Consider the following 144,179-nt stretch of genomic DNA (forward strand, 5'->3'; position numbering starts at 1 on the left):
AACGCCAAGGGGTTAATGCAGAGCTGCTTTTGTGAAAAGTTAACCTGATAAGCTGATGCTGTTGTGTGCATGTGTGTGCATTAGGTGTGTGTGTGTGTATGAATGTCCACAACATCCACATCCATTTCTGCACAGTGTTATTGTTCTGCATATAAAATTGTTTGTATTTCATATGTTTATGCATACAGAGAGCATTTCTGAATGCACTTCTCTCAGTGTTTCATTCCTAAGACAGACTCGTTACACTTTCTCTGCATGTTTGTTGAACTCTCACTGCACTTTTCATTTCAGTCCCGAGAGAATCTGTTTTTTGGAAAAGTTTTGCACTCTTTTCAACCGTGAGGATTTACAAGCCAGCAAGCATCTGACTGACAGCAGAGTGCAGGAGCTGGCCGAGTGTCGTGCCTAAATGTATTTCCCCCAAAATAGGTTTCCCCCATTGGTAGCGTGTCTTTGCAACAATTTCAACTCGGAGAAAATAAACAAAATTCAAAACCCTTTCATTCCAAACCACATCAGAGGTTTATTGATTCAACAGGAGGGTTGTCATGCTATAAGTTATGCTTTTCCCTGATGCTGCACTTAAAAACTTACCCAGTAAGCACCGATTGACAAACAAGGTTAAAGTTAAAACTGGGTTTAATTTCTAGTGAAAGGTACAATGTGTTCAGATGTCTAGGTTGTTGCAACAGCAGTACAATTACTTTTTCAACATGCACTTTTGTGAGGACCAGCACCATGCTTACTAAATGCTGTTGTGACTCAGCAAAACATTCACTTTTTAACCATCAAAAGTAGGTCATATGCACCTCACAGAGTGAATTGGAGGAAGTCGTCATTGTAATAAGGCCTGGTTACTTTTCAATTACCAAACACACATTTTCTATTTTTCAGCCACATTTAGCTCAATTTTATCCTCGACACTGAGACATATTTTTTTTTACCTGTAAATACTTGTTTACAAGGACAAGGTGAGGGAAAATTGTAGAGAAATCCTGGCACCCAGCCATATTAAAGAATATTTACATACAATATATTACATTGTCGACCAATTCTACAAATGTAAACAGAGAAAATATATTATGATGATTATAATAATAATAATAATAATAATAATAATAATAATAATGATATATTAAATGGTTAGATAAACATCAGTGAATGATCAGTGTCAGTCAGTTGCTGACCATTTAAATAAAGAATAAATTAACAAAGTAAATGGCCAACCATGTCTAAATCGCCCCTAACATTGCTTTCTTGATTACATGTTGTGTAGAAAAAAAAGTTTTCATATAGGCAAATATCTGCATATATGTGTGTGTGATAGACCAATAATATCACCTGACTGATACATATTTTAGGCTCTGGCCTGGACCTTACATGTTCATTCATTACATACATTCAACATGTATATATTTGTTGAATTAACATCTGGAAACTGGCTGAATGAGAGTAACTAGGAATGTGTGTCAATGAGAGAGAGTTGTCTGCAGCACTAATGCAGGACTGCTGCAGGAAACATGTATAAAGACACTTGCACAGCAGCTGGAAATGTATAAGCATCTGCCAGCTGCACTATCTATTAGTTTTGTGTGTGTGTGTGTGTGTACACAAAAGTTAATTCTTCCACCTAGAGCCATATATAATACTGTTATAAAACACAACATGACGCCAGAGTAGGATAATGAAAACTGATGGGGGGCAGGACTTGAGCTAAATTCATCACCACCCCTCCCTGCCTCCCTCACACGCTGTAGTAATATAATAATAGCATGGATACATAATCTAACCGTGACGTCATTGGTGTATGACGAAAGTACCCATGACGTCAGGGTGTGCTGGGAGCTCAAAGGATTGCCGTATATGGTTGTGATGATCAGCAGAGCTTGTAAAGCTCAGCTCTGACGCAGCGACAACCCGTGACTGCAGAAAAAGAGAGAGAAGGAGAGCAGCAGCTGCAGTACACCCAGTGAGCCTACAGGAAGGGAGCTTTAGCCTCATTCTAGCAGTGATCGGGGGCAGTCGTGACTGCAGAGCTGCCAGCCTGCAAGCAACAGCCGAGAGAGCGATGCAGGACTATTAATAGGACGACTATGCATGGGTCGACTGCAGTTTCTAAGCAGAAGAAGTCACTTGACTAGTTTGCTCAGGCTTACTTGCCCCAGCAATGCAGTGAAGTGTCAGCATTTTATGATGTATTGTATTTAGTGCTCTGCTGATGCTCTGCTCACACAAGAATAACCTGAAATTCTGCTTTTGAACCAGTGAAGAGCATGTATTTTCAAGCTCAAATTCATTTATTCCTTCCCTTATGTTTCCCTAATCCACTAAATTTAGGCTGTTATATATATATATATATATATATATATATATATATCTATATAATTACAAATTATTTGACCCTGTTATAATATATAGTTCTCATATATATCCTGTATTAAATTGTTCCAACTCTTTATTGATTGAGATCTACAAATCAAAGACCATATTTTTGTATGGCTGCACCATTCCGTCAGATGGTAATATTCTACATTTATTGTGAATCATTTTGGACACATTTTTTCAACATTCAGCCACATATATTTGATATCTTTGGAAACACTTGGATCTCCATTGGAGATTAAATACAGTTTTGTTTGGTTGAAGAATGCATGATTGTACAGCATGCATTTGTAATGTAATGAAGCCATTGGTAGTTACCGCCAAACTACTGGGCTACATTACTTTTCCATTTGGAGAAGAAATCAATATCGTTACAGACTATGCCGATATTGTCTGATCGTATTTATTTTAGCATCTGTTGGTATCAACGTATATTTAGTTATGGACAAATAAAATGTAATTTCCTCTGTCATCCACAGATGGCTGAAAAGCTACAGTCAACAGGCAGTAAGACATGGGATTAAGTCTCGAAAGATGGTGATGTGGTTAACATTGTAATACATGCCTGCACAATATATATAATGTTAAATATTCTGAGATCCTACTGAGTACCTTTGCAAAGTGCTATTGGTGCTAAATTTGTAATTTGTATTTGTCTATATCAGCTGCACTATTAGCAGCGGGTGAATACTCATTGATGGGGCCTTACTTTTAATTGGTCATTCAGTGTTTAAAATGCCAAAAATAATGGAGAATGTCCACTGTAAGTTACTGGAGCCCAAATATTGATTTAGATAAATGTGATCAACAGCCAGAATAACCCAACGTATTAATTAATAATGATCTAAAACTGAAAAGCAAGAAGCTGCATTTGACAAATGTGTGGCATTTCTACTTGGAAAATTATCAATAAGCTTAATATTATTCATCAATTAATCGCAGGGGACTTTGAAAACCAGAAACAATCACAGCAGTTATAATAAGACAAAACGGTATAAACATAAGACGATGTGATCTGAGGAGATGATGAGACCCTTTCTTCACCTGCAGGAAACAATGCCAGATAATTTCAGTCCCAGCAGGTGTGATGTATGTGCCTGGCTGGATCAACATGTCTCATGAGGACAGTTAAGAGGCTTATCCAACAACTCCAGTAATATGCAGGATCTGTGCAGAAAACCAAGCGTATCACAAACTGCAACACATTGAATTTTCCCGCATCTGTTGGGTGATATAACACCAAATACTGCTGTGCTATGAAGCATTTCTTCTCCAGCTCAGGCTCAAAATCCCCTGGGATCTCTGGGGAAGTTTTGGGGGTAATATAATTTATAGCCAGGTGAAAAAATGTCCCTGAGTCACAATTATGTCATAATGTTTAATCTAAACTTATCTTGTCACTTATCGGCTATATGTCTTTTTTTTTTCAAGAGATCAACTTAAAACTTGGATTGGAGTTAAATATTGATATAGCAGACTGTACAATGTTAGACAGTTGAATAAAACTAAATCAGAAGTAAATGCATAATAATGATGTGTGATTTATTCAAGCTTTAGGTAAAAAAAAAAGAAATTATAGCCGAGGTCTTTGGATGTATGTCATTGTTTTGTTCATTGTGTGACACAGGGTCAGACTCCACTGAATGTAACAGTTATCAGTGTGTTGCAGGAGGTGACCTGTGACCTCATACAGCGCTCTGCAGTGTGCCATGTTGGCTGGATGAGCTCAGTAAGTGTCCTGAGAGACAGTATTCACTGTGGCTGATGTGAAATCCTCATTTATTTATCTCAATTCAACATAAAGCATACTTAGTTGGTTGTGAGAATAAGTCCATCCATCTATATAAACAAAACAAGAAAATGGAGTTCAGTTCGATTTGATGAAAACAGGGTCATCTAAAGTGAACAGAATGGATCATGTACAATGTTCTTTCACCTTGTTTTGAACTCTTATGTTCTTCCTCTCCCTTAATCTTCATAATCAAGGCTAATCAGTAATTTTGAAAAAGTTGAAACACAGTGTGGTTGATGGAATTTGGAATTATTTTTATAGAAGAGGCTAACATATCGTTCATACAGTACACCATTAAATGGACAGCATGTATATTCCCAAAAGGTATTTATTCTAAACAAACAAAGTAAGAGTATAGAGCTACAAAATTGTGTGTGTGTGTGTGTGTGTCTGTCTGTCTGTTTGAAGAAGGTTGGAGTAGGTTTGTTTCAGTAATTTGCCATCTTGCAAATTATGTTTTGGCTTGTCCTTGTTTGTTGAGGAAGTCTTCTCTGGCGTTTGCAATGAACTTTGCTTTCATTAATCCAACCTTGATGCGCAGGGTGGATCACAATTGCATGAGGGAAATCTATGCAGAAAGGGCCTCAACCTGAGCAGGGCTCTGCAGAGGCGAGGAAAGAGGGGCCTGTGTGCCCTCCTGGGGAGATTGAGGTGTTGGAGAGAGAATGAAGAGATGGGGGCTCTGGCTCTCTTTATGGTAGACCACCTGTGGTGTCACAGGTCTCTTGACCAATGATGTGATCTGTAGGTGTCACAAACACCAGGCATCATGGTCTCTGGCTGTGTTCCTTCCCAGATGACAAAAATGGAGGTGAGATGCCATTCGGAGAGTTGAGTGAGAATGCTGTTGCATTTTAATCCACATCAGTTCAAGTCCACAATTGGACCCAAGTTTCACATGTGGCAAGATTCCAGCACCAGCCACTTCATTAGGTACACCTTGCTAACAAGCTATATTGTCCACCTTATACACTTACACGTAATAACAAGACCTTCAGCCCTTCTGGTCAATGCTAACTAAGGAAGAAAATGATTAAGTATTTTGCAGATGACATTCAGACAACCATACAAATGATGATGTAGCTCACCCCTTTGGCCAAGCACCATATTTTATCAAATGTAAAGATTCATTCCAGTAGCATGAGTCCAGCTGCAGACCTCCAGGCTGGGGCCCACCTCCAGCTGTGGGACCCGTCTTTGTCACCAGGATCCATGTTGGAGGATATGTGTATTTATCACGCGTCCTTATAAATTAAAGTTTACATGCTACTGTATTATATGGCGCAGTGTGTTGTTTTATTGCACTTGATAAATTAAGTAGCCTAGTGAGTGCATAATGTATTGATATGTATAATCTGTCCATGTATGTTTGTTCATCCATGCCATTGTATATGTAGGCTGACTGATCATGTTTGGCTTCATGTTTATGCTACTTATGTATTGATCTTGCATTAATAAATAAGTGCATTATATATTTAGATGCAGATGTATTACTGTTACATAGCTTAAAGGGTTAGATGCCGTCTAACCTCTGCCATAGCTTGAGTTCATTAGTTTGGATAAGACACACAACCACCACCAATAACAGTTGTATAAAAAATATTAGAGTTTTATTGTTAACCTCTGTGTTATTGATGGAGGTTGTGTGGCTTATTCAAACTAATGAACACATGCTGTTGTATCCTGATGAGGATTTTGGTCCGAGCCTTGAGCTCTACTTTTCTCCTTCATTGAAGCTTACAGCCCTACCTGGTAAAATTATCTGTACAATGGGAGGATAAAAGTTAACATGCACAAAGATTGATCAAAACGTGAAGTATTAATCAACTATAGAATGGACAAGAATAATAAAAACTGTTTGCCCGTCTTAATCCGCTCAGCTGAAGTCTCAAGGACAAATTAAATGTGTTGGAAACATTATGCTTGACAAATGCAAGAGGAACGAAGGAAAGGCTAGAAAAAAATAAATGTGCCCCAAACCAAAAGGGGCTGATTAGTGTAATTTTATTAAGTCACAATGCAATCAGATAGAATGGATAAGCAAACAAGATTGACTCAATCTCAACACCAGGGACTGTGGCTAATAGATAGAAGTCAGGAGGGGTTATGGTTAACAGTAGTGTGTTGTCCTGGCGTCCCTGTCAGAGTTAAGTCGAAGCTCATGGGGATGACACTGTGTGTCTAATAACTCTGCACTGCACTGCAGAGCAGCTCTGTTTGCTGCAGTCACGACTGCCCCACAGAAACAACCAAACAGAGGACAGCAGGGCAGGAAATGGCTGACAGGATGATTTCTAATCGTCTGCTTTCTCCTCTGGCTTTGGGCTGTACAATTAATATGCAAAGTAAATAAAATAAAAAAAATATTGATGTTTTAGAAATATAAAAAAAGTAATTATATATTAGTATAGTAGTGTAGTATTTCTTTAAAATTTAATAAGAAAACATATTATAGTATGAACTCAAAATTCATAGCGTGTCATTAAAATGTATCAACGGACTAGTGCTTCCAGGTGCTTGCGCAATAGGTCCAGATTCAAATCCAGCTTGGAATATTTTTATAATTTAATAATAAAAGTCATAGTATAGTATGATGTCAACATTTCACTGAAGATTACTGCTTCCAGGTGGCTCACTGGTAGAGTGAATAACATGAAGGTGCATGCTTTGCACTGTGGGTCCGGGTTCAAATCCAGCTTGAATCCCTTGAAAATGTAATTAAAAATGTTATAATATAGTTTGTCGTCAAAAAAATCATGAAAATGCATCATAGTATAGATATCAAGATTTAACCTTTATTAATCCCACAATGGGGAAATTTAACCTCTGCATTTAACCTATTTTTTTTCTCTATTTTTACACAAAAGTGAACATACCATGTAAGGAGCAGTGGGCTGCACATTACTGTGCCTGGGGAGCTGCATGGGGGGTCAGGTGCCTTGCTCAAGGGCACGTCAGTCCTTGTATGTCTTATTTTTTGGCATAATTTTTCAAAAGGCCCGAAACTCTCAAAATGGTCATATTATAGTCTGTTGATACATGTGGTAGTTTCCAGAAATAAGAACAACAAAAAAACACCATATTTTGATATGTCCAAAATTTCTAAATAAAAGTCATACTAAACCAAAATTTAGTAAATAAAGTTATTCTATGTTGTCAAAAGTACATTGAAAATAGCCATAACGCAGTATGTTGTCAAAGATTCATGAAAAAGGTTATAGTATAGTATGTCATCAAAATATGATGAAAAAAGTCATAGTATAGTATGTCATAAAATCTTCATGAAAAACATCTTAGTATAGTATATCATCAATATTTCATTAAAAAAAAAGTCATAGTATGGTATGAAGTTAAAAATTCATGATAAAAGTGGGGTCGGAGAATAATTCGTTTTTAACTTTGATTGCACAACCATCACTGATCAAGAGAAAGTGCAGCTGCTATCATTCTTTGGAAATAATGGCTTGGAATTTGTGTTTTATCTTATTTTTATCATTTCCCTTTTCCCTCCCAAAGGCCACTTTGCTTCAAACCACTTTAAATCAAACATAATATTTAGCTTGTAAGACTTCTTCTCTGGTTGTCTTTGGGCTTTGTGAAACATAAATGTTCCCATGTGTGTTTTTGCTGATATGGGAGTGACAGGAGACCAGAGAGCATCAGTAGCACAGTGCTGGTGTAGTGATGTCCCGTGCTCAGACATCATCAGTGCAGTCACTGACATGTGAATCACAGTCTAGCCAGGCGGAAAATTGCCAGCGGCCTGTTAATAGGAAGCTGTTTAACCAGGGGAAGCCTGGAAAGAGGGAGCGTCCGTGTGTGTGTGTGTGTGTGTGTGTGAAAAGACCCATCTTTATGCATGTAATTCAGGTTGAAATGTTGATTGACTAATTGTGCAAAATCAGTGATTTGAATAAAAGTGGTTATGAATCTAAAAACCATAAAACGTCACTACAAAAATCACCACTTGCACAGAAAGAATGCTGTTCATTAGGATTTTATTTTTTGGAGGCAAATCAATGAATATATGTACTTTATACAGTATATGAGGAGCACATCTCTACAGTTTCATAATGTAAACAATCTCTGAAGAGAAATGTATTCAGTTTAAAAGGAAGCCATAGTCTTCTGTTTTAAACTATTTACATGAATTAAAATATAATTTATAACATCAGATACTTCCGCTTCTATGAAACTAGATTTTAACAATTCAAAAATACTGAAATGCCTTTGTCTCCACATTCTCAAGACATATGAAATCACACAAAACGGAGAAAAAAAAACACCATTTAAAGACATCCAAACTAAGTGGCGTATAAATAAAAAAAAAGAAACGCAAAATAAAACCAACATATGTAAAAATATAAAATCTCACTAGCAGTATTTACCTTTTTTTGTTTTTACCAAAAACTAAGTTAAAAAAGAAGAAAATCATTTATGTGAATTTGATAGTCATTAGATGTAAATAGACAATAAAATCAATAGTAATGAAAAACAACAAAAACAATGTATGCCCTTTATGTCAAAATATTTTCTTCCACCAAAAAAACACCCACTCACATTTAGCAGATTTTGACAGCTTGCAGTCCCTACTAAGTGCCTTTTTGACATCACTGTTGCCATCAAGTTTGACAGGTTACCCATTAGTTTCAGTGTATTGTACAACTGTTGATGTTGAAATGTGACACAACCATTTGCAGATCAAACATTGAAGTGGAATCTGAGGCCGGTATTGCAAGCACTCCTGTCCTGGTAGGGGCTAATTTGATGGTGCAGCTAGCTGACAGATACATTGTTTTCTGAAACTGAAACAGTAAGTGACATAAGAACAAGGAAGTGTTTTCAGTGGGCCATGGCATTGGAAACATGACATCTATAAAACTGAATCTGACGCGGCCATCGAAAACGTCACATTTTTCTCCAGTCGTCACAAGCCACGCTCTATATTGTTGAAGTTTTATTTTTTGGTCAACTTGCCTGTCAAGTTTTATGGTTTTCTTGCCATTTTTCATTTTTTTCTGAAATGAAGAATGGGAAGAAAGATATTGCATTCTGACGAGGGTTATTCCCTTTGGAAGGATGTTTTTTTTTTAAAGTTTTTTTTTTCTTTTTTTGGATTCGTTGTCCATCGATCTAGGACCTAGACCAAGTGGACAGCGGTGTCAACGTGTTCTCAAAACACTGAGGAGAATGGTCAACATCAAAGTTTTCTATAAGAAAGTATATAATCATCTAGATATCTACACAAACACACAAATATATATATTCATATATATGTATATACCTTTTTATAATATGGCTATTGAAAAAAGTTTTAATTACATCAGTAATTATTTAATAATAAACCACATTGGATTGGAAAGGAGTTGAAACAGTAATAATAAAAGCTAGTGGTAGCTTTGTTTTCCCCCCCGATTGATTTTTAAGGCTTGCCATGATGAAAAATGGGGTTGTTTCCACCTCGAGAACAATGGCGGCACCCTCACAGGCACAGCGGCAGCCACTGTAGAAATCCCACCACGTGTTTTCGGTCTCAAAGATGTGGAAGTCTGAATTTTAGATTATAAAGTATGCTCTTCATTCACAAAGATAACAAAGGAACAGAACAAAAGAGCTGACTCTGCCACGTGAGAAGGTTAGCAAACAGTTACAATTTGCTAACTAAAAGCCTTTTAAAAGGTAACATTTTGGTCATCAGTAAGAAAAAATAAATCAGAAAAATTTCCACATAAGTTCAAATGGCAAATTTCTTCTCCCATTATCACCCTTGACTTCTGCTTTTTATCGCACTATTTCAAGGAATGCAGCATTTACAAATTTGTGGGGCCATATTTCCGTGTGTAACTCATATTTGATTGTAAATGATTTAATCCAAAGCCTTTCTTTTCTGGATGAAGCAGAGGCGTGGCAGTGAAACTGGGATTTCTACAGTGTCTCCCTCATCTGGATCAACTAGTGTGAAACGTATTCTGGGTCAAACCAGCGACAACTTGCTTTTTTCTCCTTTTCCTCCCTCCCACATTCCGTTACCAGTCATACATGTATAGTTATTGGCTGTTACTGTTAATACAAGTAAGTGTTCAATGAAACTCAGATTTGAACAAACCTGTGCACCATCAAAACGTGGTAATAACAAAGTTACAATGGCTTCCTTTCAATGAGAAGAAAGAACTGTGAGGTTATTTCACTACTTGGGACGTAAATTGTGCAAGAGTATATCAGTACGATTTGTTTTGTATATGTGTTACGTGTTTACGACGCGACTAACCACATTCTTCCTGTAGTTTGTTTTTATGATTTTTTGTGTTAAACAGCAGTCTACATACAGTACAGTAGCCTATTGAATCTGCAGCTCTCAAAGATTGCCCATGTTGTAGTTCAACAACCAACCACACTCATCTGTACATTATTACCTCAATTTTTCGGAAAGGCTGTCTTAAAAATAAGATTATTATGTATTGCATTTCAAATTGCTTTTTAAGAAAACAGAAAAAAACAAAAAAAACATTAAAAAAGATTTAGTCATTTCAAAAACAGCAAAGAAAGGGAACCTTCTAGTGTGATAGTCTAAAGGGATACTTGGATCTTTTTTGTCTTTTACAACAGTGTTGGACTTTTTCTGAAGTCATGTCAACTTAAATTTTTGCCCTTCATTTCCTCCCTGTACTGAACAAACATGAACTCATTGGAACTAAACCGACCTGACCGTCTCCTGTCTGATTAGCAATCAACAATGACCCGCCACTTAAAAAAACAAACAAACACACAATACATTTTATGTTTACAACGAGGCATAGTGCTATATACACATTTTATATTCATATACTATAATATATTCTTTTTTTAATATGTAAACCAGCACATTCTCTCACTTTTTAGTAGTATACATACTAAGCACAAATACTCATTCAGTTGTTTGCAATTAGTTGTTAAAATGTCTTTTTTTTCCTTTGTTCAAAGTCGACTCCTTGTTTCTCAATCAGTATGTATAGCACTAAATTGTTTTTGTTTGGACATCAGTGAGCCTGGAGAAGGTAACGGTAGGCCTCGAGGCCACTTCACTTGCTGTTGTTATTTTTTAAACACTGAATAAGGCGCCTTTGTACTTAGTGTGCGTTCCTAATAAAGTCAAAGGAGAATTGAGTGATGTAAACATTCAATTTTTTGTGTGTGTTACCAAGGAGTTGATTAGATAGAGAGAGGAGAAGGGAAGAGGATTGGGAAAGAGGGATTTTCTGTTAAAAAGCCGGGGAAGTTTACCAGGGTTTGGGGAAGACCTGGAAACAAAGCCTTGAACCCACGAGAGACGGAAAGCGATAGATTAAAGTTGGGGAAAGAGTCGGGCTGCATTGTATTGAAATTCCTGGGTGAGGAGAGGCAGAATAGGGAAATCGGGAGGAATGGCGTGTCCCTGAAGAAAACGAGTAAATGAGGGGAATCTTCCCCTTCAAGTGCACTCAAGGACCAACCAGCCACCAAGCCGCCATTCAACCCCTCCAACCCCTCCTGACCAACCTGCAAGCGTCAGCAGTGTCCGACTCAAACACGAGACAAAGACAAAACACTCAGTTACACAAGGACACACGGTCGAGACTCCAAGAAACGGACACGCTAGAAACCGTTATGAGGCAAGCGGAGGAAAGAAGGAAAGAGAGAGAAAGAGAGAGAAGGAGTTAGAGATTATTCCCCTCACAAGGGGTTTAGTGGTAGGAGGAGTCTTAGTATAAAAAAAATCAAACCTACCCATAACCACCCATAAGCTGGGGAAACCCTCACACAGAGAACATTTCTGACAAAAAGCAAAAAGGTGAGAGACTTATAAAAGAGGATAGGGGAGAGCATCCAGTAGAGCTATGAAATAAAGACTCAGGGGGAGCAGGGATGGATGGATGTGAGGTAGAGATGCTCAGCTGATACAGTACCTCACGGACAAGAAAAGAGATTCTCGTCCGATTATTCTTTTCGTTACTTTCAAGCCCATCCCTCGCTCGTCCCCTGGCTGTGTAGGTTTGTCGCCACCATATTGGCAGGTTTGGAGGCTCTCTCCCTTTTCACGGCGGGTGCTACTGGCTGCGTCAGGAATGTAAATTAGGTGCTACCCGGACTGCACTTCAAAGCACAATTCGTCACAATGCAGTCAGCTGGATGACTAAGCAAGTCTACCTTTTTTAAAGCACCAAAAACGCCACAATCTTTTGGCAAGCAGAAATGGGGAAAGCACGATGATTACATTCAGATTCTTGAATACATTCCATCTGAACCAACAGATTTGTCTACTTCTGGCAATGGTTATGTTCCGTCGGTGGAATACGGGGAGAAAATTGGTCTGTGTTTGAAACCCAATGTCAAGCTAACCCAACATGAAGCACTAATGTCACCAGGAAAAAAGGATTCCTGGACAATTGATATAGTTGAATTTCATGTCAGTACTTTTCCCTGTAATGACTATTGGACTGGGATGATCTGGGCAAAGTGCGGCTGTGATAATTCCATACTAAGTTCAGCAATGAACTAAGTACAAAAGCGTCTATGGCTACCATCTTTATTTCCCCATTTTTATCCTGCTTGCTGCAGTCCAAATGTAAACAGTTAAGTGTTGCATTGGCTGAGGCATTTGAGAGGTGTCAGTTAGCAGCCTTTATTGGACACACTTCAGTATCAAAGGTACATCAAAGCCTCTAGATGTCGGAAAAATGTACCTGGAATCAACCCGTGAAACAAGAAAAACCATGTTTCTAAATAAGGAAGCTTACTGATTATGAACTTTAAGCCCAACCACAGGATTTGCTTTGTTTTTTTTTTAATTTGGTCACATTTGGAAGTTCTTTATATCACATAATAGACATTTTGATGATTACAGCAGAATCTGTATTGTTGTCTTGTTTTGAAGCCAGATCACAGTTATGCCAACATTCAAGATAAGTCTTGAATGTCTTTGTTTAATAAATTCTTTACTTGGCGTGGGTTGGAAACTATTTTGAGGTACATTTTTTCTCAAGACCTAGTCGGGCTCTTAATGTAACAAATGCCTACCAAACAGAGCCTGCAGCAGCCAGTAGCAGAAGCCAACATAGTCAGCATGGCAGAGTTTGAGATTAGAGTCAACAGGGGGAAAGTGGAGGACAGCGGAGACATTTACCTCCTTACAGTGCATAGATCAAATCAAGGAAGCACTACAATTACAAAAAAGAAAAAAACATGATTTTTTTCTTCTTCATTTTAGATTTGTAAACTTTATATGTCATCAAATGATTACGTTAAATGTTTTTTTCTATATTCTTTGTCCATAACACACACAATAGATCTTAAAATTTATAACATCCACAATTTTTCGCTAAAACAAAGCAGGGTTGTTGTTTTTTTGTTTTTTTTTGTTCTGGTTATATAACCGCACAACTTCATGGTGAACATAGCTTGTCGGCTCACCACCCGTAACCGGAAAGAGGGAGATTTTTTCTTTTTTTTACAAAACAAACAGAACAAAGAACACGCACACGCAGAAACACACACACCACAACGACCAACGCAACGCAGGAATAGCAAGGATTCGCTACAGAGGTCTCTCATGCCCGCTCTTCCAAGGTGGGCGATGATGTCACCAACAGAGACAGCTTTGTTATTGTTGTTCAGCAGGGAGCTGTATCATTATGGTTTGTAGTTGTTGTACCATTGGTGTTAAAAGTTCTATTTCCTCCACTGTCTCTCAACTCCTCTGGACTCCCAGTGGCTTCCTCGATTTTAAGCAGTATCCTCCGGTGAAAGAAACTTAAAAAACAACGAGGTCCTTATCATTACTTTATTCCAATGGTAAAAATGTAAACATTTTGCGAGGTTGCCTTGCATGGAGGTACTAAGAGGCCTGTCTGACGGCAGAGCCGTGTAGTTGGAGGGTTGTTGCTGCAGTTTACTAAGGCTGGCCAGTCAGGGGTGCTGTGCTGTCAGCGGTGCAGGGACTTCTGGGCCTCCTTTAGCAGAGTGTCAAAGTCCAGTGCATCGTACTTGCTCTTGACGGGGCCCGGGCCTGCCTCATCTGCCGGGCAGAAACACAACATCATTGTCAAACACAAAAAATTCAAGTGAAATTCCAAATTATGTCCCTGTAAGTAATTAGCTACTGCACAAGCAGACATAGCTGCTATATCACCATAATAACCTAATCAGTGAGTTTCTGTTCATTACCAAGATCTATGTAGCGTTTCCTTGTCAGCCTCCTCAGGCCCGCAGGTCCATTCTGGAAAACTGTCTCCCGCTCTCTCCAGTGCTTTTGAACCCCTGACTGGCGGATTTTGATCACCCCACAGCGCTCCCTGCAAGCAGACAGGTAGAGAGACAGACAGATGCATTAAGAATATGACAGACTACATACTGGAGCTAAAGGATCATTTGCACGCTATAATTCAGTGTCTGCAGAAATGTATAGTGAACTTGTGCAATACAGAAAAACTGCACAGGAAATGAAACCCAACACATTTCCTTTGTTACTGGTCTGATGACTCATTTGTATTTACTGCATCAAGTATATTTCTACACAGTAGAAATTTCAAAAGACACTGTCCAAAATAAACGAAAGGACATGTTTTAGTTTGTCTGCAACCTTATTCAGTTCAGCTTTTTAAAGTCGTATTTAATTAATCCCTATGAGGACATTTGTCCTCTGTAATTGACCCATTCTGTGTTCAATCTCTGACGGTCGAGGGCAGTATACCCGGCATTGGGAAATGTTTTATCTAAACAGATATTGTGGAGTTTGAGTCTGGGAGTGCTGTTCGTGCTAGATGTTTCATTGGTTAACACTTGATGGTTATCTGTGTTTCAGAATGAGGTAAAAGAGTTCCAACTTCTTTGCCACAAAACTGAAAATAGTTACAGAAATTGATGAGTCAGCATTCAGGCAAAAACAGGAAATGCAGGGTTTTTAAACTGCTGAGACTTCGTTTGCACAAGTGGCACACGCTGACTTTTTCTTTCAGGCAAGATTGTCAGGGTTTGTGATTTTCAGTCCTGCTAAAGACTTCTTATTTTCTCATTATCTTTTGTTGTGACTGCATCCCAACACTGGTTCCAACAAGCCAGATTACTTCAGGGGAACTGAGACCGGCGTTTCTGATGACATTTCATTTAACAAGCCTAGGGAGTCAATTTTGTCTCAATCTAGTAAGAATAACGACCTTCTGACATGATCTGACTACATCAGTTCCATCTGATTATAAAAACTGCATTTAAACTTGTCAAACTGCAACCCATAGCATAAAAAACTGGTGTACTGCATCTTTAAGAAAGTTCCCATATGTTGCGTCTTCAGCTCGAGGAATCTAGATCAGGACTTACTCGTTGCAAATGATGACTTTGCAGTCCTCAGGTTTGCCGAAAACCTGGAAGCGTTTCCTCAGCATGTTCTGGGTCACGCTGTTCGGCAGGTTGTGGATGTAAAACACCTGGCAGTTGTCCTGGCAACAGGGAAACCATGGCAACAGTGAGGACAAAGGACAATACAGAATACAAATAGACGTGGGAACTGAAGCAGGAAGGCTGAGTGTCGGGCGGAATCCTGAGGTGCAACACTTAACATGGCCGTGTTCATTTGCATGCAGTGTGATGCTGCAGCCGCAGTATGCATCTGAAGATAGATTGTAGTACCAGTTGTTTATGTGTCCAAATCTGTGTACCAAAATCATCTTTTAGATGTTTTGGTGCATGAACCATTTGACCTTCAAGTGTATGTTTTATAGTCTGGTGAGCTCAGGGGTTTGGAGTTTGCTTTTGGATTTAAAGGTTTCTTAAAAAACATCAGTATTGCTGCATATAAAAGCCTGTCGAGTGAGAATGTTCACTGTACCTCCTCAGACTTGGCTTTGTTCCTCTGCTTGTCGTCAGGACAGATCTCCGAGTTCTCACTAAAAGAGGACGAGAAAGAAAAAGGAGAACAAGATAGAGGATGGTGAGTGAGATAGGACACAAGGTGAAACTGAAATGTCAGGCACGAGGAACAGGTGAACTGCGGCAAAAAAAGAGACTGACTACATTACAGCATCACCCTGTTCCTTATTGACAGTCAACTCCAACTGTAGCTTACACATAGAACTATTCCTTTCATACTGTATTTCTGTTTCCAGGCTACAGATTGGTTTGCTGCAATGCAAGACAAGGTGATGCAAATAGAACACGGTTCTTTTTACAAAGTAACTACGCTTGATGCTTCCAATAGAAATTTGACAACAGTAAAAGATTTTTGCAAAGATGCTACTTCTAGCCATTCTTTTCTTCGGAAACAGAAGAATAGATTCAAGCTGTAGACTCTGTTGTGGAGCAGTTGGTTTGCCTTATGTGGCACAATATGCTGAGGAAATTACACTAAAGAGTCACACTTGGATAGAATTAATGTCTAAAATGCCCTTCAATAATGCAGAATTGTTCTTTTACTCGTATTGTCTCCTTCCCTCGACCACATTCTGTCTCCATCTGATACTTCCCTCCAGATTTCATTGTTAACCTTATCTCCTTGACCCACATCTCCACACCTCTCCGTCCCCTCCTCACTGTCTCTCCGTCTCACCTGGAGTCTGTCTTGCTGGCGGGGGAGTCAGGACACAGGTGGAGGATGGGCGATGGTGAGCGAGACGCAGACGAGCGCTCCGCCTCTTCCTCCGAGACCGGCGGTGTGGCGGCTGCTAACTGGCAGTGTGGCGGCGGCGAAGACGATATCACCACCGTCGTCGTCTGCTGCTCCAGCAGCTCTGCTATTTCTGACACCACCAGCCTTTCCCCGCTCTCCTTGCTGTTTCCATCCGATACCTGATCATCGGCTGCTTTGAGAGCCAGCGTGCCGACTCCATCGCTCCCTCCCTGTGCCTGCAATATGGCGCCGAGCATGGCAGCGCTACGCTTGCGGCTCTCCCCGAGGCTCAGAGCACAGTAGTCGTGGTCGCCGAAGGTGCGGTGGGTGTCGCTGTCACCTGCCTGGCCCATGCGCCGCAGCTGGGCGTACAGCTCCGTTTGCTCTGGAAGCTTCCGCTGGTGGTGGGCGCGGCTCAGCCAGGACGAGCCCTTTGTGGCGACGCCGCTGTTGGTGCTTGAGGCCTCGCCGCCACCTCCTCCACCATCGCCACTGCTGCCACCACCTGTTCGTTCTCCTCCCTTTCCGCCCTCTGATGGTTTAAAGAGCTCGTCCTCTACTGGTTTGTGAGGCGGGGTGGTGGGAGGGGTGAGACCTGAGGGGGAGAGAAAAAAACCCCACATGAGCAGGATGCAAACTTACCTGCAAAGAAATAATCCAGCAATGGCAACATAATATTACACTCTGGTAGTCACGTGTTGTTACTAGGGTTGTCACATGTTGTTACTAGGGTTGTTACTAAAATTTTCAACTCAATACTGATACTCAGGAAAATAATCGATACTCGATACCATTTTCGATAGCACAAGGATAAAAACAAAGACCCCAAAATTTAACAGAAATATGTTTACAAGAAAAATGCAACATGTAAAAATGAACAGAACCACAGGTTAAATATTTATAATAAAAAACAGTTGTGCAAAAAGAAACTGCAACTATGATAACAAGCTTCAGGTCTGAGGTAGTGCTAAAAATATTCGGCTGTGTGTGCTGCTGTTTGGGGGGTATCAATACTTTTGAAAATGAGTATCGTATCCGGATACAACATTTTAGCATCGATACTTTTTTGAGTATCGATACTTTTGACAACCCTAGTTGTTACCTTCCGACAGACCATGCTATCTGTTTCCCTCTGTCTTTATTCTAAGCTAGGCTAACAGGTTGTTGGCTCCAGCTTCATATTTACTCTACAAACAGCTTTGGATTTGGTCCCACTATCACTGTCTCTTATGACTGTATCTTTAGAGCTGTAACCTGGTGACATGAAGGTATATCTAAACAAACAACCGTGTAAACATAAGATGCGTTTACCTGCCGTTCCACACAGATCCACACTGAGCGTCTGCTCAAAAGGCTTGGTGCTGTACTGGGACTCTCTGGTGGTAAAGAGACAAAGAAGAGAGATAAATTAACGATTGCTCTGTCATGTCGGATTCTGTTGTCTTTCTGAAACATCCAAGTCAAAAGGAATCCAATAACAGCCGTAAAAAGAGCTCCCGGTATAAGCTCTTTTCTCCCCCTATAATAAAAGCGGCACATTTTCGGCTGATGTCTGCTGAATTTGAATTATGTTGCTCCCTGTAAATGCTACTGGCATTTCTCGGCACTCCTCATTTCTTATCACAACAACCATATGTACTCCGCTGTCCTCTCCCCTATTCTTCTTCTGCTTTCTATTTCTGGCTGTCTGTTTCTGTTTCTCCAGTTGCCATGAAAGGCAGGAGCGGTGCCGAGTGGATTGGCTTCAGGCGGGATATTACTTACCCTCCACAGAGAACAGGAGAGTAAAATATATAAAAAAACCACACACACACACTCCTTTCTTTCTTTTTTTGGTGAGCTCTTCAGAAGACAGATTCATTTAGAAGATGGACGCACGCCAGAGGTTTGTACAGGAAAAACATTCAGCTTTGTGACTGGTTGGAGGAGATCCAGGGTTGGAAGCTGGATGGGCGGGGAGGTTCATTTGGAAAAGTAAGAGCAGGGGCACTCTGTCTGGTGCAGATTAAAATCTGAGTGAGACAGCCAGAGGTCCCCGTTTATTAGGGATCTTGGCATAAAATCACTGAATTTGGGCCTGGTCTATCCTGCTATAATATCAAAATATTATACAGTTTTGAGATTATACATGACATGACTGCAACCCATCCTTTAAAAATGGATCCAGGCTCTTTTTGAAGCATGGAGACAGTTTTGTTCACATTCTCACTCCCTTACGACTTTTTAGGCAGCACATTTACGACTAACAGTGGTTTGAGAGTCATAACTTGGCCCAGTGTAGATACTTCTGTCAAACTTTGGTTTCTGAGGCTTTTCCTTCCTGCCAACAACAAAGCCTAACAGGCCTAACACTTAATACTTGGAAGAGGACATATGAATTATGGACAACTGCCATTGTGAAGTATTAGATTGTATAATTAAGACAATTAAACAAATCCCCAAATAGGATCATATCAATTAGTGGTGAATTTGACGATTACAGTGAAGGTGATTGACGCACTAGTTTGCATGTTTACCGGCATTAGATTAGTACAGCTGGACACAGAATCTCTCTCTTGTTCAGGACTCATTAATACATTCATGCATTTTCCCCATTAGTTATTTTTCTAGCTGATTTCTTTTGCACAACACACATGACAGACTTAACTGCATTTATTCAGTCAATAGTGAGCGCAAATAAAAATGCATAAACTCCTGCTGGTGTCCTTTAATAACAAGCAGATGCTTTTTGATATTTGCACCGGTCTGGGCTGTGAAGTACAAATATTTATGTCATTGCAGGATTTACTAGCAGACATTAACCTTACACCTGTCTGCTCTGCAGAGGCTTTTAATGCATTATTTAACAGAACATTTAATGCAGAAAATGAAGCTTGGAATGATTTAAAAATGGTGTCATATTGTTATTTATTGTATTCTATTTTATGTTTTTATTTATTTTTTATTTAAATGCTCAGCAATCAACTGATTCTGAACATGCAGTACTGATTTATTATTATTTACAAATTTATTTTCTTAGTTTCCATTCTGAGAATTGTTTTACAATGTAATAAACTGTATGTTTAATGTATTATAATGTTAATATTCTTTAATAAGGTCCTATCTTTACTAAAGCAGCCGTCTGAGTATCTATGCATTTACATATTGGTGCAAAATCCATAAAAAAGAAGTTATAACATTGAAAAGGTCTAATTTCTTTCTCAGTAATGCACTATATTGGCCACCATTTTGTTAACCTGTGATTTTTTTTAACCCTCTGAAATCTGAGTTGGTCGAGGCTCAGGCTCTAGTACTTTTGGATTATTCAGTAACAGTTACAAAGTTGGATATGTCACATGCAGATCCTAACTGTAAGATTGGTGAAGTAGCTTTCATTTTTCAAAATAAATTAGTTGTAAAAACCTACACTGTTGGCCTCTTTACAAAGCAACTCTCTCTGCCAAATAACTGGATATAAACGAGTAAATATTTTGTGCCACTTGCATCATTATAAACCACTGAACATTCAATTATTCATTCATAAATGGTTGTTTCTGCAAGTCTTAACATTAAGTACTCTGCTACAGCAGGCTGGAAGCTGCATGAAAAATGAGGGAGTACTTCTACCGAGCTCCTACTGTATGATGATCACAGCGGGTACTCACCCTGTGGACTTGGGGTTGAGAGGCAGACAGAGACAGGCTCGCTTTTCTGCAATCAGAGAAAAAAGGCAGTTACAACCATGCATAACTTTATGTTTCTCTGTGATTTTACCCTTCTTAACAATGAGAACTATGAAAATTATATTTCTGTTTGTGGCTTTAGCTACATCACACTGCAGCTGAGTGTCCATCCTCTGACTCAGATCTTAATAATCAGTGTGATCAATAATCACTTTTTTTAAAACTCTGGTCAGGATCACATGGATTCCGTTTAAAACCTGATCCTGAGACATCAGAGCTACAGTTTATGTCACTTATATAACAACGCTTACATCTCCAAGGACATTAAGTAAATCCTTCATCATTTGCATCTTCACATTTGTCAGAATTTCTCAGCTACAGCAGCTTGGCTGAGCCGGTGTTAGCACAGAGGATGACAAGGCAAAAATGGAAAGACAGCCAAACAATGGACCAAACTTGAATAGCTGATGAAAAATGTATTAAAGTTAGAGGCATACAAATGAAATGGGATATCAGCAGCTCTAAAATAATGAGAATGAAAGCCTGTGATATAAATGTAGTCTGAATTTTATTCTTCTTCTCACCATTGTGGCAGCAAGGTTTGGTCGGCTCTGTTGTCCCGGCGCTGCCGTCGCTTGGCGTTAGCTGCTCTGGCTGCGCCTGCGTCGTTGTCCCCCCTCCTGCTTGGGTTGGCAGGAGTTTGACCCCCGCTCGTCCCTCGTCCCTCTCCTCCTTGTCCTTCCCCTCTCCTTCCCTCGCCCGTGCAGGCCGCAGCCTCTTGGCGAAGCGGCTGGGGAAGGAGGCCAATCGGCGGGAGCGCCGAACCGAGAAGGAGCCGCCGTCCTCTGCTGTCTCCTCGGGGCTTTGAGGCGCCTCTGAGGAGTAGCTTCTCCTCTCAGGGGAGGAAGAGTCTTTACGAAGCTCTGGCTTAGGGGTGGTGGAGCTGGGGGGGTGAGATGGGGCTGATTTAGTCGGGGCAGAAAGAGCAGATACTCTGCTGGGGCTGTGGGAGTGGGAGTAGGGGGGGCTGTGCAGTCTGTAAGGCTTGCTCACATCGAAAGAGCTGCTCTGCTGCAGGAGCTCACGCAGAAGGGAGTTGGCCTTCATCTCCCTTCGCCTCGCAAAGGGGAGCCTCCTGGGGGCACTGATGCCTGTCCCAGTTAAGCCCCCACTAGTCCCAGGAGTAGCCACCAAGACAACTCTGCTGTGAGAGTTTGTGGTGGCCAGGCGGGAGGCCTCAGGTCTGGCCCGAGGCCTCGGGGTGTCCCGGTCCTTACGCTCCCAGCCCTGCTGCTTGCGTGTGGGCAGGCAGTAGGTGTGCATGTACGTGATCAGCTCCACCACAGAGCGCAGTTCTTTCTCCGAGCTGAACTGAGGCTTTGCAGGCTCAGCGGGGACAGCAGCCACGGCCGCCGCACCCTCCACCTCGCTGCTGGAAGACTCCTCCTCTTCCTCCTCCCCTTCCTCTTCTTCATCCTCCTCCGACTCGCTGTCCTCGTCCTCTTCTTCCTCTTCGTCCTCCTCTGTGTCAGGGGCCGGGGCGTCCTCTGAGTCCCGGGCAGTGGTGAGGTGGCGGTGGAGCTCGGTGCACAGGCGGCCCGCTGGACGCACAGCTCGGGGCTTCCGCTCCTGACGAAGGTCACTCTGAGGGAGGAGACAAAAACAAGAATGAGACTTTATCCTCAAAATGTTTGCTAAGAAATGCATTTAGACAAAAATCTGCAATTTGATTGCAGGCAGATTTCTCAAGAAATTTGTTTGAAATTTAAGGAAGAAAACTTCACTCCTTTGTTGGCCTCTGATGCTGGTGTTATAACTATAAAGATCCCCTGAAGAAATGAAGAGATAAATGGATAAATGGTCTGAATTGTGAGAGGACATCTTGACATTTAACCTGGCTCTTTAGCCAGGAAATTAGACTGCAGGAACTTGATGCTGCAATAGTAATCTAATGATGGAGTCTGGGAGTGAATGAACCACCAGAAAACTGCCAGTTCTATTTCATCCTTCCTGACCGCCAGAGGCGGTGCATAAGCACTGAATGACTTCGTCTTGCGCATGTACAGGTCGAGTAGTTATACCAACAAAGTCACGTGTGACCCCCTGATGACCCCCGGATAGGTTATATCTTCCGGTGTCATCAGAGGATCTGTTCCTTTGTTCTTCTCGCGTTGCAGGTATACTACAGCTGTAGTGTCAGCGTATGCAAAAAAAAAAAAACCTTACTGGAGCCGCTATAGCCGAAGCTACGTAGTTAGCAGCTTGCCGCCGGGAGCCTTGTGACCAAGCTGTTTCGGTCGGAGCCGCGAGGAGCTCGCCCTCCAAAGGCTGCGGCAAGCCGTCCTCCGGGACGCGGCGTGCGGCCGCTCTCACCGGCACTGTGAGCACCCTTCCTTCGGATCGTCGTACATCCACACAAGGTTGGCCTCTCGGCTGGGTGAGTAATTTGTCTCTTTATTACTTGTTGGTGACGGCAGTGTATCCGCTCCCTCTCCCAGCATAACGGTACGCCGCGGTGGCTCATAGTTAGCAGCAGCGTGTTCGCTCGTGTTAACTTGTTTATCTCAGAACGCCTGGCGGCTGTTTCATGGATTTAGCGGCGACGTGTTGGTGACGGCGGTGTTTTCGCCCCCTCTCCCATCATAAGTGAGCCCTTATCTTGTTGTGTTAACTGCATTATTACGGTAGACGACTCGGTCGTACCCGTGCTGCCTTCAAGGTACCGCTTTTCTGTTGGATTTGAGTAACCTTTCAGTTTGCAGTTAGCAGTGCTATTTTCGCTGGCTGAAACTGCATAGTTATTGGTTTGTTGTTATTTTGAACATCATTCCTTGTTTGGGTTAAACCGGAGGTTCATTATTATTATATGAAATAAATAAATACATATAATAAAAACCTATAACGAAAAAAAAAAAAAAAATTTTTGAAAGTGCAGAGGACAGCCTTGTTGGTGAAGGCAGTGTCTTCGCTCCCGCTCCCAACATACGCTGCTTGGTGGTGTCATAATTGGCGGTTGCAATTATGATAACCACTCATTGTTGCTCTGCCTGCATGGCTTTTCTGCAGCCTGAGGATGGCCATGACCTTTGCCCCTCATGCCTTGGCCTCGAGCATTTGAGGGAGGGCCTTTCGGAGAACCCGTGCATGAACTGCAGCCTCATGCCCCGAGCGGTACGAGCTGCTAGGCTGGCTGGGATGGAGCAGCTTCTGGGTGGTGTGTCCTCGCCAGAAGAATTGCCCCCAGCCCAGACCCTGGACCAGACCCGGCCCAGTCGGTTGAAGCGCCGGGCCGCAGAGGCTGAAGGCGTTCCCTCCAGGAAGGTGGCCAGGGGGTCTAAGCTGGCTTCCAGGGTGGACCAGCTGACGGCAGAGCTTCATCAGATGAAGTCCATCTTTTTGGCTCTCCAGCCTGGGACTGGTGCAGGGAGTGCGGGTACGCCTACTCCTTCCGTGACCATGTCTGGCCCAGAGGATGACGTCCTCTCGACCACGGCCTCAGCCACTGCCTTCAGGGAATATGAGGAAATTGCAGGCCCTCAGGACACCATCTCCCATGCCTCGGGGGCGGGATCCCGTTCCTCGGCTCACAGCTCGGAGGGGGGATCAGGGGGTAGCTCCATGGGGGCTATCATTCGTACAGCCCTGGCCCGTATACAGCTCGATATGCCACAAGCCCAGCTGCCTCCAGCAAGTGCTTTTTTCAGGCGTGTTCCGACCCAGACTGCCTTTGCAGTGCCTCCTTCAGAGGAATACCTGAGGGAGCTGCATGCATGTTGGAGGGACTCCGGAGCCCTCTCTCATGCAACATCCGATGGCCGAACCCTGGCAGCCATGCAAGATGCAGCCAGGTTTGGTCTGGGTCGCATGCCGGCTATTGAACAGACAGTGGCGGCGCTCATCGTCTCTCCCGATGAGGCCCTGAGGTTGGATGCCAGGTGTCCATCTCCCCAATGTCGTGTCACAGACGGCCTTTTGTCTAAGGCCTATGACGCGGCAGCTCGCATGGGTCGGATAGGCAACTCCATGTCTCACCTTATGCTTGCTCTTTCGGCATCCCTACAGGAGTCCACGGTCGACTCTTCCACTGTGGATTTTAGTGATGCATCCCTGCAGGCTTTCGCCCTTATGTCCAGGGAACTGGGACGGCTGATGTCTACACTTGTTCAGACGCGCCGCCAGGTCTGGCTGGCCCAGTCACCCCTCTCGGAGGCGTGCAGAAGGACCCTCCGCAGTGTCCCAGTGGAGCCAGGGGGGTTGTTTGGATCGGCTGCTCTGGAGGCGCTGGAGAGGACAGTCCAAGCCAGGCAGACCAGGCAAAGCCTGTCTGGGTTACGTAGAGGCACGCCTTTTCCTGCTAGGGCAAGGGGATCAGCAGCTGCCCCACAACGCCGCGCTCAGCCTCAAGGTCGCCTTGGTGGCCACCAGAGGCCCCCTCTTCCAGTGCAACAGCCCATGCGGCGCACAGCCCAGGACTTTCGGGTCCCTGAATGCAGGCCCTCGAGACAACCTCGGGTTACTGAGAGTAACCGGCGCCCCCCCAGGGCCCCCAGAGGCCGGGGGGCCAGGAACTGATGGGCCGGGGCCGGCCGTCGGCTGTATGTCCCAGCAGCAGCTCAGCAATTGGGCTGCTTACATCTCGGACCCCTGGGTGGTATCCACCCTGACCCAGGGGTACAAACTGCAGTTCCGACGCCGGCCCCCATCCATTGGCCGGGTCAAAATGACCATCATGAGCGACCCGGTCAGGGCCCTGGCCCTAAACCAGGAGCTATCTGCTCTTTTAGTCAAGGGTGCAATCGAGCCGGTAGACCCCCTGTCACAGCCCGGGGGGTACTACTCAACATACTTTCTCGTGGGAAAGAAGGATGGCGGGCTTCGCCCCATCCTCGACCTGAGGGGACTCAACAGGTTCCTAAAGGTCATTCCATTCCGTATGCTCAGCACAGCAGAGGTACTGCGGACGATTGCCATGGGGGAGTGGTTTACATCCATCGACCTGAAGGATGCCTACTTCCACATTCCTGTCATACCCCGCCACAGGCAGTTCCTGCGTTTTGCCTTTCAGGGCCACCATTTCCAATTCCGGGTGCTTCCCTTTGGCCTCTCACTGTCTCCGCGGGTCTTCACCCGGTGTGTGGCTGCAGCCCTTTCGCCCCTGCAGTCGCAGGGCATGAAAGTTCTCCCATACCTGGACGACTGGCTGGTGTGTGCGCCGTCTCAGTCCCGGGCTGCTCGAGATACAGCTGCTCTTCTGGCTCACGTGGCCCGACTGGGTCTCACGGTGAACCTGGAGAAGAGCTGCTTGGTCCCCTCCCGGAATATCACCTTCCTGGGTGTGGTTCTGGACACTGTCACCATGAGGGCTTGTCCATCACCACGGCGGGTGGCCGACATCTCTCGCCTCCTCCCTCTCTTCCGGTTGGGCCAGCGGCTGCCCTTCCTCCAGTTCCTGCGCCTTCTGGGCAAACTAACGGCTGCTGCAGCCGTCGTTCCCTTGGGCTTGCTGTCACTACGCCCCCTCCAGAGGTGGCTAAACAGCTTTCACTTGGACGCCAAGTGGCACAGGCACAGAAAGATCAAGGTGTCTCGGCGGTGCCTACTGGCCCTGTCCCCATGGAGGAGAAGGGCGTTCATGCTGCAGGGTGTGCCCATAGGCTCTGTTCCATCTCGCCGGGAGACTGTCACAACGGACGCTTCCCTCTCAGGGTGGGGTGCAGTGTGGCAGAACAGGACAGCGCAGGGGCGATGGTCTGCTCTGGCCCAAGCAGACCACGTCAATGTACTGGAGCTCCGTGCTGTACATCTAGCACTCAGGCACTTTCTTCCCCACTTGGTAGGGAGGCATGTGCTTGTTCGGTCGGACAACATCTCGACCGTCTCCCACATAAACCACCAGGGGGGCACCAGGTCTGCACGGTTACTACATGTAACCAGGGACCTCCTTACTTGGGCAGCCCCCCGCCTAGCCAGCCTGAGGGCAATGTATCTCCCAGGGAGACAGAACGAGGTGGCGGACTCTCTGTCTCGAGGCAAGCCCCCCCCGGGGGAGTGGCGGCTTCATCCGGAGGTGGTTCTGAGGATTTGGGACCGATTCGGCAGGGCGGAGGTGGATCTCTTCGCCTCAGCAGAGACAACCCATTGCCCCCTCTGGTTCTCCTGGATAGAGGAGACCAGCCCACTGGGGCAGGACGCCCTCGCACACGAGTGGCCGATAGGCCTCCTCTATGCCTTCCCACCAGTCCCTCTGATTGCGGCGGTACTTCAGAGGGTTCTCCAACAGGGCCACACACTGCTTCTGGTGGCCCCTTTTTGGCCAGGAAGGACATGGTTTCCTCTGCTGCACAGCCTCTGTCGCAGCAAGCCATGGCGCCTCCCCGACAGGAAGGACCTCCTCTCTCAGCTGAGGGGCAGGGTCTGGCACCCCGACCCTTGCCGCCTGCAACTGTGGGTCTGGCCTCTGCAGGGCCGAACCCACTGCTGAATGAATGTACTGACTCTGTCCGTAGAACTGTCTTGAACGCCAGGGCACCTTCTACCCGGGCACAGTATGAGAACAGGTGGCAGCTGTTCTCGGCTTGGTGTTCAGACAGGAGTGTGGACTCTGTACGCTGCTCTGTGCCCGTTATTCTCGAGTTCTTGCAATCCCTCCTGGATAGCGGGCGGCGTCCCTCTACTTTGAAAGTGTATGTGGCTGCTATTTCGACACGGCACGATCGAGTCGATGGCAGCACTGTGGGGGGCCACAGGCTGGTGACCCTTTTTTTGAAGGGTGCTCTGAGACTGAATCCCCCACAGGCACCAAGAGCTCCAGGGTGGGACCTGCCCTTGGTACTGGGTGCCCTTTGCTTGCCTCCCTTTGAGCCACTGGCACGGGCAGAACTGAAGTGGTTATCGGCAAAGACCGCCTTCCTCCTCGCCATCACTTCAGCGAAACGTGTTGGGGAGCTTCATGCCCTGTCAGTCAGTAGTTCGTGTCTGAGGTGGAACTCTGATGGCTCAGGGGTTACCTTATGGCCGAATGTGGCATTTCAGCCTAAAGTTCTGACGAGCTCACGTCTTAATCAGCCTATCCAGCTGGCAAGATTTGTCCCACCTGAAGGGGAAGGGGACGATACATCTGAGCTGTTATGTCCTCTGCGGGCTTTACAGGCATACATTGGGAATACCGCAAGTTTACGCCAGTCAGACCAGCTTTTTGTGTGCCATGGTGGTCCGAAGAAGGGTCACGCACTGTCGAAGCAGCGCTTGTCTCACTGGATTGTGGACGTCATAATCCATGCATATGAGGCAGGTGGTCACCCCCTGCCACCCGGGGTGAGGTGCCACTCTGTCCGGGGCGTCTCCACATCATGGGCGGCTCTGAGAGGTGTGCCCCTGGAGACCATATGTGCTGCGGCCTCATGGGCGTCACCGAGCACCTTCACCAGATTTTACCGGGTGAATGTTGCCACTCCTCACCCGCTGGGTGTGGTCCTCCTACCAAGTTCCTCTACTTCCACTCAGTAAGGTGAGTAGGTGGGATTCCTCGTGACTCTTTTGGTATGTGTCATCCAGTGCTTATGCACCGCCTCTGGCGGTCAGGAAGGATGAAATAGAACGAAAGTTACGTATGTAACTACGGTTCTATGAATCCTGGATGACCGCCAGAGCGTCCAGTCACTCAGAACCCTCGTGTTTTCGCGAGAAGATTCTGCAGGAACAGATCCTCTGATGACACCGGAAGATATAACCTATCCGGGGGTCATCAGGGGGTCACACGTGACTTTGTTGGTATAACTACTCGACCTGTACATGCGCAAGACGAAGTCATTCAGTGCTTATGCACCGCCTCTGGCGGTCATCCAGGATTCATAGAACCGTAGTTACATACGTAACTTTCGTTTGTCCTGCCAGGTAGCAGACATTTTGATCACCACCCATACATATAACCACACTTAAAAAATATAGGGGTTTCCCAGTTGAAAAAGTGGGAATAAAATAAACTATACATCTTCAAAAATGGCTTTTGACCCATTCAAATGCAACACACAACCATCTATTTCAGCGTCTGTCGATGGACATCAATAGCAAATGGCAACCTTAGAAAAAAGCCCTCTATCTTTTTCTTGGAGGAGCCGAACGCTAAAACTTGACATTTACTATTGATGTTTCAGATTAAACATTTTTCATTTCCAGTCAAACTCCACTGTGGCTGTGGAAATATCTCCTCACACTGTCCACAGCAAGAAGAATGGACCACATAACAACAAAAAAAGAGACTCAAGAACGATTGTCTTCTTCTTCTTTAATTCTCATCCTGGACACATGAACACTGAGCATACTGCCGTATATTTTCCTTATGACTCCTTGAACGATGAATCAGTGTGCAGCTGTGATGAAATGGCTGATTCTATATTTCTCATACAGAGAGAACGAGAGAGAGAGAGAGAGAGAGAGACTATGATTCACTGTTGCCCTGTCAGTCAATACTCCTGCCATCTGCCACAGCAAAGCCCCACAACTCTAAAACTAAAGCTCTCTCACACACACGCTGCTAGCAGCAGCAAGGTTAGGAGTGTGTGTGATGGGTACAAGCTTGGCTTATCCCGCGCTGCATCCTGTGGGTACTCTGTGTATCCTCCTGGCCTGAGTCAGAGCAGAAGGCAGTGTAAAGGCTCACTGCTTTATACTTGTACAAGATAAATGACTGGTGTTGTAATCAATGACCACTTGAAGCACAATGCTAGCAGCTATCCAATTACTGCTAAGTCATACAGCAGTCGCCATTGTAAATGTCCTCTCTTCCCCAACAGCACATCTATCACTGCAGCAGCTGAAGGTTCTTGCAGGCATGAAGGCTCCAAGAGTTTTTAGTCCAAAATGAGATCTATCATTTGACAAACTAAAACTGTTGCTGTAGTAGCAACTGCTGACTGGACTTTGGAAATGTGATTTTTTTTTTTTTTTTTTTTTTTGTATAATTATAATCCAGGACCTGTCAGGCGTAGTCTTTAACCAATACAGGCTCTTAAAGGCCAAAACTGACGGCTGTTCTTGTGGTACTGAAGCCAGTGTTTCAGTTGGTCCATAATCATTTATTCTTGTTGGGGCCTGTAATCAGACCTCGATGTTAAAACTGTCCCCAGACAGCCGGAGTAATAAAATTACTTTGATTTTGTTAGAGGCAGCATGAGGCATGTTTTACAGGACTGACACACACAAAACTATTGAGAAAAAGTTTCAGTTTCAAGTTTGTAAAGCCTTTCAAAGCAACCTGTATGCCTGGTATGATTTATAACATACTCTTCTGCTCTGCTTGCTATAAAGTTTAGGATTGGTTAAATTTGAGAAAGATTATTGAATACCTTTTAATATTTTTGTCTTAAGGGTCCAAATATCTGAATGTCACATGTCTGTAACTGGCGCCAAAGTGCTCCAAAGTTTTTTATTTCTTTTCTGGATGTTTATAGTTACACACTGATCAATCCTAGTGGGAAAACTAAGGTTGATAAACCATATTTTTTGGGTACAAGAAACTTATGACCCTTTTTTGTTTTGTTTAATAATGTTTTGGCTTTCAAATCATCCCATATATTTCTGTCATTGCTTGTATATCTATATAAATAAATAAAAGTCGGCGAGACTGTTATTGATGTGGACTGACGGTAGGAAACTGTATACAAACTCTCTCCTCTAGTCTCTAGTCTTTACATCAAACTCTCCATCTCCACGCCGCTCCTTGAAACAGTTCTTCTGCAGTGGCAGCGCTGCACATCGCAGACCCTGAATGCAACAGTGAATTACTTCTGCTCTAACTCGCCACCTCTGAGGGGAAGTGATTGGAAAAATCCAATTTTGTTATCTCGCCAGCCTTCAGAAGACACACAGGGAATGAGGCGTTAACCAGTGAATACAGAGATGAGCGTCTGGGCTTACAGCAGAACACACTGCTTCAGTTTACTGCAGTCCAAGGAAGAATAAAGGAAGATTTTATAATGTTTTAAACTGACTATAAACAAGCCAAGTCAACAGGTATTTACAGTCGTGCCTCACCTTGACAAGAGGTCTGACCGGCCGTAGGTGCAGGCTTCTGTTGCTGTATCGCTGGCCGTGGACTCTGTCTTTGTGTGCGTCGATGCCTGCGGGCACGTTGGGAGGAGTCAGCAGCAGCTTCATCAGCTGGTGAGGGAGAGGGTTGGAAATCAGTTAGTTCAGGGATATTTATTTATCTTCCATTGGTAAAATAAAGCGGGTGGGCTTTTCTTAGGGCCAAATGTTTCCACGTGGATACTAGAAAGTTGGAAATCCTCCAAACTCCAGTCTCATTCCAATTTGTAATCTATATTCTGTCAGCTGTTAACGCCCCGTAGATGGATGTTTGTACAAGGGAATAATGTGCAGAAGAGGCCAGGAGGTTATGATACTGTACATTTATCACGTCACTAAAAGCTGACAGCTACATGGCACATTCACGTTTCCCATTAAAGCTCCGGATTCAGCCATTTCTCTCTCTATAATAACACAGAATGTGACTTCTGCTCCTCAATTTCTCCTCCATCCTTCCATCAATCCCTCTATATGCTCCTGGACACTTTCTCATCCCTCCTGATGTCTTCTCAATTTGTACCAGCGACCCCTTCTTCTATCCCATCCTCTCTGGCTTTCTCCTCCATCCTCTCTCTTCCTTTCCTTAAATCTTTTCCCTCTCTTTCAGCACCTTTTCTCCATTTTCATCAATAAATCTTTGCTGCCACCCCCTCCCCATTTCTCATCTTTATCCTCTCCCTCACTGACCTTTGACAACCATTTTCACCTAAACCTGTGTATTTTTCCTTCTCTCCATCAATCGCCCTCAATGTATTTTACCTCCCTCCATCTTTCCATACTCTCCTTTCTTCAGATCAAACAGGGAGCCGCCATTAAGATCCAAAGAAGAAACAGAAGAAAACCCTTCCCGAAGCCTTCCCTGGGTATTACCTTTCAAACAGATATTAAACAACGCTCCTCATTCCCCACTATCCTTTCATTGGCTTTTTTTTCATCTGTCTATTCATCCATTCATTCCAGTGCGTAGCTTCATGACAGGACTATCAGCTGATATAAATCAGCTTAGGGAGAAAATCCCACGCTAAGCCGTGCAGCGTTTGCTCCAGAAGAAGACGACGTAGAAAATACAGATGTGATAAAAATGAGGATTGGAGCAGTGGGATATACCAGGGCGTCCCACATGACTCGCAGCAAAGGCCATACACCCAGACGGTTCACTTTAATAACAATCTCAAAGTTTTACATTTAAATAGATGTCTGTTAAATCGGCTGGGTGTCTGTGGCGACATTAGCGGGAAAAATCACAAGCAGCTCAACTCACTTGTGCGTGAAGCAGCGGCTGTATTTTCCGTTCTCTGCTAGAATTGTGGGTAAATGGTTACTATGGCCGACAAAAAAAAAGAAAAAAGCGTTGACTCCAAACGTCAAAACCAACCACCAAAGAGAATGAAAATGGAGATCTTGGAGAAACATACTGTCCGGCAGCAATATTGGATGCCTTCATCTCTTGGGTAGCTTACAGATTGTATTTGTAAACTTTTGTAATGAAAGTGAGGGAAACAAGACATTGCTGATTTTGTCTTTCAGATAAATAAATATTGTAAATGAACTTTTTTATGTGTCATTCTGTGGGGTTACTGACAATTTTAAGCACATCTAACACATATAAAAAATTTTATTTCAAGATGAATAACTAGTTCAAAGAGTAGCAAGACTGTATAAAAACTATAAAGAAATAAGTGTACCAAGGTGCAGTTTACCAAAAAAGTTGGGATGTTTTTTAAAATCAGAAATAAAACTCAATACAATCTTTTTTTAAAAACATATATTCAATTTAAAACTGTACAAAGACAGTATATTTTATATTCAAGCTGATAAACTTTTGTTTTATGCTGGCAAATATACAGTGAATTCTGAATTTGACAGGTTATCCGTTTATTTACGTTTTATACAGCATCTCAACTTTTATAGAATCTGGGCTGTATGATGCTTTTAATAAGTGGAAGCTGAAGTAGAAACCAGAAAAAAAACAAGCAAGTCAAATCACTTTCAGATGTTTTAGAAAATGTCATTTACACATCGGGCTATTCACTGTAAATCTACTTTAAAAAATGAATTAGTAGACATTAAATATTTGTGATCATCCAGCCTCCTTATTATATATTAAGTCATTATGATGAGTATGCCCCTTATGGTGGTGCCATCTTTAAATACTGTATACATCAGACCTACTGACTCACCTCTAACTCAGCTGTATATGGAGGACTACATATATTTGAGCATGCCTCTTAATGCCACTTTATGATTTGGCTTACATCTTTATGTGAAAGTAATGTGAAACATTATAGAGAGGGAAGTCATAAATCAAACTGATGAGACATGAAACATAAAACAATTAGAGCAGATTGTTTATAATGGTGTAAACCTACAGATCATTGTCCAGGGGTCAGAGTGTATTAACAACACCATCATTGTATATTACCGTAATGATTTAATGAGTACGACGCTACCACCCCACAGAACTGGCTGTAACCACTGAATACTATCTGGGTCAAATGAGTGACAGGACGATCGGCTGCATCACTAATGCAGGCACCGTGGCCCCTTGTAGGCGAGCCAACTTGGCTGGCAGCGTGTGATGATGCTGCTCTCAGAGTCCCATTGAGGGAAGTGAAGAGGAGACTGAAGGTTTGTGTCTGTGTGAAACATTGAAAGTCCCTCCGGCAGCGTCCGGGCCCCTCAAACACTCTCCTCTACTCTTCTCTACTCTACTCTACTTTGGACGCCTTCCAGAGCTCCACTGGCAGCATCAATGCAGGCCTTGTTCTGTGGTGGCAAACACACACACAGCAACAGTGGAGGTGCAATAGCAGAGAAGGTATACAGATGCTTCCATACATAGCACCAGCCCTCACTGTATGCTTTTTAAGAGTATGAGAATGTTAAAATAATCGCCTAAGTTGTTTTTTTTTTTGCCAAAATCATCTCCTATCTCCTACCACCTATGGTAAAATCACCTACATCCTCAGTTGATCAGATCATATGATTTTACCCCTTTTAAGATAATGGCCTATGTCAAATGTGTGACTTAAGCGGATTTATTATGCCTAAGTCAAAATAAAATGTGACATAGGCAATTTTTTGAACATGCCTTTGTGACTTAAGCAAGATATGGTAACACTTTATTTTGAAGGTGTCTACATAAGAGTGACATGAGCGTGTCATAAAATGGGATGGCACATTAATGACACTTTGAAGTAACATTAATGCTCATGATACTTGTCATGTCATGTTTCTGACAGGCTTGTGTGACTCTTATGTAGACACTTTCAAAATAAAGTGATACCATATCTTGCTTAAGTCACAAAGGCATGTTCAAAAAATTGCCTAAGTCATTTATTTCTCTTAAGTTACATAATTTACACACAGTATTATTACTATGCCAATAGCCATCGTTTGTTTAAATGTCATATGTTACACTTTTGGTGAAGTTTTTTGTGTTTCCTGCTAAACTTGAAAAAATGAGTTAGCCGATTATTTTGACAGGGTGACGTGGTCTCCAAATGAGGGAATAATCTTTTGTGAGAACTCTGTGTTCATCCCTCCCATAAAGTTTACACTTGGATAATATGACAAAGAGCACTAAAGCTGTTCTTACAAAGACATTTTATTTTGGTTTTTACTTTAATTTGTCACCCATCTCTCCCCCCAAACACACTTTCAATTGTCTGATTTTCTTCAAAGAGGTATCAGATATACAACCAGGACAGGACTGCATAATTCACAGATTTTTGGTGCAATATATGTCAAAATACTATTTTGAATGAAGTGTTTGCTGCTGCAGGGGTGTCATCTTTTGGAAAAGCAAAAAAAAAAAAAAATCATACTTTGATCACTATGATGCATTTTTTTTTTTTAAATGAAAATGAGAATAATGATACAAAATTGATAATTCCCTCCAATATCATACTGCAACTACAACAGCAGGCAAAAAGTTATAATTCAATATTTTTCAGACATATGCAGCTGTAAATCTATTAATCATATTTACATCTAAATCAAGCAATTCATTTACAACTTCCCAAAACATTAATAAATAATCTTTTTTGTGACATGTGACATGTACATGTACAGATACATGTCAATGCATGTCAACTATATTAATCAAATTTACAAAGCAATAAAAAAGAATAATTGGATTAAATCTAAGATATGACTAGTTATATTAAATTAATTGTCTGAACGGATCATAAATAAATTGTGGTCATCTTTAATGTGAATCCAATCAAGCTAATAAAATTTCAAACGCATGACGTGTGACACACACACACACACACACGCACGCACACGCACACACACACACACACACACACACACACACACACACAGCAAGTCTGCAGTATCACAGCTCACCAGTAGAGAGCAGCGACACACTCAAACCAGAACACATGAGTGACAGCAGTCATGTGACACTGAAGCACTCAACTGATGGAAATAGGGATAGAGCCCACACACACACACACACACACACACACACACACACACACACACACACACACACACACACACACACACACACACACACACACACACACACACACACACACACACACACACACACACACACACACACACACACACACACACACACACACACACACACACACACACACACACACACACACACACACACACACACACACACACTCACATATGCATGCACGCCCACGCACCCGCACACACGCACACACACATCTGGCAGCTCCAGTAGAGTAAACAGTATAATGTTATTACACCAGGCTTTTCTGTATGAGTGGATGTGAATGTTAAAATGCTATTTTTTGCAACTGATAGTATTCACAATGGAAACAAAGCTATGATGCAGAATGATATGATTTATTTACAGTAAAGTGAAATATTCTGCTTTCTATCAGATGTTCTGGAACAACTGGAGCCACGCTGAAAAGAATATTATTTCAACTTCATATTTTTTGTAGCTGTTGCATTTTTTTTTCTGAGGCTTGCAGGCTGGAAAACATAATTAACCCAGCAGAATAAGAAAAACACCAGGTCATGGAAGAGTTCTGATAAATATAGGTAGCTGTAGTGTAAACAGCAATTTGCACTGTGAAAAGTTTGGTATTATCACAGTTAAGTGGCTGCTTCAGGTGAATAGTAATAGTAGTGCAGTTATTAGACAGCAAAGAGTTCAACGAGTTCACAGTAAAGAAATCTAAACAATAACGAATGAGGTATCACAGTAATTTCTACAAATTATTTAAATTACATTTTAATTATATTCCTCCTGTCACCTGCTTGTGTGACTATTTCTGGGTGATCCTTAGTGGGGAAAAAAATAGTTTTCCTGTGCTTTGGAGAAACTGCCAGTACTGTTGCTGACATGCAAATGATTTTAGGCAGCTCATAACTTTAGATGTAGAAAACTCTGAATCCCCCAAAGCCATGAAAGACTTGACTCGTCATGCTAGTCACAAACTTGCTGCCTGGAGGCGTACCAAGATGATGCCTGAGGGAAATGATTGCACAGGTTGTAGTGGCAACAACAGAGACAGAAGTTAAGGTAGAAACTGTAGCAGCAGGAGCAATAGTAGTAATCGTAGTAGTAGTATGTGGTTGTGTGACAGAAGAAGGGACTGTTGTGTGTGTGTGAGGGGAAATTTTTTGGAAAAGCGTGTTATCTTGCCAGCTGTCAGAGGAATGAAGCAACAAGCAGCTGACTGAGCGCTATGTGTCTGTCTGTGTGTGTGTGTGTGTGTGTGTGTGTGTGTGTGTGTGTGTCTGGGGATGGAGACGACTTTCTCAGCTCTACTGTTATAGTGTTGGATGAACCATGATGGGTACTGCTGCAATGAAATGCACGATGAATTATTGGTATTTACATGTGTGGCACAGGCAGTTAGCACAAACTTACAGTTTTTGAACTTAACTTTTGTGATATTGAGTTTAAAGAATTGGGTCATATTCAAGCTGAGAAACCTTTCGGCGAAAAACAAAAACGTCTCTTCCAAGAAAAAAAAATACACCAAGCTGGAAACTGAAATTGTGCCACTGAAATCACGCCATTACATCTGAATCTGCACTCTCAGAGTCAGATCCTTTCTGTTCTTTTCAGGATATTCTCGAATTTCATCACTTGTGATGATAATGAAACTATTTCTCTTAGTTTTCATGCACAGAGGATGTTGTCTGCACAAGGCATGCATGTGATTGGTCGACAAGTCTATTAAATGTTGCTATCCTTGCCAGTGGACACCAGATATGCTACTCACTTATCTTAAGTTATTCTTTTATTAATGTAAACATTTAATATTGCTGCTGCTGCCTGACCGTTCCTCCCTTCCAAATAGAGCCCCGTCCTTTCCACAAGTCTTCAGTTCAGGATTTAAGACAGTTCTTACATGCAATATCTTTTCAGACAATGTGTAACCTTATAGATTTAATTGTGCTCAATTTTGAGTGTTTTTAGAGTGTTTTTCATACTTTTAAGACGATTGGACTAGTCTAAACTGTTTAAATATCTTAAACTTTAGACGTACGCCCCTGGTTTGCACCCAATGGTTTTGTGGTCATGTCAGTAAATTCAAAGACACCAAACTGACAGATGACATAAGCATGATGGAGAGGCCTAAACAGTATTTAATCAAGTTCTAACAGTAAGCATCCAACAGAACCGACCACTTCATATTTGACCTTCAGTGTCTCTCGTCACTAGATGGAGCTGGGAACTGAGAGACCTGGCAGGCGTAACTGATTAACCAGCCTACACTCATTCTTATTTTGACACGGGTTGACTGATAACCAAGGAGCCGTCAAGGTGAAACAAGGGCAGGGCAGTCATGTGTGGGGCCAGCATGTTTTACAACACAACAGCGAAGACGATGGCATCTTGTGGTTCGACCTCTCGGTATCGCTGACCTGTTGTTTTGGACTAAACAATACCTCCATGACATTAAGACGACAGAACCAGTTCTGTCTGGCTGCCTGTTTGCTGTTACCATGCCAGCATAGTGTAAGCCTCACACATTAATGGATATGAGGCTTGGCATCTTTTTTGGCTTCCTCAACTGCCAAGCTACCCTTATTCCTGTACTGAACTATCTGAGGTCATTAAAGTCATTATCATTTCCACCCATTTGGAAGGAATGCCCTTTCCTCTGGTCATTTTTCTTTCTGACGCCAGTCAGATTCTGTAAAGCCACCAACAGAGGCAGTGCAGTATTAAATAAATAGAAGAGTCAAATATGACACGTGATATCTGCCCTTTAAAGTCAGTAAAAGTCAGTCTCGAAACTTTCAAAGTCTTTCAGAGGATCACATCGGCTTACCTCTATGTTCAAAATTTACATTTAAAATCATGAGATTATCTGTGCACAAGGGCATCACTTTGTGTTTTAAAGTGTTGGGGACATAAGGGCTCAGCTGAAAAAACATTTCTTAACTTTCTTTCAGGCAATGTCATTGGCGGGGGGATCAGTATGAGGTCACAGTAGATGATTGCAGCAGATCAAAAACTACATAATGTATGCATAAAAAAATGCATGTATGCTACTACAGAGTCGATCATATGAAAATACTCAGCACAAAATGTACAAACTTGACTGTGCAAGTAACAGTAATTCACATGCATCAGATCCAGAGCTGCAACTGATCGATATGTGCACAGTTTTGGTCACTTTTGAATGTTACTTAAGATTGTGTTACACAATGCACATCTGTTTCTTCTATATTTACATTGCTTTGTAGGTTTTCTTACCGCGCAAATAAAAAACATTCTCATTTGTTTGTTAACACTTCTTGGTGCGAGCTATTTTACTGAACATTTTAAATAAATCAAAAAAAGTAATTACATTTCATCCCGGGGGGAGCATGAATATCTACACCAAATTTCAAGGCAAACTATCCAATAATCAGAACGAGACATGAGGGGAGTCAGGAGATCAACAAAGTCATTAGAATTCATCCTCTGGCCACCACAGATATCTACCAAATCACACCAGTCACATAATTCATATAATTTAAATATGTCTGGACAAAAGTGTTGGACTGACAGACAGACAATCCCAGAGACACATTACTAGCAGGCTAAAAGGTCTTAATATGAAAGCTGCTGATCCTTCGTTTGACTTGTACTCACTTATGAACATGAATTTAAGTCCAGTAAAAGCAGTCTTGTAATTTAATAGTAATTCGATTAGTTTTACAAAGTGCTTCTGTTGTTAACTTAGCTTACTTCCTGGAACCTTAACAATCACTAGACACCCAACCTTTTATCATAGAGCTTCACAAACCTCCTCTGACTTCACCGACAGACGTGTTTTATAGTTCGACTCGTGTGTGTGATTGCAAATGCGAAGGCAGTGCAGCTCGGTGAATATCTACGCTTTAGGTATTCAGCCACCCGGCGTGACTCATGGCTGCTAAACAATAGTATCTTTGTAGCCTGTCGCTAAATCACAGCGCACAAGAAAACCCTGCAAGCAGCCCCCTTTGCTGTGAAATTTAAGTCAAATTAAGGAAGCAGGCTGAATTCATCTTGACAAGTGCAATAAGGCCGCATTACAGCAGTAATCATAAGTCGTTTATTGCAGTGAAATAGCTTCCTGCTTCAATTAAGCTCCAGAGCCGAGTGCAGGCCTGCATTCTTGTGACAGCAGAGTGAACCGAGGGGAAAGTAGGGCACAATATTCACTGTAAAGGGATACAGCAATTTGTTGTTCCCGTTTGATGAGACGGAGGTTTAGTGTTTTTTTTTGGGGGGAGAGATGTTGTTCAGGTGCAGGCAGGGGCTGATAGCAGAGGGGGACAGAGAGAGGAGAGAAAAACAAGGTTCCTTTCTTGGAAATGTGGTTCAGGGAATGATGGAGGGGCCTACAGAGAGAGAGAGGCATCCAGCAGCACTGTGTAAAAAGAAAGAGGGGGAGGATGGGGTCGAAAACAAGCAAACACATAAACTCGAGCATGTGATGGAAGACCACATACATGTTGGGGTTACTGAACTTGTGAGGACTTTTTCACTCCTATTATTCTAAAGCATAAATGGAAAATTACGGTCTATCACAGTATTTGGCCAAACTTTTCTGTCAATTATGATACTACTGTACACACCAAAGTGATTTCTGAGATCTGGGAACATTCCTCAAACAAAATTCAGTGGAAGTAAAGAATGTCAATACGTTCTCAGATCTCAGAAAAAAACAAAAACAGATGCTGTCTTTCTCTAAAACTCAGACTCAACACAGAAAAAAAGTTGGGATGCTGTGAAAATATGAACAAAAACAGAAAGCAAATGTTTGCAAATCCAATCTGACCTACATTTAATTCAATATAGAACAAAGACAAGATATTTAATGTTGTGAATTGGGGTTGTATGCTAAATGCAATTTAATTAATTAATCAGGTCAGTTATTCTGTTTCAATATAGGGGCACTTCTGTGGAACTTTTTTAGTCTTTCGTTAAAATTACATCGTCCTTACAGTATGCAACATATTTTTTTTAAAAAGTCCATGTTTTATACTTTTATTGTTCTTTGACTAGCACTCTTGTCTCACAGCAAGAGACTCTGGCCAACAGCTCTTCGCTCCAGTTTGCATGTTCCCCTCGTGTCAGCATCTCCCATAATCCAAAAACAGGCGGCTTAGGTTTAATTGGTGACTCTCAATTGCCCATAGGAGTGAATGAGAGCATGATTGTCTGTCCCTATGTGTCAGCCCTGTGATAGTCTGGCGACCTGTCCAGGGTGTACCCCGCCTCAGGAGAATGAATGAATATTCTTTGACTAACCCATTTATTATATATAGGTAAAACTAATGAATGTGCTCTTTTTTTACTTTTTCCCTGTTTCCTTGTGTATACTCTATAACTTTATGTGGCTATAATTTAAAGTTGTGCAAATAAAAGAAAAAATCTCAAAAATGCTCCAAAGCAAAGTAATTAGCATACTGATCTTAATTAAAAACTAATATTTCTAATCATTGCCCAAAGCAAAATAAAATTCTGATACAAACTCCTTGAATATGAATCTGCAACGTGTCCTCAGTCTGAAGTATTTCAAACTTTCTTTCTATTTGTGGAAGGACACGTGGTCCTTAGAAATACAGCAACACACACACAGACACACACACAGACACACACACAGACACACACACACACACACACACACACACACACACACACACACACACACACACACACACACACACACACACACACACACACACACACACTCCAAAGACACACACAGAGGACAAGACTGGATGAAAGGTTACAGTGTGCCTCAGCGCCCCTCTGTTTTCCTGGAGTGAAAGGCAGACTTTGAACCTTGCGGGCCAACAAGCAGAACATCAAGGTTAGCAAACGCGACACAGATTACGATAGTGGGGAGAAGGAGAGAGGGAGAGCATGGGAACGGAGAGGCACAGCGTGGCGGGGGTGACAGAGGCGAGTGCTTGGTGTTTGAAGCATGTATGAAAGGCTCCACTTCAACTGGCGGTGGTTTTTTGAGCTGCGAGGGACTTTTTGATTTGAGAAAAGAAACATGAGGATATTTGAGGTGAACATATCAAGTTCTGATAGTGGGGTAAATGGGTGGCGACAGGGAGGTCGGGGACCCTCAGGCGAGATGGAAATGAGCGCTCTGATCAGAGGTTTTTCCAGTTAATGTTATCTCGCCAACAACGGCGAAAGAAAGAAAAGGTTTAAAGTGTCCTTACTAGAGATGGGTCCTCTGTCTCGGCCCCCAGGGACTGGCTGAAGTCCTCTGCGCTGAGAGGAAGATTGTCCTCCTCTTCCTCTTCCTGGTCAGGCTCCTCCCCGAGGGCGGGGAACACAGAGAGCCCGCCCACCTCCGCATCCACCATGCCATCCAAACTGTCAGTCAGAGCGGCGAGCAGGGCCGCATTCTCCTCTTCTATCTGAGAGGGGATTCGAACACAGTGAGAGCGCAGGTCAGAAAACAGTGTGATTGTACGACTTAAAGTCAGCAATGTTGAGCACATTGTAAATATTTCACAGAAAACTCTATTCAGCAGCTGGTGTTAAATTATCTAAATATGACCTCTACCACCATGCAGTACAATAACTACAATTACCCTTAATACAAAGTGCTCGTATGTGTATTTTCTGGAAATAAAAATACAATAATATAATAATGTTCCCTTATTATACCAAACTTTAACTCCATTTTGCTGGTAATAATTGTACTGTACTTTTAATGAAGTAAATATTTAGTAAAAAAAATACATTTTAGATTAGGACTCTTACTTGTCCAGGAGCATTTTTAGATAGTATTTCTACTGTTGCTGAAGTATCTGAGTACTTCTACCTACACTGCCTTTACTTTTAATGCAAAAAAGGAACTTTTGTAAGAAGCCCTCTCTCGAATTTTCTGTTGATGTAGAATACAACATTTTGTGCTCCACAACAGTTTTGGATTGAATAATTACAGTAAAGTAACATTGTCTATTTTTGGACAGAAGAAGACCACACAGCAGTTTTTCTACCAGTTCTATTTGAAGGAAATGCCTGTTATCTAGCAAGAAACAAGCTATTTTGATGGATATAGATTTAAGAAATGCAAAATTTTGATTTCCTGAACCCCATGTGACCCCGCCCTGCAATCCACAGGAATGAAACAACCGCCCAGTTTGACTCATTTTGTCTTGAGTCATTAAGGCAGTTGGAAAATAACTGTCTTCCGATATATTTATATGTATTTAAAAGTGGAAATGCAGATAGAAGTGTTTGGAAGCTGTGTGTCAGTGCTGAATCACTCCTTGAATCCTCATCTCCTCTCTTCTCCATCTTCCTCCTCCATTCACTCTAATTAGCTGCCATCTAAAGTCCATTCTTGCTTCCTTTCTGTCTCATTTATTAACATGGTCAGGATGATGTAACTCTGACCTTTGACCTCATTAGAAAGAACAATACAGGTTTGCTGAAACAGGACTTTTAAACAAAGAAAAAATGACCAGTTGGCACTATTGGCTTCTCATGATGGCGTACATGCTTTTTTCCCCCAAATTTCAAGCTTGAAACTGATCAAAATTGATGATACGCAGCAGAAAACGTTGTTTATCTATAATTTCAGTCCAAAATTTCCATCCCGTCATCCCTCCTGTTACATCCACACAGGGGTTGTTTACTGTGATGGAGCTGCCATCTTGCTGAGAGCAGAGTCTGGTGGAGAGGTGATAGCACGGCTGGCCTACGGGAAGCCACCGAGCTCCATTCATCTGTCTCTCTCTTTTATCATCCAGCTATATCTGTTCCCGGCTGCCAAACTATTTATTATTTCATTTATTCTCTGTCTCTCAGGCTTTTCTGCCTCTCTGTCTCTCAGCTAGGTGCAGCAATTTAGACTTTGAAATGATCCGCAGGAGTGAAAAACAAAGAATTAAAGTTACTTTTGGGGTATAAATTATGCTTTTCCACATAATTTGGGGTAAATATGTTTATTTGTTTACTCACTTCACCATAAATTATTTGAATCAAACTTCAAATAAATGCATTTATAATGATTAATTTGACTGTTTTTCTTACTAATAGATTTTCATTTTAAATTTAAATTGTCTCCTTCTGTCTAAGTGAGCAGATCATAATCAGAAAGGCTTTATTAGCATTACCACTATGTTTGTACATTCAAAAGCACCCATGGATATTACCTGATTATATTAATTAGATTAGATGGACATTAATTCAATTTCCTGGATAGTAATTAGATTCCAGACGAAACAGAGGGACAAAGAAATGAAACGACAGATAAGGAATATAACCTATGATTATATATTTGCCAATGCAGATGCCTCTATTGTTATTAAAGTAATATATATAACCTTTGTAATTTAATCAATGTCTCTCTCTACACTGTCCAAGGTTAAATGAAGCCACAGCACACAGATCAATCCCGCCCGACATGGGATTAGATTCCGATACACTACGGTAAATAAGTGGTGTATCGGTGGACAGAGGCACGGGGGGCTTCATCTGTCTGCTTATCACTCTTTTCATTACTGTGTGTTTATAACCAAATGCTGTCCGACTGTCTGCTTTGCTCCATTAGTCTGATCAATACCATATTGGCTAAAATATAATATGCCACGGTTGGGATTGGGGGTTGGTGGGTGGCAGAGGTTCGGAAAGATAAGGGTGAAACAAGGGACAGTTATGTAGAAAGGAAAGAGAGAAAGTTCAAAAAGGCAAGGAAAGAAACATTCAGTAGGAGAATAACAAGAGAGAGAAATAATTAAAATGGAAAATGTACGAGTGAGAGACAAAGGGAAGAGAAAGTTGGATAAAGATAGCAAGGGAAAAAAAACTAGGTGAGACTAAAGTCAGGAAAAGATTCAGTAAGGAAAGTTAAAATGGAACAAAAATAAAAAGAGAATGATAATAGGCAGTAAGCCAGGAAGCGTTTGAGAATAGAATTTGGAGAGAAAGAACAGACGAGTGGAAATAACAGATAAAAGTGTTTCCATGTCTTCTCTTTTGTCTCGTTCGTCTCTTCATCAGGTAATGTCAGCAGCAGATCCCATTAATGAATGTTGTTGCATCTTCCTCATAAAGAGCGTGCCGTCAATACCAGTAACCATCACAGTTAATGTAGTACTTTGAGTCGAGATGCAAAACTGTATTGTAAAGTTTTGTGCCGACAGCAGGAAGACAAACAGTCACTCGGGCCGCGGCTAATGGGGATCGAAATAAAAATAAAGAGAGTACAGACAGAGACAGTCTGTGTTTACTTCACCTGCATTCCCATCATGTCTTCATTTAACCAATACTCTGCGGCGCATCACAGCATCACAGCAATTTCCACCAGCAGAGTTGCGTTACATAGACGATGATCTGGACCTAAATGTTACTTTATCTCTCTGTTGTCGTCTTTTTATTCTCGAGATGCACTCAATTTAGCGCCAGTAATGGGACCTTGAGACATCGCCGGGGCCGGGAAACCTATAGACAATCAATGATCCAGGGTTCTGCTTTCAGATAGAGACGAAGAAGAAGGGTGTTCCCCGAATTCATCAAGCAAGGGCAGCTGATACCGGAGCCTCGGGGGTTTCATTGGCTCTGTAGAAGCATTGGGCCGATCCAAACTGATGGAGTGCTTCCATTATCATGTTACACACATCGTAACTGGTAATACCTTGGCAGCACCCTCGGAGACATGCTGCAAATTTCAGCACAGGGATCAGGTGGAGGGTTGGGGCTTTGCACATGTCAACAGTAAAGGAAACTTTGGCTGCTGCACCAACTGACCTCGAGGCCCAGATTCAATGTGCTGTGTAAGTAAAACGACCATATCAAAATAACATGTTTTTTCTTACTTTGTAATGACTCTGGTCAACAGCTTTCGCCTGGCGTGGTCATTATAAATAATTATGCCAACATGTGCCAATGTTGTGGATTAGCCTTAAGCCTGAAGCAGTTGGGAGTTTGATTTGTTGATGAATTTGTTTCTTTTCTTGTGCAGGGGGGTTTAACTTTGCACTTCTTTTGCATCAGTTTCTTAGTGAACAAGAAGCCAGTGCATCAAGCTGCAGTCATATTAATACCAATCTATTACTTTTCACACATTTAAATAGTAATGTTTATAATAAAAGTGTTGCTACCACCATGCATTTTGATAGTGGCCCACCCAAGTGTATTTTGGTGAAGATGCCTCACCTCAAACAGCTCATCCGCCGTACTGTAGTGGATGGAGGGCGGTGAAGCGTCCGCCGCCTGATCGTTGCACCACTGAAGCTCGCTGAGACAGTTGACGCTGTCGAAGTCACTGGTGTCCAGCTGGGAGAGGTCGATGTCCGGGAAGTCAGTGTCCAAACGATCCGAACACACCTCCTCCTCCCCATACTGAAGATGGAAAAAGAGAGAGAGAGAGAGGGAAAGGTCACGTTAGTCAAACATCGAGATTAAAGCAAAAATTCCCAGGCGGCTTGTCGTTTTTAGATGTAACAAAAGTGCATGAGTCACTGTGTTAAACATAACCCCCCAAAAAACTGGAGGTGCTGATCACAGCTGGAAAGATCCTCAGTGAGAAATCAACAACCTGCGTCACTGTATGCTGCTGCTTTGTTATGCGATCACAAAGGAATAGATGTTTTCTCGCTGCTCTATGAAATACAAGCTACCAAACATGGGAAATAATTCTCTTCCCTCTAAGAGAGTGCCAAGGTTGGTGTTTCCTGTGAAGTTCATCGCTCAGCACTGCTCAGCCATTGTTAGAATTAGGGGTTTAGTTCCCATTGGGCCACCCTTTCTAAAATATGTATGCAGTTGAAGTACTGTGAGGCACTTTGGATAAAAGCCTCCATCATCTGGCATATACTGTAGATTATTACACTGTTCGCTGTCGGAGTCACAAGGAGCCCTCATCAACAGCCCCTCATCTCTCAACAGCTACTCATTACAGATAATGAGACTTCCATGTTAGAGGAGGTTTGACACTGAAACCAATAGAGGCATCTGCCCCGGCACAATGCAGGATTAGACAGAGAAAGCGTCACGTTCACCAGCAGCAGCTATCTGGAAGCGTCCTCATGCATTTATCCAGCACATCTCCCTGTGGCTCACAACAAGTGCAACCGTGACCCAAGAGGTCTACGGGTGATTAGTTCCCCTTCGTTGGTTGAGGGGTTGTTAATCAGAGAAATGAGCTGCTGTGTTTAGTCTGTTTAATCTGTAGACTCTTTGGTCATGGTGGCACATCTTTTTCTTCTGTGTCTGATGGGGTCAAAACATCTCCTGAATGAAACTAAATACCTACCTAGCCTCTGCACATACAATGCAAGAGACAACTCAATGCAGATTATTTCAGCGTACTATAAAAATCTTATTGAGGCTTTTATTTTTTTTATAAGTGATAGCTCTACATTGCTTTACTACCGTGACAAAAGTTTTCATTTATGGACAGACTAATACTTGAAATTATAGAAGAAACTAAACAAATGTATGATTGATTAACCCCTTAAAACCTCATTAGGACATTAGAAGTCCTTTGTAAAACCTTAAAAAACCCTCAAAGATGCTCGAATCCTCTTAAAATCCCTTGAGCTCCACCATGGACCCCGCCGGCCACCCAAACCTATGGTACATCCTTATTATTACGCCCCATAACTCCTTTAGAAACTTCCAGAAACCTCATCAAGAAGCCCTAAAAGCCTCACAAGGACAGTTTCACCCCTAAAGGAACCCTGAACTGACTTCAAGAAAACCTAACCAAGTCCCTATTTGTGTGAAAACCTCTTCAAGGACTACTCAAGAGCTTAAAAAACCACTACTGACACCCATATCTCTGGAAGAACTCTTTCTCTTAAAGACTGCCCCCTAAAGCAACCTCCACCAAAAAAGAACCCCTACAATTCTCTTAATGACCCATTTAGAAACCCCCACCCTGTGGGATGTCTTTAAGCCCCAAAGACTCCTTGAGGCCCCTCAAGGAGCACCATTACCCCTTAAAGATCCCCATAAACCTCCTCAGGAACCCCTTGAATCCTAATAAGAATTGAACTCCCCTGAAGTATCCTCAAAATGCTCTCAACAACATATAGAAACCTCTTACAACCCCCTGGAACACCAGCAAAATGTCTTCAGACACTCTGAAGCAACCCCGAAACCCCGGCAGGAGCCCCACTTTGAGTTCTACAGAAATAATGTTCCAGTCAGCCACGTGGTGTGCAGTCACAACACATGGCTGCGATTCAGACAGAAACACTGAGCCACGTCATTGAGAGAATAGAAAAAAAGAAGAGCAGGAAGTGTGTGTGTACGTGACTCAGTGTGAAGGGAAGCGACTGTGGTCTCTCGGGGGAGGAAGAGGGAGAAAAATTTAGGGGAAGAAAGAAATAAAGAATGGTATGAGGAGGAGTGAAAAGGGGGGAAAGAATGTGCGGGAAAGAAAGCAGCCAAACTAGTTTTTTTTACAAGCGTTGTACACTTAAGTGAACTGCTAATGTGAGCTGCTCCCACAGAAGCGTAAGAGATCAATGTCCTATTGTATGCCTGATGAGGAAACATGGTCCGTTACCGGTCTTTCTGTCTCACATTCACTTATACGCCCACACACACAAACACACACACACACGAACGTTCCCATTCATCTCACTGGATGAGCAGACAGGGTCGACCAGTTACACCAACTATCTTTCAAACTGAATCAAACAGACGGTGTTCCTGCACTATCAGGTTTCCTCACAGATAATCTCATCTCCAGCTGACCGACTTCACTGCACATTTCCCATAACAAACTGCTGAAATAACTGAAACGTTTATCAAAAAGGAACTTTGTGGCAGTACAGGATGGAAATGTGCTGAAACTATTCTCATTCATTGGGGGTTATCATCACAGACTGTATAAATAAAATGGATTTACTAGCCACCTTGATGTTTGAATCTGTGACATTTGCATTTCACAAGCGAATTACTTTGGTTTTTGGCCTGTCAACACTTATTTGCATGACAGGGTAGATTCCACCAGACTCCTTAGTTTCTTTTTTTGTACAATATAGGCAACCATAAACATTTTGTTGGATTAACGGGACTTAAAACTGGCAATTGAGACCTTATAATCATTAGGAAGATATCTACAGAGTAAAATAAATCAAGTGAGAAGTAAGGTCATTTTCTCATAGACTTCTATGCAATCAGATTTCTTTTTGCAACCAGTTAGCTGGCCATTAGAAAGAATGCTGACTGATGCTCGCTTGTTCTGCTGTAGCCTAGAGAGCAAACAATACTGTATTATATTTTACTGTCAATAAACTGTCATATATTCTTCTTTTTTCAGTTGTGCTGCAACAGCTACATTCAGATTGTAAAGGGTCCAAAACTTATATGCAAAAACAGCAAGATCTATGTTCAACAACATGCATATTTCATGCTGATGTTAAAAAAAAAAAATGAGCAGGGAGAAATATTCATGTTACTGTTTCCTGCTCTGTCCACCATAATCACCAGAAATCCTTTCACAACAGCAGTTTAAAGAGTTTACATTTCCCCCAAAACTAATCAACAAACAGTTTACACATAAATTATGAATTTACAAAATTATAATGAATTTGCTCCGCTTCCAAACAGCAGCACATTATCATCAGTCTCTCTTCTCTCTGCTGTTCTTGTCTCATAATATTGTGCTTTTGCCGCTGTGTGCTTTAATTGGAATGTATTGATAATGCTGTTTAATTACTGTTCACTTTTTCTTTTATTTGAGAAACAATGGCTTATTATTAAAACATAATAATAACAAAATAAAAGTGACTTTACTTCATAATTCAAAATATTAGCTTTATTTTAACCACACCTCTTTCTCACAAACCCCTCCCCCACACACTCACAGAAACACACTTCAAGATTACATTTTTTAATCACTACGATATTGCGTTGTATTTATGACCGTTGACTCGTAGAGAGTTGATCTACGACCTCACACAACTAGAAATACTACTCTTCCCACTCCATGTGTGTATGTGTGTGTGTGTTTATTTGGTCTGTGTGAGGAGTATTTATTTGGGTCAAGGAATGGATAGCACAAGCTGATATCATTCATAGTTTCATAAATTAAGGAGCAGAATTACACAGTAGACCAGAGCAGACATGATCAAAGAGCCAATCAGCAAAGTGGAGAGAGAGAATGGAGGGATGGAGGGGAAGAAGGATGAAGAGGGAAAAAGAAAGGCAAGAGAAGGAGCTGAAGTAAGGAGGGAGGAAAGGAAATAAAAAAGGGGAATGCAGAGAGACTGAGTGGGTGAGAGAGATGTGGGTCAGAAGAGAGAGAATAAAAGAGCGATAGAGGAGGAGCGATGGGGAGAGGGAGGGGGGAGGGCAGTCGTGACTTGATAGAGAAGCAGAAGGGAAGGAGGGAGGAGACGAGGGAGAGGATGCCCTCTATAAGACCCTCCCATCGCTTCCTCTCCCTCCAGTTGCTGATGCAGGTGTGTGTTTTCACCTTGTGTGTGTGTGTGTGTGTGTGTGTGTGTGTGTGTGTGTGTGTGTGCGTTAGTTAGCATGCAGCTCACATCCCCCTCACGTGCGTCTGACTCATCCCCCTGCATCCTTCCTTTCCTCTCTCTATTTTCATCCCGTTCCCTTAGTCTCTGTTCCCCTCTTCGTGCCTTTCATCCCTCCTTGACTCCTCTCGTTTCCTTCATCTGTCCTTTCCTTCATTCAGCTTCCTTTCCTCCAACTCCTTCATCCTTTTCTCCCTTCTTCTCCCATCTTTCTTTCCTTCTTCTCTCCTCAACATCCCCATTTCTTTTCCTTTTCATTTCTTTCCACTCCATCCATCCTCTCTCCTCAACATTCCCCTTTAGTTTGTCTTTTCTCTCTCTTTTTTCTTCTGTTCCCTCTTTTATTATTTCAGTTTTGTCCCTCAGCTGTCTTCTTCTCCTCTCTTTTTCCCCTCTCCTCATTCCTTCTTGTCATCTCTTTTTTCCTTCATCTACCTCTTTCTCCTCAGCATCCTTCCTCATCTCTCCATCCCCCCTCATTTCTTCTCCTCCTTCCCCTTCTGTCTTGCCACCACGATCTCCCTTTCTTTCCTCTTTGCTGCCCTTCATTTTTCCTTCTTTCATTTCCTTTTATAGCTTCCTTTTTTCTCTGCTCTCCTTTCTTTCCCCCTCTCTCTTCTGCTTGATTATCTCCTGTTTTATCCCCTCTTCTCCATCCCCTTTTCCCTCTCCTTCATCTTCTGTCCTCTCCCCTTGTCTCATGTCCTCTTCTCTTCCCTCTTCTTCTCTCTATCTCTCTATCATCTCTTATAAACTCAAAGGACAGTCTGATTGATTTCTTTGTTTCCACTGAGCCTCTCTCTTCTCAGTCATCTTTCTCTCTCTCTCTCTCCCTCCGTCTCTTCATTGCAGCTGTCAATCAATAAAAGCATCCTTGGGCATGAAGCACACACACATTCCCAAACACGTACATAAGTAACACATGTGTGCACGTGTTGCACCAGAAAACAAGTGAACCGTGCTTATAGAGGAGCTGTACACTTCATGTGATCTCATCAGCGTCATAAAGCAAAAGTTTTCTGCCTTATATGACGCTCTGCTGGTGTGTCCTGCTGTCTGTCACACACACATGCACCAATATAGATCAGCCCATGTCACACACAAGCATACAAAGCCATGCAACAACACACAAACATGACCAAGCAGAACACAGGCAAACAGCATACACACTAGCGTTTGAGCGTCCTCTCTGCAGCAGCAGAAGGTAACAGGCAGCCGGCGAATGTGACTGCAGCGTGTTCCCACCGCCGCGCTGACTCTGAATAATGATGAAGCCCCTGACAGCCACACAACATGACTCACACACGCCAGGAGGAGGAAGAAGGCAACAGAGCAGCTCAGCAACAAGACGCCTCCTCGGCTCCGCTCTTGTTTCCTTTTTCTCGCAGCCGTTTCTGTACGCGATCACTGAACATCATGTTGTGTTTATTGTCTGAGTGCAGTCCCTTTGACCTCACACATGCTTACTACTACTTGCTTGTGAGACTAGTGATCTAAGATTTCCAAACAGATGCAGAAAAAACACCCATTCACTCTATTTAACTATCTCAAACCAGAGGTTTAGGTTCTCTGACTAAATTAAAGGAATGCTTGTGGATTTACAGCAGTTTCAAAGCTGAATTTCGCAATTTACGGGCAAAGCCGCAATTGTTGAAAACATACGGATCAAGGGTACAAAAGTGGATTATGCTGAAGTGGTTTGGGCAGTTTTTGTGGCTGTGTTGTTTTGCCATGACTAAGGGTCAGTATTAGAGTCTATTGTAATTGATTACAGCTGCTGTTCTCCGTAGGAAAACAAGTCTTTGTTAACAATTTCACAATTTACAGACCTTTCTTTGAATTGACAATTAATATTAAATCTTTAAACGTTGATTCCTTGTTTTGAAACACCTATTTCAATAGTAATAATAAGGACTTTTATTAACTAAATAGCTTGAATTTACAATGATTTCTGTTAAATGCAAAATGTTAAGCTCTGTCATTCAGACTGACTGAAGCTCTTTGATGCAACACACCCTCAAGTATAATATATTTCTTTCTCAGACGAACAGTACCCTCCTGCACTGGGTCAAATGCAGGCCATGACACGATTAGCCCAGTAAGGCAGTGAAACAGCCGAGAGCCTGTATCCAAATCTACATGTTTGTATCCATAAAAGATCTCAATGCACTGGAAAAGAAAGCTCGCTGCGACTCCCTGAAGTTCCCTACTGAGGTGCCCTGGAGCAAATAAGAATTTGAAATCCACAAGTCTGAGGTATGAATATAAATCAGGGTTTTTTTTGCTGAAAAATACCACAGTGCTCAGTCATCCTTTCCTGGGAAAAATAAATGTTTCATGCTTGCTAAAAGGGAAATAAATAGGAGAAAAAGTGGCATATTCTCTCCTGTTATAATGCACTATAATGGCAGAGGCATAACACAATAGCATCTCAGGAAAGAACACATCACTCACTGCGTCTCTGTCTAAATCTATTATGGCTTAAATGGAGCATTAGAATAGGCAGATTAAGCAAATGGGCATGAAATTAACGTAGGAAACAGACACCTTTGAAGTTATTGAAAGGGCAAAATTGCAATAAGTTCATTTTGAGTTTAAGGGGTTTCATAAACAGGAAAATGTGAGGATGAATTATGCTCCTACAGAATAAACGATGTTGAAATAAAGCAGAATGAACACAAATTAATTGAGGGAAACATCATGGCACGGAGTTGGATTTCATACGAATTCACAGTAAGAATTTGTGCTGACATGACTGAAGACTTAGCCCTGACCTTTGACCTTTTGAAACCTATAAAATCTACTCACGAGTATCTGCTTGTAAAGGGTATCACAGTGTAATAATAGTGGTATTGGGGGAATGGGGTGTAAAGAGAAATGAAGTGTGGTGACTTCCATTTGTGGTTAATCTCTGCCTTAGTAACAACAGTGAAAACCTACTGGCCCGTTCAGTCATAAAAAGCCTGCCGGGACAATCGCGCATTAAACCTGCACTATTTATAGCAGGCCTGCACGTGGGAGAGCTATCTGGGCTAAAACGAGCAAGTGGATATGGAAAGGCCAGTGAGACTCTGCAGTGGTGCTCGAGCATGTGGATGTGCTGGACCGCATCCTTCACTTCTATCTTTGAACACACACACACACACACACACACACGACACATTCCTTCAAGGGTTATCTGTTGTTTGACTCCTCACCATGGTGCTGAGGTAAAGCTCTGTTTTCTATGAATAGCATATTGGGATTTTAGTTACACAAGACCTTCTAAGAGGCTGGAATCATCTTGAGTTAAGTCATCGGAGGTGGAGTGAAATCTATAAACAGACATCTGCATATGAATGCAGAATATGTTGGAAGGAGATTTTGGTTTTGGAAGCATTCTGGTTACCGGTTGTAGTCTGAAAAGTATCGACAAATCATGTTTGAGCAGTTTGCATGCAATGATTGGCAGGAATGCAATCTTGAACTGTAATTTTTTAGCTTTTAAAATATATTTATCTAAATAAAAACAAAGATATCAGTTTATAGAAATGAGCCAAAATGCCGTCTTGACCTGAAAAACCTACAAAGATTATTAATGCTGCTGCTAACTGCTCTGTAAACTATGATAGGCACACATAAGAGGAAGTCTTGGCCCATATAACTGCTGGCAACACCCCAGAAATATCAGCCGTCGCCCCCAGAGGCTAAATCATTGTTACACTGATAGTCAATGAGCTCCCAGATTGAGGGTGGTGTCAAAAAGGTGCTTTTTCTTGGAATGAAAGGTGAAAATATGAAGCAACCTCAACAAACACTTCATACTATAACATACAAGCTAGTTAGCTTAGCATATTATCAAACTAGCGATTAGCTAACTGACCTGACACACTTGTGTTGTGACCCAATTCCATCATTGTCATTCATCATTTGTCAAGATGTCACTCAAACTGCAGAAGCAACTAGCCTTTAATTCATATTTTTTGCTTTTTTTATAGCTGTGGTAAACATATGTTTGCACCAATTAAACAACTCCCTCCACATACACCAGCCCCTACATGGTTCTGATAATAATGTGATACCTTATTGATCCATACGGAGAAATCAAAACCGTGGCTACTGATTTCCTGCCAGCTCTGCAGCAGGCCTTTTGTAATGTTATGTAAGGTCAGTCACAAGCTCAATCATGTGCCGGTGAGTCCTCGCCACTATTCTGGACTGTCCAAACTTCCCTTTAGGCACACTAACACTCAATCATACACACACATAGATACACCACCACCACCACCACCATACAAGGTCAAGCTCCCTCAACTCTCGGCCGTAGATCACAGGAGGGGAAAGAAGACTATAAGTCTCCTCTGAATATCAGAGATTATGTCTCAGGTTAGCTGCTACTTCCACTGGTGTGTTACATGAGCCATTAGATTCGACCCTCACAGGCTTTGGCCACTTGTTCTGAGCAGCAAAAGCAATGGATCAAGAGGTTTTAGACCCAAATGAAGTCTTGCAACTAAAGACGTAGATATTGCAGAAATCCTTCTTACTTGTTGCAAAATTGCTGAACCAATTCTGCACTTTAACTCAATTCCCACAAGGAAGGAGAAACCAATTTTGCTCTTTTTAAATCCATGACAAGTGACCACTGTCCAGCAGAGAGTTCACTTCTGACAATTACTTTTATGGATATTCATAACTGACCGTTGCAACAGGAAAATAATATCATGGTCATTTTTTTCCAAATGTGTTGGTGAATTGGATTTGAATTTAAGGTATAAATTTCAGTTTCTTTCATGTAAAAGCGTTTTAACCCAACCTGACCTGACAATTCTGAACATTTTGCTGCAACAATGACCAAATTTCACAACATAACATTAGTTGGGAAAATACACAGGAGGAGAAAAAGGAGAAAAGGCCTTTTGCAATGGTCACCACTAGTGCTTCCACTTTGTGCAAGGAGATTAAAGTGAAATATTTTTGTATACTTGATCTGTGTGAACTTTAAATGATCTAAACCGACACCTTAAACCTGTCTTCCAGAAACACTGTAATCCAGAAAATGGGGAGGGGTACATGTGAAGGTTAAGTGACAGACCAGAGCCCATATAGCTGAAAAATGGTGATGAGAGGAGCCGGATGGAGAGTTGTAATCACCTCCCTCCCTCGCACACTGAAGTGACATGGAAGATATAACGCAGTGAACCAGGCTGGGGACTCCGTTAAGTGTCCCACCGCCTTAACTCTCACTTTTCTTGGAGGTCACTTTGACAGGAAGTGGTTTATAAATGACACCTCAGATGTCCCCGCAGTGCCGCTCAAACATATCGATTCGTGACCCCCGTTAACGAGGAAACCTGGCATGCGAACTTTGAGTATCAAGCAATAAAAAGTGACATAAAATTAACAGATTTTATTTTCCTTTTGCAAGTGCTAATCCAGATCGTCATCTTTTTAATGTTGTCTCCATCTTCTGTGCTAATTGCTGTGGTGTTTTGGGACCCACACACTGTGAATAAACTACAAGTAATATTGTGGAAAAACTAGATATCTGCTGTGAATGACGCACCCGGCATCTGCCTTCTTGGGAATATAACTTTTATTCCTCCAGGTAAAACATGCAACACAGCTTAGAATTAAAAACAAGTAAATCGTAAAGTGAGACACAGAGGAGGAAAAGGTAAGGCAAGAAGTGAAATTAAGTCTTCCAAATTCTGATTCTCCTAAATGAAACATGTTTCTGACAAACCAGACAGTTGGGTTGATCCTCAGAGATTCACAGGAAGACAGAAAGGAAAAGAGAGACATCTTTGGTGCTAAGCACTAATTGCTGTACTGCATTTCCCAGAGAACTTGTCAATTAAACAGTCCGGTTGATCTCTTCTTCTTTGGAATATTCTGTTGTGCCTTTGTCTGTAGAGCTATGATCTTCTTCTATCATCCATCCTGTTTACAAGGAGATTATTTCCAGCTAATACACGGCAGTAAATTCCATATTTATATCCTAGAATATGTTTGCTTACATTCTATACATCATCTCATAACCCTGTGTGATTATGCAGTGACCTTCTGAAAGGCCCTTTTCTTCAGGCTGACAACCAATGCTTCATCCTGACACAAGAGGGTCGCTTGTGACTCCATGAGCAATTTGTTGACAGGTAATGAGAAGGGAACGCCGCACAATTTTAACTCCCCAACTCATTTTTCTCCTCAGCAGCCAACAGAGAGGGGATGTGCTTAATTACTGCAAACAAAAAGGATGCCCCCTCCATCCGCAGCCCCCCCTCCATGTTTAATAAGGGCCACAAAAAGCCAATTATGTGCCGTTTGATTATTGAGGTACAAAGCCAGACAATGAAGACTCACAAGGGTACGGACGGAGGCTAAATTAGGATGCAGATCAATGGGAATCATTATCTCACGCTGTTTAATCTTTATTTATCCAGAGAAGCTTGACTGAGCAGCAGAATGTTTCTTCAGCAGCAACCTGCTTTACATTTACAAAGTTAACACGAATTCGCAGCGGGAGCAGCTCAGTACAAACAGTGTCTCTGCTTGTTTCCTTCCTCAAGTCTGATCCAAACAAAAGTCAAACCTGACGTCCAACTTTCTTTGTACTAGAGTCTCATTAACTCAAGTTGAGTTTACTTTTTTGGCCAATGAAGCAAGTCTGTTCAGCGTACGACACCCTCTTTCCTCACCTTTCCTCAAAAACATGTAAAAAATGGGCAGAAATCTCAAGAAGATTAACTGAAGAGGGATCCCTCTCTCAGGATGAACAGAAATACAATAGTTGTTTGACGATATACGATTTAACTGAAGTAATGAGTTTTAAGGTCATTTTAACTAACTTAGTATTACAAATAAGAAGTTAGACAAATAATCTCTAGAATGTGTGCCCCTCTTTGCAATTACAGATGTTTCTATTGGAGCAGCACATCCCCCATTCCCCATTAATCAGAACAAGTGACAAGTAAACTTCAAATCCTAAATCACAAACCAGTTTGCTGTCTTTTATCCTCCAGTTGGACACCCTGCATCTCCATTCTCCATATGCCTGCTCATCAAAACTTCACTGCTCTTAATAAATGTCTTTACCATTATGGATATGATATGGATTGTGATATTAAAGTTAAGATAATAATGTTAAACAGAACATAATGCTGTGATATTCTCAAAGCAGTTGTTTGAGTAGAGGAGACATTGTTATAAAAAAAAAAAGTTATTTTTGAATATTCAAATATATAAATAAACATTTTCACACATCAGATTGCCCATCAGCATTCTTGAGCTACCGCCACTGGACAATATGAACACAGAAATGACTGCCTAACCCTAGAACAGACATTCAAGTCTAGGGCTGCATGTAATGATGCCATTTTCTATAAATCTGTTGGTTCAGTCTCTATATAATGTCAGAAAAAAATTAAGGAAAATGATTGTCACAAGTTGCTTGTCATTAAATTGGTTATTTTCTCCAACCAACAGTCCAAATCCTCACATTTGAGACGTCAGAACAAGAATACATTTGAGACATGACCCCTTGTGGATATCATTTTTAATCCTTCTACTTTATACACACATCACAGCGTGTTGTGCGGAGTATTAAAAGTAAGTATATCATAAAGTGAGAGGCAGTGGAGGAAAATGTTTGGCAAGAAGAGTGACAAAGAGAAAATTAAGTCTTCCGAATTTTGATTCCTCAAAATGAAACATGTTTGTGAGGAGCGAGGCGGGCGGGCTGATCCTCAGAGACTCACAGGAAGAGAGAGTTTGTCACTCCGCTCCCTGCGGAGTTCCTCTGTTCTTAGTGGGAAAGAAAAGACGGACGAGGGAAGAGAATAATAAATGGAGAGAAAAGGAGACATTACCCAAAATTGCAAATGTGATTCTTTGATAAGTGCACAGGTTCATTCAGATACTGCCCTCACACACATCCAGCTAACACTGTGTGTGTGTGTGTGTGTGTCTATATTTAGCTCTGATCCTGGTCTCATGACCAGTTCTTCCACAAGCTGCTGGTGACTTGAGGAGCCTCTGCCAGACACAGATGACCCCCCATACACACACACATATATATATACACACACAAACATGCCTTAAAGGTTGATGATGCAAGTGAACAGTGATTATTGTGGAATAAATCAAGTCTAATCGGAAAAGCTGTGGCGCCGTGTGTGTGTGTGTGTGTGTGTGTGTGACCCCGACCTGCTTCTACCACATGACAGATAAAGAGATTTGAGCACACACCAGCGTTAATGAATGAAACGTTAAATTGGCAGCCAGTGTTTCTTATTACATGCCTCAGCAGTTTAAACAGAGGAAACTCTGTTACATGTGCTGAACCTTTAAAGGAACATTCTGTCTAAATTTCTCTCTTAAGTTGATTAAGTTCATTTCCTTGAGAGACCAGCAGGCGATCAATCAATCAGTCAGTCAGTCAGTCAGTCAGTGAGTCACAGGGTCAAAGTAGGTGTGTGTGTGTGTGTGTGTGTGTGTGTGTGTTTGGTGTGTATTCGTAAATGTGCTATGATGAGGACAAATGAGGCCAATGGAGGGGGAAGTGGGACGCTGCCGAAAACCAGAGTGTGATCAAGTACTGGCTGTTCCCATCACAGCTGCTGCAGAATGTGTGTGCATGTGATTATATTGGTTTGTTTATGTGCATATATATATATATATATATATATATATATATATATACACACTGCTCAAAAAAAAATCAAAGGAACGCTTTTATCTCATGTCAGATCTTTTTCCACATGCTCTCTATCACCATAGGTTTCAATTTAACTATCTCACCTAGAGCCACTTCATCAAGATTGCAGATTGGAGATGGCAGCCATATAAAGTCTATGAGAACCAATATATCTTCCAAGTCACTTAGAAGGTCCATCTTGGTGTCAAAATCTACATTTTCTGTTGGGAAAAATTTATCTGACATGAGATGAAAGCGTTTCCTTGATTTTTTGGAGAAGTGTGTATATATATATATATATATAGACAGCAAAGTAACTCCCTTACCCTGCCCTGCTCAGGTGCCCTTGAGCAAAAACACTGAGACCCCACTGGTCAGCACTTTAACAGCTGTTTGATGAACGTTCTCATGCACTCATCACATCATAGATGATCTAAAATAAGAACTCTTCATCGAGTGACCACCTTGAATGGAATGTGGTACCAAAAGATTCATGTCTGCACTCTTCCTGTTTCTGAATGTCATCAGTGACAAGGAAATGCTCCATAAGAGTCCTGAGACATGAACACGGTACACTGAGGTGCAGATGAAGTTTAAGGTCATCAGCTTCCCCAAGGTAACAGAACAGCACAATCCATTACTATCTGGTTATCTAAAAACTTCTGACATTCTGTCATGCTTCCTGTCAAGATCATGTTAGGATTACAAGGTGTCATTGTCTATGCTGGGCAAACTAAAAACAGTTTATAATATAAACAGCTTATTGTCTATTCAAGGTTGTGTTGAGGCACTGACAGCCGTCACCTTATTGGTTTAGCATTAAAATGTAACATTAAAGCAACAACATGATGTTTTTTTACTTGCTATGAGACAGTCTCAGTTTAATGCCAATGCCTCCATATGACCTACAGTAGTAAACGAGAACATCAGCTGTGTTTCACCTAAGAATGATTAAAAATAAGTTGTATGCACGAGCAGATCACAATCTTTGTGACATGATGCAGTGGCGCTTATTAGCCACAGGAGCCGCCAGAATCAAGACAAAATTAAAGTTCCTTGTAGTTTAAAGTTGAAAACTGCCTGAATGGAAACATGATTTAAATTTGCCATTATGTTCAAAGTTCAGTTATCAAGCAAATATTAAGCTAACTTTTTAAATTTTGCAAAAAAGATTTTACACCAACACTTTAATCCTTTGCATTGCCTTAGTGCAGAGTCTATTGATAGATACTCGACTGTAGTCTGGTTTCAGTATAGTTCAATGTATCACATTTACAGTGTGAACACACCACATTCTCAGGAGCGCATTAGAAATAGCGTTGTGTGGATTTGGGACACATTGAGTGACTCACTCTGCTACTGATGATGTGCAGAGGGCCTTACTGCTCCTTCATGTGCGTTATAACTGCAATAATACTTAATCCAGGTGCTGTATTACTAATCTGAATCTGTGCAAGGATTTAACTGCTCTTACTAAATATGAGGGATTAGACTTAATCCAATTAAGCATTCATGCAAAATTTAGGAGCATTTTTGTCAGGTTTGCTCTTATCATCTTTCTCTGCTGCTAGGAATACTGAAATGGCACTATGACCTCTGACCTCATTACTATCAGCAGCTTGCAATGTTTTGAAATCAGAGAGCCGGGCTGATGAATGGAGATGGATAAAGGGAAGTCAATCTTTCTCACATTGACTCAGTGACAAAATCACATATTTCTACATACTGTTTTCTTTGTTCTTTTCTCCCTCTATAAAACACACAAACAGTCACACATCATTAAAGGATCTCTTCCTCTCTCTGTTACACACATGCTTTTTCACTTCCTTCTTATCTTTCTCCCGCGCGCACACACACGCACACGCGCACACGCACACACTCCAAATGATTTCTGGCCTTCAGTCAATACAACAAGTGTTATTGAGTGCTGCTGATGCCGCTTCCAGTCTCAAACTCAAAAACACTCAAGAGTTCAATCAAATGCTCATTCTCACTCTCTCTTGTTTCTGTTAGACGATCTTGCCGCCTTTAAAAGGTGAAACCCTCCGAGGCCTGTGCAACAATATGGTTGGGTAATAAAAAAGTTTTTTAACACGCAGAAGTTGCAGTTTCAGTCTAAATCCACTGAGAAGTGCTCTTTTTAATAGGTCAATTCAAGTTGTGATATTAAGACAGAAGATGCTTTCACACACAGTTTAAGTGTGTTCAAGGAAATATTTCTCTGAGCTTCTTTAATCAAACCAAGATGACTCATTTAAGATAAGGATTTAAGGATTTATATGCTTCTACATAATTTGCGCTCTAGATTGTATTTTACAGAAAAATAGCTCATTTTCTGCAGAAAAAATGACAACTTTAATTAGGAGACTTTATCTTTTTTATTTTACCTTGGACACTCAATGGCTTCCCAGTAGAGGAACAAACATGGCACTAATGCTCTCGTAACTTTGATAATGACCCTCATAAATATCACTAATGACCCCCCCCACCCATGCCAAAAAAAAATCACACAAATTAAAGCCACTGCCTGCCTGTGAGCCTGTGTGTTGCATCACTGCTACTGTTTAGGAAACGATCCACATCTCATCCACAGCAATGGTACAACATTAAAAATCAAGTGTGATCTCCAAAAGAGTCACTTTCTTCAGTTAATTCAAGGTTCCTTAGGGTCACTGACGACATGGAATCCAGTCCGTCTACGGCTCTTCCTTCCTGCTGGGAGATCCGTTACAGTGATCTCACCTCCAGCCAACCTCTGTCACTCTGCAACCTAATCAGGCTCTATAGCTTGCTCCTACGCCATCCCTCCTAGCTAGGCGTAGAGGCACAGAGGCTAAATCGGGAAGCAGCAGCCCAGGTGAACCCTCGCCTGTCCCCTGTATGTAAGAGGCTAATGACGGAGGGATGGAAATACACACATTAAGCCAAACAGACTTTACTTGATACAACAGGTTGATTCAACTGCAGCGTGTAGCTCTGCTGCATGTGTTCGCTTGTGTTATCTGTTGCTTTACGGCTTAAGTGCAGCCAGGACTTCATGTCAGGATGCATCTACACATCGATCACCGTGTTAGAAACATAATGTGGCTGAATTGATGGACTTCCTGCATGTGAGCAGCAGGCAGGGTCAGGGCCACGCCCACGCCACCCTTACCTCATCACTAAGCACCCTGCTTAATTGTTGTCAGATTAGCAGTCAAGGCTAAATCGGACTGTTCCACTGGCCGGTGGATAAAGCCACAGCCAATGAAGAGCGAGTGAAGGGCAGCACAGCAGCTCAGTGAAATGTGAGAGGGGTAGGGGGGCGACAGATGCTCAGCTGGAAGTACAAATGGAGAGAAAATGCAGTAATTTAACCAGCTACACAAGTCGTGCATTAATATTCATTACCATTGATGGAAAATTCTTGGAAAAAAAAGGTTGTCCTTTAAAATATATATATATATATATATATATATATATATATATATATATATATATATATATATATAAAATATTATTTTTCATCATTTTCATTTTTTATTATTTTATCTATATTTTATTGTATTTAAAGTGGTATGATGTAATACAGAGTTTTGCAATACGTTTTATTAATTTATTAAAATATTTTTTAAAAACATGAAGTATTTTTGAAAGTTCAAGATGCATCTGGAACAAGTCAATTTTTACTTGTTCTCCTCTATATATACCATACATATTTTTTTTCTTCTTTAGTTATTCTTTTCTTTTCTTTTCTCAGTATCCTGTAAGCCTGATTATACATTTTTCTTTTATTATTTGTGCATGTTTCTGGTACATACACACACAAATAAAGTGTTGAAATATGTTAATATGTACATATACTCTCTTTTGAGCTGTAAAAGTATTTGAAAGAAACAATCCAAAAAAGGTGGCATCGGTATCAACCATCAAACAGCCGTATAAGTGTAACTACAGTGTCCTTCTTGCAGCCTAGCCTGGGCTGACAGCTGTAACCAAGTCAAAACTGTGAACATTCACAACCTGGGATACCCAAAGAAAAATTGTGAGTGACAGGGTGTCTGAGGATGATGACGGAGGTACGGAGGCGAGACAGAGAGGCGGGCTAAAAGGAGCGAAGAGCTGCCTTCTTGACTCTGCAGGTAGCGGTCCTGTCAGGTAATGGGATCGGAGGGGGAAAGCCGATTCAGAGCTCAGAAATAAGAACGGTGGTGGCAGCTGAGACAGCGTGGAGGTCCTGCCAGCCAGGTTCATTCAGGGCGACACTTTTAGACACCGTTAGAATGGAAAGAAAGAAAAAAGGAAAACCCTCTGGGTGTTGAGGGAATATGGAACCTTTCAGCTGAGCTGCAAGAGTTGGTTTGCATCAAATGTATAACATGAAAAAGTTAAAGAAGGTGATAAATATGTGAGCAGAGAGTGGGGAGAAGGTGAAATACTAAAAAAAATATGGTGCAGTCCAACAGCTTTTCGACCACAATGTCCTTTTCTAAATTTTATGGAGTCGTAGTGAAATAAAAAAACCACTACTTACATGTAATGTTCCCCAGGAGTTGATATGTTTATTAAAATTAGAAAAAATAGCTTAATTTAAAGGTTTACAATCTAGAAAAGTGATTTAAGAAGATATTTCAGTTCAGATTTATCACTTCTGTTTAAACTTAAGTGCTGGCTGTCATATGAACATCTAATCTAGATCAAAATGTCCTCTGTGTCCTTTGTCGTCACTCTTCCAACATGTGGACTTGCAATCTCTTTAAGCACTGGTAACCACTTTCCATATTCCCTGTGAGAGACCTCTGTTGATTAAATTGCCACTGAAAAGGCTTTAACCCTCCACGTCTACGATGTTCCAGTCTCAGGTGTCCGGCCGTCCCAGTATCTAATTCCACAGCACTTGAACTCAGCTGCACCAAAACCCATCAATCCATTACAGTCCTCTGTGTGGACTTCTTCCTCTGTATTTATAATGTACGTTTCCTCAGACATGGAAAAGACACTGTGTGTATTGGTTTGCATTGCCGGTAAAAATGTATTGAATTTATTGTCCTCCAGGTTGGGAACCATTTCTATAAAGCATGATCTAGTTCTACTGACCGTTTATGGAGCTGTAACAAACCAGAGCTGTCAAAACATCTTTTCTCATTTGGACTGGCAGGTTATGTTTTTTATTTAAGGCCTTAGAAGAAGCTTGAGAGACTGTTGTTTTTCAGGGTTCGGAGCCTGAAGCTCCAGCCTTTCCTCTGCTGCTTCAGGACTGAATCCATCACTGTGAAATCAGTGTATCTGATGGCATTCTCAATAGCTTTGTTAGCAATTAACAGCATGCGCTGATCCAAGCTAACCAGCAGATTGGATTGGCTATCTGTCCAAAACTACACACTCATCTGAAGTTTCCATTTCAGCACGTTATCCATCATTTCCTCTGATCCCCTCTTCCCTAGCGTTCCTTGTATTCTTTTATTAGCTCTTTTTTTGTAGCGAATTTGTAATTTATTCAATCTTTTATACATTCCCCCCATTTCCCTTGTATCCTTCCTTCTTCCCTGCCTTACCTTCCTTTCTCTCTGCTTCCCTTCACACCTTAGTAAACTATAAATATTTTCCTTCTCTCTCCTCTTCGACGTTTTAATTCCTGCAGTAAATACCACCACGTGACCTGTAATGCTCTATCTGCTGTTTGTTGTGATGCATTAATGCATGCGAGTCCCATGTATTACCAGCATACATGCTTGTTTCTGCACACGAGGCATCAAGGTCAAACCTCCCCGATCACTCTCACTAAGGAACTCATTAGGAGGCAACAAATGGGAATACCCATCAACCCGTGCAACGTCTTGCTTCTCATTGCCCTCCTCCCACCATCCTTCTCCTCGTCCTCCTATACTTCCTGTCACATGCTGCTGACGGTCTGAGGCATGACCCTCATTATTCCAGGCAAATTACTTTTACGTCTTGGATTTCCTCAGATTTTAGGTCACCGGCTTGAAATATTGGCTAATTGTAACTCCCTGTAATCTGTAAATGATCGTTCTCCAATAATCCATTTCTGTTAAAAAACCCTCCTCTACACCACCACCTCCATCTCCATCTTTTCTTTTTCTGTCCATCCTCCTCTCAGCTGGTAATCTATCTTTTCAGGCAGGCAGCATTTTTAAAGCTCTTAACAGGATTGGAGAAAATCAGAGTGAACCTTGTCACAGGGGTCGGGTCAAAGGTCAGCAGGGAGGTTAATGATAGTACATATGTGTGTGTGTGTGTGGAGGAGGATACTTATTTTGTGTTTCCGTTGCTTACTGTGTGCTTTTTCTCTGAGTATTGTGTGTTTTCACAGGTACACACACACACACACACACACCTTTCCCTGACCCGGATTACAACTCTGGAACTCTGCCAATCGCGTCACAGCACACTCTTGAAACTCCAAATCCATCGGTTCACTTGACCTTAATTCAGCAGCGACAGGTCGGCCAATCAGATTACTTCACCCTCATTTAAAGTCCTCCGGTGGGCAGTTTGGACCCTGGTCTCAGCCAATCACATTTAATTAGCCAGACCTCCACTGTTTGTAACCCTCAATTAGCTCAAATTTATGAAATTTACCCGACAATTTGACCAGCCAGAATAGAACAGCCCAGACCCTGCATATAGTAGCTATATTTTGCTGTTGCATTTTTGTGGTTCAATTTAAATTAAATTAAATGTTAAAGATGTAATTTTAGAACTTCTTTACAAACTTTAAGTCTCGACTCTGGCCCAAACATGTCCTACTTTGGATTCTCATCTTTTATCATTACCTGACCCTGGACCAGCCTGCAACTGTTGTGTCGTCCTTCCTGCTTCCTGACTACGCTGTCTGCAAATTGAAAGGACGATGCAGCAATGCAACCACTTTGTGCTTATTCTGACAAAAGGACAGCTGAAGCCCTGTAACCACAGAGAACCAGAGCTGCAGAGAGAAGGAGGAGGAGGAGGTGGAGGAGGAGGAGGAGGAAGCCGGCGCACAGCAAGGACGTTGTAGGGAAATACGATCCTGCTGCCCCGTAATACGATACCTCTGAGTCACCAGTGGCAGCGGGCCTTAATCAATTATAAAGAGTCAAATTAGATAATGCCTCCGTGTGTGGAACGACCCGAATGTATGCAAACTCCCATGAGGGGAGCTTTTTATGGTGGACTAAAATCCTGGGAAAGGTGATAAAACATGACAGGTGCAGGTTCAGTCGCAGCACTTTATCATCAGTTTCCTCCACAGCACCACAGCCCAGACACCACCGCTGAAATGTGACACTGAAATATCGAAAGGCAGAGAGGTGGGGTTCACACAGAGAAAGAAAAAGAAGGAGGGAAAAGAGCAACCCCTTCTAGTAAACTAATGAGCTGAAAAGCTGCCATGTATAGACCTGCTGTCTCCTTTATTTTGTCTCATTTTACTTCCCTTTAGCAAGTTATGCCATTATGGTTCCAGTAGATGAACTACTATACTAAAGTGGCCAACATGTATTCATGGAAAACGCTGCCTCTTCATTATGCATTCATTAGTCTTCTCTGATCAGACCATTTCTGATTTAAAAGATACTTTTTTGCATTTTTCATAGTATAAAAATGAAGGAATTAAGTACGAATTAAGGACTGAGACCAATTTGGCAAATTGCTCCACTCAGACTATAAAGGATATGAAGTGAAGGATAAATAAGCTTCTTCCTATTCAAGCTTTCCCCCGACCTGTCAATCAATCAATGAATCAATCAATCGCCTTAACAACTAATCAATGAACCAATCAATTCCTGACAAGGTCAACCTTCAGATGAGACAGACCACACGGCTGAAGCAGATGGCAGATAAAGTGATCAGTCAACCTCAGAAACTTTGATGCGCTCGTGTCTCCGAGCGAGATGTGAACGGCTCGCCTGAACAGAAGCATAAAACCTGATGAAAACCTGAGCATTCACAGCTAATTACATGCCTAATCACATCCTGTTTGCACTCCCACAAAACATAAACAAACCTGTGTGTGTGTGTGTGTGTGTATGTGTGTAAGACAAATTGCAGCCGATTGTGGAGCTGCATCGTGAAGATTGGACGGCGAGCAAACTGACTCCTCATTAAAGTGATGCCGAGCTTGCAGACGCACACAAACACACACATCAATAGCAAACTCACAGGAAGTTAAAAAATACCTTTTTATGTATAAGTGGTTAAACACATGTGGTTTACACATTTCAGTGGAAAACACAGGTTAGGGTTACACATGTACGCCACATGAACCTGCTGTATATACACGTGTTAACTCACAATAAGGCGTCAGTATGCAGACACATGCACACATCCACCAGCAGTGATCCAAAGAGCCCATTTGTGTGAGTAAATCCTATAGTCTCAATTCAATTGTAATGGCCTGTGTTCCCCTACAGCAGGGTGAGCCTAGCTAGCTGTAACTAATAGAAAAATCTTATCACAACTCGCAAAACACACACACACAAACACAAACACACACACAGCCAGACACACACCGGTGGCTCCTCAAGGTCGTTGCCAGATTTCTAGGAAATGTGTAGATAAGCACGACTCAGCATGTGAACTGTGGGGTTGGAGGGTAGAGGAGAAAAAAAACCAAACACAAACAGCAGATAGATAGAGGAGAAACGGGGGTTAAAGGGTTTAAAGGAGCCAGCATCATGCAGCATCTGATATCAGTTTATCAAAGCCTAATTAATTGTGACACCTTTGTATAATTACAGTAAACAAAAGAGACCGTGGTGGAGATGATTTCACACCCGCATTGATTAAATTAAGACTGCATTTCCCATCATCCCTATTAACTCTCGTCCTCATTTCCCTTCCTTGAAATAAACGCTTAAAAACGTGCAAACTGAAGACGTGATCAGTCTCTGTAAACATGTGGAGGGCTTTTTGTCCTCTTTTCCTGATATTTATTGACAAAATCAATAAAACAACACTAATGAACAACCTTGATACAATATTGTGTCATTCTATTAGGTGGAATAAAGACACGCCCTCTGTGTGGTTGCTGTGTATTGTAAGTCCAGCTGGCAGCTGTCTCACTCACACACACACACACACACACACACACACACACACCTGCATATGCATGACTGCACAATGCTTGCATTTTCCCAGGACGCCCAAAATACACACCCAGACACACACTCTCCAGGGGTTAGCAAGTCAGTCAGCACTTTGGTATCCTTTACACAGGGACAATGACAGTAGGTGTCTAATGTTATAGCAGCTTGGATAACACACACCTGTTCCTACACACACACACACACACACACACGCACGCACACACACACACACACACACACACACACACACACACACACACACACACACACACACACACACACACACACACACACACACACACACACACACACACACACACACACACACACACACACACACACACACACACACACACACACACACACACACACACACACACACACACACACACACACACACACACACACACACACACACACACACACACACACACACACACACTGTAAAGGACACTGACCCAGGGGAGAAAAATTGAAGGAGAGAATTAAAGCCTGAATTTGCCTCAATCTCACGACAAGGTGGCACCACCTACAGCTGTGTTTGTGTGTGGGTGTGCTGGCGATACAGGTACTGTATCCGGGCAGATTAAGCACTTATATCACACTGTGGCAGATCTAAAAGGCCTGGACACACACACCTACACATCCAAACACACACTGAAAGGCTGATTTATGGCCTTTCTGTATCGCTGCAGTTCTATTAGTGCGAACTGTGACGAGTTTCATTACTGAAGACACAGATGAAGGAAGGACACAAGACTGAGATAAAGAAGAGAATAAAAAGGTGCAAGAGGAGTACAGAGTCTGGGATAAAAGGAGGTAGAGAAGATGAAAGAGTGAAAGGGTGAAAAGACCAGATGAAAGAAAGAGTAACAGGAGAGAAAGAATCAACAGAGGATGTGAAAAGGAAGAGAGAAGAGGCACACAGGTGAAAATTAGAAGAGAGAGAGCATTGATCTAAAGAGAAAAGGGAGAGATGGAGGTGATAAAATTAAAGGATGGAGGGATGAGGGAAGAGGAGGAGCAGGTAAAGGTAACGGAGCAGCCCTCGGTCACCTGATCTAATGGCTCATCTAGCAGATGCATCACGACTGAGTGTGTGTGTCATGTCTTGTCTCATTCTCATGCAGCGCGCAGTGTGTCTGCTCTCTTCCTCCCTTCTCTTCTTCACTTCTTCTTTTTATCCACTCCCTCCTCCTCTCATCCCTTCTTCCACCCTTTTTAATGCTTTCTCCTCTTTCTTCCACTTAATTCTCCTCACTCCTCTCTTCCACTCTGTTACGCTGCTCTTTAACCCCCTCCACTTGCTTTATATCATCTCTCCCTCTTTACTCCTCCTCCTCCTCCTCCTCTCCATCCCTCCTTATCCTCCCAGCGCCGCAGAGCAGAGAGGTGAAGCCGAGCATCACGACACACCCGTTACCCTCCCCCTTCCATCCCTCCATCCACCAGTCCCTGCATCCGTCCGTCCAGTCACGACTCCTTAATGGTGCATGGAGAAGAAACGACGGGAGAGGAAAAAAGATGGAGGGAGAAGGATGACACCAAGGAGGAAAAAAGCCACACTAGTTTTATATGTTAATGTATTTGTGTGTTATCCCACTTTCCTAAAAGCAGCTAAAGGAGCGTTTCGCAGCCTCATGCTGCATCACCACACAGCAATAACTGTGACAAAAATAAAAGAGGGCATGTTGCTCCCTGTGATGGATTACCTTTTTCAAGAAAGTTTCAGGTCTCTCTGAGCTGATTTTTATTCTGTGCTGAAATAAATGGAAACTAATGGCTGCCTGGAAGCCAAGAAAATCCCATTCATCAATCTGAAAGAAATAAAAAAAAAAAAACAGAAACGTGGTCTGATTCAGATAATTGTCAGCTTGAGTTGCCTTTGACATATTGTTTCAAACTTTTTAGCACATTTTGTCAGTGTGTTACAGTTCCTAATCTGTTTTCTGTTGGTCAATGGCATGAGGAAATCTAAAAAGAACTTCTATCTGACTGCTCGATTAGAGACACATTTGTCTAAACAGATTTGAACTGAATATCAAGTCGGCCATAACTGTAGAACACAAATTGTCAGCTCATAAATACTGCAAGTCCTGCTGGTGCAGTGCAACCTCCATCTTCTGCTGGCTAGTTTAACATGGAGTAACCAGTCAGATTGCAGCGTTTCAAATTGAAGGCTACTCTCATCTCTTTCAGGATTCAGTGCCTACCAGGAGTTTTTTGTTTTTTGTAATTTACAACTTTTCAATAGTCTTAGTCACTCCCAACAACATCAGTGTGTGTTTACAGTAATTTCTGGGTAGAAAACAAAGTAGAGTCACAAATGGGCCTGAGGAGAACTGAGATAAAGGCTACTCTCATCTAAAATGCATGTTTACTGCCTTCATATCTCTTTTATAAGATTTCCACTAACATTAGGTTGGAGGCCTAATTTACCTTTCAGGCAACCATAAAAATGTTACCATTAGTTGGACTGGTGGGGAGATGTTTTCCTCTTGGTTGGATTGAGTTTATCACCAACACTAGCAAAGCAACACAGCAGATAGATATGACCACCATGTTTAAACTATATATATCTTAAAGCATTGCAGTTATGGCTGAAAATGACCAATTTCTCATATCTCTGCAAACCATATTAACCACAAGTTGTCTACCTGAAAGTTGTCTTAACAGAAGTAATGGTTATTGTTAGCGTGATTCGGTCTGTAGCTGAGAAATAAAGATGTGAAAATGGCAGCTATTGTTCGTCTCTCTCTGCTCTCAGACTGCAGATGCTGGAGTTTCTCTGACGTGACATCACAACCTGGAAACACCGCAAACAGCCAAATGGGGCCAGAAACCCTAATCACGTTCATGATAGCTGTTTTAGGGGTTTATTTTCTTAAAAAGGTCCCATAAAAGGGCTTTATTACTTTATTAACATGATGTAATTCCTAAAGAAACAGGTTGCTTGAGTGGTAGTTAGACACTGAGGGTTTTTTCTTAAGTGTAACATAATGGGCTATTTGTCACACAGAGCAATGAAAAGCTATTTTGCATTGACAAGCGAAAGTTGAGAAATTTGTTTTCACTTTGTCATACTGAGGAAATCTTTCCGGGAAACTCTTTTGACCATTTCTTGGGATCTCTTGGCTTTTAAACATTCTAAAGAAAGATTGTGACACACAGTTGAAAGGTCAGCATGTAGCTAATGGGAGAGAGAGGTTAAAAGAGCCAGAGCAAGATGGAAAGAGAGAGAAAGAGAGAGAGAGCGAGAGAGAGCGAGAGAGAGAGAGCATGTGTCTGTATGTCTCTGTTCTAAATATAGACTCCAACTTTCTGACAAGTATTCATTTCAAAACATCAATACCAGCGAAGTAGAGAGAGAGAGAGAGACAAAGTGAGAGAGAGATGGAGAGAGAAAGGAAGAGAATTTTCTTTTTTTCTTAATCAGTCTCTCATTTCAATTACTTTGCTTTCACTCCACTAAAGAACTGCTTTGAAAACAATCCTGCATGTTGATTGCAAGCTGTTTTAGCTGATTTAGAAGCAGTAAATTGTTTTCTCAGGATTGGCACGTTTCTGCCAAAAACTGCACACTGTATAGGAGCCTTACGACTAATGATGCTCTTTTCTTAATCTGTCTCTCACAGGATCCCTCCTCCTGTACGTCTCTGTGTCTCTCTCTTTCTCCCAGTCTAAATATGGAAGTTATTTCTGCAGCCATAGTCGTCATGTCACTCCCTCTCTCCCTCTCTCTCTCTCTCTCTCTCCATCCATCCCTCCTCTTCATTCCTCCTCAGGGAGCTGCTGCGATGCAACAAGAGAGACGCAGACGGACTTCTAAACATGAGCATGACTTTGACCATCGCTTCCTTCCTAAAATCACCCATCATCTTACAGTGCTACTACCACAACACACACACATTTTCTTGCACAGCTGAAAAGGGAAACGAAGGAGCAGGGAGAGGGAGGAAGGAGGAGGTGAGAGGTTCTGGCTCTGAAGCTCTTCTGGGTCAAAGGTCACTAAGAAAGGATCAAAGATCAACACTTGTCTGATCCAACGCCATTCTAGGAAGGTTCCTGGTGCTGTGCCTGTGTATGCGTGTGTGTGTGTATGTGTATGTGTGTGTGAGAGAGAGAAGTTTTAGGGTGTCACTGTGCCCTAACACCCCTCTGTGTCAGGCAGTGGGACATGCTGGGGGTCTGGAAGGGGGGTAGGTTTGTTTTGAAACTGTAAAGTCGCCTGGAGGGGTGGAGCTCTGACCTTTACACAGGATGACTGGGGTGTGTGTGTGTGTGTGTGTGTGTGTGTGTGTGTGTGTGTGTGCGTGTGTGTGTGTGTGTGTATGAGGGGCATTTTATGCCAGTGAACGACACTAAAACATCTTAACTGCGTCGCCTGTGCCTGCATGAAGACTGATAAGTAAGCGTGCGTACAGGCACGCGTATTGTGAGTACACCAGATAATGAAGAGGTGACGGGTGACAAGACGTCATGCCACGTGTGGACGTAGCGGACGCCTGTGCGCACGCTTGTCTCAATGTACAAATAATGATTTACTTTATGATGGCGAATTTTGAGTTTAACAGCTGCTTTGCTTCAAAATTCAAGCAGTTCATGTATTACCAAGAGAGACCGATGAGACAGTTTAGCTATTTAAAGTCTACAGGTGCACACGTTAAGGCGTCTGAAGCGTTGGCTTTAGGACAATAATAGACACACGTTAACGTGTGTCACGCATGTACGCCTGTAACAGTATATTAGGGACTGTACCATTGCTCAGGCACCAAACTGAGGAAGAGGCTTTGCGCATTTACGCACAAAGTACACTTGATCATCAGGACCTGACAGTTATTAATTTTCTATGTTCTGCAACATATCTACACAGATCAGCTGTTACACATAGTCTTGTTTATAAGAGATTGTTTATAAGAAAGCATAACTTATAGATGAACCCCAAGCCCCAACAGAGCTGTCATGATTTTGTCAGCAGAGAGAGAGAGAGAGAGCGAGAGAGTTGTTTTGTTATTAAAAAAATAAAATTGGCCTGAAAATAAAAATATCCTGACAGCTCTGTTAGGGCTTGGGGTTCATCTATAAGTTATGCTTTCTTACAAACAATCCCTTATGAACCTTAGACTACGTGTAACAGCTGATCTGTGTAGCTATGCTGCAGAATATAGAAAATGAATAACTGTCAGGTCCTGATGATCCAGTGAACCTCGTGCGTAAATGGGCACCTCAGTTTGGCGTCTGAGCAATGGTCCAGTCCCTGATATACCTCAACATCCCATTATAGGCATACACCCATTACAGGCGTTAGCGAGTGTGCGTTATTGTCCTAAAGCCAACGCTTCAGACGCCTTAACGTGTGCATGTGTAGACTTGAAACAGCCTAAACTGTCTCATCGGTCTCTCCTGGTAATACATGAACTGCTTGAATCCGTTCTCATGTGGCACGGCATGAATGACCCCTCGCTATTTGATTTCCACAAACACTATATAGCGTTTGACTATACGCTCATGTAGAATTGTACTTAACAGTCACGCTGGTCTTCATGTCACATATTTGAGGCGTAGTTCACCCATCACGCACACGTCATGTAGGCATATGCGCTATAACGCGAGTGCAGCATCTGCACTCTGACGCTCATATGTCCATTTAAAGTGAATGGAATTTACACGCACAGGTTAGAGGTTTGATGTCATCGCATAGGTGCTGTACATGCGTTTTAGTATAGTTCGCTTACATAAAATGCCCCTCAGTGTGTGTGTGTGTGTGTGTGTGTGTGCGTGTGTGTGTGTGTGCGTGTGTGTGTGTGTGTGTGTGTGTGCGTGTGTGTGTGTGTGTGTGTGTGCGCGGGTTCGGGTTGAAAAGAATACAGTGAGAAACAGCTGTCCCAAGTTTGGCGCAAACACAGATTTCAAACAATAACACTATTCCCGCCTGACAAACACACACAGTGCTGTCTATAGCTGTGTGGCAGTGGGCTTTTCTCTCACACACACACATTCTGACACACACACAAATAGGCCTTAGGGTGCCTGCTCTTGTCTCTCATTGACCCCCATTCATTTCGATGCAGCAGGCCACCTGTCCAGTACCAGAAAGGTCACAGGTTCAACTCCGACAGCTGAAATGCCCTGGAGCAACAAAACAAACGCTTCATGTTGAACACAAAACACAGTTTCAACAGACAGATGGATACCAACGCATAAAATCCACCTAAATGCACATTTAGATTACAAACAAAGGCACAACCATACAAACTTTTTACCAAATGCTTCCACCGCACACAAACACACACCTCCAGGAGGCACAAACAGCCGCACCATTTGGGCCAGAAGAGATGGTATTACAATAAAAACGAGCACAGCTGTCACACGCTCGCCCACGTTGACACGCAGCAGCGATTACAGCTGCGGCTCCACAGCTGATTCTGCACGTTTAAAGGGCGTTATGCAACCAGAATCTGCTTTTCTATACCGTTAAGACAATAATCCACAACTTTTTAATACATTTAAATGTTGTGCAATGCACATTAGTGCCTCTACAGTATATCCGGCCTATAAAAGCTCCATGTCTCAAAGGTCTTTTCCAGGAAAAACAGTCCACTGAGCAGGAAGAGATACGCTTTATGTTTATGGAAGCAGCAGCATTAATTATTTAAATCTGTTTTATTCTCTCACTCTGAATGAATGGTGACAAACAGCTTCTCGTGAAGCAGGAAAATGATCTTCAACTGTGTTGACCACGTGCGCCCGAATAGAAGACGAACAGGAACTGAAAATAGCTGTTTCACAGTCCAGCCTGTATGTCCTGTACCTTATGTGAACTCCCCCGTGTCCTCACTCTCAACCTGTCTCAAAAAACAGCAGGTGCCAGCCCGCACACACCACCGGAGCTGGGAAGAATGGTGTGATCCAAGCTGACTTCTGGCGGTGAACCACTCCTACATTAACAGCAAGCTAAACTAAGATCAAACAGTGTCCTCAGGTGTCCCAATGTGTCCCCCTGACACCAACTCACACCATATGTCTGACACAGGCAGCTCCATTCAGGGATCATCGGGAATGGCACCAAAATCAATATTTTGGATTTGGCACCAACAATTCCTGTGTTATCACCTGTATGTAGCAGAGTTTCACAGTCCAAGATAGAAAGAAAGAGGCTCTTGCAGAAAGGTGTAAATAACTTTTTTTTGCATCCAAAAGGTGAAAAGTGGTCATCATAAGAGATTCTTCTAGTTCCCTGTCACATATTGTTTTGCACATTTTGAAGTACTGCATTAAAATGGTGTCTGGAGATGTGAGGCAGAACAGTTTATGTTGTAAATTGGATATGCCTTTGCCGGATCAGTGACAGCTTAAAACAAACAATACACAATACATCCAACCAGAGGAGCTCTCTCTATTTTTCTCTCTTTAGATGGCTAGGGCTACCTTTACTTTTTCAACTCTTCCAACTAAAAAAAATGCTTGTTAATTCATATTATTTTTCACAAAATTTCAAAATTTGCTTGAAATTCACAAAGGAAACCCAGCTAGTGTGTGTGCATTTGGCGTATGAAGGGGAAAGTTAAAGCAAAGACAAGTCCTAACATCCTTGGTTCCAAACAAACCAACAATCTCCAGCAGCTGATTGCATCAGCATTTATTTTTAATTGAAAAAAAAAATCATGTTTGAATGGCTGTTGGTATTTTTAATTAAATGTCAACAAATTGGCCTGTTTCCCAGACCAAGGAGCTCCCAGCTGATAAGTAAGTTAAAATGCACATTAATGATGGAAAAAAGGCAATAATATGACCTCAAAGGTGCATCATCTTTCTCTCTCTGTCTCTGCCTACCTCACTGTTTCCCTGGTATTCTATTAACTTCTAATAAATAGGCACTAAAATGCTTATAAGTCCCAGTGAGCCTACACCAAACACACATCTCACATTCACTGATTCAGCTCTGTGTTAAGCAATTCTTACACTGTGTATGTGCCTTCAGCTTATATATCTACGTGTTATTTCATCTGATGGTAATGACCAAGCCTTTAAAAGTTGTCTTGTGCATTTTGACAGCTTATTCCTATCCCACACACACACACACTAACCCTGCTTTAAATTCCCAGCAGTGGTACACAGCGATATAATCAGTTTTGCAGTAAATACACAGCAGTTGAAGCAACAGCAATAGTTTTTTAATGGGACACGGCGAACAGAGTCTAGACCTGCTAACGAAACCAACAGCACTATAAAACATTAGAGGCATTCAGCAGCAACTACACACCTCACCTCTGCCTCTCCTACTCTTACATCTCTCAGATTTATTTCCAGGGGAGGCAGCTGAGCAGGAGGAACCTCTGTACTGTCACACTTTAATGGAGGATGCATTGAAAAATATCTTTAATCCAAGTGTTTTTAATCCTCTGTGTTCGTTTTAAGCACCCTTACTTCACATGCACAGTTGCATGCATGCACACAACAGCTATATTATTAGACTGTATTTTCCCTGCATTGTTGCTCAGTTCTTAAAAAAGACAAAGATAATAAATAGGAGAAAGCATCAAAAATGTTCAAGTTCAAGGAAAAATTTGAAATTTGGGTAAATAAGTTTATTTGATTACCGATACTGGTGATATCGGTCCTCTACGTATTGAGGTGGAGCCAGGAGATAATGAAAACAAATCAGACATAATATGTAAGTTAGCTTTAGGTGCTTTTTATGTTTTACTTTGTGAAGAGTCAGGCTGGCTTTTCTCCTCTCCTGTCTGTCTTCATGCTGCGATAAGCTAACAGGCTTACCCACTTGGGGTCAAAAGGGCGATTAACATATTCCTCGAAATATGAAACAATTGCTTTAAAACAATAAATAACTATGCATTAGTTAAAATATATAATAGATGTGCCGCAGAGTCTGTTAGCCTCTTATATGTACTTTTGTTTTGATTTTTATGTCGTAATTACAGGATCATACCAGAAGGGGAATCTGCTCAATAGTGAAAATAGTGAAAGAGGGCACTGTTATAACCATGAATGTCAATTTTAAGCTTTATGGTCCAAAAATGACCAATACTGCTGTCATGATGAAGCATACGATCTTATTTCCCCTTACAGAAATCTATCTTCAGTGTCAAACCCTCCCTGCTTATCAGCCAACAGCATCAACTAAGTGTCTTTAATATATTCTGACTAATATAAGAAGACTGATGAAAGAAAAAAACAGATTGTTTGAGAATAACTCGAGCCTGATCCGCAAAATCTACAGTCCTCCACTCAGAGTGTGCTCAATCAATGCACCCCGGAGTTCGAATCAAACACTCATCTCTTCTCAGGCCGAGTGTGTGTTGAATGTTAGATTCACTCCTCAAAATTCTGCTGTTTCATCCATCGGAGCTTTAGTTTTTATTTTCTCCATTTTTCCAAACGCATCATAGAGCAGTGGATTGTCTCTCAGACGCACTCAGGCGTTAGAGTTGAATATGGTCGCCTATCTTGCCATTAAGTGTGTGTTTTTCAAGGCTCACACACACACAGACACACACCCAAACACACACTGATGTTTTTCTCTCTGGAGTTTGATTGTTTTTGATGCAGCGTTCAAAAAACATAGTTTTCAATCAGAAATACTTTGATTTTCTATCAGAAAAAGCAATTGCATTCCCTGGACGTTTTTGTGTTTTAGCCGCTCATATTACGGTTATTTCTGTGTGTGTGTGTGTGTGTGTGTGTGTGTGTGTGTGTGTGTGTGTCTGTGCTGTAGTGGAGAGTGTGAGTCAGCGATGTTCCCTGCTGCCTCAGAGGAAGCAGAACAGAGGAGACATGATCAATAATACGCATGCACTCACGCACACGCACACACACACGCACACACACACACACACACACACAAAAACACAAGGGGAAAGGGGCATCTCCAGACAGTTCATACATGAACATGGAAGAATACACACACACACCTCAACACACAGACACATTTACACACATGGCAAGGGCGGTGTGTGTGTGTGTGTGTGTGTGTGTGTGTGTGTGTGTGTGTGTGTTAACTGACTCATCTCATCAGTATCTTGCTAATGTCGAGACAGACGGCTGGGCCATCTGCTCACAAGGCAACTGCACTCCAGCAACTTTTTTAAAGCAACTTCCCCCCGGCAACATTGTATTCAGCAAGCAAAGTGATTGGCTGATACAAGCTCAGATTCAGCAGACTGAGGAGACACACTCATATGATGAATTTTGTTCTTTTATAAATAGACTTAACACCCTTTAGCCTGGGGCTAGGGCTAATCTTTGGCCTGGTTGTGTCTAGGCTAAATAAGGCTTACTAACAAGCCCAGTTTGAGCTAAAGGCCACTACCCAGGCTATACAGTGTTAATCTTTAGCTCTATTTTGCCTGCAGGGATCCTAAATGCGATGCAAAGGTGAGCTGTACAGGCTGTACGAAGCTTATTGTCACTTTGGTTTCTATTACTACTCTGGTTTGTTCCTCGAAAGGATCATAGGTTACGTAGGCCTAAGTCTCCATTAGAAAAGTAACCAAAATGAAGCTTAAAATTGTGATGTTTATCTGAAAAAAACACTTCATTCCAGTTTAAAACATCTCCAAAAATAGAGCACTAACCAGATCCTGTTAAAAACATTAAATTCTGCTCCTCAGCAACACTGTGAATCCATGATTGATTCTACTGAGACAAACGGTCATGTGACAAATGTTCACTAAAAATCTGTTTACACAGCAGATATAACGTTTGTGTGTTATTCTGCACACAGACATGTTTGAGTTGTTCCCACTTTTAGCCATGAATGTGCTGATTCCATAGAGCTGCAGGACTTATAGATTTTATATATATTTCATATATTGCAGTGAAAAATAAGGCCACAGTGAGTAAAATGTAAAAAGAGCTTTAAACTGAAATGCCTTTTTGGGGTTCAAAGGGTTAAATTGTTTATTGTTATAACATTATCAGGATATGAGCATTATTATTCAGCACTCAAAGTCTCTTGACCCATTTCCTCTGACTTGGGGATCATTCACCTATTAAAACTTTAATAAATTAGAAGCATCAACTAGAGATTTGGAAGACTTCAATAAAAAGCAGTCGATATAAATTAAAGCGCTAAGTTACAAAAAAAGAGAATTATTAGGAGCAAAATGCATCTGTTGCAATTATTGGAAAAAATTAAAATCACCACAGTGCTCATTGATATCCCAGAATGCATCTGCCAATCAATAGACAAGGATTAAAGCGCGACCTCGTTTGTGGAGGTGGGAGATTTGCAGATTTAAGCGGCGGGAAATAAGGGGTGAAAAGGGCTTCCAGAGGCTAGGAGCGTGTCTGCAGAGTGGGTGGAGGGGAACACGCGGGAATAGACGTTGACCAATTACTGTTGGCAAATCTCAGATTACACAAACTGGCACTCCGAGGTCGTACACGGGTGACTGGGTGAATTAGGCCTCCACACTGTATCAGTTCTAACTAGTTAAAAACCTTCAGCTGTTGGACAGCAGCCTGCCAACAGCTTGAAAAATCAGACTTTTACACAATTATTGGCAAACTACTGCAGTCAAATGATGGTTGTACCAGCAAGAGACATGTCTGAGGGGAAAATCATCTTACCAAAGGATGGTGGAGGTTATGTTTGGTGATCTTTATTTAACAGGAATAGTTTCTTTTGATCCGGATATCTCCATAAACCCAGCAAGGAAGAACACTAACTGTGCAGGAACTCAATTACAATGAGAAGGCCTACAAAAGGTGCCAGAAACAGTCAGAGATTCACAGAGATAAACTGGAACAATGTGTGTGTTTTTTCAGTGTTATGTCAACTCACACACACACATAATTAACAAAAGCACCAAAAATACAACTTGAAGCCATTCAACTCTGCAGCTTCACACAGTTCTCCACTCAACTAGAAGCATTATTCTGACAAATAACCTGTAATTCCCACTGTTGGCCGGGAGCCAACACAAGCCTTCATCTCTCTCCATCCACACACACACACACACATACACATACACACACACACAGAGACTGTTTAATTATGGCATTTGAGACAGCTAATGCGGAAATGTCTATTGTTTGATTACCAATTTGGCTCCATTGTCAGGATATAAAACATTCCGATAAACTGTAAGCAGCAGAGGATCTCCATACATGATTCCATCCATTCTTAACTTAGTTTTTCAGACAATAAGCTATATTATTGAGTTGCACAGATTTAATTTTGTGAAAGAATTTTAGAGACTCTTTCTGGACCGTTATATCTGGTTATATCTCTAAATTATATGCATTTACAATATGAAAACCCAGTTTTTTCCTCCTCTGTTCACAGTCTAATTTGTCCATCAAACACTTTAATAACAGCTTCAACAATAGGAGTTTGTGTTGCAATCAACATTTCATTAACCTGAGCAGGACTAGCATTACCATGGAAACGTTAGCGTATCCCTGCTGTACTGTTGGCAGTTGCTCAGTTTTTTACCTTAAGAAGCTACTTGAGACCATTCTGGCAACATTATCACCAAGAACAATGGGGAGGTAAGAACACATTTACATCCAATGAGAAAGCTTGAGGAGAGATCACAAACACAGTGAAGTAACAGGAGAAGCATCATTTCATCTGACCTACAGTTTGTGTCTGTCAGCACATATAATTAGAGAAACCCAGGTGATAAGGAGTATCGGGTTAGCATCAACTGTCTGTGTGTGTTTCAACATTTTTCTTAAACGTGTCATCTTTTACAATAACAAATGTATGAAATTCTGTGCAGAAGATATTCCTTTATTCGTCCCACAGTGGGAAACATTTTCACTGTTGAGCAGCAAAAGTGTATCACAAAAATAGAAAGAAGCATCTTTAAAATAGCATTATATGTTCTGTTCAACAGCACACACTGGAAAATATATATGGCAATACATAAAGATACCATTATGTCTGTGATAGGCTTATATCAATAAATCTAGATCTACTTCTGTTTTAAACTACATTTAAATATCATGGTAGCTTTAATTAAAACATGTATCTATTCACGCCCCAAAACTCCAAACTGTGATATTACAGGTTCTTATAAAGCAGGTTAAAGTATTGTAAGTTACTGATCAAAGTGATTTATAATCTCTACTCACTTTAAACTATTCAACTCTGATGCAACTCAAGGAAGCAAACAAGCTTAAAACCATATCAAACTAAATCTACGTCATTGATTTTATCAGGAAATCAAAGACATTGCATGATTCAACTTAACCTTCATTGTTCAAACAGAGTTCAGGTTAGACACACAAGAGTGAAACTTAAATCCACACCCATTCACTCGAATGAGACAAAAGCTTCCATTCACTGAGCTCCACACTGTCTAAATACAGAGAGGAGGAGAGGAAAGAGGAGAGGTTAATGAAGGATGCAAGGGAGGAAGGAAGGGAAGATGACAAGTAAATGAAAATGAATAAGGTAAGGAGGTTGAGAAGGAGAGGAAAGAAGGTGACACATGAAGGGGGAATTATCACTGATAAAAAAAGGTATGGTGAAAAAGGATGGATGGATTCAAAGTAAGAAATTAGGGAGGAGAGGACCAGACGCTGCTGTAACATAATCTCTCGCTCACACACTTCAGCAAGTCAGTGAGCCTCGCTCGGCCAAACACACCTGAGCTACCTGTGACTGAGCATCTCTGCAGGCCTGATGAAGCACACATTCAAAGAGTTGCTAGGCAACAAACAAGCAGGTAAAGGGTCGATTTTAACACCCCTGCACAACACACAGACACTTGCATTGCGAAACACAGTGACATTTCTTGGGTTTACTACACATGACGGCTGCTTCTCTCGCCTCCTGCATCTCCTTGGAGACGGTCAGCATTGCAGAACTGCGAACTACACACACACACACACACGCACACACACACACACACACACACACACACACAGATACACAGATACACACTCACACGCATAAACACTATTAATTATCTCCACTCCTCATTCAAATCTGTGAATCGTCTATTTCAGCAGCCAAAGTGGCGAAAAGAAGAATGAGAACAGGATGACACTGGTGGGGCTGCAGCGTCCTCGAATGACCCACGAAACCCACCGACAAACATATGAACATATATACATACACACACACACACACGATCATGCCTCAAGCCCCCACACACGGGGACTCATGTGAGAGAGAGAGAGAGAGAGAGAGAGAGAGAGAGAGTGAGGTGGTTTCTAATGCCAACTGTTTGACAAAAAGAAAGCTCAGTTTGCATTCAAATGCACTGTGGCAGACTTTCACAACTCCTGCTCTCTAAAGAAGTAACTGCATCAATTATTTATTTCCCCCAGTTCCTCCTCTTTCCTCTCCTCTCATCCTCACCTCCCTTATTTTCATACGCTCCTTTCCGTTCCTCTTCTCTTCTCTCCTCTCCTCTAACCTCTGCTCTTTGTCCTCTTCCCTCTGTTTCTATCTCCCTCCTCTCTTCCCTCTTTCTCTACCCTCTCGTTTCCACTTCCTGTCACCTTTTCCTTTCTTTGAGCTTTTTTGCTTGATGTTCTCTCCCTCTTTTGTCCCCACCTTACTGTACTCCTTTCATTAGTGACTGACTTCTGATATATCAGACTATATCCAACTATCTTCTAACTTTCTGAATCTTACAGTCCGACTTCCATACAAACTCTACGCCCTGATTGGCCGGCTGTGTGGAGGTGAGAAAGCCCGGGGTTTGAACTCCTCACAGCACTCCTTTATTCAGTCTTTTACAACTATTTAGTCACTTCTTTTCATGTGAACAACTGAGTGAAACACTATGAATGTCTTCCTGTTTCTCTTCACCTCCTCTTAACCTCTCTCCTTTCCTCTCACCTCCTTCCCACCCCTCTCCCCTTTGCTCCCATTCCCTCCTCTACCCCCCTTTCCATGATTCATCCCTTCTCCCCCTCCCCCTCCTCCTCCTTCCTCCTCTTCTGTCCATATGTGCTGATATGCAGCAGTCATGAAGGTCACATAGATCCGTGGCTGAAGGACACACAGTGGCGGTGGATGCAGCATATGCTGCTTTGCAGTACAACATGATAGTGTAGCATGGAAACAGTGCAGCTATAAATACAGTCGGCTCGGTGACTCCTTTCTCCCTTCGTTGTGCTCTCTGTAGTGCTGTACCTGTAAAAGTATCAGACTGAAGAAACTGAACGGCACAAGACGTCAGAGAATTACTGAATTCAGCTTGAAGCTGTGCAACCTCTCCTCTCTGACTCTTTTATTTATAGGCTTGACAACCATAAAGGAGCAGCTAGTTATCCACACCAGGCTTCCACCTATAGGAGGTTTGAAGGCCAACCTTGAACTCAAAGCTGCAGAAAGCCGATACCATATCTACTGATTGACTGCAATTATTTTCTAAAATTAAATGTGTCAAGCTGCAAAAGCTGTGTTTTTCTATCTTACAGGCCTGGAAAAGAAGAATGGTTCATATCAGGTAACTGATCCACAATCAGATTGATGATATTTGTCTAAATTAAATTCTGTATACTCATTCTGCTGCCCACAGGAGGGAAAGATGAATTGATGATGTATCTTTCCTTTATTAAAAAGCAACACAAACCAGCCAAAATATGTTAGCATGAGCACGCTGTATGCCATCCAGCCATGTCATCTAACAGGATTTCTGCCTGTCAGAATTACTCCAACACTTGCCTGTCAACACCATTTGGAGCCATAAATGTGTAAAAGTTGATTAGTTTAGCTCCAAATGTGACGCATGTTTTCATGCCAAACAGTAACACGTTTATACCTTGCCAAAGCTCATCTATTCACCATTTAGTTTGCTTCTCTTGAAACATCATGCTTTCATTTATTTTTATCACCAGTGTTCCCTCACTTCAATAGAGCTATTCATGGATATCTGCTCCAGAAAGATCTGCAACAAAGATTACTTGTGCAATCATTGCATTTTAAGCAAACATCAGTGATATTTTGGGGAATATTTTATTGCTTAAGTTTGGATTTATGTCATGATACATTTACATGTATTAGAGTGAAAACATCAGAATAGATTAAGTTGCTAAGCTCAATATCTCACTAATGTGTTTAAAGCACCTGTAGATGTAGATGTTTCTCAGTTCATTGAAGCAGTTCCAAAACATGTAGTTGTTTCAAGTCTAAACCAAATGCACATCAAGTGCATTACAAGCTTTATCTGAAACCATTTTCACTGAGGCTCTATTTTCTACCGAGGTCTGATGGCTAAGAAAGTGTTTCTCTTCCCCAGGGCTCAGAACACTGTGCTTGGCCCAGAAAGACACAAGGCTAACTACAGGAACAGCCCACAGTGGTGCTATGATACCAGCAATGTAGAATGACAATACAAAATGTTTTTCAGAGGCAAATGCAGCAAGTTAGATTTATGTGGCAATAAAAGTCTTCATTTAGGTTGTTTCAACCAATTTGTACTTTGATACGATTCATATGCATTTCAATGACAGCTGATGCTAATGTATGAATAAAAATATTGCACTATCAACTACTAACTACAAGGCCTTCACCAATGGCATGCCCTATCTTGCAATGTTTATGAAAGTGAAGAATAATTTATCAGCCCCATGACTCAGATCCCCTTTGAAATTAAATGGGACTTTCCTTGACCCATGCTCCACTCTTCCACCAAGTTCTGTGAAAATCAGGCCAGTAGTTTTTCAGTAATCCTGCTGACAAACAGACAAACTGAACCAAATATATGATATCCTTGAGAGAGATAATTAGTTGAACTGGTAAGAGGCCCTGGGATAGACCTAGAATACACTGGAGACTCATATACCTCATCCGCCTCAGGGTTCCCAAGGAAGAGCTGTAAAATGTTACTGGAAAGATGGAGGCCTGGAAGACCTTGCTGATCTGCTGCCCCCAATAAGCGTATACGAAAATGGATGTATGGATCATTTTTCACTAATGAACTTCATTAGCCAACAAAATGTCTAGATTGCATCAAAAACTCTGCAGACAACCATGCAACTGATGTGGTTTCAATGCAATAATTTGTCGCTGAAATCAACGAATGCCATCTGAACATCACCTGAAGGTAAAATTAAACAAATCCAATTACATAAGGAATGCAGCTCGTAATGACTGGACTAAATGTAAACTAGATGTGGAGAGAATTAAATGGGATGTAACTCTTAATGACAACAATATTCTCCTTTAAGATCCAATTTCAGCCAAGCCCATTTTAATCAGACATTTAGCAGCTGCTCTTATGCAGAATGCAGAAGTGCAATGAGCTCCGGTTCCCGAGATCAACAACAACATTAAGATGTAAGACGCTTTAAGCATCCTGACAGCTTCTCGTACATTTTCCTACAGCCTTAAACCACCCTCTGACAGCCTCGGAAAAGTTCAACGTGAGGACTCCAGAAGGAGCCTGTGTGGTGGCCCCCAGGCAAGCCGGGCTGATATACTGGCCAATCAGATGGGGCCGGCCACTTCTGCAGAAAACAACACACCACACAGGTTGCTCAACATGGACTGAGAGTCTAAAGGTGAGGGGTGTGCAGAGGTCGAGTTGGCGTCAAGTAATAACGGACAACTTTGAGATTGTGCAAAATAACAGAAGAGCTTGACCGCTTTTACTTTTCTTCAAGCACCTTTAATCAGGTTTCATCCTCTGGCACAGGCCTCACACACATGCACGGTCAGACAGTGACCTCACAGGCACGCAAGTAACAGAAGCTTTTTAGGCACGTCCTCTAGGCACACTGAGTGCGCCCACACTGAAATATAATATGATATTTTAGTCACATGCAAAGAGCTATAAATATGTTGTGCGTGTGCGCTTTCATGTTTGTATGCAAGTGTGTGTGTGTGTGTGTGTGTGTTTGTGTGTCTATGTGTGTGAGAGTTGACAGCAGATGCCCTCCCTCTGCAGCACGACCGATCTATCACTGTCAGGACGTCCAGGTGGACAGAAACACACACACACATTATGCAAACCCAGGAGTGCCTGCACAAGTCGTCACATGCATGCAGAAACGCAAGGAAAGGGAAAAATAAAAGCATGACTGGGCATTAGCAAATGTGCTAACAGTAGCTTTTACTGCTGAGCCAGTTGCACGCAATACAAGAGCAACCAGAATGCACAGATCTGCAGACCTTTTGACCTCCTTCAGAAACAAGCAAGGTGACTAAAAATGTAGATATTTATGGCTGCAGGACAAAAATACCAGCTTTAATAGCCCTGTGGGAACACACTGCACCATCATGTACGACTGCAGGTATGAAGCAGTTGGCCAGAAAGCAGCTAGCTAAAGGGCACGTCAGTCAGAACCAATGACACATGGTCCGTGTGCACTACCTCAACTCAGATGTAGATGGCTGGGATGACTGTGACACTCCTGTGGTTATTTTAGAAGAACACTGGATGCTCCCGCTTAAAATGCTTCTCAGGGCAAAGCTAACGCTGTATTACCTACTTTAATACTTTTCAAAACGGCAGCCCCACTGTGATAAACAATGACTTTTTTCAGATAAGAGCCAAGAGAGCAGCACTGAGACAAACAACAAAGTCAGAACAGAGGCAAAGCTACGGCTAAAAAAAGAGGTATGAACTGTAAAGAGCTCCAGCTGAGAAAGTGGGGTCATTGTGTCAGACCCATTTTAATCTGACAAAACTAGGCCAAAGGTTGTGGAAATACCGTCTATCCATAGTCCTTGGAAAAAGTTTGATATACTTGGAGCTTTTGATAAAAATTACATGAAATAACCAAACATCTGACAACCTTTACATGGAATTAAAAAGGGTAACAAGAAGGTTAAACAGCTAAGTGCTTGGTTGACTGAAGGAGGCCACTTCAAAATCATTTTTACAGATTTGAGGTTATGAGTTATGCCTCTAAATGAATGGGTAACACTTTGGAAATGAATCCACTTAATGCTTCAAAAAATGCTTTAAAATTGACTATAACCAAGAGGACCTTTTCTCAGTAATGCGTCCCACTCAGCTTCATCACATGAGCTCAGTATCTGTGCTCATTATAATCTAAAACCTTCATGGAGTGACATTAATATAGAATATATGCATAAGTATAATACATTCATTTTGTTTGGTCATTTTAAAAAAGAAGATAATCCTGATATAATGCATGGTAGAGTACAACTGAAAACTCCCGGGGGTTAAGGGTTAGAAATGCTGCTTAGCTGAGCAGAAAGGATGGTCAGTAAAATGACATGCAATCCCATAATACAAAAAATAAATATGCAATGATACTATGTGATGTTTTTATTCAAAATTAATTATATTTGATACTAGGGTTGTCAAAAGTATCGATACTCAAAAAAGTATCGATACTTAAACGTTGTATCTGGATACAATACTAATTTTCAAAAGTATCGAGTATCTGAAGCTCGTTATCACAGTTGCAGTTCCTTTTTGCACAACTCTTTTTTATCATAAATATTTAACCCGTGGTTCTGTTAATTTTTACATGTTGCATTTTTCTTGTTAATAAAAATATTTCTGTTAAATTTTTGGGTCTTTGTTTTTATCCTTGTGGTATCGAAAATGGTATCAAGTATCGAATATTTTCCTGAGTATCGGTATCGAGTTGAAAATGTTAGTATCATGACAACCCTATTTGATACTTCCTGTCTACAAACACAAGAACCAGCTGCTTACAGAGCCACTACAGATCCTCCAATATGGTTGCTTCTGTCATGAAGACACCAGGATGTAAGAATGGAGGTCACACCTGTGCAGTGACCATGCAGGGTTACATGATGCATGCTAATGTTAGACTGAGCTGTAAGCAGCTCTGTGCTTAACATGTTAACCTGCAGGCCAGAGTGAGCACATTAACATTCAATGGAAGCACATGCATGATGAAAACACACATATATACCAACATGCAGAGAGCGCCATACAAGCTGGCAGTATAAGTATCAGTTGGTGCTAAGTATCAGACCTCCCACTGCCATGAGAAGTGTGTTCAACACACACACACACAAACCTGTGTCAAGTGAGGGATCTGCTCGTATATCTGTGAACTCCCCCAACTTTAGTCCCCCACTTAGTCACATCACACTGCCAGCCTGTCACTGCTTCACTCACACACACACACACACACACATGTACAAGGACACGAATGCATGAAACCTATGTGCACGGTACGCATGGCGATCGGTAACAAATACACAATCATTTATACATGCATGCTCACACACAACACCTTGTCACACAATCATTCACATACACACACACACACACACACACACACGGAGGCAGTGGAGGGTGGCCGGTGCAATCAGCGACTCTGTCCTTGAGCAGAGTGAGGAATACCGGGGTGACACATCATCGCAGAGGCAGCTCACAAGCATGAACACACACACACACATACATTATGCACACGACACACAGATAAACTGCAGCTTTTTCAGGTCCATGCACTACGCACATATCCAGTATATTAGAAAAGGAGTTATGTGCAACACAGACTTGATTAGAGAACAAATACTTTGGTTGTTTTCTTACAAATAGGAACAATGTTGTTCTTTCCATAGCTTTTTCCTCTCCCAGTTTCCCTCTGTGTATTCATTTTTTAACTGTCCAAGTTTTCAATTAAACTCAAGAGATGCTTCATCAACTGAATCTCTCCTCTCTTTGCCCTTTTCAACTACTTTTTTTTTTACTTCCCCAACTGTGTCTCCTTCTATACACTGCATTTATTGTTTGTATTGAAGCTTCTTAGCATGTCATTGTTTTATACCACCTGATATTGCTGCTTTTACCTTTGCATCAGAGGTGTTTAAAATAACCGTTCTGGTCTGAAAAAGCATGCACACCTCACTTGATTTTCTTAGTCATTTTGCACCAATTAAGAGCTGAAATTATTCTCAAATGTCAGACTGCAATTGCAAGACAATGTCTGGGGAAAAAAAGCCTTAAAAGGTTTGAGCGAAGCATTAGCATAATAAGTAATAAACCACAAGAACATGCATCACTTGACGAGCAGTGAGGGAGAGAGAGAAAGAAAGATCCACTTGACATCAGAAGCAGCGCTCCCTTTGACTCCCATTGGTCAGAGACCATCTAGCACTATTTCTGCATTCCACCTGCAGAGGTCCAGATATTAGCAGACTAGGCTGCTTAGCCAAATGTGAGGAGATAACCGGGGCTTAATGGCTTAACACACACAGAATTAGTCCAGTACAACCAGTAGCCCTGCTCTGGCAGTTCCAGTCCAACACACTGCTGTTTCAGTCCAACTTCTGAAATGTTGCTGAATGTTGAAATAACCTCTCGTTTTTATCTCGTTTTATCTTTATGCATGTAGGCAAGTGTTAAAAATAATCACAATACACTTTTCCAACAGCAAGATAGGTCCAAATTCGGCAGGTTTTTGTTTTTCAAGTTATTTTCCAAAGTCTGAATACAGAGATGCCCCCTTGTTTTAAATACAATGTTTTCCACTATTAATGAAGCATAACTTGCAAAAATAAACAACTTGATGGAGTTCAGGTATAGTAAATAGTCACACCTAGTGTTTTGATATAAACAGCTTTTGTTGTTGCAAAAAGAAAATTGTCATAAATGTCTCATTTTCCTGGTGGCAGTTTTTGTTCTGAAGTTCTCTCAGTATTTTCAGAGTCTGGAGGCGCTTTTAGAGCTGCAGCAGCAAGAAAAAGACCCATTTCACTATTCTCACAGATGGTTAAATGTATGAAATTTGCCTCTTAAACTCAACAACAGTCTGGCCTAACACACACACACACACACACACGTGCCTGCATGCAAACAGACAAGCAACACTAATAAAATGAAAGAATTGTCCTCAATCAAACAAATGACAAAAAGAAGGAAAGGAAACAAGGCAAAGAAATAGGGACCAAAATCAACATCAGTATCGATGAATCAACAGAAGGCCTGAGAGGATTTGTGATATTTTGCCTCCACAAGCTGCAGTAAAAAGAGATTATCACACACAAACACACACAACCAAACAAACACTTTAAGCACAAAGCAGCAACCCCTGGGGTTCCAACAATCACAGAGTGTGAGACGTCTGACAGTGAACCGTGTGTGTGTGTGTGCGTGTGTGAAAGAGTGTGTGTAGGCCTCCCCGCTGGACTGCAGCGCACGTGACGGAGAGACTCATGCAGCAGTAGAGCCATATTAGGTAGAAAAGAGAGAGAGAGAAACAAAGACGGAGAGACATAGACTTTGTACTGCAACCTTTAACCTCCTGGTTTATCTCTAAATACAGCTCTGCAGAAAGTGAACCTGCTTCTAGGAGGCGTGTGTGTGTGTGTGTGTGTGTGTGTGTGTGTGTGTGTGTGTGTGTGACTCTGCAGCTGTTCCAAGTACAAAAACCAGAATATGTATGTGTGTGTGTGTGTGTGTGTGTGTGTGTGTGTGTGTGTGTGTGTGCGCATCATCAGGAGCAGGCTTTGAACTTCCCAGCTGTCCCATCAAAAGATCTGCTTCCTCTCTACATTTCACGCACACGCACGCACACACACACACCACGTGTGCTTTTATTTTGCCATTATGTTCTGGCTGGCCCACAAAAACACACTGAAACACACACGTGTTAAAACAGAACATTTTGAATGCTGTATGTACACAAACAGGCTGTGAACATGTGCACACACACACACATACATACAGACCTTTTATTTTGCCATTATGTATGTTTGTCCACACAAACTACACACACACACATCTTTCTGCATCTGGTCATTTCATTTTTCATGAAATGCTACAACAAACAATACTGAAAAGCCATTTTGCAACCTCAACATACAACTGAAACACTTTGTAGATTGACTGTAAAAAATGTTATATTTGAATTGAAATGAATCTAATTTGCTTTAGAACAGCAGCTATTTTTATTACTGATTAACATATTGATTATTTCCCATTCAATAAGCTATTAGTTTGGACTAAAAATGATAGGATAAAATGTCCAGAGGCTAAGTACGCCCCCCAAAGATATTCAATTTGCAATTAAATAAAACCAGATAATCCTTACATTTCACAAGCAAAAATTAGTAGAAAATTGGCATTTCTGTTAAATAAAATTGGTTGGTTATTGATTATATATTGTTTTCTAAGATGAACATTGAAATATGCATGTTTGAAATACATGCCCTAAGAGCTGAAAAAGGAAAATGGGCAAAATTTCATCCGTTTTTCTCTTCTCTCTTTGGTAGCAGCTGCTTTGGTTAATGTCCCTCACTGTCACAATGTCTGCAGCAAATCTTTCACCTGGCAGACGGGAACTGGCCTTCACACACACACGCTCGGACAAAGCTCAGGTAGCCGGTTAGCGCTGAAAATGTCGCAGTAAATAACACACAGGGTGGGACAGACAGCTGATGCGAGACCTTGTGTGTTATTGTGTGTGTGTGTGTGTCAATGTTTATAGTGGCTGAACGACCTTCACGCCACCACCTCATTCTATTACTATACTACCCTCATTCCCCTGTCTTCTATACACACATGAATGCACTGGTGTGATGTGTGTGTGTGTGTGCCACAGAGGAGTTTTATGTGTGCCCTACCCTGAAATGTGTGTGCGTGCAAGCAACGCACCAGGGTTCAAAGGGAAACGGAGCAAATAGCAACTCGATGAAGCTGGCTCGTTCCAACCAGGAACGGTGTTGCAACTGATTCTGTCACTCGAGGAAACACACACTTCAAGAAAAAAAAACGAGGATGAATTATGGACGCACACACTGTCACTCTGTGAAATTTGCAAATTTGTGGGTGTTTGACGAGCTGTAAAGTGTGCAACTGTGTGCATGTCTTTGTGTGTGTGTGTGTGTGTGTGTGTATGTGTATGTGTATGTGTGTGTGTGTATGTGTGTGTGTATATGTGTATGTGTGTGTGTGTGTGTGTGTGTGTGTAGGATGTTCTTATGCAAGTGTTAGTCATCTCAGCAGTCTTGACATTTCTTTCCATTCGAGAGGAAACAGGCAGATTTGCTTCCAGTCAATCATCAAACCGAGCAGGATTACAACACAACCACATACAGTCGTGAACCAACACGACAGTGCTCCTGGGAGATGCTGCAGAAAATGTTTTATATCCATTTATGAAGACCAACATCATCAATATTTAGGGTACAGAATCATTATGTTTCTGGACTTCTACTTTGATGACTATGGAAATACTGGCAAAATATGTCCAACTCCCCACCACATATTAGAACAATACTTGACTATCTGTACTGAATTGAAACATGTGCTTTCTCAAAAACGATAGCCAAGAATACACCATTTATCGTAGAAAGAAATGATAAAAACAGGCATTATGGTCGAAATTTGAGCTTTCTGAATAAATACATAGGTTATGAAAGTTTCTATTAGAAAAAGGAACCATAATGAAAAATGTGATATTTATGTCAAAATCACTTTATTCTATGTGTCTCATTAAAAATAAACCATCTTATAACTAAAACAACTAGATCCTGCTGAAAACATTAACTTCTGCACTCCTCAGTGACAGCGATTCTGCTGAGATGGTCACGTGACAAATATTCACTGAAAATCAGCCAGAACTGCAGGATGCTTACACAGAGCAGAGAGGAGAGGACGGGAGAGGAGAGGTTGTAAGGAGAGGCTAAAAAAATGTTAATAGTTCAATATGTATAGCATTTGACTTTTTGTCAACTATCTTCTCAAGTGAAGCTGTGGGGCAGAACAAGGACATTGCCGCAAACAATAAACTGTTGCTTTGCCAGAACAGCTGAAAATCTGTATTGGCGGTGTGTCTTCCTGTTGCGCTGGTGGCAACGATACAAGAACACGACCAGAGTGTTAGAAAGCTCGAGAACGCTTTTCTCTGCTGGTTTCCGAGGTGTTCAGCTCCTCATTCAGCTGCTGGCAGCAGGACTAATGAACCGGACCAAGGCTGCTTTCTAGCAGGACCAGGACAAGCCCACATACACACACACACAGGGTGATTATTCAGTCTTCCTAGTAGGCGGTCCACTACATTACCAGACAATATGGCAGTAACACCACCCAAACACACATAAAAGCCACAAAAGAGGGAAGGCAGGCCTGGCTCTGACCTGAGTATCAAATAGCATTACTCAGTGTTCTGACGCAGGGGGAAACTGGGCTTAACAGGGCCGTCCAACTAGCATGATTTGCACTGCACCAATAGGCTCCATCATACATTTAAATAAATAGCAAACCAAGGCTTCTTTGGACTGATTTTCACTACAGAGCTAACCAAGATGTACTCAGTTCCCTGTGTTTGGTGGACAGGTTAGCTTATCCAATACAATCTGAGGGTAATTAAGTCTGGTTTGCAGTACAGGACATTAACCAAGGCCATAAAGGGTTAAAAAGGGCTCGGTACCTCAAGATTAAATTAGAGCTATCAGATGCTAAGCTGCTGCAGAGCTATAAAGTGCTAGCTGACACATGCTCATTAGCCTGCTTTGCTCTGCAGCAGAAGATAAGGCTTTGCAGGACTGTTCTTCACCATGCTTCCCACTAAAATGGCCATAAAGGGCTTTCCAAGGCTTACTAATTAGCCTAGTTAAAATTGCAGGAGAAACCAGGGCCATAAATGGCTACTTTTCAGCCTGGACGTCTAGCACAGGGTGAAATGTTGCTTTTCTAAGGCTTACTGATTAGCTTGGTCTAACCGGAGTTACACAACCCTTAAGTTTGGATTTTAACTTTTTCTTCCTTTCAGTCCTTAAAACAGTAATCTTTTCTAACAAAAATAAACTTGATTTTTACTTTTTAAAGGCTTTTTTTGCACCAGGCTTCAGTTCCTAGAAAGGCAATTAATAAAAACATACAAATGAAAGCAGTGAATCCAAAGGTCAGAGGTCATTTTGGAGTTTTTTTATATTGTCTGCCAGACTCTTTTGACTCCTGCTTTCCTTCGCCTAAATATTGAGACTCTTTCTTTACCTCTCTATCTCTCCTGCCCACTCTTCTCACCTGTCGGTCTCTTTTGTCTACTTTCTGTCTTCCTGCCCCAATCGTCGTCCTCATGAAATCACCTGCAGAGGAATCGATAAGCTATCAGACCATGAAGACTCCCAGACTCTCGCTCTCTCTCTCTTTGTATTTCATGCTGTGTCAATTGGCCATCGGCCTGCCTCTGACAGTGTTGGTGATCCTCATCCTGTCAGTGTGTGTGTGTGTGTGTGTGTGTGTGTGTGTTTAAGAGTGTGCTGTCAAACTAAATCGCAGATTTGATTGAGAAAACATCCATCACTCACTTACTTGTATCTGTCACTGTGTGGGTGCATCTGTGTGTGTGTGTGTGTGTGTGTGTGTTGACCCAATAAACTGCTATCTCCAACCAGACAGCTCTGAATTATTGGAAGAACGATATTCAAGTGAGATGCAGCAAGAAAGAGAGAGGCTGAGAGAGAGAGAGAGAGAGAGAGAGAGAGAGAGAGAGCAATGCTGACTACAAAAAGAAAGCAAATGATTTAGAAAGGGAGAAAGGGTGAAAGGAATGAATACAGTAAATGGAAAGGAAGAGAGAAAAGTGGGGGATAGAGAGACATTGCCAAAGAGCAAATGGGAGAGGGAGTAAATGAAAAGTGTGAAAAGAGTGAGAGAAAAAAGGAGATAGTTGAAACGAGGTCAGGCGCTGCTGAGAAAAGCACAAAGCCGAGCAGAGCTAAGGGAAAAGCATGAAGCATGAGAGAGAAACACAGGAAAGATGTGTGTGTGTGCAATAAAAGAGACTGAAAGGTGTGTGATGACAGGAAAGAGGTGTGTGTGACGATACAGTCTGAGAGGGGCTCGGGGCTTAAAAACGCTGCACACAACACGTATATGCACACACAAACACGTACACAATGCAGCTGTAATTAGCAGGTGGGTTTCTGCAGAGGTGGAAAAACACTGAGACTATACCATCATCTAACACTGACCAATCAGTAACTACTTACTCTAATATCTTCTATCAACACCAAGCCATGACTAGTGAGCTCTCATGACTGTCCTATAGCTGTTTCAGAGGCTCGTTCAAGTCATGCAAGAACAACAACGAGAAAATCTGCGTTAATATTAATGTTTTGCATCAAGATGACACAAATCATTTTGATGCATCAGCATAAATCTCTGCTCCAGCTGCTCACACATACACATGTTTTGGGGAAACATTTCCAGAAGAACCCTGGGTATTATGTTTTCTTTTAAAAATAGCCAAAAATACACCACATATCATAGAAAGAAAGTGTAAAAACGGGCATTAACCTGGTTGAACGTTCTGACAGAAAAGTAACTAAAACTAAGCTTAAAATTGTGATATTTCTGTCAAAAAGCACCTTATTCTACATTACATCATTTAAAACGTTGCCATAAACAAACCGTTTGATCTAACCAGATCCTGCTTAAAATATTAAATTCTGCTCCTCAGCAACACTGTGAAGCCATGATTAATTATGCTGAGATGAACAGTCACCTTATAAATATTCACTGAAAATCTGTTTACACAGAGCAGAGAGGAGAGGACAGGATAGGAGAGACTGGAAGTAAATAGTTGTATAAATGCAAATAGTTCAATACGTAGGCTATAGCATGTGAATACCCTTTTTTCACAGCATTCGTGACGGTTGTGGGCACTTGGAAAAGTGTTGTGCATATAAATTCAATTTTATTCAATTTTTTTAACTGAAATTTATCAGAGAAATTCCCCTTTCTTTTTTGATGATGTAGTATTAAAAACTATTGTGTTATTCTGAACAAAACACATTTTTAAGTTGAGTCCCACTTCTAACCATGATTGTGCTGATTTCAGAGCTGCAGGACTGGATGTATTTTATATATTGCAGTGAAATACAAGGCCAATGTGAGCAAAAAACACCCACACAGACACATACTACTAAAACTGCTCGGGATTCAGGAGGGTTAATGCAGAGAAAACACATGAAACCAGGGACGTGCTGATCCAGTCTGCAGACAATCAAGTGTTCAGCTGTCGAGATGCTCCATTAACATTCAGTGACCCAACAGGAGGAGGAGATACACATATTTACACACACCCAAACATTTACCCATGTAAACACATTAATAACTATGCTCAGCAGCACACAGTCTATAAAGGATCAGGTTCAAACACATTCTCGTACAAACACGCACACTCACCATGAAAGAATTTGGCTTATTACCCATATTGCATCACAGTAGTGACATTTCTCCTGTCAACAGCACAGCACGCCCGCCTTGGTGTGTAAGAAGGAAACAATGAAGCAGATAGAAGACATACTACAGTATGGGTGTGTCAATATTTTTCTGAGTGCAATCAAACAAGACGCCACTCGTTTTTAATTTGTTATTGGGGAGAGGGATATAAACTGCACACAGGCAGACAGACTGAAGGTATGAGTCAGAGAGGATTTAAAATCACTTCCTCATCTCCCTGAACCGTCGTCTCCCTGCAGGCAGGTCTCAATTTCGTGATCACAGCAATAAATGCAAATTATTGGATCAATCACATTGGATCCGAAGCTTTTTGGATGCTGCAGAGTGCAGGTGAATTTGGACAATTAGACTTATCATCAGCTGCAGAAAGGTTTTGAATGCAATAACAAGAGTAAAGCTGCAACAATTCCGAGGAGGAACTGACTTTAGCTCACAAAATGAATGTTTTGCTGTCGTTGATTGTCTCGACTAATGTTACTGATAAGGGCTATCTGAAACTATTGCCATTGATATTAGATACTGAAATCAAAGGCATTTGGGCTTGAATGATATATTAGGCTGGTTGATCATTTATGAATTCAAAATTGGATTTGGTCTGGAATTCAGTTCCTTGCGGTTTAAAATGTATGTACATTTGCGTAATTAACATCAATGTTAGAATATTGCAACCATATTTCCATGCCAAAACTGTTACTATAAAGAGAAAGGCATCTAATTGCTGAGCCTTTGGTTAATTACTCAACACCCAGGAAGCAGGTCGTCACTCAGCATGCATGCTATGGATGCTTCCACGTGCATGTAGCTGTAAATATGTATGTGTAAGCGTCATGCATATATATATAGTATATAGTGTGTGTGTGTGTGTTTGTGTGTGTGTGTGTGTGTGTGTGTGTGTGTGTGTGTGTGTGTGTGTGTGTGTGTGTGTGTGTGTGTGTGTGTGTGTAATGCCATATCACCGTAGCACTGAGCACCATGGTCCACGCAAGCCTGAGCAGCCTTGGGAAGTAGGTCAATGAGCGAACGAGAGAGAGAGAGCATGAGAGAGGTTGAGGAGAGAGAGAGAGAGAGAGAGAGAGAGAGAGAGAGAGAGAGAGAGAGAGAGAGAGAGAGAGGAGAGAGAGAGAGAGAGAGAGAGAGAGAGAGTTGAGAGAGAGGTTGAGAGAGAGAGGTTGAGAGAGAGGAGAGAGATGAATGGAGAGAAAAAGAAAATCATGACGGATATAAAGAGGAAGAAGAAGAAATAAAAAGACACGCAAAGGGAGGCCGGAGGGAGCAGTGACAGTGGAAAGTTACCCGTTAGAAACAAGCTATAGTTTAACTGGAAACATGTATACACACGCCATATATGGCACGGACACTAACCCTCCTGTCTGTGTGGTGTGTGTGTGTGTGTGTGTGTGTATATGCATCCCAAAGGCCTCACCACCTCCCCTCACTCTCTCTGCTCTATGCAGGTAGAAGCCTGCTGCTTGCTTTCAACCCACACATGACTCACACTCTCAAACACAACACACACACAACACACACACACCCTCTAAACTTTCCATCACTAAAACCCTGCAGAGCCGCCTGAGCCCATCACTGCAAGCCAACCCCACCCTAATGTGTTTATCATTACGAATTATCAGTGAAATTACATCACATTATCAGGAGAATATATCACAATATCAGCGTTATTGCATTTTGGACTCCTACAGAGGGCAATTTATTAGGATCCCATGAGTTATTACATTAGTCTGCAGTTACTAAGTTACTGCAAGATTTGTAATTGATAACCTTACTTTGTAGGTTGCAGAATCCGGGTTTGTGCTTCCAGCTGTGATTGAGTGCTCCGACTATCGAGACCCACCGTACAGTAATTATGTTTAAACCAGAGGTCACACACAGGTTAAATGTGTGTGATGTGACAGTGATGAGTGCAGGTCTGTGCCAAGAAGACTATTTATAACGTACTCTCAGCCAAACACACACACACACACACACACACACACACACACACACAAATGAAGAAGCACACATTAATGTGCGTTTTATCTGAGGAAGCAACAACATCTAAAAATAACAACAAATGGCTTTTAAAGTAGAGTAATGGAAGAGGAGAGGAGCTCAGTGTGTGTGTGTGTGTGTGTGTGTGCCACTGCATTGAATCATATCATATAAACTTGTACTGAATGAGAGGCTGGGTTTGTAGCTAAGCTACGCAAGTGTATTTGTGTGTAAAAGTGCATGTTCACAACCAGTCTGTGCTTGCCTTCCCCTGGCACCTGGTTGCCACGGCTATATGCCATGCTGGCATTTATGTGTGTGTGTGTGTGTGTGTGTGTGTGTCCGCTTGCCCTCATGCTCCCGTACACACCATGCCATGGAAATTTCCTTTAACCTTTTATCTCATTTACACCAGTGCCCTTGAGATCCCATACACACACACATGAACCCACCTCTAACACACACACACACACACAGTGGAGGGTGCAGTTGTGTAGGCTACAGTAGATAAACCAACCGTCATTGTGTTGAGACTATAAACAGGCCTGCTTAACTGCCACATGATGATTATTACTTCAGCTACTTGAACAGCAACTACCACCACTTATACTAGTGGGACTTCTTTTATTGCTACTACAACAACCCCCACTACTACTACTTCTTCTAAATCCACAGTTTTACCACTATTACTACTACAAATGTCTTTTAAAACATTTACCTCTGACAGTAGCTTACCTCCTGGAGGAAGACTCCTACTACTAATATCACCAATATCACCAGCATGAGAAGTAGTACAATTATTGCTTCTGCAAAAAAAATACTACCACTATGTGTGCCTCCTCCTGCAATAATTTTGCAACCGTTAGTGCTGATGCTTCTAGAAAGATGAATATGTGTATGGGTGTACTACTAATACTTGCAGAGTACGGCCAAATCTTGCAATAAGTCAGATCCCTGCTGCTGCATTACTTCAGTCAGGCCCAGCAGAAGAACTGTTTCGAAACTCTGCATAACCCATGAATGCACCATGTAATCCCTAACCTTGAGTCATAATCACATACAATAATCCTGCTCACCAGTGGATTATTGGGAGGGAAAAGACATAGTGGTATATACATTTTGGTTGGCAGCCCTACAGGATATATATATATATATATATATGTGTGTGTGTGTGTGTGTGTGTGTGTGTCGCCTCTTCGGGTCCAGCAGTCTATAGTGTTTGTGTCAGGGGAGTAATGATGTGTTTGTGCAGTTGGGTGCTTGCCCATTCATGGTCCAGACATCTTTACAACTCGATCTGTCTGACGGCTAAGTCGGGGCGAGCCCCAGCCAAAACACTGGCAAAGTGTCAAGGAGAGAGAGAGAGAGAGAGAGAGAGAGAGAGAGAGAGAGAGAGAGAGGAAGAGAGAGAGAGAGAGAGAGTGAGAGAGAGAGAGAGACCTACATTGTGGGCTGTGATGGAGCCCAAACCAATATCAGAGCAGCATTTACACCTCCAGCCCGCACACAACTCTCATTCATCTCCCAGGTTTTATTACAGTGTTGCACAGCGTCAAAGTCCCAATTTCAACAACAGCAGAAAGTGTCAAAGTCCAATTCTTTAACTGTAGTAGACCATGAACAAGCCCTACTTTTTACAGTGGCAGATAAGTTCAAAAATTCCCTTTTTACAGCTGCGGACAACATCAGAACCTTATTGTTCCAGCTTTAATATGAACCCGTTTTGAAAAAAATTCAACATCTATAAAATGTATACCATAACCATCATAAATGCTGTCTTTTTTGCAGTATCAGTCATGCCTTGATACAGACACAATTTGTAAAAAGTTGAGTAGGCATCAGAAATCACATTTTCTAAAATACAATCACTTTTAAATAATATTAATTATATTAGCAGAAACATAGAGGTTTAATTCCAATTTCCACACCGTGCAATCCCCTGGTTCCCAACATCCGACCCCTCCCACTTCGATTATCTCTAAATGCCACTTCTTGTACAGATGTGGAGAGATGGCTAATCAGGCTCTGCACCGCGGTGACATCTCGCTGTGGTATCAGCATCCCTCTCATCTCATCGGCCTCTCATCTTGTCAGATTTCAGAAAGAGACACAGCCCTCAGTACGCTCTTTCTGCTTTAAAATAAGACATTTCCCTGGTGGCTGCCCCCGTGATAAATCAGGTAACGGAGGAGGAGAGCTTTAAAGAAATAGGGCAGCCAGCTAGCTCGGCGGCCGCTGGGCCTCCACATACTTCCCTACAAAGCCCTGAGCTGCTGGGTGAGATTGGATTCCCTCTCCTTCAACCCTTCCTATCTCCCTCAGGTGTTGTACAAAGCTGCTGCCTGTATGTGTGCTGGTGTGTGTACGCGCAGGGGATGGCAAACAGCCTCACGCTCATGTTGACACTATCAATATAGCAACATGGTCCCTGTGATGAATACAAATTGCTAGTAAAGGTTAGCTAAGGACAGATACACACACACACATCTGCACACAAATGTCAACATGCATGCTTGGATAAAAGGAAAAACACCTGAGACACAAGGAGGAATTCAAATGGGGGCACATGCATCAGTCAAATATGTGCACACTCAACCTGCGCCTCATGTCAGCCTGCAAGCATAGAAGAGTCTTAACACAACGCAAGGCCACTTCATCGATTCTCTGAAGCAAAAACTCATAACAAACAGAAAGCACACAGTCAATATGCTGATTTTTTTAAAGCAAAGACAACCTGAATGACAATGTTTGCACAGAAGCAAAACAAAGACATCAAAAGCGTGCTGGTCATAAGACCAACAACATCTTGAGGTATAAGGAAAGGCTGCAGAACACAAACAGATTATCATGCATCCTACTGGGCCTAACTTCATATTTCATGATTGTCATTTTGAGCATTGTGCTTGATGCCCAAAAACTCAAAAACCAACCAGATACTGGAATAATGCTACGAAGCCCACGTGGTCCTAGTTATAGAAGCATTTTCCAAATCTCACCGCCAGGTTAAATGGTATATAAATGACGATTTGACTATAAATAACCAAAACGATAAATTCTCTGTGGTCTGCTGAGTGTCTGAATGTGATAAAAGATAAGAAGCATAAGAAAAGAGGAGAGCAGGGAGAAAATTTGATGAGGGGATGATAAGAGTGAATCACAGTACTGACTGTAAAGTATATAATCTGTATTAAAAGAGAGAGAGAGAGAGAGAGCAAGAGAGAGAGAGAGAAGAAATTTACATCCTCTCATCCCACTCCAGTTTGAGTCACAGCGAGAGCAGCAACAACCTGGAACACGGTGACGAACCGAATAGATTTTCATATAAATTAAGACGGCAAAAGGCAGATGATGAATACCTAATAAGACTCAAAGCTCACTGGCGTCGCTTTTTTTGTGCTACTGGGTTTTTTTCTTCCCCTCATTTCTTTCTCTCTAACCATATCTGTTCTCTCTGTCTCCCACTATAACACACGCAATGAAGCCATTGTGCGTGTTGGACACTTTGCACGGTTGAGTGCTGCTCTGCTGCTCCACCTCAGGGGAAGAAGAAGTGTTTGGAGAATCCTGCAGTGTGCATGCAAGATAGGATGCAAACTGGATTTAGCAATTCTGAAGCAGTTCCCAGTCTATGAAGACCTGTCCTGTACTGATCTTTTGCTGACACGGTGACCTCTGACTCCTCCTGTTCCCTTGTGCTGTAGACATTTATTTCACTGAGTTACTGTGGAGAGTTAAAGTCACATTAGACACGAAAATGTCAAAATCGACCACTTCATTAAAAATAGCTGGAAACCAAGCTGCAAAATAAGACTTGTAGGTCCAAATTAGGTTTAAAAAGAAGCAGAAGCGAGGCTCAAGTGTAGCCTGATATAGTCATACTCCTGGAAACACATCTAATGAAGAATTATTATGTTGTGTTTGGCCCTAAACCATGTTGAATCCTGTCCATCCCAGTGCAAGAAACCAGGCTAAAAGGGTAGACGAAAGATAAAACTGATTAAAAAAGAAAATGTAAATGACACATTATCACGATGGTGATCAATGGGTGGATCGTAGCGATAAGAACTACCCACGATTGGTAGCAAGCGCTTAATGAATCGGCATTATATCTTTAGTCACGTTCTGCCCTGTATGAGCTGCACAATAAATCATATTAAACTGCAATTTCATTTCATTTCTTCATGCAATCTCAATTAAATCGATTCTGCAACAAATTTGCATCACCAGGGATATCTGATGCATCAAATCAAGAGCCTTTAATTAGTCCTGAGCTGCAGCAACAAATGATAAGGCTGTTTCCCCATGTGACAAACTGAACACAGATCATGTGGAAGAAGCTAGAGGAGTAACATTAAGTCAAAGCTTAGGAGCTTGTTATACTGCAGCATGGCACAGATAGATACAACTACCTGATACTTTAGGTGATGATGAAGCTAACAAGGCTATAAAACAGCCACAAATAGTTTGACTGACTGCACTGACATTAATAACAGGAGCCTTATGCATTACATCTGCAGAACAGGAAGGATCTCATAAGAACAAGGAGATTACTGAAGAATGGTGAGAGATAATTGAAATCTCAATTCTGAGTGAGAAAAGCATGATTCTGGTTTAATCCAGACCTGTGCAGACCTAATATGCGAGTGTGTGAGTGTGTGTGTGTGTGTGTGTGTGTGTGTGTGTGTGTGTGAGCTGCAGCCAACCATGCCAAGCAGGTCTGAGTGAACAGCTGACGAATCACCACGCAATTAATTATTGAGAGACCCCTCACCTGCCTCTGCTAGCATGTTAGCTATAGCAACAGCATGCTTAAACATGTGACACACAGAAACACACACATGTAGTTTATGTTCCTCATACACACACACACACTAACACAGGCCCATGAGGGGGGGTCAGCATCTAAGCCGGATGCTTGATGAACCTCAGAGGGATTTGGGAGGAAGCAGCCATATTCCCAGTGCCCGACTCTGACGCACGCACACACGATGAGGATCAAACACACGTAGACACACATGAATGGTGAACTACACTTAAACACACACAGTTATCCACTAGGCACCTTAGTGCAGCAACACAGTAACCACCAGGCTGCCACAGCACAGTGGTTAGGAGACATTAGCCAGACCAGAGCCAATTTTAGGGACAATCGTAGAGCAAAGCTGCATCTGTTTCATTGATGCAACACTTTGTCATTTATCTTTGCAAAGAGGAAATGCAATGACACAACGTGCATGCTGTAAAACAGCCACAAATAGTTATAATCCAATGTTACCAGCAGCAGATACATGCCTGGAATATAAACACAATGTGTGCATTCAAGCATATTTCTACACATACTGTACAATATACTGTATATACATTCTTGTGTAAGCGATGCTCATGTGCTCAAGTGTGTGTGACAGTCTGCGTGTGTGTCCGATACACAGTGACAGAAGGGACAGGTGAGTCACTGCAAGGCTGCAAGATGAACACATTGCACTGCAGCACTACACATCACGACTCAGACGGACAGAATAGACACAGAGAGAAAGATAATGGCGCCGGATTTGGGATAAAACAGGGAATGACAGATAAAAAGCTGAAAGAAAAAACAGGACAGTCAGGAAAAAAAAAATGTTACGAAAACGTAGAATATAGGCAAAGAGAGTCTATGTGTCTGTCCCTGGCACAGTGCAAATCCCAGTCACTGCCAATAACACCTGTATCCATCACTCTGTGGTGGAACTTCAAAGCCTTGTTATTTATACACCTGTCCGTCTGCCTGCCTACTTGGCTGTCTGAATCCTTCACTCTTCCCCGTCAGTGTCCAATTTAAATCGGATTTATTGGGTCCCATCAAGAAAGTGATGCGCCTCGCTGCTTGCAGACTAAGTACAGACGCATTATAAGGCTGGTTTATATACCATATCAATCATTTAAAGCAATGTAGATGATGAGAGATACTTCATAATCTCATTAACCTTTGCAAAAAGGGATAAAATCAATGTTTTAAATGAATAAACCAACACCATTTTGATTTATTGTCCCTGATTGCACAATGAAAATACATGATTTGGTTAAATCTAAAAAAAAAAAAATTGATTTCTTATCAAAACAACCAAACAGCCATTGGATTGATAATGTCTGGAAAAACACAATCTTGGAAAAAAATCAAACAGGTGTATCTGTTTTTGCAAATGATCTCTGCAATTCCACCCCCGCCTTCTTTGGTCTGACCATCAGGCCGCCATGCTTCTACCAGAAGCCTTAACACTAAATTTAACAGTAAGGGAGTAATCCACCCTTTCTTCCTTTGTTGGTGTGCATTGTTCAGATATCTCTGCACTGTTCTTCCCATGGATCACATGACAAACAAAAGGTGTGTCCAATTTAATTATTTGTTTTCTTCTCTTCATCATTGCACAAGTTAACTTCCCAACTGTATTTCTGTTTTTATAGTTGGTCACTATAAAAAGGTCGTAAATCTCCTCTTGAAGCCATCCCCGCTCTACTGAGAACATTTGCTAATGTTTTCAATTGGCGTCCAGGTTACAAACTGTCTCATCTTACGTCTAAACAGCCACTTAAATGAGCTTCTTTGAGGTGATGAATAGGCAGTACTCAATCTTGCATCATATTGGATCAGCACAGACAGTTTGACGATAGTTTTTATGAGCAATCATTGACATGATTGGCAGGTGCGTTTGAGACTATTTGGCTCCGACTGGTTGCTTTTGTTCAAGCGTGTTGGACTGCAATGCAATTCGGAGCATTAAGAGGAGGAACATGATGTTCTCCACAGATTGTCTGTCTCATGTCGGGATAAAGAGACATTTTTTTTTAATACTAACGTTACCATTTGCTACCAAACAGGAAAATAAAAGCATAACTTTCTGTGGGCGATAAAGAGTTAACCAACTCAAAAATCTCTTTAAATAAATACCCATTCATGAAACAGCATAGAAAGCACAAAATATTCAGGTTATATAAAAAAGTGATGCACTTTACGGCCTTATGGCTAAAAAAAGAAAGTTATAGGTCATAAATGTTGGTTTAAAACTTGGAAGAACTTGACAAAAGTACATCCGTCTATCCCAGCAGCATCACACTATCAAGATAAATGTGGTCAGTAAGGGACTGTGTGACTTCCGATCGGAAAGTGGATAGGATCACCCGATAGCCGAGGATCACCCACACACATACACACACACACACACATACACAAACACACAGAGGCATCATGGTTATAGGATAAAGTGCTGACTGACAGTATGAGGCTCTATAGAGCTACCAGTAATGGCTTTAAGCTTTATTAAGTTTTCCATTTGGTGCATGTGGGTGTTGTTTCAGAGACGCAATTAACATTTTAAACACTTGAGAGCTGATTAGTTTACTTGATAATAACATGTAACTCGGGGCACAGAGGAGGCAAACATGGGAGTAATGAGTCATTTGTTGATGTCTAGGAACAATGTGTTACTGAAAGTATTTCCAAAGTTTTTCAATTACTGATCTATTTCTACCGCCAACTCACATCTTGTTACTCTCTGAAGCTGGGACTGCTCTCTTATTTGTGGGTTTTTTTTTATCACACCCCTCCAATTAAGTGCTAATTTAATGGGTGTGCAGAGCTGCAGTTGAAAAAAGAGATAAGGTTTAAATAGAAAGCTACTGTTGTCAATGCCACATGATGTAGTGGCTTTACATCCCAGAATTCATCAGCTCTTTGGACTTGCTTTTGCTGATAACATTTTTAAGACTAAAGGTAGTGGAGCAGATAACCTGGATGCACGGTTGTATAAAACTTTTATGATCTCCGTGAGGAAACTGGTGAAACTATTTTTACCTGACTTCCAGATGTGAAAAGAAATTCTGAATAAACATAGGTCAAACGTGATTTCAAAGCACATGTAGCTTGTTTGTCCAACTGTCTTGTGATCAGAGAGGTAAATATGTGCTTTTTAAAAAAAATGGGAACTAGGAAAATGTAAATTAGACACTAAAATGTTTGCTTTAATTTACATGTGACTTGTCTTGAAGCATTTTTTAACTGCAACGCTGAAAGTAGAGTAACTGACAACCTCCGGCTAATATTTTACAGGCATGTGCCCCGTGGCTGGTTGTGTCCTGTTACAGCAGGATGTGGTGACTGACATTAAGTCGGCCTGATCTTACAGGAGTCAATCCCCTGGATGGACCCAGACCGGCCCTAAAGACCCAGTCAATGATTAGCATTGAAATAGATCCTTGAGTCCACCTGCTTTCAGAAACAAGCTTTAAATAATTCCTGAAATAGAAGCTTTTTGACAAAAATACATGAGCTTTAGAGCTTTCTGCAGCTCTGAGGACAGCTGACTATGACTGTGTTACCATCAGACTTGACTTAATGAAGAATGACTGCTGTTATTGTAAAAGGAAAAGATTCAAAACCTGATTGGTGTTTCACCAATAATCCATCTGATTAGATTTACATGCTTTATCTCTGCTTTTAACTCAACAATCTGCAGCGTAGCTTCATGAAAGCGCTGTATATTCTTAGTTTCTTATGTTTAACTTATGTGGTCGCAGCAGTATATGAAACTGTGTTCACTTAGATGAAGAGTTGCACAAAGCAGACGCACTGATGACACTCTGCTGAAAACCTCACAGACATTGGCTAACCAATGAGGCATTACATGAGCCTGTGGTCAGTGAGCTTGGACTGTGGTGTGATAATCACTTTGAAAGAGAATATTTACAAAACCGAAGACGTTATCGAGTTAAGAAAAACAAGAAATCCACCACCATCTCCTCCCCTGCAGGCCCTTGTGAAGATATAAGTGCCTTGGTACTTACATCATCAAGAAATTGGGTCTATTTTTATGTTAATGTGAAGATGAGTGTGCCGATCCATCAAACAATCAGCCCTGACCTTCCAAGCAATTTGTTCAAGGTGTCCAGTAAAATCATACTGCTGCAGCCTTTCTTGTCATTTCTAGCCAAACAGGTCAGATGGAAAGCAAACAATTCTGAGCATTCTCATTTCCAAAAATCACTTGCAACAGGTTCAAATTTTCACTGTGAAAGCAAAAAACAATTTGGATCTGCCCTATGATTCATACCCCAAATTCAATGGGCTATTCCTTAGCCCTTGCTACAGCCTTCTACCAAGTTTCATGAAAATCAGGCCAGTAGTTTTTCTGTAATCTGGCTGACAAACCGACCAAAACCAGCCCAAAGGTTTGGAGTTATGAACCCACCTAATCTGATTATATAATGAAATACAGGAAAAGAGAAAAGAGATAACGTGTGAATGAGGAAATATGAGAGGAAATACAGTAAGCATGTCTACTGTATGTATGTGTAACAGCGAGGGAGAGAAAGAGAGAGAGAAGAGGAAGCGGTCACATGTTAGGGGACGAGGAGGGGGAGGGAGTGCCTGTCACTCTTCTACGTCACGGGTAACGCCTCCCTCACTCCCTCTCGCCCTCCCTCCCTCCCTCCACTACAACTCACATGACTGCAGCAGGCCTGTTCTGTAACTCCAGTCACGAGGATGGAGTAGTAATACAATAACCAGCCGGCAGGGGCGAGCTGCATTGACACACACTGAGGGAAAGAGAGCAAGAGAGGCACCAAGAGAAAGCCACCAGCCGGCCCTAATAACCCTGAGTAAATATTAACATATTAATGCTGCGTTTGTAAAATAGATAACCTTATCGAGGCTGAACATGAAGAAAGAAGTTCAGCAGTGATACAATGTGCAAACTGCACTCGTTTTTCTTCCTGTGTCAGTCAAGGACTTTGCAGCAATTCACAAGCATCAGAGCTGCAGATTTTACAGCAAATATGAGCATGCATGTTTCTGTATGGCTGCATATGGTTTGCTCCTTTTGTTTGCCTTTAGGCAGCTTTAAGGTTGTTAAAATCATCTTATTGCTCACTGACTGTAGGTGCCCTTTACATTCCACATCAGCTTCTTCCAGCTCTCTGCTGTAACTATAGCATGTTTCCATTGAGTGAAATATGCAAACCCAAGACTTTTATGACCGTACCATTCCATCAAATGGAAATATTTCCTCACAACTCAGCCTGACATATTTGATATTGTTTGAGATCTTGACTAGAATTTGAAATAAAGTTCTCACGGTTTGAATGTTCAGCTGCACAGACCTCCCTTTGGTTTGTACCTATAATGAATTTCATGCAGGCACATTGTAGGATCTTTATAAGATTAATATCATCATGAGGTAATAGTAACCAGAACATTGTTAACATTAATTTAGCAGAATGACATAATATCCATAATTAAGTTGGTATAAGAACAGCTTAGTATCATAAGATTAATAAGGTCCATATTGAATATTTTATGAGTATAATTCATGTCCCTGTTAGAATATTGTGATGATATCATGGGACATACTAACACGATGATGACACACGATAAAGCCATTGCATAATGATCCAATATATGTATATTATAGGTAGCCTTTGTTATAGTTGAGTGGTGCCATAGTGAATGATAACAAATTGATGCAGAATGTCACTTTGGATTAGGGGATAACTGGGATTTGTTGTCACAGAGCTACTGTATCAAGGGATGTTTAGGTGCATGTTTTCCCACATGCTGGCAATTTCATCTCATTTCCCACTTCGATACATCTGTATGTGTGTGTGTGTGTGTGTGTGTGTGTGTGTGTGTGTGTGTGTGTGTGATGAAGAGGCACATGTCACTGCTGCACGTTATAAATAGCCCACTGTCTCTCTGGATCCCACCACACACTGAATTAACCTGCTTAAGCTGCCAATCAGCTGTGACAGATCCCCCCCACCCCCCCACCCCTCCTCACACACACACACACACACACACTAACCCCCCCACCCCATCACACCCTCCGATGACCGTGCAATCACAGCAAAAACAAATCACCACGACGCAATCTTACGTCACACTGTTATGCAGTGGCACCGGGGATCCTGTATTCCAATGACAGACGGTGTTATGGGTTTACGTGCTCCGTAATGATCCGTGCGTATTTCGGAAGCGCCACTCTCCAGCCGGGAGGGAGATGGAGATTAGATCTGATAGGTTCCGATCTGTCGTGTGAGAATTTGAATTCATCACCAAACCCGGTTCAGAAATCTGGTGACTTATTGTTTCCTTCCAAATACGCAACAATGAATATATAACATCACACACTCTAGGGGCTACCGTTAATGAGTACTTCCTGCTAGAAAATTCGGCATGTATTTTAGTTGCAGGTCATCACTTTATTATGATGAAATCTTAACTTCTATAATTGTTGAACTCCTCTTGCTACCGCCCTCCGCGGCGTTCTTGAGTAGGGGATTATTCTAGGATTACCAGGAGAGCCAGTTATACAAGTTCACATACTGTTTTAATGAGTGCTGCTTGGTGTGTTGACCTTATCCCGAATTCAATTAAAGAACCAATTAATTCATTTAAAAGGCGATTTATGTTTAATTGTTATACAGCATTGTAAATAAGCAAGTAATCCCACAAGTATCGGTTTTCTGGACGCAGTTTGGAGTTTGGACATTTTCTTGAAATTCGGTGCAAAATCAATTCTTACGACCTCCACAACAGCATCATGCAAGAATCCGTTGACTTACAGTCGATCAGCGCAAACAATCGGGTGAGCCAGTCAAACGTTTTGTAACCGTTGCCTAACGATTACGCAAACGATTATGAGACAGTAGAACCGCACCAACTTTGTCAGATGACCCAAACCCACGGTCTCATCTGCATGTCATTGCTTTGCAGAACATCGGCTGATAAATTAGCCAATGTGGGAAAAAAATACAGGAATAATCGGCGAGAGTTGGTCAACTTTGAAGCGCACCGACCAGCCTGCAGACATCCACCACACAGAGCCCCGGTTAAGCTCACGGTGCTGTGGCAAGCCGCTTATAATGGAGTGGATAAATAACATTACACAGCACTGATGAATTGCAGTTTTGACTCAAACAGACACTTTATTAAACAACCGCTTCGATTTTGCGGAAGAAATAAACAATAAAGCATATATCACAACAGCCGAGTAATGCACCGACAAAAAGCCATACACGTCGTTTCTTTACACAGTTTTTAAAGCAAAGCAGTCCTGAAGCCAGAGGATAAGCATCATAATGTCATAATATCATAATAGTCCTTAGGCTAAGTCCATGCGTTCAGAGGCGCACCACGTGTCCAAGTCTCCGGCACTGAAATTAAAACTTCCCTCAAGAATGCGTCAAAAAGTTTCCAAAGCGCCCTCTGCATACCAAATAATCCTCCCCAAGCAGCAGCACACCGGCTGCTCTCCGCTTCCAGCACCAGCACAAAAATATATATTCGATTTTAATCCATCAACTTCCCTCATTGCCCATGGCTGATGACATTTCCTCCAAAAACACGTGAAAGCCAGACGTCAAGGCATAGTAGACATTCACACACACATACACACGCACGCAGACCGAGACACCGGGTCGCGCTGTGCCTGGGAGATGCTGCTGACAAGCCGGGCAAAAGCCTCGCATCAACCGGGCGTAGCGTGCGCCAGGGCCGGCGACGTGCAAAGACGCGCCCAGCTCTGCAAAGCCCAAGGTTCGGTGCATCCAAAGAGGTCTGAATCTTACCTGGCTGCCGGAGTTTTCTGTCAGGTAATTGAAGACAAAGGACGAGAGTTCCTCATCTAATAGTGGAGCGCAGTCCGCCATCTTCTAGTGAATGAGGAGCCGTGGAGAGAGAGCAGAGTATAGGAGGAGGAGGAGGAGCAGTGGGGGAAGGCGGCCTGCAGGGGGCGCATCTGTTTACACACAGAAGCAAAGCAAGGCATGAAAGACATGCGGTTCCCCAAAGTGGGGCCTGGGGACCTCCAGGGGTCAATACAGTGGCTCCAGGAGGTCCCATAATATAATGAGGATTAATTTAATTTAAGAGAGATTGAGTTAAAACAAAATTATTCCCACAGGATAATTTACAAAAACGAGTCAATTGCAATACAGTGAGTGCACGAAAGATATTAACAATTACACGGATGGATGGATGGATGGATGGATGGATGGATGGATGGATGGATGGATGGATGGATAGATAGATAGATAGATAGATAGATAGATAGATAGATAGATAGATAGATAGATAGATAGATAGATAGATAGATAGATAGATAGATAGATAGATAGATAGATAGATAGATAGATAGGATTTTGTTTTGTCCAATAAGTTAATTTCCCACCAAATACCAAATATCATACACACTGAAACAAGCAGAGCAACAACTGGTAGTGCTTTCTCCAAGCAATATATTACAGTCTTTCCATGTGTACCACCTAAGGCAAATAATCCTACTTTTATGCTCTTTATCAAAGCCAGAAGTGGCAAGCAAGCAAGTTAGCTCAATATAAAACTGTTTCCTGGTCAACTTCAGTCATTCAAACAATGACAACTCCCACTTTTGAATCTCCACCAATAGATTTGAAATCCTGTTCAACAAATTATCCAATGATGCCTGCTGTAAGTTTACTTTACTGTTGACTCTGATGAAGACACACAAATACGTTGGATTGCACAATCTAAGTATGCAAATCAATGAGTGGGCTACAGTCTGTTTCCTTTACTTTGCAGCTTCGGGCATCATCACAAAACAAGGGGGCCTGATCATTCAGGACACACTGTATACAAAGTTCCTGTTGAACCACTCTGGCTTTGTTTTGAGAAGTCAGCTCAGACAAGAGTGTTGCCTGTATCTCGTTGCTGTTGCTGGGCAACTGCAAAACCAACTTCTGTCAGTCATTTATCGAGCAAAGTTTATGATATAAGCTGATGCTACTGAAATATTGTGACTAAAGAATATTCTCAGCATATTTCAGTCGCAACGCTGATGCTGTTTTCTTTGTGCAGGTGACAAAGGCCGAACAGGAACCGCCACTAAACCGTCTTTCACGTGTGGGTGCTCAGGGTGCTTCTCTTAAAATGAAAAAAAAATCATGGGCAGAAAACATGAAGTAAACTGTGCACAGGATCAAGCACAATTTGTTTTATACTCACTATATGTGCAAGGATTTGCAGCATTTGCAACATGTTGCAACTGGTTGCTTGACTTCATTTGTTGCTGCCTGTCTGGGATGTTTGTGTGATGGAGACATTTGAGATATTTGCAAAAAGGGTTCTGGCTATAAAAAAAAGAATCATGTTGGATCAGTTTCATGTTAGTGAGTCATGCAGTTTGCAAGAACACAAATTCATTAGGGAGTGAATGTGATCCCAGAGTGACAGTGAGTGAGCAGGCAGGATGCCTTGTGCCAACATCATAACATGCAATGGATCAGATAATCTGAATGTGACTTCACAGTTTGGTATTTTATTCAAAGTGATTTTTATTTTTTATTTTTTTTTACAATATTCTTAAAAATGAATCCCAGAATACCATTTGTATAATATTACATCATGCACCCAAATCAGTACATGATGCAATCTAAACTTTTATTGTAAGGTATCAAATATTTTATGACTTTTTTTTTTACAGCTGTCTGCTGTTATTGCATTACGAGGTTTCACAATAGCATCCATTCCCACGAGCAGCTGATGTAGACCAGAAGGGAAAATGAAGCATTAGACTCACACACACAGTAAGAGCAGTGATTGAAATGTTATCACTGCATTGCAGCACAGGGGTTGTCTGCTCTGTAAGTGTATGTCGGCCAGTGAAAGGTTCACTGTCTGAGGCAGGTGATGGTCATAACAGAGCTCTGTGTTTCTTTGAAAAGCTGTCTGACAACACTGACCTTAATACAAAATGTGTGTGCTGCTACTTCTATCTCTGTGAGGACCTATTGTAGAAACCTGAGGACAGTTCCGGAAAATAATAGCTTTTTTTGTGGCCCTCACTTCTTCTGACAACTCAACTCTGATTTCTGTAGTTTCAGCCATCATTAATAGTAACAACAACATTGTACAGTACACGCCAAGGTAATTGCTTTGGGATCTGGGACTGTAAAAGAAGCCCAGCAGGAAACACCAGCAGTCAGTTGATCAGACAGGTTTTAAACAAACCTAAAAAATAACTGAAAGGTGGAATAATTCAACTGTCTGCTGAAAACATACAACCAGGGATATAAAGAGTTCTAAAATATGTTTATTCAAGTACAAGTAAAATGATTTGATTAAAAATGTAGCTCAGTTAAAATGAACTAAGTTAACATTATTGTGATATTTTTGTAAATCACTTTATTCTATATGTCTCATTTGAAATGTCACCACAAAGAAATCATTTGGAATAACCAGATCCTGTTAAAAACATTGAATTATGCTCCTCACTGTGAAGCCATGATTGATTCTACTGAGATTCCTCTTGTCACGTAACAAATATTCACTGAAAATCTGTTTACACAGAGCTGAGAGGAGAGGACGGGGGGGGTTGGAAGTAGAGGTTGTAAAAATGTAAATGGTCAATATGTATAGCATGTGGAGACCCAATTATAGCACTTGTGGGTACTTGGAAAAGTGTTTAAAATGTTGTTCAGAGGGTTAAAATATGGGAAACATCACATCCCGAAACATGACCCCCAACAAATCGAAGCAGTGTAGTGTGTGATGGAGCTCTGAGTGACATGTACAAGTTTGAGGCGTTCCCTGGTCCATTAAGCAGGACAACCTTGGCGAATACCACAAACTTTGTCAAATTACAGGGAAAACAATACACTACAATATGTTTTTGAAAGACGCAAGAAATAGCAAAACTATTAACAGAACCTTGATTCAAGTTTGATCAGCACTTCATAATCCTATCAAACCTGCTGAGTGTCTGGAAATCAGTCTGAATGTAAGAGGGACCAGAATTATAGCAAATGTAACATAGAATGATATGAGGTTCAAACTGCCTACCATACTAACTTTTGCTGTGTGCACAATTGTGCACAATGGCTGTGCAGTGAATGTTTTTTTGGTGCACCCGCTTTCAGTTTGTGGTTTAGATATTTTGGATGACTCGTGATTGTCTCAGACGTCAGTGTGATGCTGTTGTGTTCCCACACATCAGCAAACATCCTTGAAGGTTCTTACAAGTTCAGAAGTATAAGAGACAGATATACGGGAAATTGGGCGGCTCCAAACTGAATGAACATGAAGTGTGTGTGTGTGTGTGTGTGTGTGTGTGTGTGTGTGTGTGTGTTTGCATAATGCGGTGTCAGAAGAGAGGAAGTGTTTATGAGAAAAGGCAATGTGTATATTTATATTTTTCTACCTCTGTGTCATTTGATAATAGAAAAAACAGAAGTAAATAGCCTCACATCTTTAATTCTTGTAAAGAAAGGGGAAGCTTAGTTTAATTCAGTAACATCACTGTGGATCCCAGAATTTGTTTCTACTTGTCACATTGCTGCAATCAAAGCGTTCATAAAATAACTGCTCGTTAAAGTACATGTACAGTCAAGCCTGCCATAAACCCCACCTAGATCTCCTTATCAAATATAAATATGCAATACAGGAAAGAAAGTCCCTCATTTAAACGTTTAAACTCTGCCGTAAAATAGCCATTTCCAATAGCTAAATTATCGTTTCACTGCAGAAAATGTTTTGGTCCAAACAATAAGGGTAAACAGCTGATTTTGGCATCAGTGCTTTAGAATGAAAGAGTGCATTTATGCCCATTTGCACAAACAATCACACAGAGAGAAATCCACTGAGATCAAATTTAACAAGCACAAGAGCAGGAAATAGACCAGAATGCAGTTACATGGCGGGTTGTGTCGATAAAGTGTCGCTTTTCTCTTCTTATCTCTGTGATTGTGCAAACACATCGCATAACCAGTAACAGTTTGATATAATGTGTTACTCATCATTCATGTTGATTTCATAACCTACTGAACTACATATTTCTTAATCATTACAAAATCTACCATATTAATTTCCTCTCATGCTTTCCAAATATTTCATTGTCTTATAATGGAGAGAAGAGGCGGCGAGTTGGTAACTCACCAACCCGCTGTGTTTTCATGTTGTCTGGTCGGCGGTGGCCTCAGTACTGCAAGCCAACATTACTGAAATGCCAACAAGCTGTTCCAAGTTGTGTTCCAGTGATGTCCTCTTCTTACAGCAGCCCTGAGAGCTGAACACACTACAAATTAAGAAAACACATGCAAATAGTCACACCACGAGCAAATGAAGAAACACCTTCAGCAATTTAACAGCTCATGTGCAGCATTTAGAAAAGGTGCTGAAAAAAGCTTCCAGTGGAACTCAAAAGTGATGCACATGACTTGAGCATGCTTGAGGTGCAATCTAATACTCATACTATTAATATTTAGTATGCCAGAAAAGGATTAAGTATGTCCTGATACATAGTATGTGAAATGCAATATGCCAAAAATACCAGGATGTTATACTGCAGCCAGTCACATTTTGCAGTGTGCAAGTCAGCCAGCTTTCCTGGCAATACTGACCCACAATCCTCTGCACAGCAAAAGATCAGTTGCATCAACTGAGCCACAGAGAGAGCACAGACACATGAGAACACATTGATGGACTGTGACGGATGTATGAGCAGGAGGGTCAAAGTTCCAGGCCCAATGTTTTCAAAGTAGTCTATGCATACTGCATGCAACAGTATGTTTGTAAGGTAATAAAAGTAAAAAGAAAAATGATGTGATTTGGAAAGCAGCATTGTTGTTGCCATGATTTGTGGATTATGAAGTTATTGAAGTTGAGCATTTTCATTGCATTATTCAGATATAATCAGCAAAAATGCCCACGCTAGCTTAAAAGCAGATATCTGCAATAATATCAGATAACTTTATTATCCATGAACAGCAACACGTCCTGCGAGTCCCAGACAGTGCAACACTTTTAAATGTCCCCTCGAAAAAGTTTCCGTTTTGTTGTTAGCTTCTTCTAAATCTGCCGGCAATTTCATGTTTCCAGGTGTCGTCAAGTTGAAGATGTTTTCTAAATGCTGCACTGGAGTTGTCACATTGCTGAGTATTTTGCAGTATGTTGAGCTCTCAGGGCCACCATATCTTCTAATGTTACTACATTTTATATTTACATTTTAGGCCTTGGGCCAGACCTCTGGTCCAGACAGACTGCCAGCAAGGTCAACAGCAAGAATAACCTTCCAGTTGTAAATCATCAGTGTCAGAAAACGAATATTCAATAGATTAAAGGTTAGATGTGAGACTGGAGTTTTGATAAAAAGAACAAATATTCCTGAGCAAGATTTTTGGTAACGCTTTATATTAAGGTCCTTGTAATAACCATTAATTAACAAGTTATAAGGCATTGTTCTCGCTTTAGATCCCTTTAGCTGCAAAAAGCATAGTCAACTGTTAACAAGAGCATAGTTAACTAATAATAGATGAGCAATAAAGTATATTTTAATATCAATAAGCAAACAAAAGATTAATAAAGGCATGGCAAAGACATAATGGGTGGGTTATGGGTGTTTGCAATGCTATTATGAAGAATTATAAGATACTCATGAGGCTTTTATTAATGTTCTTATTATACATCTCTTATAGCCTGCTATTAGCTGTATTATAATGCCATTATTAACACTTATATAGGCTTATAAACACACAGTAATGTTAATAAGCATCTTGTAAGGACTTACAAGGGCCTTATTACTTGTTAATTAATGGTTATTACAAGGACCTTAATATAAAGCGTTACCAGATTTTTTATCAGAGATGAGAGCTGGGGCAGTAAAATGATAGATACGGTGAGATTAAAAAAAAAGGGTTTTGTACAACAGAACAAGAAGAGTTTTCTCTTTTATAATATACACTCTAAACTAAGTTGTCTTTTAAGAAGACTAACTCCTCTGGGAAACATCTCCCCAACCACAAACAACTCAGCACTCTTTTTTATTTAGTTATCTCTCTGTACAAACAATAAAAACTAAAAGAGAAAGAGAAAAAACACAAAATGTGCCGGAGAGACAGGAAATGCTGCAGGGGCTTACAAAACAAATGTCTCCACCCAAAAGAAAACTCCACTCAAGATGACAAACAGTCTATAAGCTGCAGAATCCCAGGCAGCGTTAGTGGCTCAGTATATCACGCTGAGCTGGAGCGGACCACCACAAACACTAAAAACAATCCAGGTATCTTAACTGTAAACTGAGATGATGTGTTTTAACAGCATCCAGATCATCCAAGCTGACATTTCAATAATGTTTAGTCCTCGGGGTGCACTGAGCCGCCCTAAAACTGGGCTGCAATCTAAGGTCACACAGTTACTGAGCAGGGCCGGTCTGTGTCATGTGCCCTCAGAGTCAAGTACAGTATTTCATCCAAGTGGACATTCCAATAATATTCTAGATTACGTCCTTTTTCTCCCTCTGTACTTAGATTTCTGCTGATCAAAACATTTCAAGGTTAATTGGATATTCCAGCGTCCCACCTCCGCACTGGCGGTGAGTAAGCAAAAAGACAGTTTTATCCTGTTGGGATGAAATATTTCTTTGACTGTAAACATAAAGACACTAGAAAGATTGGCACATGCATTTCCACAACATGTACTAACATCATGAGCTGTCATTTCCAAAGGATATTTTCTTCAAGGTTTAAAGGTTTCTGGAGTTTTCATTCTTTAAGATTGCTTCCCTTTATCGTGCATTTTATAAACTGTGCTAGAAAACTTCACCCGACCATAGCACCTTTTCTTCTCTTTGAATAAATTATTAAATACATACAGTAGCTGGTAAATTACCTGTCATGTTAAAGAGATGCAGCAGATCAAATCCATTTGTTATTTCTGAGATCAGAACGGGTGTATCTCCCTGTGATCATGGTGAGTTCAGCCGATGCTGAGCAAGTCTGCACATTATGAGATATCATGTGCAAAGGCGATTTTTTTCCCCCCCAAAGCAGGTTATCAGATCGAACTCACAGAGTGATCTAAGGACCATGAATGTCCAGATTAAATGTCATGGCACTGTGGCCTATGGATTAAGTTGTATCCTGTGAACAAGAGGTCAGGAAACACACTGTAATAAATTCACCAGAAACATTAAGATTCATCCTCACAAGGCTTCCGGTATGGTGCGGTAGCGAGCAGCAGCGTGGCGTGGTCTCTCCCCCGTTCAGTACCCAGCAAATTATCTTTCACCAGCTGAACCAGCATAGAAACGTGTCAAAGTGTCCTCTTAACTTCACTCCACAATGCCAAAGTCTGCAAAACAACAAAAAGTTGACCAGTCCCGGGACACGGCAGGAGAGCCTGTTGACTCGGGCGAGGCTAACGCTAACACCGAGCATGATGCTACCGCTAAAAGCTCGTTGCCGGAGTTTTCTACTGAAGCGCTGCTTAAACACATTGCTACTGTCGTTGCCGAGGAAGGCAAGCGGACGCAAACTATGATCCAGCGGGTCTTCACCAGCTTTGAATCGCTACTGGAGGAAAAAGTTGACAGCATGCTGAAACGCATTGATGAGGTCGCAGCATCTACCGAGTCCCTCACGGCACGCCAGACCGAATACGAGGCCCGTGTCTCCGCCTTGGAGGACGACGTTACTCCGCTGAAGAGGAAACTAACCGCGATGGAGAAAGTAAATGCCGAGCTGACAACTAAAGTCACAGACTTAGAGGGTCGCTCCCGACGAGACAATATCAGGATCTTAAACCTAAAGGAGTCGACTGAAGGCGGTGACCCGGTTCGTTTCTTTGAAAGTTTCATTCCCAAAGTGTTGGAGCTCCCGGTCGAGTCCATTACAATCGACCGCGCACACCGAGGTCTCGGGCCGCCTTTGGAAGGTCGCCCTCGCCCGGTCATTGTCAAGATCCATCGTTCCAGAGATGTCTCCATGATATTGTCCGCGGCAAGACGCAAAGGATCCATCCAACATGACGACCAACCTATTCGCTTCGCCCCCGATATCCCGCCGCTGGTCCGGTCTGCACGCAGAGCTTTCAACCCTGTTTGCTCCGAGCTTATTAAGCGAAACATCCGCTTCCAGATGATCTTCCCTGCCGTGCTGTCATTCAGGGTAAATGGGGTACAGAAGTCATTCAAGGACCCAGAGGATGCAAAGACATTTTTGGACGGTAACATATGATCAGTATTTTTCACGTTTTCTGCCTTTCATTGTACTTCTGACAGCTGGTGAGTCAGACATTTAACTCCAATGCCCTGCTCCCCACACATCACATCAGTTAACCCCCCCCCCCCCCCCCCCTTATTTTTATTTTATTTTATTTGTTTGTTTATTTATTTAATTTTATTATTATTATTTTTATTTATGTATTTATTTATTTTTTCTTTATATCTTCTTCCCCCTTTATCATTCGTGGTTGATATTTCTAATTGCACCCCTTAACTTTCAGCGTGGTGGTGGAGTGATGGGTCATGCGCTTTTTGTTGTGTTTTTTTTTTTTTTCCTTCCCCAAATTATGCAGCCATCTGGGCGGGGGAGTTGGCCATCTCCTGGTGATGTTTGTTTTTACTCATTAAGGAAGCCTTTTCATTTTTAAGCTAGTTTAAGTAGTGACTTTGACACCACCTTGTGGTTTTGAAGTTTTGGTGGAGACTAGCTTATCTATTTCTTCCTATAGGAGTTGTAGACATGGGTGTTCTTGTCTTCTCCTTGTTTTATGTTTCTATTTTTATTGTTCAGATGTTATTGAGTTATTGCAGGTCCAGAGGTTCTTCCTTGCCCCTTTACTTTCCCTGCCTGAGATTCATATCCATAGCCTTCGATTACGCTGCCCTCCTTTTACCTCTGTTTATATATTGTAATGGGTGATGGTTTCCAGTTGAAAGTCCTGAGTCTTAATACAAGGGGTTTAAATAATCCAGTGAAAAGAGTTGCTATTTTCGAACTCCTCCGCAAACAAGGCGCTCATTTTGCTATGCTACAGGAAACTCATCTGGTTAGTCGTGATGTGAACCGTTTATCTAATAGATTTTTCCGGATACTTGCTCATTCTTCTGCCACCAACAAAACCAAAAGTGTTGCAATTATCTGCCGTCGCAATTTGCGCTTTAAATTGCTGGATACATGGTCTGACAATAAAGGCAGAATAACTATTGTCAAAATTCATATAGAAAACACGAACATTGCACTTGTATCGCTTTATGCTCCTAATTCCTTTGACTCACAATTTTATGAACAGATAACTAAAATTCTACTTGATCTTCCTGACTTCAAGCTAATCATAGGTGCTGATTTTAATGCTGTATGGGACCACTCTTTAGATAGATCCGGTCAATCTGAAAACAGAGATCAAAAGCAGTGTTCTGATGCCTTGCGATCTTGGTCAAATAACATTGGAGTGGTGGATTTATGGCGTTTGATGCACCCTACTTCCAGAGATTTTACCCACCTCTCAGCAAGACACAAGTCCTTTTCACGGATTGATTTTGTTTTTGCTTCTAGAGGCTTGTTCCAAAAAATTATGGAGGTCTCTCTTCTGCCAGTCACTCTTTCAGATCACAAGGCTGTAGTTGTTCTTGCCCTGATTCGGTCTTCCCCATTGCGAGCTCCTAAATGGCGTTTTAATACTACCTTACTTCGTGACAAGTCATTTAGAACTCAGTTCATGGCTCAACTTAGCGAATTCATCGATATAAACAAGGGGTCAGTCAATGACCCAAGAATACTCTGGGACGCAGTTAAGGGTTTTATTAGAAGTAATGCTACACTTTATGCATCTAATTTGAGGAAAGCCCGCTCTTCCAGGCTGACTCAGCTGGAGCACAAACTTTCAACATTGGATAACTTATTACAACAAAATTTTGACGATCAGATTGCATTACAGTATGACTTGGTGAAAAAAGACATTAATGCTATTCTCAAACGGCGTGCTGAATTCTTGATCCATAGAACACGGCAAACATATTATTTTAATGGCGCTAGACCCAGTCACTTGCTCTCACTGAGGCTGAAGGCTAATGAACATTTCGCTGACATCACCTCCATTAGATCAGAAGACGGGCATTTGTTAACAGATCCCTCTGAGATTAATGCCTGCTTTCGCAGTTTCTATGCTGACTTATATAACTCAGAGGTTTCTCACGATGAAGACTCATGCAACAACTTCTTGAGTTCCATCCAGCTACCTAAAATGACAGACGATGGCTCCCCAAGTTTAAACGCCCCTATCACTCTAAACGAGCTTAAGGCTGCAGCTGACGATATGCACAAGGGCAAATCTCCTGGCCTGGACGGGATCCCCCCAGAATTTTACACAACTTTCTGGCATAGTCTGGGACCCTTATTTCTTGATATGATTCAGGCCTCCTTGGAGAGAGGCGCGTTCTCTAGAGATGTGAATGTAGCTATCATTTCACTGTTGTTAAAAAAAGATAAAGACCCTTCTGAATGTGCCAATTATAGACCCCTATCCCTTTTAAATGCTGATATAAAAATTTACGCTAAGCTTCTTGCACGTAGGCTCCAACCCTTTATGATGAAACTCATTAACTGTGACCAAACAGGTTTCATCAGATCCAGGCAGCCTTCAGACAATGTGAGGAGATTAATACACATAATACACGGCGCCTCCTCATTACAACTACCATCAGCTGTCTTCTCATTAGATGCTATGAAAGCATTTGACCGTTTGGAGTGGCATTATCTCTGGTCAGTACTGGAGGTCTTCGAGGTGGGTCCTCACTTCTTACATATGATTAAAGTTTTATATACCAATCCAACAGCTATGGTACTTACGGGCAGGACTTGTTCGTCCCTATTTAACATTGCGAGGGGCTCCAGACAGGGATGTCCACTGAGTCCTCTCCTGTTCGCGCTCTCTCTGGAGCCTCTCGCTCAGTCAATTCGAATGTCTAAAGATATCACTCCTATCACTGTGTTTGGGACCTCACATTATATATCTTTGTACGCGGATGATATCCTCTTATATTTAGGGAACGCTCAGCAGTCTCTACCTGATGTTCTATCTATTTTCCAACGTTTTAGTGATATATCTGGGTACAGAATAAATTGGACAAAGTCGGCTTTGTTACCTCTGAATGACCAAATGAGAGGCGTAGCTTTACCTGCGAATATACCAGTAGCCAACCACTTTAAGTATTTGGGCATTAAGATTAGTTCATCAGTACAGTCCATTGTCAAGTCCAATTATGAAGATACTTTATCAAATATAACCCGTGACCTTGATAAATGGTCCGCGCTGCCTAATTCTCTTAGATCTCGTGTATCGATCATTAAAATGAACGTGCTTCCCCGGATTAACTTTGTGAGCGCGATGCTGCCCTTGCCACCACCCCCACTTTTTTGGGACAAGGCCCAGAAGACAATTTCTAACTTTGTCTGGAATAAGAAGCGTCCTCGTCTCAGATTATCCACAGCACAGAGAGATAGAGCTGATGGGGGTCTCTCACTGCCTAACCCTAAATTGTATCACTGGGCTTTCGCTCTGCGCCCTCTGATCAGCTGGTTCGACGAGGATATCGAGACTTCATGGCGAACACTGGAAGAGAATATGGTTCGCCCATTGAAACTAAATGAAATCTTATTTTCCAATGTTCCCCTAAAGAAATCTCAAGTTCGCTATGGTCCCATTGTGACTCACGTATTAGCAGTCTGGAGGGCAGCGGAAAAAGTGTGTGGTATTTCATCTAATTGGAACCCTTATTCACCTATTTTTTATAATGATCGTTTGTTGATTGGTAAATCCCCAATTAAATTTGGTCAGTGTCGCCAGTGGTATGACAAGGGGATCCACTCCCTTGGTGACATTTTTGGGAACAGGGGCCTATACTCTTTTGAAGAGCTTACAGGTCGGTTTAACTTGCAACATTCCACTTTTTATTTCTACTTGCAGCTGAGAACAGTCATGAAAACATATGGTGTACCCTGGCAAGGTCCTCTGGAGGATCATTCATTAATCAAACTTTTGCATCAGGCCCGGGAATCTAGAAAAATTGTATCTAAATTGTATCGCTATTTCCTAGAAAAATCTTACGTCACGCTGCCAGCTGATACATCTTGGCGGGCCGATATTCCTGACCTTGACCCCGACTTCGACTGGGATGGGGTCTGGGATACAGTTAAACAATCATCCAGAAACCCTGACCATCAACAGATCCATCTAAATTTCATTCATAGAACTTATATGACTCCTCGTAAACTTTACAGTATGAAAAAAAAAGATAATCCAAACTGTACATTTTGCACTATAGGCACTGTGGGCACCTTTTTCCACATGATTTGGGAATGCCCAGGGGTTGCAAATTTTTGGAAAATGGTGCAGAGTGAACTGTCATCGCTTATATCCCTTTCTATTCCCCTGTCCCCAGCTGTTTTTATTTTAAATGACCTCTCTCAACTGAAACTTACGAATTCCCCAAAGCGCGTGTTTCTGGCTGGCCTAACTGCAGCTAAAAAAATGATCGCAACAAGGTGGAAACCGCCCCATATACTAACTCGGCGTCAGTGGCTGCTCAACTTCATAGATGTTGCGCTTCTGGAATTGTCCACAGCACGTGTACATGGTGCGAAAGAGGAAGTGACATTGTACTGGGCTCAAACAGTCGAGGCTCTTAAAGGCATTTTGGTGTGAACTGCCCCCCCCCCCCCCCCCCCCTCCCCCTCTGGTCCTGTTCTGTATTTATATGTATATGTTCCCTGTTTGGGTTTTACTGTGTACTGCAAATTGTGGATGACATTAACCTAGTTGATAGATCTAACCAGGTTGCACATCAATGGCACTATTTTCCTTTTGCGTTTGTGACATTCTCTGTATTTAATTACTTGCCTTTTGTATTTTTATTATTTATTTGTTGAGTTATTTTCAGTTATATTTATTTCATTTTCATGTTTTCATTGATTTATTATTATGATTTGCCGTGTATGTGTGTCAAATCCCAATAAACATTTGATCACAAAAAAAAAGATTCATCCTCATCCTCACATAAACATCTACAATTATGTGATATTCGATCTTCATAAAAAGGAAAACTTCAATAAAAATGTTTAGAATAGTGAACAAAAACCTTTCTACAGATATATCAGCAACAAAACATTATAAATCACATCTTGATGGCAATTTATTGTGATGTCATTATCAGCAAAACAATATGACATAGTTATAAATGCATTTGTGTCATCACGATGAGCACAGTTGTCACTCATGATAATACCAAACTTTTGTATTTTGTTCACAATGGAGAAACCAAACCTTCCTACTACAACAGATCAATACAGACTAAATATTGTATGACACCGAACTAACTTTTACAGGAAACCATCTGGAGAGACTGATCATTTTTAAAAAGGTGTCTTCGATGACAGGGGAAGGTAGAGGGGAGGTGTGAACAGGAAAAGTCACCAATAAGAATTTGAACCTGAGCTGAACCTGGAGGGGAGGAAGCTGAACCTGGGGGCGGGGACACCTCTGGCTAAGTGGTGATGGGATTTTCTGGAAGTACAGGAGCAACAACAGAATCTGTCAAAAATAAACACATTTGGGAAAAAGTCACGTTTCCATCCACAGTATCTGTTGACTCACCTCAGGATCTTCACATCAAACAGTCAGTCAGTCAGTGGCGGAGAGGAATCCAGTCATGTAAGATGGATATTCCAATTATAACCATCCAGGAAAGGGGGGCACATTGGTACATGCTAATCTAGACAGGTAGCTGTTGCATTTTTAAGGTAATCAATGAATGCACAATGCATTAGGTGTCTAAAACCTTTGCAAAGCCACATTCTTAAAAGTGCATTACAACGATGCAGTGTTCGCATCAATTTCTAGTCACAATGCAGAATCATTCTAACATAACAGACATCAATGACACAACAGGAAACTTCATAGACAGGATGCAAAAAATGGCAAACAAACCAGCCATATGCCACTCTGGATGTAACATTTCAAAAGAGACTTTGAAAATTTGACCTCTTGCTGCTAATATACTTAGTTTTATTGATATGAGTATAATTTTAAATGCATAACTCACATTTTTCCATGCTCTTATTGCTACTCTGTCATTAATAAGTACAGTAAATAAGGGATTCAGGTACTTTAAAGATTTAGATAGACAGGGAAGCAGTCCGCCAGCCAGACACACTAAAGACAGTACAATGAATCACATTTTACTGTGAAACAGGTCGATATAATATGATATGTGCACCAGTGAAACACTTATAGTATCAAATATTTCCATAAAGAACTAATAAATCATACTATCTACTACTCGACTGATAAATCACAGTAACCACAATTTTTAAGTTATAAGTTTTCTGATTATAAAGTCACTGCAGCGGAGCTTTGATTATAAAAAGATTAACTGTCGCTGACATGAATGAGTTTTTCAGGGAGAAAGTGAGAGATGGAAATAGAATCCAGACATGCAAATTCTTGGGGAAGTTTTTCGGCAGATATTCAAATCAGGAGATGAATATCAAGCAAAGGGCAGCTTCCTCTTTTCATTATGTGTTGTTGTTGACCTCCATTTTAAACAGTATTGATGCAAAAACCAACATTAGCTCCCAGCTCATCGTGTACCTCGGCCTCCCCCGGTGTTATATTCAGCGACGGGGGTCCTAAAAATGAATCAATTTACATTTCTCATCCTTAAAGGCATCTTGCGGAGGACATTACTGAATCAAGAGTGCTCTGATTTATGGCGGTGTTTAATTCAAGGCAGCGGGGATCATTGACATGTAACTGGGGGATTTCATTACTTGGTTGGCCAATCTGGTGAAAGGCTGCAGGAGGAATAGTGTGCGGAGTGAATCTGACTGATACAGGTATTAATTCATGGTGTGCATTGTGCTCGCTCAGCCTTGTTCACTCACAGTCGCTTCTTCACTCAATCATTGTTTAGCCTGTTTGCTCACTCAGGCTGACCTTGACCTTTACACCACAGCATGTCATGTGTGTCCACTCACAGATGGTTTCATCAGAAGAAAGATAGGTTACATATGTTTCAGCCACCATGAGGTTGCTTTACTTAAACCTCTGAAGTCCAGGAGATTTTTGTTCAAATTTGTGAACTTCCTATACATTCATTTCTGTCTCTTTTCAGCATCTTTCAGTCTGTCCTTATATCACATGCATGGCTCCTTTTTCTCCACACAAACTTGGCTATCAGTCAGATTTTTCATTTTATTTTAATTAACAAAATATGAAGCTGCAAGGAACCAAAAATACAAACAATAGACACAAGTGTCTATGGAACAGAAGAAAAATAATAAATGATAAAATTACATAACAGTCTATTTGCATGTAAATTAAAATTAGTAATAGTTTTCATTCAATGTAAAATGGTCTAGAAACATAAATGGCACACTGTGAAAGCTCCTATGATTGCTCTTTTAACTAGTTTTCTCAGCTTGTCTACATATCATATATAAATAAAGTTATTACAGTAAATAAACATGTGCATTTTCAATAAATAGATGGACTCCAGAGGGTTAACATGTACTATGTTTACCAGGTGTGTGTGTGTGCTCTTATCAACTTAGACCAAACTAACAGACTAGTCTACACAGACTAAAGTTTAAATATTGATAACATTAAAGTAAATGTTTTTTTTCTTTTTTATAAAGAACCACAAAAGTATTTGCAGTAAACAAACCCTCATTAGGTTAAAGAGTTAGTATATTCTGTTTCACTGCAGACAATGGAGCTCCTCTCTTTGATATAGAGATCATTTAAAGATGCAAGTCCTCTCTTTGAATTGTATTAGTAAATATGCAGTAATATTGTGGGAAAATACATTAAGAGAAAATAGTCTGCTCTGTATTTGTTTTTCCAAAAATGACCTGAAACAGAAGTCCACACTTGGTAAGGGTTTAGTGACAGTCTACTGTTGGTAACATAGGATCTGAAGCAGGAACTTTTCAGGTGTGGAGCTGAGATCAAAATAAAGGCTGAGTCTGTTCATGTGTGAGGTCTGAGAAAGGGCACAGGAAAGATGAAAGCAGCACCGGCCCTCCTGCTCTACACCACGGCCAGGTTACACATCACAGCTGGTGTGATCACAAGAAGGTCTCTAGTATGTGATCAATTGTGTTTTTGTGTGTTTTGCCTTCACCTCCTGAAATGAAATGATCAACAAATTTAAAGAAAACACTCACAACACCATTAAATTAGAGAACATCTTGCAAAATGATCAAACCAGCCCCTCTACAGTAAGAAGGGAAGAGGTATTGGTCTCTTATGGTCAGACCACACCCATCCTTAAACTTGGCCTTTTTTTAAACTCAGCTACACGCCTCTAAAGTTTCATGACTGAATCTTGCACCATTGTGATCCTGACAAGATTGACAGATAGACATTTAAACACCAGGCAAATGACTCAAAACCATTTCTGTGGTACTTCCTGCTACAGTAAGTGTCTCCTTGACCACATTTTGCCCTGAAGAAACACACACACTGACTCACAAGGTGAAAACAATACCTGCTGCAGGCTGTCACAGCTGGTAAATATTAGCTATACACACACATATCACAAAGCATAATACAGTCTCTTTAATGGGTTGGTATAAATTATGTTTATCAGAAGGCTCTTGAATCTATTTCTTTATCAGACTTGAATATACTAACACATTTTTAAAAAATCACATCAAAAGATTTTCCTCTTTTGTCAGCACTTCTGATGTCAAAAACCATTGTGCCTGACTACATACAGGCATATACACGGAGATAACTTTCTCCTTGCTCTGTCTTCTAAGGCGATTTTTAAAGACTTAACTGGATTTACTGTATGTTAAACTTTTTTTAAGCACTTCGCCTCTGCAATCTATACTGACAGACACAGGTGCTATTTGCGTGAAGAGACTTCATGTACAGTACCACTGCCTTTTGGCAGCATCCTGTGGGCTTCTCATGTGGTGAATCTGTGCTACAATTTATGATATAATTCATGAGATGATCTGGTGTTGGAGCCGGTCCTCTATTCCAAGTTGATGTTACATCACTGCCTAAGATGCTTATGAAAGGTCTGGACATAAACAGACACTGTAAATAGACTTTATGTCCTCACATAGTGACCTATCAAAGACAGTTGCTGTATTAATAACCCATCTTGTGATGTTTGGCATTTATATCAGAGTGTGTATCGCCTGTCTGTGTGTCTGTGTGTGTCCATACTCTCTGTGACGGGGCGGTGTGGTTGCTGATCCTGATGAATGACGCGTCACGCACAGACACCTGTTAGAAATTAAAGTGGAAACAAAATGTAGCAGGATGCATTGAGGCAGTGTGTCCCAGCTGGCTTTCATTAGAGTCCATGGATTGCAAACAGGTTTTCATTTCACTACTCAAACTCTTCAGTTGCTCTTTTCACTAATTAGTTTTTCCCTTATTCTCAGGTTGACAATTTGCAACTGGTGCTGCTGTGCTGGACTAAAATTCTGCAGCCTTTGGCCCTTTATGCCTGACTGGACTCTGCTGTGATGTGAGCCTCAAACCTGTCCAACTGTCATAAAGGTACCCACTGCTTCATATAGTGAATGTTTTTCTTCCATAATAATTGTTTTTCAAGTGGGATATCAATACAGTACTTTGTTAAAATATCACAAACACAACTATATCGCAGCTACATCTGCATCTAGACAACATCGGTATATCCAGATTTCTGACCCCTCAGAGCCTCTCTGATGTGTTCAGTCACTGAATATGTGTAAGAAGAAGGAAAATAATGCCTTCAGAAGACATAATACCTCCAGTCTTCTCTTTATCACTGGATTTAAGTAAAGTAAACTGTGGTTACTATATTAAAAATTATCTTTTCAAACTTTCTTAGATAACATTAAATTAATCAGAAAACTTCATCACTTATATGAACTTTTATCATAGAGCCGTGACTTTGGAGCTGAAAATAATTTAAGGAAAATATTTTTTCAGCTAAGTTTTATAAGCTGAACAGACATTTGGTTTTATCTGTCACATCAGTCCTGTGTATTCCTCTTCTTAAGGTAATGGCAGACTAGACACACCCAGAGTTCCTGCTAATCTCTAATTGGAAAAGAAGATATGGCGAGAAAAAAATATTAAAGATAATCACCCCAGTGCTACAAAAAGTAGCATAAATTATTTCAAATCACCTAAAACTATTCTAGCCACCCAACTGGGCTACTCTACCTTTTCTAACCCTGAGCCATCAGCACCCTAAGTGCACAAAACACACATGACTAGGTTGTAGTTCTTAAAACTAAGACATAAAATCCTGCAGTCCATTAGACGTTTGACCTCTGGAGCTCATAGTCCCTAAGTTCCTTTTACTCACAGTTTAACAATCCGTTTACATCTCTGTATATAATTTTTTTTATGTATTCATTACATTCCTGTTGCATTCTTATTGATTTTGCAATAACTGCACAACTGTCTACCCCAAATGTATAAAAAAAATCTATATATTTCCCCTATATCTTAACCTGCACTTAAGTCTTAACAATTGTAATTTTATTGTACAGATTTTCATTGCCAACGACCGCTTCTCTGTTTTATTGTGACAATAAATAACTTCAAACTTTAAATTATATCGATTTGATGGTCCTTGCAATATTAAGTTCAATCAGAATTAAGACAGAAATTCAAAATGAGGCAGGAAGACACACAAGGCTGCAAATGTGTCCATCACATATAATGTCAGTCAAGCCTGAGGCACCACATTTAACTGAAAAACAACTGACTATCTTTTTTAAATATTTGCAGGGTATGTATGTGCTGCTGCCTTCAAGTGCTGCAGTAATCGGTTGGTGGTCAAGTTCACATGAGCAGCCCTGCAGAGTGAAGCACACAACCAAGAAAATGGCCATTTTCAACGGTAATTGAATTGCAATGATGTAGTGCTGAGAGGGTGTAAAACATGATAACACGGCCTGTTAAGATGGTGGCCAATAAAGCATAAATTATGTCGCTGATATGCATTTTCCTTATAGTCATGCTGCTGCTGCTGCAGCACTAACTGTCTCTGAGCTGATTTAACTCTGCAGTAAGTGTAAAGGTTGGGGTCAAATTTATTTTCCCGCGTGAGTCTGACTATGTTTATCCAGAACATATTACAGCTACCTATAAATAGATTGCGTGACGGGAAGAGTCTTTTTTTTTTCATCTGTTATTTAATTTAATTTTAAGTTGTTAGTTTTTCCTATTATTTTATGCATTTTATTTGATTCCATTTGAATATCTGTGTGTGATTATACTATATGATAAACTAATGAAAAGAAACAAAGAATCTATGAAAACCGCACAGGAATAGAAACCCAACTTCAGGCCCTTTTAGCTTTCAGTTAGCCAGAATTAGAAAGTAACAAATTTGTTTTTCAGTTGGACTTGTACAATATATACAACACCTTTTATTTTCAATTACAGAAGTGAAAAAAATAGCTTTCTGCAGCACCTGAAGGCAGCATCAAAACAAGAAACTCTGGTCCAACTTTAAGTCCCACCTCAGGAGCCACTTTTCTCTCTCTCCCTCTCTCTCTCTCTCTCTCTCTCTCTCTCTCTGCAGTTCAAAACTCATTCACTTCCATTGCGGATGCCGGGAGCTATTCACACATGTAGATTGTCTTTCTCTTCCCAGCTACACATTTGGTCACGAGACTTACAATTAAAGCAACATTTAAACTTGAAGCAGCCAATCCTATTTCTTCCCCTGATTGGTTAATAAGGGTTGAATCCGCGGTCAAGGATGAGCTCACTTTGCTCAAGGCTCCGCACATTCACCCATGAAAAACACTGTATATGTGGAGAATGATTACACCCACACAGACACACAAAGCCTGGGGTCGTACCTACATGTGCTGACTTGACAGTAAACATACATACAGTTTTTCACATTCACAGAGCCTGTAGCTCCACATTTTTCACACACAAACACTCTACAGTATGACATGCCTCGGCCAATAGCTGCCAACGAGGCTGTTCACATGAACTGTATGTAGTTAGCTTTTCTGCAAAATTGTGCATGTTGTTCATTGACCCAGGAGACCAGGGTTTGTGTCCTGTTGGAAGCTTCTATACTCATGTTCTTGATCATTGACGCAACTGCTTCCAGTATAGAGGTGGGGGAAAATCGATACAGCATAGTATCGCGATATTTTGCATGGCGATATTATATCGATTCATGGCCGCCAAGTATCGATATTTTAGGAGGACGTAGCGGGCTCACTTGTAGGAGTAAACTGGAGATACGGGAATCATATGAAACTAGAAGATCCAAGGAATCTACAGGCATCATATGCTACTAATTTACCACGTCTACAGGCTCTAAATGCATCCATGTGGTGATCTTACTACACAATAGTTCTCTGCAGGTTTTTGTTGCAATGACCTCGGGTTTTAACGATTTATGAGTTATTTCATCTTTTATATAGTCAGATAATTCTTCTGCATAAACACAGATTACAAGTGAGAAAATCACATCGGTATTCAGATAAGCATGGAGACAAAGCTGTCAGTCAATTGTTGTGCACCTCTTTCTCTCAGTTCTCTTCTTTTTCACCACACTTTTGTCGTGCTTCTTCTGTTAATCTTCACATTTAAATTGAGAAAATGCCTGGACACAGACAACATATCTAGATACAAATTATCACACGTAAAAAAGTTGTCAAAATATGCACAAAAAAAAGAAATTTCAGTTGTCAGGAAATTGTCAGAGAAACCTTCCTCTACAGATTTGAATAAGTCATCAAACAAACAGCAATGGCTAATTCGGAGAACAGGAAAAAGGTGTTTTGCATAAACTCAGTTCGGGTTAGTCACAAGACCAACAAGAGTATATGCACAACATAGACATGTATATGCATGCATACCCCTGCATGTCAAAGTATCATAAAAGCTTATGGAAACATGCACTTAGACCACATTTTATTTTGCAAAAAATTAGAAAACAGAACTAGGGAAAATGTGTGTGGTTCTTGCTACATCAACACGTCATTGTTCAGTCTCTCTCTCTTTCTCTCTCTAACACAATTTTATACCTTGTCTCATTAAATGTTTCATTCATGTTTTTCATCCTCTCGCCTCTCAGCTCTGGCCCCATTGGACGTTGTTCCCTCACACTAAACAGCAGAGATAATGATGCAATTCAATTTACACCCAAACAACATTATATTCCCATTACAACTACAGCACGTAACTGCAGTGATCCGTTAGTGCCAGCACCAGGGAGGAGGCTCACTCTGCATCAAGAAGCAACAGGAACACAAATCCTGCAGAATAACTTATCTTTATGTTTACATGCGCTAAATCCTTTCTTGTATCAGTATTACTTTCGAGTTGAGATCCATCCCATAAACAACCAGGGTCATATTAATCAATTCTACAATAAAAATGTGATCAATCATAGTTTAATAAAAGGCTAATATCAGCCTCATATATTAGCATCTCATAAAGCTGTCAGGAGACTTTACACAGTGTTACACACAGACAGAAAACATCCTCTATTGATGTGTACTATAGGAGGTCATGTCTTGTTTGTAGTTATCAATCAGTGACCTGTTTCATAGACGGGTCATGTGTTGATCGATCAGCAGGGAGGGAGGGAGCACGTTCAGCCCCCTGTGTCAAAGCAGGCGCTCAATAAACACCCTGTGCTGTACGGACTGTAGAGACTGAGGCGAGCCGAGCTCAGCACAAACTTCTGTTTTTGTTGACGAGCTCTGTTTGATCATTTATTTCCATTAGAGCTCCCCATAGATTTGAATTTACGGAAATGAATCGATTTTGGATTAAAATGTCCCTTTTGAAAATGCTGTGATATTGTGTGCATACACAATGAATGCACACGAAATGCCTAAAACCAACCCACTCACCTGCAGATCAACAAATGCCACAAACAACAGCTCAACATAACAGACATGGAGATTAACATTATGATTACAGCAGCAGTGGTCAAGAAATTGGCGCGCGTGTGTGTGTGTGTGTGTGTGTGTTATATATATGCACAAGGACCTAAAGTTATTTCAACTTCTATATTTATTTGAGGACCAATTTGAGTTTATTGCAACTTATCTTGCGACATATTCTCATTAAGATATCAAATTTGTTTGATTTCTTACGAAAACTTTGCAGTGCGATTCGTATGATATCTGATTAATCACTTTGTAAACATCTCTATTGCAGTTTTAAACATATTAATGTTGTGAGGTTTAGGCAGCAGAACCAGGTTAGGAACCAAATGCTTTTCTATGGTTAGTCTTAAAAAATGTACTTCCAAGACATCTTGAGATCCTGCAATTCTCATGTGATCATGTGATCTTCTCATAGTTTGGATAGGGATGTGGTTGTGATTCATAATATAACAGTAAGTGAATAGGTAACCTGTAATATTAATGAGGGATCTCACACGTACAGCACAAACTTTTGTATGTGTTTTGGAGGAAGTGGCCACATATACAATGATGAGAAGACATTTTCACAGCTATCTCCTCTCTCCTATTCCACGTTTCATCTACTTCAGTCCCTTCCTTGCTCCTTCCTTCATTATCATTATCTCCATCTTAACTTTAACCTTTCTCCTCTTTCCTCGTCCTCTTTTCTCCTCAACGTCTTCTGCCTCACTATAATCTCAACTTCATTTGTTCTACTCTCCTTCTCCGCCTCTTTCTGTTTTCTTATCTTTCCTTTTCCTCATCAACTCTCTCCCCTCCTCCTTTATGTTTACCTTCTTTCCCTCTCTCACCATCCCTCCTTCTCCACCTCCACCATATCCACATCTTCGTTCTATAGCGTTTCATCAGAACCTCATTTTCCTCTTTTCTTTACCCCTATCCCAACCCCCCATCTCCCCTATCATCATTACCATCATAATCATTTTCTTTATTACTGGTATATCTCTTTCTCTATTTCTCTATCACTCTCTCTCTCTCTCTCTCTTTCTCTCTCTCACACACACACACACACACACAGCCATACACACACAGGTGACAAGCAAATGTGCAGTGTTTTTAAATGTCCTCATTTATATGCTGCCTCACTGAGGACGGTCTAATTCCTGATAAAGGGAGGAGAAAGGATTTCAGTTCCCCACACTATCTGCAAATTTAACAATGTCCACAGCAAACCTTTCTTTCTAATCACCTTTTGTTCCACCTTTTCATCAATTTGGCACTCTGACACTTATCATTACCAATAATATAGCTAAGAAAAGAGCTTGGGAGTGAAGTATTGCTCCTCAAAAGTCATATGAGACAGAAAAGAAAACTCAAAATGCTGAATTTGCAAACTTGAAGTGACTCTGTCTTTAAAATCATTATTAATGTTAAATCATGGCCATAATGTTGAGTGCTAAGATGTTTTCCTACATCAATATTGAAGCAAAATGCACAAGAACATTTTCTTTCCAGGACTATATTTAGTCTAGCACATTACTAGTGACCTATGAGACATTGCAAACATAAGTCAAAACACCCTGAAACCAAACAGTTTGGAGCCTGCACAGTGGGCTGTGAGTCTAGCGTGCTGGTGTCACAAATCTTATTCACTCGAGTGTCCTTCAATTCAAGTTAAACCATTAAAAATGACCAGAAATGGGAGTTCACAGTTGTCAGGCACCAGCAGCAATGAAACAGCCCACTGTCTCTATATTTACTCTGGCACACTCTCTATCTTTAGGCCAGCATTTTTCAAGCCTCCATGAGCAGAATTGCAGATCTTGGATCACCCGGCACGCCTCCCTGAGTATCTCATTCTCAGCGACCTGGGAGATAAAAGCTGACTGCAGAACAGCTCTTCTCGTGTGTGTTGGAGAAGTCATCCTAAAAAGCTACATGATGCCCATAACCTTGCTGCTTGATTTCCATTGAGATGAAGCAAAAGTGTTTTCTGTAAAAAAAAAAACTAGGACACAGAAGTGCATCCCTCCTCTTCCACTTATAAAAGTGGAAGAGAGTTGGTGCATGTCTGTCAGCAAGAGCAGCTGCATACTAACTACTGGATGTTATGCTGCAAGATGAAAAATTAATATGCAAAAAAATGCAATTGTGTTAATTTGTTGATGCTTTAATAGGAAACATTTTACATTACTACGACTGATGTAAATACGACCCATTGACGAGAATGTGGGCCCTTCAGCTGGCTTTGCTGAAGTTTCACGTATCTGTATCTGTTATCTGCCACTAACCCCTTGTGATTTGTCCCAATTATACACAGAATTGGGTTTGGTTGGGGGCAGTGGATTTTCAGGGGGAAGTCACCTAAAGCTGGGAACCTGGAGATTCATTTGAGATGCAGCTCAAGTTTTCTAGGCATAAAACTGAAATAAAAAAATTAAGATTGTCGGATGTATAATGCTTTCACACATCATGGTATGGCTTTCTGAAGTCCATTTCTATCCTCAAGTATTATCTATCCCTTTTTATCTAGAAGACTTCGATGTCTATTTTACATCATATTTGGCCTATTTATTCCTGTCACTAAATGAGGAAGCATTACTGCAGGATGGCATGAGTGCAGTGCTCCAGTTTGGAGACCAGGAGTCCCATCGTTGAGGAAAGATTAACTCTAAGCCTAAATTGAGGACCTTAGCCCACTTGGCCATCCTGACTAGTCTTCATGGAGTAGCCCTATCCCCCAATATGGCATTTGTATGGACAACAATGTAAGTATGCCTAGACAAGTACCTTTTTAATAACATATAAGGGATTTAAGCCCATTGGTGCATTCATATCCCCTTAATTGCATTTCCCCAACTTACTTTCTTTTACTGTTAATTGAGGTCAGGGAATTAATATGCAAGAGGAGAAACATTGTTGAGAGAGGAATCAAGGGTGCATTTTCAGAGAAATTAGACTTTCTTTACTATGCCATCTGCATCAGCATCCGTTTCTGGTGACATTGGCACAGCTTGATCAGCTGTCTGGGGACTTTAGGAGCTCTGCAACATCTTTTGCTGGTTTGGAGTTTGCACATACACACAAGCTAGAATCCAGATGATAGACTGTACCCGAACCCATCGCAAAACTTCCCCAGAGACAAAGAATTCTTCCAGCGTAGCAGCACTGACAGATCCTGCGGAGTCACAGATGTGCAAGGTACGTCTAGGATGATAAACAGCAAATGATGCATAAATAACAGATGTGCAAAGTAAAGCTATATGTACAAATAGCCTGAAGGTCTTATATTGGTGATTAATAGTGTCATGATTCTCCAAATCTGTAATTCAATTAGACTTTTTTAAGGTCATGATTTGATTCAGTTTTCAATCTGAACTTTTTATTTCAGCACTGAAGGTTTCACCATTGTTAAACTATCAAGTTGTGGTTTGTAAAGATCAGAACAGATCATTTGTTTTATGCTATGACAGCATTTAAAATTTTTTGCTAAACTAAGGCCATATGGTCAAATTTACGACTCTGACGATCTTGCTTTGGGTTTTGAAAACTGAAATTAGAAATTAATGAATTTTATTTCAATCAATTCTAAATTTAGAGTTGAAATCACGACACCCATAATTACGATCCATGTGCACATTAATGATGATCTTAAGGTCTTTGGCTTTTTTAATCTGGGCTGTGACTGTATGTATGTATACTGGGGTTGAGCACATGGAGGGCTGACTGCAGCCATTTTAAACCGTAAAATGTCCAAACGGAAGAAACCAAGGCCATACTCATGTAACTTTATGGCTTCTAAACCTCTAAACTGCGTCATTTTTGGGGAGAGTGTGTCTGCTCTGATCTTAAAACTGCTAAGTTTAGTTCCCAAGCTCCCAACTAAATTAGTTTTTAGATGAGTATTGCTTCTCAATGTTAATAAAAAGGTCACCCAAAGTCAGTACAAGCAAACCTAAGCAGTTCTAAAAGTGGCAGAGGCAGTAAACGTCATTACTGGGTCAAAGGAAGCAGCTGTGGAGACTTGAACCCATGCCTCCTCTTGGAGACCAGATTCCTCAATGCGAGGAGGGGCTACCTTCAAGTCTGGCACGTTAGAAAGCTCTCAACAGCAGCCGCTTTATTTTACTGCGTCCACATGCCTTTGTGTACTATATACTGTCCTTTAACACTCAGACTACTGGTAACTGCAAACTAATCATAGACACAGATGCACAGTAGAGTATACGGGAATGTAGAAGATAAAATGGACGTTTTCATTATGAATCCTGTCACTTTTTCAGTTTAGCTTCCCACAGAAACTATTATGTACATTGGCTAATTTATTAGATGGATTCAATGGAAGAGCCAACCTCAGGTAGCATTACTGATGACTCTGCTACATGTCCATATGTTCTTCTGTACCTTTGCTTTCTCTATGGATTTATATCTATCTGTTCTTTTCAGGAGAAGAATATGAGATTCATGGCCGTGAATTATGGAGGAATAAATAAAAGTGCAACAGATAAATGTGTCAGCAGCAAGATTCTAACCCATGACTCCACTTGGAGAGCAGAAGCTCTGCTTTATGCAGATGGATTAACACTGAGTGTGGAGCTGTAAATCAAAGGGCTGTCTGCACTGATATCAGCGTGACATCTTCCCTGTTGACTCACATTTCAGATCCCCTCCAGCAATTTTATTTCTTAAAAGCAATGATTAGACCAGTGCATGCATGTCGGACTAGTGATTTTTTTTTTAAATGAGCTTTCTTCAACAATAAAACAAGACTTATTCTTCTACGATTGATCCTCCTCCTTAATGCAGAGGTTGGATCTTCTCTGCACATTAAATATAAACGTGCATCATATATAATTCCCAAGAAAATCGCAAAAAAAAACATTTTTTGCCTTTAAGACCGTCCCCTCCACCAAGTTTACTGCTTCATCTGGCATCGATCCCGTGAGCAATTAGCCAATCAGAGCCACAGGTGAGACCAATGCAACTGTGAAGCTGTTTGTTTACAGAGGCAGCATGTCTTCTCAGTATCACACAACATAGTAACATACAGTAACAACAGTAACATAGTTAGTTTATTTGTTTGGTTCAACTGTTAAAACACGTTGTAACTGACACAAGATTCAGACGAGTAGTTTGTCCCTAGTTCAAACTGAATTCCTACGCAACATAAATCAATTATTGTGGAGGCGAAGTCAGACTGAAGGCAGAACGGACTGAAAGGACTTGACAATTCTGTCTGATATTAGAAAAAGTTATACTGATAAATACACTGTTTTTCTATATTTCCATTTTTAAGGTAAATGCAGGGATAATGACTGGTGGTCGTCTTATTTTAAATCACATATTAGCACTTTTGTTTTAACTATTTGATGCTGCAGTTTTGCCAAGATCTGCTTTTGTTTTGCTGAGACTTTCTGATTAAAAAGACAATAAAAACCAAATAATGCATCTGTTCTTAAAGGAATGACCATTTTTACAACAACTGACATTGAATTCTTGAAGGAAACCTTCTTTTACTCATTTTTCTCAGAATCTAAAAAACTGACCATTCAACAACAGCAAAAATAACAACACATACTCATCTGAACCTGCATGGACTTGCAGCATGTTTGCTTAAGCTTGAGACGGTAGTGGCAGAAGTGTTTTATATGATAAGATTTTGGTCAGAATGCATGGTACAGATAACAAGACTTGTTGTGTGAGTGTTCCAAACAGATGTTTAGATATAGTTTTGCTGCTGTTATACTTGTCTTCCATTTACTTCAATTCCTCAAGGATTAACTCTTGGGCATTTTCTTCTTCTGCAGCCACATTGGAGGCATGCAAGAAAAAGGAATTGGCTTCAAGAATTCAAAGTAACACACAGTGAGTAATCGGAAAAAAACATTTAAGGGGTTAAGTATTCCTTTATTATGTATTACTGGCGTTTTTCCCCTTGCCTAACAATTTGCATGACAGCTGGATGGAAACCTTTAGTTTTTGACTGCTGGAAAAGAAAAAAAAGCACTAAATACTCTCTCTGCGGCACTCATCATCTCTGTGGAGGCTTACAGCATGGAATGTTTACATTCAACAACATGATTAGACTGCACAGTCACATCTGTCAGCCTGCACACACACACACACACACACACACACACACACACACACACACACACACACACACACACACACACGCATGCATGCACATGCTCAGTTCAACTCCATTCACATCTTTCCTCCGCCTTCCTGCCCTCCATTTGTTACGTCACTTCACTCACATACATTGTGTAGTAAATCAATTGTATGTGTGTGTATTGATCAACCCAGATTGAGTCCAAACAATATATATGTAAACACACACATACACATACACATACACATACACATAGACATATGTATTACATACATACACATATGGAAGTATGGATGGACCAGACACACACACACACACACACACACACACACATGTAAATTGCATGTTTCCATTCACACACACACTCTTGCGTGCACAAACACAACTTAAGTCTCCATAGAGCATCCATGAAAAATACCTGCTTTCATCCAACTATGCCCCCCCCCACCATCCCTCTGTCTCTCTCTCTCCATCTGCCACATGCTGACACAGAGGCTTAGCATGCGTTGTGTTTAACCTAGTCCTCCTAGTGTGTATGAGTGTGTGTGAGCTCTTCATCCTCGACCAAACACACGACCGGAAGTAAGACAGATGGAAACAGAGATGGTAAAATCCATCCAGATATATAGAGTTAGCAGTAATAAGAATAGAGAAAGAGATTAAAAATATGTCATGAAGTGAGTGATTAAAGAGAAATGTTTACATTTGCTCACCAGTTGAAAAGTTCAATCAGTCATCTGCATAACATGCAATAACCCTACAATAACAAAATATCTTGTTTTATTTACACTGCATATTTACATTTTGCACTAGCATGTGTATGATAGTTTACAGTCGATGCTGTGCCTTGTACTGTAATATATATGATTTTTGAACTGTTACAACTCTGAGGCAGAGGCGCATCTAAGGAGGCGTGTCATAAAACCTGTATTCATTTTTAAATCTAATAAATAATACATTTTTTAATTCTAATATAATTTTCTGATTTTTGGTTCTTGTTCTTGGTCCCCCTTTTAACACCTTATTTTAAAAAATCCTGGACTCACCCATGAGCTGAATAATAGTAGAGTTTACACAGATTATTATTATTTTAGTAAAAGCCATAATGTATTAAATCAGTCAATATGTATACAAACCACATACATAACGTACAAAGCCAACTTTAAAAAAATTGCGACATTGGGAAAAATGAAATCAAAACCGAATACAGTGATTTGCAAATCCTTTGTGACCTACATACAGCTGAATACAGTTGCAGCTATCTAAAGCTCAAACTGAGAAACTTGTTTTTTGTGAATATATACACTCAAAAATTCTGAATTTGATGCATTATATTTTATAGCAGGCCAACTTTTTTTTGGCATCTGGGTTGTATAAAAAGCTTAGTAAAACAAAGTTATTATTAGATAACATCATGAGGAAACTGTAGGCTGTCACCCATTTATTTCATGTATCTATTATTTATACCTACTTATCCGTGCATACTGTTTTTATTTGGCTCTTTATTGAGGTTTATGCATGTCTTCCTTTACATTTGTTCTGAAAACTGCGTTCATACAAAGTTACTGACAACTTGGACTTGAATTCCTCATATGTTTAAAGCTCCAGCACACAAATGGTGTGATAAGATTTCTCTGCAGGACTGTGTGGGCGCGTACAGACTGAGCCTGATTGTCATCACTCTGACTCTGCTGTTAGCTTTGTTGCACCTGTTATTGTTCTGACACGAGTCGGGTTACCTCGCGTCACTTCCAGCCTCAGCAGGGGTCTGATTAGCAAAATGAACTGAGAAACACTTGAATGGATTACAAGTAACAATTATTTTCAATTATTGATGAATGTTGTGATTATTTTCTGATTTACCTGATTAATCACTTGGTCTATAAGCTGTCAGGAAAGAGCAAAGAATAATCTTAAAGTGTAAAACACAAAAAATTAAATAATTAGACTGGACATAGACTAAAAAAACACGAAATTCTTTTTCACACAAATTTTCTGTTGAATTGATTAGTCAGCAGGTTATCTCATACAGCGACATCAAATGTTGTGATGCCAAAAAATATTCAAAATGATTTCAAATTCAAGTGGAGAGCCAGATATGTCAGCCTATTTGGCGAAATTATTATTCACAATGCATCTTCCACTTAATTTTATAGCGTACCTATGATACCCACAAACAACAATGGAGAACACACAAAAACACACATGATGAGATTTTTTCTGGAGCTGGATTATTCCTGGATATTAAAGGGTTAAACATACTTGGCCAGTAGAGTTGATTCTGACATTCAAGGGGATAGAGATGGATGAGAGGGAGAGTGTGTGTACGACGTGTGTCTGTGTGTTGGCGGGTCACACACACACACACACACACAGAAAGAGCGACACAGTCACACAGAGAGGGATAGAGAGAGAGGGATAGAGAGAGAGGGAGAGAGAGAGAGAGGTAGAGTCAGATAGGCAGTGTGATACAGAGACGCTGCATCCTGATTGGCTGAGAGGACCTCTTGTATCCGAGTGGAAGGAACAAGAGCGAGGAAGAGAGAGAGAGAGAGTTTACACTGCTGGCCGACACGTGCTGCTCCGTCACATGACTCAATACTCTCTCTCTCTCTTTCTCTCTGTGTCTCTTTCTCGCTTGCTCTGATTTCATACTGTGCTGATGCACTCTTCTTTTCCTTTTCATCCTCTCTTTCTTTGCTCTTTCTCTCTTCTTTTTCTGCCTCTCTCTTACTTTCTTACCCCCTTTTTCATCCATGTCTCTCTATTCTCTCTGTCACTCACTCTTCCTCTTTTGTTTCCTTTTTCCTCAACCTTGTATTCCCACTCTGCCTCCATCCTTTCCCTCTGTTATCTTCTCAACCTCTTTCTCTCCATCCATCTCTCTGCTTTCCTCCATTCCTGTCTTCTCCAGTGTTTCCCTTCATTGCCACTCTTCTCTCGGTCTCTTTATTTCTCTTGTTTTTCCTGTTTTGTTTCAAATTTAATTAACTTAATTTGCATTCGAAGCAACAAAGTATATGAAACAACAAATGTAAATCAAAGAAATATATTAATGAACATGCTGGGATTGTCTTACAGAAAATGTATCCTTGAATCTCTTTCTCTCTCTCTGAAATGCAAATTTCAGATTTGCCTCACTGACAAGATCATAATCAAGTACAATATTTACAAAGTGTCTCCCTGTCTTTGCTCTTGATTTCCATCCCCCTCCCTCTCCCACACTGTCACTGTCACTCGTCCAGGTTCAGCTTCTCAATCTGCTTGGCAGTTCAGTTTGTTGAGCCTCTCCACCGCGGCCCTGCAGTCAAACCAAATGCTCCTCGCAGCCAGCCTACATGCAGGAAATCAGGCATGCACGCACATATACACACACATCATACTGTAAAGCAAGATAGAGAAGAGGGTGCATTTCTGTTCCCTTGATGAAAGAAAAGGCCATTTCTGTGATACACAGATTGTTTCTGGCTCTGGCACCATGGGAACAAGCTTACTACATGAATCGTAGCAAATTTGTTCCCATGGTACCATGGTAAAAAAAAAAACGAAATAAAAAAGCCGCCCTTACTTTTAAAACAACACAAGAACTCCTGTGTTTTATTAAACTGCTGACTGATCCTGTTAACTGCTAAGAAGAATCCTTGGATCGCTGAATTAATGATTTAACATTGATGCAAATCCAATCTTCCAAGGTCAAAAACAAACTAATTACACCTATTAACCATCAATTATTCTATTTTTCTTTGCTAAATATGTCCTGCACCGATAGTGAAGTTAACATAAACCGTGTTCTGCATGACTAAATGCAAAAAGAGGTGATGCTACATAAGGCATGGAGGAGACCAGGGTTAAGGTATGTGGGGGCCTGAGTTCGAGGTCAGACATCTATTTATAAAATGTAGTATGGTGACCTAATGTTCCAGGGCAGTGTCCATTCTGAACCTCCTGAAAAACTAGACGGTAACATAACAGCATCAGGAGGATCGTTAAAAGAAAATGCTCAAAGTTGGAACTGGAGAAGAGGTGGTATGATGGGAAACCAGCAAGGAGCAACAAACGGAGTAAATGAGCCAAAAACAAACATTCAGAAAGACAGAAAATGGATTGAACCTCCAGCAGAGACAGAGGAGCAGCAGTGGACTGAAAAACACTGAGGCACCCCTCTCTGTGAGGAACAGTTCCACAAGGGCATTTCTGAATTATATTTAATATGAAATGGCCAGTCAAAACGGTCAATAATGTGTTTCCAGCTGCTCTCATAATGACCATCAACCTGTTTTACTGCAGGGAGAATCAACCAGGAGGCCTGGGCTGTCTGTTCATTATCAAGTATTTTTTGTGTATATTTTTGATAAATTTTTAATTTTTCTGCAGGGCATTTTGTGCCTTTGCTATACAGCAATAACAATGGAGGCAGGATGATCTGAGCCAAGGACTTTTTGTCAGTTTATTTTCAGTGTCTTTACTCCTGAACTACAGGTGTGCAATTTTTCTAATTATATTTAAATGCAGCAGTCCCTTAACAACGGTAAACATAAGAGCACCACAGTTTAGTGTCCACATTAATTTGGAATGCACATATATCAGTCTCTGAGGGGCTTAAAACTCTTGTTACGTGAAGAATAAACCAACTGGTAGGTAATATAATGAGTAACCGTGACGTCACCTGTAGGTTTGTGGACTGTCCGTTAATCATTAAATTCAACGTAACACTCATGGCCATCTTTCTTTTTGTATGTTGCCATCTTGTTTTCGGAAACTGGGAGCAGGCCATATTTGGCCTTGGGAGGAGCAACAGGTGGATATTACTGACGACAGAGGACACTGCACTACACCGGCAACCTGACTGAGCGAAGCCGCAGCTAATTCATATTAGCATTAACTGTAGCATCAACTGGGATGTTAGTTTTGGCTAACAAAAAAACAAAACAAAGTGTACATTACTTACTTGAAAATATGAACAGCGAGTGTCTGTTAGTGTGTTGTCCTGAATAAAATTTCATTGGTAACAAATCAAGTGAGAAGTTTTCTCATTTTGTTTTGAGATTGATAGGACCCAAATGCTTCTGCAACCTTCATCAATGCCACTTGTTGGATTTTTTGGTAGAATGCAGCTGAAGGCACTTCCTGGTTTGCCTAACCGCTCAGACCCTGAGGTTGCCGCCTGGTAAAAGCCTAGACTGTATATAAATAATGGACGTAGTCACCGTGACGTCACCCATTAGTTTGTGGCCCGTTGGAAGCATCGAGTTCAGCGTTACACTTGTCGCTATCTTGCGTCCCCATCTTGTTTCCGATACGGGGAGCAGACCATATTTGGACTGTGGAGGAGCGAGAGGGATCTGATCACTGACTACAGCCTCTCTACACCTCAACCTGACTGAGCAAAGTCGCTGCTAATTCATGTTAGCATTAACTGGAGCATTAACTGGGATGTTAGTTTTGGCTAGCAAAAAACAAAAACAAAATGTACGTTATTTCCCTGAAAACTGAACAGCGACTCCTTGGAGTGTCTGTTAGTCCAACCAAACGCTGAACAAGACATTTTTAATGAACAAAACGTTTAAATAAACTGTCATTAAGTGAAAATACAGTGAAAGGGTCAAAGTTATGAGACCAAACCAGTAAACGTCCTTTTTTATATTATATATAACGTTATATATAACTTTATTGACACGTTGCCGTGGATACGCATTGCTCTGCTTCTCTCCTGATGACGGCTCGCCTTGTTAGTGACCCGTCAATCAAAGGTAGCCACGCCCCAAATCATACCATTCTTTAGCTTCTATTTTCTTCTAAGTGGGGCCATTATTTGAACTATTAACATCAAATTGTCTTGAATAATATTTTTTACTAGCAATTGAGACTATAGTGTTGTCCTAAAAAAATTGGTAGGTAATAAATCAAGTGAGAAGTTTTCTCATTTTGCATTGAAATGGATGGGCAGAAATGTTTTTGCAGCCACACTTAGCACCCCCTGTTTTCAGTGGAATGC

The 144,179-nt window shown here is 41.3% G+C and overlaps 1 protein-coding gene across 1 annotated transcript; it reads right to left on the reverse strand.

The window, feature by feature from the left end:
- Window positions 1–8,155: 8,155 nt before the first annotated feature.
- On the reverse strand, window positions 8,156–110,050 carry ppargc1b (peroxisome proliferator-activated receptor gamma, coactivator 1 beta). The gene is made up of 12 exons (XM_059345581.1): window positions 109,960–110,050; window positions 45,159–45,344; window positions 41,207–41,407; window positions 30,482–30,607; window positions 21,034–22,093; window positions 20,432–20,477; window positions 18,099–18,163; window positions 16,728–17,382; window positions 16,011–16,068; window positions 15,503–15,621; window positions 14,354–14,481; window positions 8,156–14,204 (listed from the first exon to the last, which is right to left on the reverse strand). Exons 1-12 carry the CDS (start codon window positions 110,038–110,040, stop codon window positions 14,113–14,115), a joined length of 2,817 nt encoding a protein of 938 aa, XP_059201564.1. The 5' UTR covers window positions 110,041–110,050; the 3' UTR covers window positions 8,156–14,112.
- Between the last annotated feature and the right edge of the window lie 34,129 nt (window positions 110,051–144,179).

This window comes from Centropristis striata, chromosome 12 (assembly GCF_030273125.1).
Source record: "Centropristis striata isolate RG_2023a ecotype Rhode Island chromosome 12, C.striata_1.0, whole genome shotgun sequence".
NCBI lineage: Eukaryota > Metazoa > Chordata > Actinopteri > Perciformes > Serranidae > Centropristis > Centropristis striata.

Coding starts and splice junctions, on each gene's coding strand:
- ppargc1b (XM_059345581.1), bottom strand. CDS start 110,040: ATGGCGGACTGCGCTCCACTATTAGATGAGGAACTCTCGTCCTTTGTC. Junction 18,164..20,431: donor CTCAACCCCAAGTCCACAGG/GTGAGTACCCGC, acceptor CTTTACCACCAG/AGAGTCCCAGTACAGCACCA. Junction 14,482..15,502: donor AAAGTCATCATTTGCAACGA/GTAAGTCCTGAT, acceptor GTCTGCTTGCAG/GGAGCGCTGTGGGGTGATCA.